We start from the raw sequence: 144,179 nt of genomic DNA, 5'->3' as shown, positions 1-144,179 counted from the left end.
AGAAAGTTCCTGGACCTCTTATAATCCCTCTTCAAAAAAATAAGAGGTACCATGATATTTCTGGACAAGAAAGAAAGACTGAACTAGAACCAAAAGGATTAGAGTGCTCACCTTTTTAGCCCTGCAACGCCGGGTACTCCTGCTGGTGTTTATATAAACAGATGTTGTTCATACACAATGAGACGTTGGCAAACATCAGCAGTTCCTTGAACGTTATAGGCAGGCAACGGACCCCCTGTGCACTGATACTTTTGTGACCCATAGTACGTTATTCATATGATCTTTTTATTTTTTTTTTAATGTGAGGAAGAAGGAACCAAAGGCCACGAGACCGCAATAACTGTTCCCTCCAAGGAAAAACAAAATACAAGAGAGAGCCAAATTCAAGATCCGATCATTTCGAGATGCCTGGACACATTGCGTTTGAAAGACTGGAGATCATAGGAAGCAGGAATTACAGACACAGGGAGACAGTTCCACAGCTGACCTGTTGCATAAATGAAGGACTGGGAGTAACGGTTAACTCTTGCATTAGAGAGTTGGACAGAAAAGGGATGAGAGTTTGCTGCTTGACGGGTGCTACGCGCCCGTCGTAGAGGTGGAGGAATGCATGCAGACAGTTCAGAGGAGCAGTGACCATTGAAGTAGCGATAGAAAAGAGATAAAGGTGCAACAGTGCGGCGAAGAGACAGAGGTTGAAGGGAGTCAGTAAGAAGAGGAGAGTTAATGAGACGAAAAGCCTTTAACTCCACCCTATTGAGAAGAGCTGTATCTGGGGAACCTCCCCACACATGAGAGCTGTACTCCACACAGGGGCAGATAAAACCCGTGTACAGTCATCAATTGTGCAGGGTAAAGAAGGAACGAAGTCGGCTTAGCACACCCAATCTCTTGGAAGCAGATATTACAAGAGATGAAATATGATCTTTCCAAGACAAGTCCCGAGTAAATGAAACCCCAAACATGTTCAAGGATGATGCAGGATTAAGCTGAATATTATTAAACAGTAGTGGGTATACCTGTGGAAGATTTTGTCGGGTTGATAGGTGTAAGAACTGAGTCTTTCATGCATTAAAAACAACTAGATTATTTTTACCTCGGTCAGAGAAGGAAGAGAGTTGGTTATGGGACAGAGCCCTGAGGAACACCACTGTTGATAGATCTAGGAGAAGAACGATGGCCGTCTACAACAGCGGCTATTGAACGACCAGAAAGGAAGCTAGAGATGAAGGCACATATAAAAGGATAGGAACCGTAAGAGGGCAGTTTGGATATTAAAGATTTATGCCAGACTCGATCGAAAGCCTTTGAGATGTCAAGTGCAATGGCAAAGCTTTCGCCAAAGTCCCGAAACGAGGATGACCAGGAGTCTGAAAGGTAGGTGAGAAGATCGCCAGTGGAGCGTCCCTGACGGAACCCATACTGACGATCAGAAAGAAGGTTGTGATAGGAAAGATGCTTAAAAATTTTCTATTAAGAATTGACTCGAAAACTTTTGAGATACAGGAATAGTTAGAGGGTTGGGAAAGGTCACCCTTCTTTGGGACTGGCTGAATGAGAGCAAACTTCCAGCAAGAAGGAAAGATACAAGTTGATAGACAACGGCTTTTCTCCTAACGCTTCCTATCACATCCACATCCACAGCACAACGCTCTTCACTTCCTCGTTTGTCAGTCTGTCTCTCCGTGTAACTCCACATGCTCCTCTCAAATAACTCATTTATTTCCACAGCTCTCACTCTTGACTTCTGTCCCTCGAACAAGGTCAAGGTTTCACTTCCATACATTGGAGTTGGTATCACAATACAGTCATGTAGTAACTTTTTCACTCGTGGAAGTTCAAACAGAGGAGTGAGCGGGCTGCGAAGCGGAGAGACAGGGAAATAAAGACTGTTGCCAGTTTTACTTTTATCTGCATTTTCGCAAGACGTTGTATTTAATAATTCAATATAGATATACAAGAGCATGTGTAATTCGTTACAAAAATCATTAAAACACATTATTTAAATATCCACAGCCTAATAAATTATTAGGCTGTGGATATTTGATTTTAAAAATGTGTTTTAATGATTTCTGTAAGGAACTGCATATGCTACTCTTAATAAATAATGTATTTTTCATTTATTATTATTTACTACTAATAATAATAATAATAATTTAAAGAGTATTAAAATACATTACCTCTTGAAGCATTTTGAGAAATGCTACTAACCTCCGTCCCTCCCGCCTCCCCCCAGCAGAACCCTCGCGACCCGCCCGAGCTTCCTCCATCCCTTGTCCAGACATAAGGGAAGTTCCCAAGACCACGTGTCCCTTGGATTGTGCAGTGCACAAACCACAGGACAGGTGTGCAAGGCAGGTGCGCAAGAGCAAATTTAACTGTGCAAGTGCAACTAAATTTGCACTTGCGCACCTGCCTTTTCATGTGCGACAGCGCAAAATTGCGCATGGTCTCGTGGAGTGTGCAATGCGCAAACGATATTCACCGGAGCTCAACGGTGCGCAATTGTGCTTTGCGTAAGTGTTTGCGCACCTCCCCAGCACTGCAAACTATGAAGCGTTGGTACAGTTGCCTCAGGGAGTTCCTATACCCCCTGTGTTACCGCCGGTCAAGTGGTGACAACGTCTGCATTTATATTCCTATTGGTATCTGTATTAATATACGCATAGTAAATGTTGTTTCAAGTGATTTATCAGTGTATCTGTCTGTATATATTTCCATAAATATATCCCTTGCCACGTATCCCATATCATATTACTATTGTCTCCTGTCAGGTGGTTTCTGACGTCTTTTGGCTCATTTACGTCTAGTTGCATTGGAGTTGTCGGATAGCGATTCGAAATACTGTACATTGCTCTGAAGCAACACCTTTCCAGTTGTCTGTGACCAGTATATTCCTATTCATAATTTTTTTCCCCTTCGTATTGCATTGCTTTATATATTAATAATTTAGGAGTATCATACATGATTCCTTATTTTCTATGATTCATAAAGGTTTCGAAGCTCCCCAACAGCGAAATCCATGAGACAGACTAACCGCAGATTTCACATGTAAAGATGTAATGAGGGTGGCTGATGTATGGTGACTATAACTGCGACAACCTTATTATATATATATATATATATATATATATATATATATATATATATATATATATATATCATCATCATCAGCCGTTTGAGTATCCACTGCAGGACCGGCCTATCCCGACCGAAGTCGGGACGATACAGCCAATGTATCTCTACCAAGTGGCTTAGGCTGTCTAGCAGAGATTGTATGTAGGGTAAGAAGTGCTTGTAAGTGTAATTGTAGTGTTGAGTGGCTTTGGATGTGTGTGTAGTCTGTGAACCAAGTGTAATCGGCCCGCGCAAGCCAACTGGGTGCAAGCATACTTTACAGTAAGCGACACTGGTTCAACCACGACACCCCTTGTGTCCGCCAATGCAGTACGTGGCCGGGTAAACACTCCCAAAGTTTATTACCCTGGCGGGGCGCGAACCCTGGTTCACCCGTGTACGAAACGCACACGCTACCACAGTACCACAGAGGCTCCATATATATATATATATATATATATATATATATATATATATATGGACGTTGTTGGAAAGACACAAGTCAAGAGTGAGAGCAGTGGAAATGAGTTATTTAAGAGGAGCCTGTGGAGTCACATGGAGAGACAGGCTGACGAATAAGGATATAAAGGAGCGTTGTGGTGTGGATGTGGATGTGATAGGAAGCGTTATGAGGAACACACTGAGGTGGTTTGGCCATGTGGAGAGGATGGAGGGTGAGAGACTGACGAAGAGAGTGTATGTGAGTAAGGTGGAGGGGGGAAGAGGTAGGGGGAGGCCGAGGATGAGATGGAGGGATGGGGTGGAGAGGTATATGAGAGAGGGGGGGTGTGAGTTGGGAGCAGGGCAGTGAAATGGTGGGGGACAGGGCGACGTGGAGGTGATTTGTTTGTGGCCACCCCAAACGGGATTGAGGCGTCTGGCAATATATATATATATATATATATATATATATATATATATATATATATATATATATATATATATATATATATATATATATATATATATATATATCTACATACAGTATATATATATATATATATATATATATATGAAATGCCTACCGTGGCAACCGAGCACCACCGGGACATGGCGACCCACTCCCCAGGAGGAAACTACAGAGGGGCACTGAGGGTGCACTCATTGCCCAGGCAGTATGGGCCTATGTCCCCAACTACCCTGCGCCCTTATTCCCCAGAACAGACCCAGCGGGAACGCTGCAGTCCGAGTGCATTACCCTCCAGCCGGACCAGCCCTCACCAGGTTTGGGGTGGGGCTGAATACTCATTCCCAAGCAGCACCCAAGTGATGGCCTTCAGCCGCACAAGACCCATGATAGCCTTTAGCCACACAAAATAAGTGACGACCTTTAGCCATACAAATACCGAGACAGCCTTAAGCCACTCAACTGCTGCAACCTCCCCCTCCCCTGCAGAAACTGGTGATGGCCTTCAGCCACACTCGGGGAAAGATGGTAACGCCCCCTCTCCTGCTGCAGCTGCCTCTGGGAGTCAGACCTCAGTGACAGCCTTCAGCCACACCTCGATTGCTTGCCACTCCCCGTGCAGGACACTAGTGACGGCCTTCAGCTGCACCTCGCCCACAGTCCTGCCAGGAAGTCGGGCCTCGGTGACAGCCTCCAGCCACACCAACGGGAAAGGGACGGCCTGCAGCTGCCCTCCTCCTGTTGCTCACAGGACCACAGCAACAGCCATCAGCCGTGCCAGGGAGAGACACTCCACCAAACATCTCTCATCCCCTGAGATTTCCACTGTGGAGAACGACCCTTGCTTGGCTCACCCTTCCTGTAGCCAAGCAGGAGGCTCCTTCGTTTCTCCCCACAGAGGCAGCCCCCAGGAGGAGCTTTTCTGTCTGGAGGAGGTATGGCGAGGCCCCTGGCTGACCCCAGGAGTGTGTGCAGTACAGCCAGTGCCAGGGTGAGATGACCAGCTGATGGACTCCCGCCAGAGGCGATCCCGCAGTTCAGCCCTGATGGCGACCCGACGGGAAGGAGACCGCAGACGTCGGACTCCCCGAGGTGCCCCTGCACCCCCGGGGCACGACCTCCCCAACCCTAGACGACGGGAACCTCCTCCCCAGGATAGGCACAGACAAGCGCACCTACTCTCTCTGTTTGGCCCGAGCCCCGAGGACCAGACCACTCAGCAAGGCCCCACGAGTGGAGGGCCTCTCACCACGCCCAGCAGCAGCCCACAGAATACAACGTCCCCCCTGAGGGTTGCCCCGTGGCCTTTGCAAGAAGGAATACCTGACGGGACCCCTCCCACACCTGGCCAACACCTGTAGGGCACCAGACTCCTGCAGCCCAGTCAGAGCCCTCTGGTCCGCCTAGTGTAACTGTGACTGACTAATGTATGGTGTGATACTGGTGTTCATACTGTATCCTGTGCCTGTCCAGTGCCCTGGTAACTGAATAGTATACTGTGTGTCATTTACGTTCATATTGTGTACTGTGTCTGTCCAGTGCCCTTGTAACTGCATAGTATATTGTGTGATATCTGTGTTCTTATTGTGTACTCGTGACTGAATAGTATACTGTGCATTACTTACATCCATCTTGTGTACAGTGTCTGTCTAGTGTCCTTCTGTGTGATACTGATATACTACAGTCCAGTCAGAGCCCTCTAGTCTTCTTAGTGTATCTGTGACTGAATAGTGTACTGTGTGTTACACTCATACTGTATACTGTGAGTTGTACTTGAGATAATACATGTGTAAGGTTGTTGTTCAGAGGTTTTATGTCCTGTCCTGCTCTTCTCGTTGAGTGTTCTAGCTCCGGTCTCGAAAGAGGACCCCGGCTCAACAGCTAGTGTTTCTAGGGCGAGAAGTCGGCCTAAAAACACCTAGCATAACAATATACAGTATATATATATATATATATATATATATATATATATATATATATATATATATATATATATATATATATATATATATGCCTGCATTTATATTCATATTGGTAATCTGTATTATCATACGCGCAATAAATTTTGTTTCTGGTGATGTTTTAGTCACTCCCCTGTTTACATAATATTGCCAGCCATTATGACGTCTGACATACATATCCTCCACTCGTCCGTCGTTACCGTTTGACTGCACGTTCATTCATAGATGTTTACCCTACTACTGCGATTCTGCCAAATCTTGATAGGAGGTAACACAGGGGGTATAGGAACTCCTTGAGGCAACTGTACAATCCATCGACATTTTTCTTTTTAATTTGAAAATCCTGAAGTCAAATGGCACTACCTGAATATTTAGTAAAACGGGCTATCAGTCATCTAATACAATATGCAGGTACTGTACAACTGACTATTTTGGTAAAACTCACTTGCACTGCCTGTTTCCATCGCAGTGCATGTGGATGGTGAACTGAGTGATTTTTTCTATCAGAATGTCGGATTGAAACAGGGATGTGTAATGTCTCCAATCTCCATGGTTGTTCAGTTTGTAGATGCATGAGTTATAAAAGAGATACAAGGCAGGGCAGTAGATGTTAGTGCGGCCCTAATGAGTAACGGCAGTGTTTACAAACTTCCTTTACTGTTGTTTGCAGATAATAATTACTTTTAAATGAAGACGAAGGGAAACTTCAAGGCTTGGGAGAGTATGTATGAAACAGAATCTGAAGGTGAATGTAGGGAAGAGTACATTAGTGGCCTTCGAGAGAAATGAAGTCACTGAATTTACAGTGAAGCTGAATGGTGAGGAAAAGGAAAATGTGAGTATATTTAAGTAATTGGATAGTGTGATGAGTAAAGATGAAATTTTTGATGAGGTTCTTGAGAGAGTACAGCAAGAAAGAAAGGTTGCTGGTTTTTTAAAGCAGTGATAAGAAACTGAGAAATGAGCATGGATGAAAAGTCGCAGGATGACAGTATCGTGATCTCGAAACTAACGTATGGAACCAAAGTTTCGACCTTGTGGAAGGACACATGTTAAGAAGAGAGCAGTGAGGATGAGTTATCTGAGAGGAGCATATGGAGTTACATGGAGAGACAGACTGACAAAATTAATGAGGATGTAAAAGAGCGTTGTGGTGTGGATGTGGATGTGATAGGAAATACGAGTACTGTACATTGAGGTGGTTTGGTCATGTGGAGAAGATGGAAAGTGAGAGATTAACGAAAAAAATGTATGTGAATGAGGTGAAGGTGGGGAGAGGGAGGGGGAGACCAGGGATGAGATGGAGGGATGGAGTGGAGAGGTATATGAGAAAGGGGGATGTGGGTTGGGGGAAGGGCATCAAAATGGCACAGAACAGGGCGACATGGAGGGTGTTTGTTTGTGGCCACCCCTTAGGGGATTAGGATGTTTGACTATAGACTGATGGATTGATAGACAAAAAAAAAAAAGTATAATTCCAACAGCCATGAAAAGAAAATACTGAAGATATTGGAAACTTTCTTTTTGGTGAAACTCATTTACAAACAAATAAGGAAATATTACATGGACTCTGGAAATGAAAGGAAACCAAACGAAAACGATTCATCCAAGACTACGAAGAAGACAAAAGGTAAACCAATGTAAAGGTGTTAATTCCTTGACATACATAACGTCATATGACTTGGGTGACTAAAGTACCCCAAGAAAAAAACACGCGGTAAATGGACGGTTTACTTTAACCAGCAAAAGGACCATTAATCCAGTTTGTTTTCTGTATTTTTTTTATTATTTTCATGGTGGTAAGCGATTGTTTTCTCTTGACGTTTTTCCCCTTGTTTTTATCATGTTCCTTATGCCTCACCGACGTTTGCAATGGCGACTTTGCTGAAACTTGTTCGAATCATGGTTATGTTAGGTTTTTACAGGAAGTTTGTAGCTTATTGTAGTGTGTTTTGTAGATCAGTTATACATATATTAGACTCGTGGACGAGCGGTTATTATACGTGAATAGTTTTGTATGTAGATAATCTTCGTTCCCTTTTGTCATGCAATGACAGGAGAGGTAAAGATTAGCATGGGACTATTTATATTTGTCTTGGAAATATTAACAAGTCTCTCACACACGAGTGAAGTATAGAGTCCAGCTAGCTACCTCCCTGTCTCGCTCTATCTCTCTCTGCCATGCTTTCGCCCCGTTGCTAGCCTCCTTCTCTCTCGCTCTTTCTGTACAACCTTTCGCTATGATCGGCAGCCCCCTTCTCCCTACTACCTGTCGATTCTATGGCCTGTCTCCTTCTGAGCTCAGATTCCTACATTCTCGTGTTGCAGGGGTCGTGTCACGTGTGCTCTACTGTCATGGAAGCTTCAAGAATACCGTATGTCTGTGTGTATGTACTGCTTCCGGTGCACGATCAACATTCCTTCATTTAAAGAGTTGCAAGCTAATTTCCCGTTCCCACACCTTGTCTGGTGCTCTGTCTATCCATCTACCTATCTATCCATTATGCTTTCTGTTATGATTTGTATTTATAATATGGAGCCCTGACATCGCTCGGTCACGCAGCTGGCGGTCCTCCGACAGCAATCATCATTGACATATGTTAATCTATTAATACATAATATTCTTCTTTTTCACTCTTAATACATAATATTGATTATAATATTGGTTATAATATTCATGGTAATATTGCAATGATTCAGTAATATTACATTTTAAACAAGTTGTATACATAATTGAATATGGTTAAATTGGTTATTGCATTACATTTTGTAAAATGTGTATGTATAATAGTAAAACGCATATATGCAAAACGAATAGTTCAAAGTTAAGATTATGGTAAGAGCTATTAATATTTCATATTGAGATAATGATACTTGTATACTTCTATATCATGGGTCATTCTTCTTCTTCTTCTTCTTCTTCTTTTTTATAAAATTAATACTATATGCAAAATATGTACACTTCATACAGGGGGGTTGGCTTGGATGCTAACTCTACCCCCACTAAATACTGACTCCAAATTTGCAATTCTTGCATGCATTCTGAGCATTGCGAACAGCACTACTGCAAAAACAATACAGAACATTATAAAGACAGTAGGTGCTGGGCTGTACACATAATGTGGGTTGAACATACTCAAACTCAAATCTTCCCAGGGCTTCATTGTTTCATTGATCAGTTGCATAGTTTCAGACTTAGGTGAAGTCAACTTAATACTTGTGCTCATGTTTAAGTCCATATTAGGAAGTGGGTGGAAATGTTTGTGTGTATGATTGAGGATGGCGTAGTGATTGATGGTGGATAAAGTGGACATGGTTGGTGTAAATACCGCACAGTAGTCTGGTGCTATGTACAATCCTGATGCTGATGTATGAGATGGTGGTATATCTGGACAGACTATGTAAACTGATGTGTTATGAGTGAAATTAAAAAAAAAATGTGAATGTCCGATGCGTTGATGGTGTACAAGCTTATCTGGAGCAAAAGTGAAGTTACAATGATGATGAATATTGTTATTTCTTATGATAGCCATTTCACAAGAGACTGTTTCAGTAGGCTGAAACGTGAAAATATACGCAGGACAAAGGTGAACAGCATGTAAGGATGTGCGGCACTTTCGTTCAATCGTTGATTCACCTGTGAAAGTGACAGTGTTCCGTCCCTTGGAGACCATGATGAGTTCGGTGTCTGTGTTGATGTTGATGATGACCAAAGTGTTATTTTTCTTAGAAGGGAAGGGGTGTATTTCGTATACTGTGAACAGGTCGTCAGTTATGAATGGTACATGAACTACTACTAATGTTGGTGTTAGTGTTGCTTCTAAATATGGATAATATTGCAAAAATTCCCTACTTCGGAACAAAGGCTTCAATTTATGTTTATGTATGCCTTGACTAATTATCTGACGTAGCTCATGAACTGGAAGTAAGTCAATCGTGATCTTGCCATCACCGGCATTCGAAATTCCTTGCATAAGTGCCCTGTAACGACCTCTAGTGTTGTCTAATTGGAGTAGAATTGTGTCAATGTGTTCCGTGATGATGGAGAAGTGTTGGAAAAGTGTTATGTTACCTTCCATGTCATTTATTTTATCTACACTTTCGAGAGCTATGTTTTCTGCCTTTTTCAGATTTTTCATGATTGTCTTCATTGCTGAGTTATGTCCTGTGATGAATTGATCATGGTATGTTAGTACCTGAGCTACTTTATTAAATTTGTTGTTTATTTCTTGAAGGTCTTCCTCTGTAGCCAATCCAAAGATGTTCCCAAAAACTGCACCACCCAGGTCGAACAAACCGCGCTTTTGGCGAGTACGTGTGATGTTGTTCCTGTCGCTCAATACCTCCGTTCCATGAGATGGGAGATCTTGGATCATGATGAGCATAGTTGACTTTGCCTGTTCTATTTTCCATTTCGCTAACTTCACTATTTCATCCACTTCCTTTGTGTTATGTTCTTGTGAAACATAGCCTCCTATCATGAAGTCCAGGGTTCTCATGGGTCTTGCGATATTTTCTAGATAAGAAGGTAATTCATACAAGTAATCCAGACTTATTTCAGTACTCATGACATCTTTTACGATTGAAGTCGTGGCCATTGGAGCTATGAGGCATCCTTGTCGTACTATGTGTTGGGGGTCTAAGTGTGCATATCCTCTTGCTATGTAGAGGAGAATCCATAGCAAAAGTCTCTTCATCGCTACCTACCGAAAAAAAAAATCTATTAATTTCCCTATATGGTGATGCTGTGGTCGATGATAGTGATGATGTGCGTTACGGTTGATTGTTATTTCATTTATAGAAGGAGTTTAAATCGATATTTAATTCTCGTAAATGATGTACTGTAGATTTTATTGGAACAGTTGCACCTATGTTTGATTGTTTGGTATATGACCTTAATTTCTTTTTGTAATCATTGTTGTTTTCTTGCTTGGTTTCTTGAGGTACGTTCGCCTGTTCGGTTGTATCCGAGGCTGAATAATTATTGGATAATTCCCTTGAAACTCGTTTTAAATGGTCAATATGAACTTGTTTCTCTTCTCCACTTGACAGTGACTTAATTAAAACTTTGTTTGCTTTTATGTTAATTACTCTGTATGGGCCCTCAAATTTTGGGGATAATTTATTGTCTTTCGTATGAATGATACCATAAACAATGTCTCCTAAGCTGGTAAGTGAATCTCTTGCCTTCTTGTTAAATGCCTCCGCCATTTCTTCCTTGGACATCGTCAATTGTTTTTTGACTCTTTTGTGTATGTCCTGGAAGTCACGTAAACGGAGTTTAGAGTAATCATCGTAATTGTATATGGGCAGGCTGTCACCTTCTAGGAGCTCATATGGTAGTTTTTTATCTGTCCCATATATAATGAAATGTGATGTGTCACCTATGGATTTATTTATAGATCCATTAATTGAGGCTTCTACTCTGGGAATCCAATCATCCCAGCTTGCATAATTTTCACTGAGAATGTGTCGTAGCACATCTAATACTTTTTTGTTTTGTCTCTCTACTAACCCATTAGAAGCTGGGTGATAGGCTAAAACGTTAACCTTTTTGATGTTGTATTGTTTACATATTCTTGTTTGTAAGATATCGGAATTAAATTCTCCTCCATTATCACTTATTAGTACCTTTGGGGTAGTAAAGCGACATATTACATTATCTGTTATTGCCTTTACTACTGTCTCTGTCGTTTTATCTTTAATTAGGGCTAAAATAACATAACGGGAAAAATGATCCGTTGCTGAATAGGTATTGGTTATCATTGTATGATAATGGCATCTTGAGTAAATCAACAACGACAACGTCCCAATAGTTGATGTGGTACAGGGTAATTACTCATCGGTGCAGGTGAAATTTGGTATCCTTTGTGTTTTGCACATGATTCGCATCTGTCTATATGATTGTTTATATCTTTTCGTAATGTTGGCCAGTAATATAACAAAATATTGATACAAACAATCTTGCAATTTCTACGAATAACCAACGAACTACAGCCATTTACAATCAGCTCGTATCTCTGACTGGGGTTAAAATAATATGGTTGTTTTTAATGCATCTAAGACTCAGTTCTTACACCTATCAACCCGACAAACTCTTCCACAGGTATACCCACTAATGTTTAATAATATTCAGCTTAATCCTGCATCATCCTTGAACATGCTTGGGGTTTCATTTACTCGGGACTTATCTTGGAAAGATCATATTACATCTCTTGTAAAATCTGCTTCCAAGAGATTGGGTGTGCTAAGCCGACTCCGCTCTTTCTTTACCCATGCACAATTGATAACTCTATACAGGGGTTTTATCCGCCCCTGTGTGGAGTACAACTCTCGTGTGTGGGGAGGCTCCCCGCATACAGCTCTTCTCAATAGGGTGGAGTCAAAGGCTTTTCGTCTCATTAACTCTCCTCCTATTACTGACTCCCTTCAAACTCTGTCTCTTCGCCGCACTGTTGCATCTTTATCTCTTTTCTATCGCTACTTTAATGGTCACTGCTCCTCTGAACTGTCTGCTTGCATTCCTCCACCTCTACGCGTAGCACCCGTCTGGCAGCAAATTCTCATCCCTTTTCTGTCCAACTCTCTAATGCAAGAGTTAACCGTTACTCCCAGTCTTTCATTTATGCAACAGGTCAGCTCTGGAACTGTCTCCCTCTGTCTGTATTTCCTGCTTCCTATGATCTCCAGTCTTTCAAACGCAGTGTGTCCAGGCATCTCAAAATGATCGGATCTTGAATTTGGCTCTCTATTGTATTTTGTTTTTCTCTTGGAGGGAACTGTTACTACGGGCTCATGGCCTTTGGTTCCTTCTTCCTCGCATAAAAAAAAAAAACTACAAGTAACAACTCTACGAGTCGTCTGTATAATCTTCTACACGCACCTACAAGCAGCGACAGTCTTCATCCCACAACGAGTAAATCACAAGAAAAAAAAAGGACAGAGAATACATCAAGGAAGAAAAAAAAACAAGCAAATGAAGAGCGAGACAAGACTCACAACTCACAACCACCTGACCTCACCCTCCTCTCTCTCCTTCTACCTCCACTACCTGCCGGTTCTATGGCCAGTCTCCTTCTGAGGCCTCCTTCTGAGCTCAGATTCCTACATTCTCGTGTAGCATGGGTCGTGTCACGTGTGCTCTACGGTCGTGGAAGCTTCTAGAATACTGTATATCTGTGTGTATGTACTGCTTCCGGTGCACGATCAACATTCCTTCACTTAAAGAGTTGTAAGCTAATTTCCCGTTCCCACACCTTGTCTGGTGCTCTGTCTATCTATCTACCTATCTATCCATCATGATTCTGTTATGATTTGTATTTATAATATGGAGTCCTGACAAGGTTAGGTTTGCTGGGTTAGGATAGGATAAATTGCACGGTTACGTTGGATTAGGTCAAAATGTACGGTTAGGAAGAGGTACTAGAAGGTGGTATGGAGTCGATGAGCGATGGCAAAAATATCCACCAACACGACTTCACTCTCTCTCTCTCTCTCTCTCTCTCTCTCTCTCTCTCTCTCTCTCTCTCTCTCTCTCTCTCCTTTTATTTATTTTTATTCATGTCCATCATTGGTACATTCTATTATTTTTTTTCCTAACATTGGCTTGAGTAGTATATTTGGTCGCGGCTATGGCAAGGCCGTGGCAGACGTCGTCTATGACATAGATATAGCTTACAGGCGAAATATCGGTGTTGAGTAACGTAATGAATGTTGCAAATGCCGACAAATGTAAGACATGCTGATCACACCTACAGCATCATGGGACAGACTGGCGCCTGTAATTGTCTCTCGACTTCAGAGAGTGACGGAGAAGGGCAGGAACAATCCCAAACACGAGAAACGAACATAAATGGCAGTACCTGTGACGCGGCGCAAACAGCACCATGTGTCACGAATGATACAGGACTTGGTGTCTGCAAACGCAAACGCACGGGGGAGGACAGCGACGCATCAGATGCTGAACATGTAATGGAAAGTGGTGAACTGAAGCAAAATCGTGATGCTAGAATGAAGCTGAATTTCCTCACAGGTTGTGAGCTCCCTCTCACGAAAACCTATGTGGATTATTTCTGTAGCAAAACAATTTCCTAAATTTGACGTACTGTTCAAATAAGGTAAGACACATCCGTATGTGACAGTGCGAAGTGGCCATGCTGTGGATTACTTGACCAGTGATGAATTTAATGGCGTTGTTCTGGAAGCTGTTACCAACCGCCCCTAGAACAGGATTATTTTCATAATGTTCCTGTCTATTGGGCGGTGGAGGATCTTGAAACTCCAGAAAATGTCCTGTGGATGAAGAGAAGAATGGCTGGGGAAGATCCGAGACCACAGTTTATTACTCTGTTAGAGGGGGAAATTCCAGAGACAGTATTCATCAGGACACTGGCATACAGGACGTTTGCACGCTATGTTTCGGAGCCTGACTCTGCCATCGCTGTAGCAGGAGGGGGCATCTGGCATGGAAGTGTAGGTACTGCAGCATACAGGTATCGTTTTTGTGCTGGGAGGCACGAAGGTAACTCCTGTCTGAAAAAAACAATAGAGGCAAACACTTCAAGCCGATGTGCAGCCACTGTGGAGGGGAACACAATGCCCACTCGTCCTTGTGTCCCCAAAAACCAAGGATGACCCCGGCACCACGGCACACTGCGACTCATGACCAAGTAGCACAACCACCACCGCCGCCATCGATCAGTGTCTGGGAGGCCCGTCTACAGGCCTCGAATTCCCACAGCTGGGGAAAAAGCTCCTGCTGCACCTGTGCACAGTCAGCCAGCAGTAGATCCTGCTGAATCATCAGCAAATCAGCCTCAAGATGGCGATTCCAGTCAGCCCGAAACCTGTCTACAAGATGACATTATATAGAGATCCCATTTGGCGGTGCAGGACCTGTCCCGGCGACTCCAGAGAATCAAGACGCGTTTGCTACAAGAGGAGGGCTTTTTTGTCGAGTCTGACAGAGAAAACGAAGATTCTACAGATACGTGCGACACGCCTGAGGCTTCCACTCCTCCAGGTCATGGCGGCGGAGAGGAGCCTGCAGATGGACACACGAATATGAAGGTGGCTCGTGCAAAGGGAAAAACTAGGACAACACTCCGTGTTCAGGTTGAAAAGCCTGTTCAAGGAAGGTTCAATGACTTGCACCAAGAGCTGGCAGGACTTGCAAAGGTGCTGGGGCAGTTCGGGGCGAAAATGAAGCAGTTAACGGAGAAATTGCCGTCCAATGGTTAGCTCCACTTACATCTTTCTGACCTGGAAAATAAATGGCTTACGGGCTCGCTTTATTGACCTATCCTTTGATGTTATAGTACATAAACCTGACTTGGTCGCCTTAAAGGAGGTAGGACGTGATGTGCCCCGCCTGTTTTCACCGTTGATCAAGAAAAAGATAGTTCCAGGGGCTTGGCAGTATATGCTATGCCTCCCTGTTACATTTCTTGAAAAAGGTCTTCATAATGGAACTGAATATAATATAGTTGTGTGCTTACGTCTTGACAGTATACTTGTTTATACTGTGAATCTATATGTTCATGTAAGTTACTTTCATACTGAATCACTTCCCGACTGTATTTTCGAAGGGATAACCATTTTGCTTGGAGACCTTAATGCCAGGCATACAGACCTGGGCAGTATTATAACATCAAATGATATTATTATTATCATTATTATAGGTGTGCGATGGATAAATTTTCTTGATGCTGTTCATACCTAGATACGTACAGGTGATAATGTTCCTATTCATGTTCAGGGAGGCAGGTTTGACTATGTAGTTTTGTTCAACTTTCAAACAGGTTCAGCTGAAACTCATGTACTCAGGTACTTCGTGACCATTTCGGACTTGAAACTTCATTAACATCATGTACTAATAATCCCAACCCCAGATAGTCATTCCAAGTGTACAAGTGCTTAAGCTTTGCTGCAATGTCCAGAACTGGTATCGTAACACACAGGGGTCAGTTTTGGATGTCAACACTTACTATGAAGAGCTTGTTGCTGTCATTGAAAATTTTTCATCTAAGTTACTCAAAACGGTGACCAGTAAACCTTTATATGCTACTGATCCAGCAGTACCAGGATGACAGCAGACACTGGCTATAACTTAAAGAGGTGCTGCCAAAATAAACCTAGTGACAAAGAAGCGCGTGATAGTATGCTGGCAATCGCACAGTAGCCTACCTGATTGAACTACGTCAGAAGGTCAGAAAACGACATTGGGATAATTAATTTCCTCACGTCCGTTGGGAGGACCTCCAGGGCGTGTGGTACCATGTAAACCGGATAAGAGAAAAAAATAGGCTCCTAGACTGTGTACCAAACCCCGGTGACAGTCAACATCCTTAGTGAAAGATACCACACAACTTAGTCCCCCTTCTACAGAATTTAGCTCTGGCCTTGTAACATTAGGTTAAGGCAAGCACCAAACAATGTCTACAAACCTAGGGTGTCTCGAATGTGCCAGGTTTGACTGCAAACTTTTTCTGGACAAACTGCATTCATACAACCATGGAGTCTTGAGATTTCCTTTTGACAATATATATATTTCACCTTCTGCTGACGACTCTACTAAATACTTAATCGTCGCAAATGCACTTTTTACTGAGACGGACGCAGGGATGTTGTCCTAGTTGCCCGGGCAATACCTTTCTTAATTTCGTGATTAGCTATCTTCGCAGTGGGAGTGATTTTTCCATTCCAACTAAGTTTTCTGTTTCACTCTAACATTACCCAGGCATTTTTTTTTTTTAAATCTTCTGCTACGAATGCTTGCCATGTGTGTATGTGTGTGTGTGTGTGTGTCGGCTTTATGTAACACAAACAGTAACAGCACCAAACACAATCTACTGCCTAAGTACGCATCAGCTATGCCAGACGATGCCAGACAGCCATACATACAATATTGCTAGTATTTAGCGGAATGTACGACACAATAGTGTATGTTCTTACCTACTTGTGTGTGTGTGTGTGTGTGTGTGTGTGTGTCGCTTCATAGGTAGCTCTGACCACAGAGCCAGGGTTGCCTGATTTCTAAGAAGCAAAACTGCAAAATTCCACATAATTTTATGCCAAATGCCAAATGAAAATAATTGGTCGGCAAATACAGGATACTCAGAGTCAAATGGCCACCCTGTACGGGATTATGTAGTCTGGCAATAGAGAGATAGAAATACAGGATACTTTCATCACTGACATCAAAAATGCTTCTCTCTCTCTCTCTCTCTCTCTCTCTCTCTCTCTCTCGATTTGTGCAGAATGAGGCAGCAGATACATCCAGCCATGAATAGCTCAGCTTGGTTGTGCGGTACGTGGATTCCCTCAACATCCAAGAAGTGTTCATCGAGTTCGCTAAGTGTGATGCTGGGACAACTGGACGTGCCATTGCAGTCATAACAAAAACTATCGTTACCCCCAGGAATGTTCGAAGCGAAACGAACGTTAGCTATGCTATGTGGGCGGGTCCTTGCTGTTCGTCCCTCCGCTATCTAGTGTTGCCATATCACAATCCCATTACAAGAGTTGAAATAATGAGCAAGAATGAGCCATATGGCGGGGAAATAAATAGGACGTGTTTGCGTTACCCTGAGCGCCCCGCGCGCCGGCGATTAATTATGAAACTCGACACGTTTATTTTATTCCAACTATTCAACATATATTATCTATAGAATACAACAAATAAATTATTATGAATTGTATTAAATCTATAGGCATCGACTTTTTTTTCTTGATAGTGTAGCATGGGTGCATGAGTTTATTTTGTTTGCTTTAGATGGGTGGTTAAATGCTTCAGATAGATGCTTCAATTAGTGGCATCCATGCGTCGACGTCTAGAAGCTGCTTTGGAAGCAGGTGGTGGGTATATTAAAACAGTGAGACTGAACTCAACATTCATTATATGGTGAAAACAATACATATCATTATTACATTGAAACTTACTAACTTGACTTGTATCGACAGAATTACTATCATACGTCTGGCGTGGGGGCACATACTCATTGCCCGTCTGCATGTGTGTTGCCAACTTTACACCATTGTTATATTTTTATTCAATTCGGTGCCGGATAATAAAACGTATTGTCTCTATACACAGAGGCCAAACGATCTTATTAGCTTTTGTTACCTCTAGCACAAATTCTAATATTTGTGTCTCACATAACCGAAACTGACGGGTTTGAGGTACAAACTTTCCTGCTCCGTCATTCCACAACACTTCGTCGTTGTGTAACCTCTGAAGGGTAACGATAGTTTTTCTTATGGCCGTACACAATAACTGACAAACTAGGACTCGATGTGACCAGTCTCCGTGGGTAACCTTATGATGAAGCAGGCAACATGGCAGGAAAATTACATGGTGCAGCTACTCGAGTTGTGGAAGTACAGTACAGTAGAGCCAAAGACGATTTACATTTACTCCTACTCCCATCAGTTGAACTTATGCATAATGAAGGTTTGCAAAGTCACACCAGTGTATGATAACTGTTATCAGTGAAGCCAGCAGATTTGTTAATAACTCTCCAAAACGCCAGAATCATCTGGAGAGCTTCATAAAGAGGTATGATGACTTCGATCAAACCAGCCGACCCAAGCTACTCTATGTTTGCAGAACACGCTGGATCGAATGTTATTATGCTAAGTAAGTTTTCCTGGATCTATCTATCTATCTATCTATAGCCCGACGCTCTAATCCCGCAAAGGGTGGCCGCATACAAAACGCCTCCAAGTCGCTCTGTCACCCACCATTTGACTACCCTCCCCCCAACTCACCCCCCCTCCTCATATACCTCTCAACTCCATCCCTCCACCTCATCCTCGGTCTACCCCTTCCTCTCTCTCCCTCCACCTCACCTACATACACCCTCTTAGTCAGTCTTTCATTCTCCATTCTCTCCACATGTCCAAACCACCTCAGTGTATATTTTCTAATCTTCTCAACCACATCCATATCCACCTCACAACGTTCCTTCACTTCTTCATTCGTCAACCTGTCCCTCCACGTCACTCCACATGCTCCTCCTAAGTAACTCATTTCCACTGCTCGCACTCTTGACTTGTTCCTCTCTTGCAAGGTCCACGCCTCGCTTCCATACGTCAGGGTAGGGATCACAATACTATCATGCAGTGACTTCTTAACTTCCATACTCACCTCCCTATTTCTCATCACTGCTTTCAGTGTACCAACAACCTTCCTTCCCTGCTGTATCCTTTCACGCACGTCATCCCCCAAAGTTCCATCCTTACTCATCACACTGCCCAAGTACTTGAATGCACTCACATTCTCCATATCCTCACCATCCAACCTCACTGCACACTCTGTGACTTCATTCCTCTCAAACACCATAACTTTACGTTTGTTTATATTAACTTTCAGATTCCTCCTCCTACACACTGTCCCAAATTCATTCACCAAACCTTGCAACTCCCATTCATCTTCACTCAACAATACTGTATCATCAGCAAACAGCAACACCGGAAGCTTCCAAATCTCACTCTCATTCATTAGGGCTAGCCCCACATCCACTGCCCTACCTTGCACCTCCTTTACAACCCCATCCATGTATAGAGACATCACACAACCCTGTTTCAGTCCCACATTGAGATCAAAGAACTCACTCAGCTCACCATCCACTCGCACCGTAGCCCTAGCTCCCTCGTACATACTCTTCACAGCACTCAACAATTTCCCCTCCACTCCATATATTCTTAATACCTTCCACATGCCTTGCCTATCTATTCTGTCATAAGCTTTCTCCAAGTCCATGAAGGCAGCAAACACTGTCTTTCCCTTCTCTAGATACTTCTCCACTAAACATCTTAGAACAAATATCTGATCTACACACCCTTTTCCCTTCCTAAATCCCCCTTGTTCTTCAACTAGCTCCTCTGTCATATGCCTAACTCTATCAATGAGTATTCTATTATATATTTTACCAGTCACACTAAGAAGGCAAATACCCCTATGGTTACCACATACTTCTCTCTCCCCTTTTCCTTTGTATAGAGGAACAATTATACCTGATTTCCAGTCCTCTGGAACCCTTCCCTCTTCCCAAGCCAATCTACACAACTTCCATATCCACTCCACAACAATCTCACCCCCATACCTAAGCATTTCACCACACACTCCATCAATTCCTGGGGCCTTTCCCAACTTAATCGTCTTCATCGCTTCCACTACTTCCTCCCTACTGATCTCTTCCTCCCTCCTCTCATCTCTTCTTCTCCCAGCCATTCCCCAGCCACTTATACTCACACTGCTCTCATTCTCTACATTCAACAAATCCTCAAAGTGCTCCTTCCATCTCCTCAATTTCTCTCTCTTCCCCACCAACAATCTATTATTCCTATCTTTCACTCCCCTACTATTTCCCCTTTCACACTGCTTTACTTTCTTTACCTCCTTCCAAAACAATTTCTTACTCTCCCTCCATTTCACACTCAGATTCCTCCCAAACTCTTCATCCACTTTCTTCTTATTCTCCTTCACCAGTCTCTTAACCTCCCTTCTGCTGCTCACATATACCTCTCTCTTCTCTCTCCTATCTTCTCCCCTACCTCTACTCGCTAACCATTCACTATATGCCTTCTTCTTTTGTTCCACAGCTCGTTTCACCTCATCATTCCACCATGCTGTCCCTTGCACACCCTTGTATCTCCTCCTCACTCCACAAACCGTCTCACACTCTGCGCCTATCTCTTCCGTGAATATCTTACATACGTCTTCCACCCCTTCCATCTGCTCTAGCTCATGCTTTGCCAATCTTTCTTCCACTACGCTCTTATACTCTGTCATTTTCTCACTATCTTGCAATTTCTCGACTCTTCTCACAGGAGCTGCTTCCTCCTGTCTTCCCCTTCGCCTCCTCAACCACTTTCTTTGCATCTTTACCTTGGCCATCACTAAGTGATGGTCCGAGACTCCATTCCCCCACCCTCTCCACACTCTTGCATCCAACACTTGTCTTCTCATTCGCTCATCCACACACACGTAGTCTATCATTGCCTTTCGTTCAACAAGCTCACCATCCATCCTCCTCATTACTCTCCATGTATACCGGTGGATCATCTTATGACGAAAGTAGGTGTTGGCTATTGCCAACCCCTTACAAGCACAAATGTCCACCAAAGCACTACCATTCCCATCTACTTCAGCTGGCACACCCCACTGACCAACCACTCCATCCACTCGTACATTCCCAACTTTGCCATTCATGTCTCCAATCAACAGCACTCTCTCGCTCCTCTCAAACTTGTCCATACATGCTTCTACTCTCGCCCAAAACTCATCTTTCACTCTTGCCACTCGATCCTCTGTTGGAGCATACACACATACAATCGCCCATGCTTGTATACCTACTTTCATCCTCATCCATACAATCCTTGCACCCACTGTTCCATACTCTCTTACATTCTCCTTCCATTTCTTGCTTATCATCAGACATACTCCCTCTCTTGCCCTCTCATTCTCATTGACTCCCGCACATATACCTACACCATATTCCTATTCTGGATCTGCTTCCTACAATCATCGCATGCCTGAAGGATATGATGACCTCACCCAATGAATGGAACAGGGAGACTATCAGTGCCCCTCGAAGCTTGTGCCTGTCCATTACACAATTTGAATTTGTGTTAGGTGGTGGCGACCATCATTCACTCACGTGATGTAGTGCTGCCTACTTCTTCCTTATCCGTTATCATTCTTTTTCTGTGCCTGCCCTCCTCTCTTCCTATTTCTCCCATGTTTCCTGTCACTTCTTGTTGCTTGTCTTTACTTTACAGGTGGCTTTACATTGAGTGACATGCCAAATGGTTTCCTGTAAGCCAAGAAACCATTTACAACGCTGGGTGGTAACCATATAACCAAACCATACGTGCTCCTTACGTGTCAACAAGTGGGTTGGTGGAGGGTTAGTGTCCCTCCTTGTAAAACAAATAACTCGAAGTCAATGGCCACCCCTTACGGGATTATGGCGTCTGGCAATAGACAGACATAGAATTTGTGTTCTCACTGATTGTAACCAGTAAATTGTTGTCGGCTACAAAAGGACTGTATAAGAAACTACAAGCCAGAGCCATTGACATCGTCCGTGCTTATGAACATGATGATGTCAAACACTTGGTTAAATCAGAGAGGGAAGATGTTGATTCTTTCCACGATGGATGCTTTGAGCATGCAGACATTGCTGGAACACTCGAATTGGGCGTCAAAGCCCCCAGGAGGTGTGGAAGACAGACACTCCGAAACAATGCTCCTGCTGATTCTGTAACAACAAACGCAAAGTTACCATCCCACTACTTGAACATCTAGACCAACAGTTGAATGAGAGGTTTTATGCAGTCCAGAAGAATGCCATTCAGGGAATGCAGATGTACCTGCAGTTCTCCTGAAATCTGATATTGGAATCAAGAAGTTAACTCAGCAGCTGGTAACATCATACAACCATGACCTTCCAGAGAAGCAATCACTATACTGTAGAAGTTGAGCTTAGGATGTGGGTGAAGAAATGGAAAGCATGGGAGAAAGAGGTACCTAGCATTCCACGAGAAGCTTTGCCATTTGCAGATGATTTTTTTTTTTTCCAACATGATCATCTTACGCCTTGTATGTACTATTCCCGTGACCATCTGTGAGAATAAGCGAAGCTTTAGTGCCGTGCGTCAGCTGAAGACCTGCAGGAGCACAATGACAAATGAACGCCTAACAGGACTTGCTTTAATGAATATCCCCTATGGTGTACCATCGATATTCCAAAAGTCAGTGATGTGTTTGCAAGTAAACACAGCCGACGAATGCAATTTGTGGATCTTCTCTCCGACCACGCTGATGAGTGAGCACAAAATAAATGAATGTGATTAAGAGCCCAACTGGATGTTATTTCGTTCAGTATGTAACATGGAGCTCAGTTACATGCCACAGTTTGACAGTTTTTGAATATTTTGTTACGGCCTGTTGAGAACTATTGTATGTCTGCGTCCTGGTGATAAATATGTAATTATACGTTTCTTGTTTTCTTTGCTGAAGGTGTCTGAATTTTCATTCGAGCTTTACTTAATCCGTTTTTGCAATATCCAAGGGCAATTAAAAAAAAATCAAGGGGGCTCACTACTGTACTCAGTAACCTTGTGAAACAGCACTAGAAAGACCAAGGGAGTCCACACGTCTCCTAAACAAAATTTTAGGGTATTGAGACTAAAGGGCTCTTGAATAATGCCGACAAAACTATGGGCACCAACAAAAAAATATTCCTGAGTCCGCCCCTGTTCACGGCACTAAATTGATAAGAGATAGGGATTGTTCAGCTCGTAACTCTGGCTGTTATCGAATCTACGTCCACACTAGAATTGAATTGAATGGAAATATTTATTGTTGTAAAAGGTACGTAGTGCTAATACAACAAAAGAAGGTGGTGGGTCTTGCCACACACTTTTAGCCAATACAGTTACATACAGTTAGTAACTGGACATTCGTGGGTATGGCTATAGGCTACCATGGTTTTTGGGCGCAGCCACATGCCCTTTGATAAAAAATAAGTTACACTCTATGTTATGAAATACTGAGGTATTCGCATGATGTACTACATACAGGAGTAAGGGGCAGTATTAGAGATGTAAAGGAATACAGTGAACAAAACAGTATCAGCCCTGGCAGAAAGTGATGACATAGCATCGCCTCATCAGCAGGTCGTTGAATGATGACCACAACACCCACCACCAATGCACTCTCTCTTCGTTTCAGATCTTCCCTTCCTTTTGTTGTACATGTATTTTATACATATTCTTCACTGATACACAGTAGCGTTTTTCTTACATTGGCTTAAAGCAGTACATTTGTCTGCCTAAGTAACAAGGCACACAAACCCTCTAAGATTACCTCTCTCTCCGTTTAATATCATCATAACTGTTTGTTAAACTAGTTAGGTCATGTTAAAATAAAAAAATTTAGGTTAGGTTAGTTTAAGTTACATGCAATGAGAGACGGAGATAGGAGCTGGAATAAGCCGTTTCAGCCATGCTTCTCGCAACCATCACCACTTTGGAGGCTTTCTCATGGACAGCACAGCGTAGTTTGTGTAACAGCCGCCAGGGGCCCAGAGCGGCGCTGATGTTTATGCACTACACCTTGACGCCCACTCCTTTTCAAATCAGCTAATGAATTCGGAAAATATAGTGCCATGGCCCACTGCTTAGTTTATGTATGCAACAGCGAAACAGAAACAAGCTAAAAACAGTGATCCAATTGCATTACCATGGTGAAGGCGACGAGCGCTGGTGTTTCAATGTGGCGGCCAATGTTATACGCTCGCTGCGGAGATAGCCTCTCCATGTTATAGAGCTCTGTGCCCCACTCCTTATCTACGTAGTACCAAAAAGTGCATTTTCGACGATTAATTATTAAAAACGGCAGTAGATGAGATGTGTATACTGTTAAAAGGAAATTTCAAGATACCATGGTTGTACGAAACTGCAAATTTACCCTTTTCTTAATATATATACCTTTTCGCTATTTTATGGTAGTTAAAAATCAGTCAGTCAATTTATCATTGCCTTTATGGTCTGCTCTGGAGTCGGGACAATTGACTTTGTCTGCGTCCAGCCGAAGTTGGAATTGCCGATTGCCGAACCGAGTAAGGAAACCCTTTAGAGGTGCCGTTGTAAAGGCAGCACCTCAACAACATCACATCACACATGATAAGCTCAACCTACTCGGTCTCGGTAAAGAAGAAGGTGGCGCTGGGTTTGTTGAGTCACGTTGTGTGATATTTTTGAACCGGTACCCTGTTTTGGCACTGGCGCTTGTTCTGAGTATGTGTTAGCTTGCGGCTTACTTAAAGGTTGATTAAGTAGTATATGTAAGGCTTAACTTTATAACCTTTTCTGAAGATGCACTTTTATTCTTGTACCGTGCTAAGATACTGGATGACGACGTGAGGAAAGACCTGCTAGATAATGCGAGGAAGCTACATAACACCCAGTTTAGCCACATCTATATCAATAGAGACCTGACATACAACCAAAGAATGGAACTGCGTACCAGGCGTGCACAGAGTAGCACTGCCAGTGGAGGAGTGGCCAGGGGACCCACCGATACCGGCCCAGCTACCGTAGCCCCCATGCTGCTGGAGATGCCATGGTTATACCCAGGACTTCCCGAACCCAGCTCACCTCTTTGGACACTCAGGTTGCTGCAACCCACGCACAAGATAATACACCCACAAGAAATTTAAACCATTAACCTCGCAGTCCTCCCAGGCAACAGTGAGTTTTCACAATTTGAAATTCGGGTTCTGTAATGTAAATAGTATAATTAATAAATTACATATCACTGATTTTCTATCAGACAATGGTATAGATATTTTTGGAGTCGCTGAAACCTGGCTGCTGCCTGAAATCCCCGATTCATTTGTTCAGATTAATAACTTTAACCTCTCACGTACCGACACCAAAGGCAGTACCCGTAAGCACGGAGTATGTATATATATATATATATATATATATATATATATATATATAAGTAGAATAAGTTATGTAGGTATAAACACCAACTGTGATAATGTCTGTGTCATCCATTTAATTACATTTAACCATTACGTAATAGTAATATATCGCCCTCCTTCTAACAGTGATGCTGATAACCAAGCATTACTAAATTTCTTACTAGACTTCTGTCCATCCAAAGAGGTACTAATTGTTGAGGACTTTAACTTACCCCTTATCAACTGGAAATCAAGCACAGCACTGGCTATGAAATATCCTCCCCTCCATCAGTCATTCCTGGACTGTTTTGCATGTCTGGGTCTGCACCAGTGGGTAACTATGCCCACATATTTAAGCTCAGGCACCACTCTAGATCTTGTCTTCACATCCGAGAATGATAGAGTAGGAGAAATTGAGGTAGCGAGTCCCCTGCCCAGCTGTGGACACTGCCCTGTGCTAATACAATATTATTTTCAGGCTGCTGTTGTGACAGATAGCTATTTGCGCACCAAGCGCTCCTGGCATAAAACCAAATACCGGTACAACAAAATAAATAATCATCTGCGTGAAATAGACTGGCATTTTGAACTCCAAAGCCTGTCAATTGATGCCATGTATGACAGATTGCAGTCCATCCTTAGCCCACTAATTGACCAGTATGTGCCGAATATACCTAGCACACCTTCCTCACCTCCCAAATCACCTCCCAAGGCCTTAAAAAACCATCGCAGGAAAGCCTGGGAAACATACAAACACTCCAGGAATGTTTATGGAAGACTATCTCCTGAGGCTTCCCGAGCTCTATCACACCACGACTCTCTCAACTACAGCTTTCGTAACTACACACATGCAAATCAATCACGAAATGTCACTGATTAGAAAACTACAGGTCTCCTCAAAACCATTTCACCAGTACATCAGAAATAAGAAAGTAGGTGCACCCTCAGTAGGCCCCATAAGATTGGACAATGGTGTGTTAACATCATACTGTACTCAGATGGCAGAAACTTTTGCTACACATTTTTGTACAGTTTACTCAACTCATGCTCCTTACGCTCCCTTCCCTCACCAAACTTTTGAGGTATCCTCGACACAGTGACCCTATCCTTGCAAGAAGTGAAAAATAGGCTTGCAGCACTGGACCCGAACACCAATATGGGACCTGATGGCCTCCACCCCAGTCTTCTGAAATATTGCCCAGCCTTAGCCTTACCCTTGTCTTTGATATTTCAAAAGTCTGTCACCATTGGTAAATTGCCACATGATTGGAAAATATCCATTATCATTCCTATATTCAAGAAAGGCTCTCGACACAAATCTCTTAACTATAGGCCTATTAGCCTAACCTCTGTCTGCTGCAAAACCCTGGAAAGATTTATTACAGAGGCATTATACAACTACCTTGACACTAATGGAGTGCTGTCAAATGAGCAGTATGGATTCAGACAGGGTAGAACTGTAAATGACCAACTGTTACTTGTGTATAATGATGTTACGGCTTGGGTGGATGCTGGGTATGTTGTGAATGTTGTCTTGTTTGACTTTAGCAAAGCCTTTGACATTGTCAACCATTCGATACTGACAAGCTGAGGCTACTTGGGGTCAGTGGTTCCTTGCTAACTTGGATCTCTGACTTCCTGTCCGGCCGCACCATGCAAATGTATGTGTCTGGCTGCGCCAGAACCTCAAGGAATGTTCTCAGTGGTGTTCCCCAGGGATCTGTTCTAGGCCCCTTGCTCTTTCTGGTATATATAAACTTTCTACCCTCATACATACGCTCCAAATGTAAATTCTTTGCTGACGACATGAAGATTTACCTCAAGTTGCGCCAAAACACTTGTTCCACAGTAGCTGCAGATATAAGTACATGCCAGAAGGACATTGATATGGTCTACAATTTCGCTGAGTCATGGGGTTTACGTTTCAATCTTGACAAGTGTACTGTTCTGCGATGTCAGAGAGGCCCAGTAGACTGGAATTCTATTGGCGCACTTCAGTACTATCACATGAACAACACCAGCCTCTCCGTAGAAACTACACACAAAGACTTGGGTATCTTGGTTGACAGTTCACTGAAATTTCATTCGCACATAAGAAATACTGTAAAAAAGGCAGCAGGCCTGTCAAATAATTTATTAAAGTCCACCCTCTGTCAAGACCGAGATTTTATGTTGACTTTATTCAAATCCCACATCAGACCCATCATGGAGTTTGGCTCCACTGTATGGAACACAGGCTACCACGGAGATCAGAGGCTCCTGGAGTCTGTACAGCGCAGATGGACTAAGCAAATCAATGGCCTGTCCGAACTCAGTTATGCTGAACGTCTGAAAAACCTGGGCCTGTATTCTGTAAAAGGGAGACTGATCAGAGCTTACCTCATTAAATGCTGGAAAAACTTCCATCGCCAGTCCCCAATTGCACTGCCTGAGCTTTTTTCTCTTCCTTCATTAACTCACACCAGGGGCCATAGATTCAAGGTGGCCAAGCCCTGCCCTTCAGCTGAGTGTAGACGCAGGTTTTTCAGCATCAGATGTATAGACCTCTGGAACTCTCTTTCAGATGTTGCTGTTAGCGCTGACTCAGTCGCATCATTTTAAAAGTCCCTCCACTCACAACTAGGTCACATCCTGTTCGACTGTATTGAATAACTACGATTCTTAATTCGAAGTCCTTCAAGTAGTGCAACTACCGTGCATATGGCACAACACTCAGCCCCTAATCAATAGTCTATTCTGATGATGATGTATATAGGAAACGGGGCTGGCGTGCCAGCAGGTATGGGCTGCCCTACTTCTTGAAAAGCAGATTCCTACCGAGCCATACTGTTAATTGTAATAGGGTAGCCAGCCAGGTGAGTAAACCAGGGGAGGTGAGTCCCTAGGATTACGTTACCAAATGTGAACCCAATGGACAGCAGGCTGATATTGCCCCACGCCTACAGTTCAACAGCCACCTTTCCGAGGATAGGGTAGTGGTTGAGGACGTTTGTATAACCAGTAAGGTGAGTCGCTCAGTATGTCGGTGCCACCACATGAAGGCAACCCTTCTGTGCTCCATATTTCCCAGTTTAAACAGCTTTTCATCTCATGGCACTTCCAAAACAATACAAATCTCTGAGAACCAAGGAGAATTGGGTTAAATTTATCACTATTTCGGATACAGTGGAACCTGATAGAAATTATATACAATTTTTTTTTTTTTTTTTCAGCAGCTTGTGAAGGTGACTAGTGTGGTGTCAAATTATTTTAATATCAAAACATTTAACATTCTGTTAAATCAGCAGGAAGAGTAGGAGCATAAGAGGTTTATGAATACTGTACCTGGTACATAAATTTTCAAGTGATATATTGTGAGACATGGAATAACTGGAAATTTTAATGGTTTGCAACTTTGCTGATATTTCATTAATGTTTATTAGATGCTGTGTTTGGAAAGATTATTCAGTGTAAAGTTTATCTTGTACATAATGTACCATGGAGATTGTGATCCCTCCCCCTTTGTTGCATCCTTGTCCATTGGTCATCTCAGCTTGCTTAAAGACGTTACATCCCCAAATTAGGGGAGGTCGTCTCTGTAGCATTTTTGGTCTGAGGAAAACTACATTTCTCCAATTCAAAACCAAAAATATTTTATCTGGTCAATTTTAGTGTGATTCGAAGGAATTTGACCTTCATTTTTGTCAGAAATCACTCTTTGTGGAGGTAGGCCTACTCAAGCCTGTTTCCAAAACGAGTGAAATCCGAAAAAAACAAAGGTCAGAGTCATTCAAATCACATTATAATTGACCAGAAAAAATATTTTTGGTTTCAAAATCGAGGACATGGGTTAAACCATATACCCTAACTGGGGGGCCTTGCCCCCCCAGACACCCCCATATTAGTAACCTAACCTAACCAAACCTAACATTAACCAAACCCAACCTAACCCAACCAGCCAAATTTTACACGTTGCCCTCATCCGATTTTCGACTTTTCGTTAACATTTTCTAGTAGAGTTGGTCATTCTAAGAATCTTTTCTTCTATGACATTTCTATCGCAGATTGATAATAAACGAGTTACTCGCGATTTACTTCCGCCAATCACAATCACAGACGAGCACGCGCTCTGTCCACTCACCCGCTCACATTTGAAAGTTAGTCCCAGAAGACCAAACTTTACATGTACACCTCATGCGATTTTCGACTTTTCTTTAACATTTTCAACTATTTTTGGTTAGTGTTAAGATCTTGTATCGTTGCGTCCCCTTACCCGCTCACATTTGAAAGTTAGTCCCGCCATGTCTTCCCTGTGTGCCGGTTGTGCTTTCAAACCTTGGTTCTTCTTCAGGGATTTTCTGGAGCAAGAAGAGGCTAGCCTCGATCTTCTCCTTCGACACGCCATACTACCATCGAGCATCGACTGTCCTCACTGCAAAGTTCCTTGCCACTATCGTCCAGACAGGAGACATTGGGTGTGCCGTCAGTCTGTGAAGATTTCGAAGATGAAGCGCAGGAAGCAGTGCAACTTTACTGTTGCAGACCGCAAAGGAACTTTCCTTGACCATACCAACCTGAAGTCATGGGAGATTCTGTGCTTCATCAATCTCTGGCTGACGAAGGAGTGGAATCACTCTGCTGTGGTGAGGAACCTTGGATGGTCGTCTCGGACATCGGTGGACTGGCGGAGCTTTTGCAGTGAGGTCACGGAGCACTGGTTTCACCAGCAGGAGCTGATTGGGGGCCAGGGCATTAAGGTCGAGATCGACGAGAGCCTCTTCGTTACCTCCAAGTACAACTGGGGAAGGAGCCTGAACCAAGTGTGGATTTTGGGGGGCTTTGAGCGTGAATGCAAGAGGTCGTTTCTGGTGCCGTTGGTTGAGGAGGGACAGGACAGGAGCGCTAATACTTTACTCCCCCTTATAAAGAAGTTCATCCAGCCCGGCAGCCACATCTACAGTGACGGGTGGGCTGGTTATGCAAGGCTGAGTGAGGAAGGCTACACTCACTCCGTTATAAACCACAAGGAGAATTTTGTGGATCCAAAAGACAGCAGGATCCACACACACATCAAACGCTTGTGGCTAGACATCAAACAGTGGACTCAGAGGCCTGGCATTAAGGGGGAGTATTTCAAGCAGTATCTGGCGCGGTATCTTTTCGTCCACAACTTCGAGGCTGACGACACTCTCATCCATCACTTCCTGCTTTCTGCGGCTCGCCTCTACCCCCATCAGTCCAACAGGAGAAGACCCGAGGGACTCGACGAAGATGACGAATCTGATTAAGGTAAGCTTCTAGGTTACGATTGGTTAATTGGATAGGTGGTATTATTTTGTACTTACACCCAACTCACTAACAACAAAAGTGGCTAACTCACCTTATACTTTACGCAGTTATAAGCCTTTTTTCTTCTATGACACTCCCGTCTTAAATCAACCATTGATGAGTTATGCAATTTACATTGTTATTATTTTCTATCTATCTATCTATCTATCTATTGCCAGACGCCTCAATCCCGTTTGGGGTGGCCACAAACAAATCGCCTCCAAGTTGCCCTGTTCCCCGCCATTTCACTCCCCTGCTCCCAGCTCACACCCCCCTCTCTCATATACCTCTCCACCCCATCCCTCCATCTCATCCTCGGCCTCCCCCTCCCTCTTTCCCCCTCCACCTCACTCACATATACTCTCTTCGTCAGTCTTTCACCCTCCATCCTCTCCACATGGCCAAACCACCTCAGTGTGTTCCTCATAACGCTTCCTATCACATCCACATCAACACCACAACGCTTCTTTATATCCTCATTCGTCAGCCTGTCTCTCCATGTGACTCCACAGGCTCCTCTTAAATAACTCATTTCCACTGCTCTCACTCTTGACTTGTGTCCTTCCAACAACATCCAAGCTTCACTTCCGTACGTTATAGTTGGTATCACAATACTGTCATGTAGTAACTTTTTCACTTCCATGCTCACTTCCCTGTTTCTTATTTTCTATGGGAGAGATTTTCCCTGCTGTGGTCGGACAGTTGTGTGTGTTCGTTGGTGCGTGTTATGTGTGTGGGTGGATAAAGTGCATGCGTAGCACATGAATCAGCCAATCACAAAGCAGAGTTTCAAACGCCCCACGCTAGGGCCCGCAAGATTTGAAAGTCAGTTCGTCTCCAACCATGGACTGGGAAGCCTGCAAAATTTATTACTTCACTGCTATTTCACAGTTCTACCAGCAAGAAGATAAAGCTGTACCCATTGTGCAATCGCATGGTATTTTACCATCAACTGGAACAAAGTACCCAAATCAAGACAAAAGTCTCATCTTACGTGAGGATCAGAAAGTGTTGCGCTGTCGCCCGTCACCAGTTGCTGTTACAACTGCAGACGAGGAACTGTAAACTGCTAGGTAAAGGCATTTTCTTATTTACACCCGGTTAGGTTAGGTTTGATGAGGTTTGGTTAATGTCATGGGGGGGTCTGGGGGGCAAAGCCCCCCAGTTAGGAAGCACAGCCAGGGCTGGGGGGTCTGGGGGGCAAAGCTCCCCAGTTAGGAAGCACGGCCAGGGCTGGGGTGTCTGGGGGGCGAAGCCCTCCAGTTAGGAAACACGAAATCCCTAAGAAGCTTAAAATTACTGTATTTTCTTCTGAAGGATTTTTGTGTTTTTCATTTTGATAACATTTACAGTAGGAAATCACTTGCTTTTCTGTTTTTCCCCCACCCAAAACCCCAGTTTCCCACAGGTTCCCCAGTATTCCTGGGGGGAGGGGGAAGAACTGCAAAAAATTACATTAAGTGATAACAAACATCCAACCTGAGTGTTTTCTGTTGTTTTTGGTGTGATTTTTGTTGATTTGGACCGGTCCTTTCCACTGGAAGTCGCTAGTGGCATTCAACAAAAACTAGTGACTTGTGATAGAAACGAAGGTCAAAATCGATCGAATCACACCAAAAACAACAGGAAACACTCAGGTTGGTTGGAAAAATTGGATGAAGGCAACGTGTAAAAATTGACCACCTAACCTTTCGTAAAATGTCGGAGGAGGAGAATGAGGTGGAAGGGTTAGCCTCAGCTTCTAAACCCACATGCCCTCCACTTCTTTGAATTTGCATAACTTTTAACATTCTTACAGTACCACCGATGAAGGTTCTGTCTATAATGTAGGTCACTTTCACACTTTGGGGAGGAAGGCAGAACACCATGACTGCATAGGAAATTCACACTTTCCTGGTTATTCTTTAAAAAAAATGAGCTATGGCCTCATATTCACTCACAGCTCTCCTACTACAAGAGGATGCCACTGTAGAACTGACTAAAGTAAGGGATGTTTGAAATTTGAAAATCTTATGCTATCAGTACAGTAATTTGATTGGTTTGCCCTTTGGCTGATTTTAATATCGTTGGTTGTGATGTCCGAGCATGCGCTGTAATGGCATGATGTCACACCCGGGAGGTGCCATGATGTAGAAACACCGACTGAAAAGTTTGAAGGTGAGGGGAGATCCAATGTAATATTATAGAGGAGTTTTACGTTAAATATACATTTCCGAAAACAAATGTTTAGTGGAATAGATTCAGAATAACGTGGGCTACAACGTGGCTGTGTCATATTTCCTGGATGGAGAAATGTAGTTTTCTGAAAATTGACCGCATTTTTGTCACAAATTTGCCTTTAAGGAGGTTTCAATATCATCCCTCAAGTATTTTCTCTGTGATGCGTGACCATCACCCTGCGATAACTCCTGTCCCCAGCCATGCCAAGGCAGCTGAAGGGACTTAAACTACACCTTCTCTCAAAAGTAACTTGCTTTTGACTTAATTTTCCTTCAATTATTATTGTTTTTTAAGAATGATTTTTAATGTATTTTAGTAAATTTTGTCGCAAATGATTCTTAACTCTACAGGGGTGTGAATTAAGAGAGTTACGGAATAAAATCAAAATTGTTTAGAATATGCCTCCTAAAGTCAGATACTGTTTGGAATAACATCCTAATCAATCTAAATTTATTAAAAACCTGTCTGAATTGAACTTAACCTGCCTGAACTAACCTATCTTACCACACTACCCTAGAGCCCACTCACCCCCCCACCTCGTCATTGACCAACTCAAACTTATTTTTAAATTCTGCTCAGTCCTTGAAAAGCAGGTTACTTTAGGGAGATGTAGTTTAGGCCTCTTTGGCCACCTCAGCACCACTGGGGAGGGAAGCTATCTCAGGGTAAAGGTTACGCATCACAATCGGAGAAGTTACTCACAGGACGATATTGAAACCTCCATAAAGAAACATATGTGATGGAAATGCCTTAGAGATGACTCCCCCCTAATTTGGGGATATAATGACAGAGCACACTGAAATAACTGATGGACGTCACAGCAACGAAGGAAAATTAAACCAGAAATTGTTCATTGGAGCTCAGGATCTGCCGTTTCCATCTGTTTGTTCATAGCTTGGTTGTTTTCAGCAGCAGTCCAATAGTGTAACTTATCCATGTATCTTAATAGGGTACTGTTATAATTATTGAACTGATGGTGCCATAACTTGACTTTCTTTTAAACTGCACTCCACAGATAAATACCGGTAAGCAGTCCAAGCTTGAAACCATGTGTCAGCATTATACAATTTACGTAATAAGAAAAGTACAGTAATCCCCGTACTATCCAATGCCCACTTTCCGGTCACCCCACTTACAGGACATTTTGGTCCTGGGATTTAGTATTCCCAAAATTGCCCCCAAAGCGCAAAAAGTTTGAAAAAAAAAAAATCCGACTTTTTTCCCCCGTGATCTGAACTCTGCGCGCACAGCGCGGACAAGCTGTGTTTTGGAGCGTAGCACCGCCGCCATCCGCCAGAGCGCCCCTGCATCCTCCCTACTTACCACCTGTCTCTTTTTGTGAGTGCACGCTCGTCATCATGGCTGCCCACATACTCGCTTTTGTGGTGGTGCCCTACCTTCTGCAGGCTCTGCTGCTGTTCTCCTGCCTCTTGTTAGTGTGTGTGATGATGGCCTCACCGGCTCAGAAGAGGAAGAGAGTGATTTTGACTTTGGGAGAAGAAGAGGGAGATATTGGACAAGGTGGATGCGGGATGGTCAACCTCACGCATCCTCCGTGAATTCAACCTGGCCCGATCTGCTTTGTTTTATATCAAGGGATCCCGCGACAAACTCATGCAGTACACAGCTGACTTCTTGTCAAAGAACAAACGCAACGTGGAGAGGAAGATGATGTTTACTCCCCGGTATGCTGAAGTCGACCGCTCCACGTTGATTTGGTATACACTGCTGCTGTGCTGGTACATGGCACGGAGCTGAAGGCTGCTGTTGAGAAGTTCGCAAGGCTTCACGATGCCCCAGACTTCAAGGCATCCGAGGGTTGGCTCTTCGCGTTCAAGTTACGACATGGCCTTACCAACCGTAAGTCTCATGCCGAAGCTTTGGACGTCAACGAGGATTGAGTAATGGAGTTTCGGCACAAGGTGAAGGGCTTGATCGACAGGGAGGGCCTCACTCTCGGTCAAGTCTACAACGTTGACGAAACTGGTTTATTCTATCACTTTGCCAACAAACACTCTAACCGAGGAGACGGAGAGGCGTGTACTTGTCCGCAAGCTCTGCAAGCAACGGATGTCTGCTTTGTGTTGTGCCATTGCTAACGGCATGCACCGGCTTAAGCCCGTTATTGTTGGCCGTGCAAAGAAGCATCGGTGTCTTCATGGGGTGATGGATGTCCTTCCTGTCGTTTGGTACCATTCTTTGAAGGCATGGTTCACTGCTCAGATCTTCAAAGACTGGTTCCACCACTATTTCGTCAAGGAGGTCATCAATTACCAGACGAAGACACTGGGAATCCCGCGTGAGCAGGTAAAGGCCCTCCTTCTCCTCGATAATGCACCTGCCTACCCATGCGACATGGACTTGGTGGCTGAGAATGGGTGCATTAGGTTCATATTTATGCCACCTAATACGACTGCTCTCATCCAACCAATGGACCAAGTAGTGATTGTGGCGACGAAGAGACTGTACCGAAGAAAGTTCCTGGACGAGGTGATGGTTGTTCTCGAGGACGAGGATGAGTGCAGGGAGGGACGGGACATGAGAGGCCAGCGGACTTTGGAAAACCTTCGCTTACAACAACAAGTCTACAATCTATAACTGGGCCGGTGCATGGAAGGAAGTCCCTGTCAAGACTCTAGAAAATGGTTGGTCTCCTCTGCTTCTCGGAACGGATGTGGAACACGATTTCCTACGTTTTGACGTGGATGACTTTCCGTGCACATCTACATGCGCACGGCGATGATGTTGACGTGGACGAAGTGAGTGAGTGGTTGGATGACGATGAGGGCGATCCTGGGTATCAGACCATGTATGATATTGAGATCGCATCTTCAGTTGCAGTGTCAGTACCCAGCTTGAAGATTCCGACGAGGATGGCGACACTGATGTGGACTCCTCTCAGCGTGACACTACTCCAGCCATCCCCAAGCTGAGCGCACTCCGAAAACATAGAGTTCGTTCTCGACTACCTGGAACACCCAGACTGCAACAGGGAGATGGGACCCTTGGGACTTGTGAAGGAAATGCGCGCTTTCAGGCAGCGTATCATTAATTGCCAAAATCGTCGTTCCTTGCATCAATCAACCATTGACAGCTTTTTCAGATCCATGACCCCCATTGTGCCCAGTCCTGGCTCCACACCATTGCCTCCCCAAGACAGGCCCTTATCCTCCGAGCCACAGCCCGGCACATCAGCCATGGTGGAATCACCGCTGGACATGAGTTTGCGCCTCTCTTCAGAGTCGTCTGCAGTGGGTAGTCCATCTCCACGTCCCAGCAATGCACCCCTAGGCCACCTGCATCAGCTACTCTCAGACTCTGACAGTGAATAAACAGCAAGAACTCGTCACTAGACCACATGGGAATTTACAGTGTTGTGCAGTGGAAAAAAAAACAGTGCATAGTGTTAAGATAGAACTCTGAGTGCAAAGACTTAGTGCACAGTGCAACACTGATTTTATTCATGTTCAATGGAGCGCAAATTAGACTAGAGTGTGTAGTGTTAAGAAAATGGATTTATGAGTGCAAAGACTTAGTGCAGAGTGCAACACTTATTTCATTAAGGTGCAATGGAGCGCAAGTAAGACTAGAGTGCGCAGTGTTAAGAGAATGGAATTCTGAGTGCAAATGACTAAGTTCAGTGCAAGACATCATGTACAGTGTACTGTAGGTGCTTCAGGTACTCCTTTTTACTGTCAGAGTCTGAGAGGAGGCGGTTTATTCATCGAGATGGCCAGGGACTTGTTGTAAGTACCCAGAATGTTTCATATTGTACTGTATTTTTCATACTTACGGTACCTCTAAAACCTCATTTCACTCTTTTATGTCCCCTCTTGGTGTGAATAGGGTCTTAGGTGCTATGCATGTGCAGTATGGAGATGTTTTTTTGAGTTAGGCTAGTTTAGGGTCCATAAGTACCAGTCCAGGAGCCAGGGGCTTGTTGTAAGTACCTAGAATGTTTAATATTGTATAAACTCACCTCTAATACCTCATTCTGTTTTTTGTGTGTGTGTGTGTGTGTGTGTGTGTGTGTGTGTGTGTAAATTGGGTCTTCAGTAGGTGCTATGTATGTCCAGTAGGGCGTTGTATAGGTGTTTTTCTGAGTCAGGGTAGGTTTGGGTCCATAAGTACAAGTCCAGGAGGCTGGGGCCCACTTTCTGGACATGCTTTTGGCTCTATTGCATTGGATAGTAGAGGGATTACTGTATATGGTAGGATGCATTTTGATGGAGTTAGAGAAATAACAGAGGAATTAGTTAGAGAAGAAAAACAGAGAGGTTTTAGGAAGGGTAGAGGGTGTGTAGGTCAAATATTCATCTTTAGGCCTTTAGTGGAAAAGTTTCTAGGGAAGGGAAAGAAGTTGTATGCAGCCTTCATGGATTTGGAGAAAGCATATGACGAGTGGATTGACAAATGTGGAAAATATTAAGAATATATGGAGTAAAAGGGAAGTTGTTGAAGAGTACGGTATGTATGAGGGTGCTCAGGCTGCTGTGCATGTGGGTAGCGAACTGAGTGAATTTTTCTGTCTGAATGGTTAGGGATGCGTCATGTTTCCAAGGATGTTCAGTCTGTATATGGATTGGTTTATAAAAGAGATACAAGGTAGGGAAGTGGCTGTTGGAGTGGCCCTTATGGGAGAGAGCATCATTTGGGGACTTCCTGTAGCTTCTTTTGTTTGTTAATGATACTGTACTGATAAGTGATGGTGAAGGAAAACTGCAAGGCTCAGTGAATGAGTTTGGGAGAGTGTGTAAGAAATAGATCTAAAGGTGAATGTAGGGAGGAGTAAAGTTACTGTCTTCGAGAGAAATGAAGTCACTAAATACCGGTATACAGTGAGAGTGGGTGGTGAGGAAATGGAAAATGTAAGTGCATTTAAGTACTTCGGTAGTGTGTCGAGTAAGGATGGAACTTTGGAGGATGAAGCAGGGCCATAATTTCTAGGGGGGCTATAGCCCCCCCAGTGTTTTCTGTATACAGTATTAATTTCTCAGAATTTCAAATAAGATTGAGGGCATATAAAGCTGAACTCAAAAATAAAAAAGAAGAAATATTTGGAGTAGTTTTGTTGAAAATTCAAACAATTCTACTTGTGCTTGATCAAATATTTCTAAATTTGATCCAAACTGACTATAAATCATAATAATACTTAGATTTTGATTATCATTACCAAAAAAATAGTCAGCGTGGTATATTTCAATCAACCCCACCGCGGGTGTGTAGGAACAATCTTGATAAGGGTGCAGCATAGTGGAGCAAAAATGTAAATTGGCCAAATTGTTAAACTTAGGCACAGTTGGAGTTGAAAGTTCAGACTGACAGAAAATGAAGCCTTTAACCTAAACACCCACTCTCATCACTAAAATTACATGCCTCATTAAACAACAGCATTCAGGTAGAATCATGCTGAAAAATCTAGGATTGTCTGCAAACTTGAACTCTTTGATTTAATTCTAAGTTTATAGTACGGAGGTATATACACTTGGCTTAGCCCCCAAAAAATTTTTGCTGAAAATTACGGGCCTGTGAAGTGCTTGAAAAGGTACAATGAGGAAGAAAGGTTGCTGGTTCTTTGAAAGCAGTGATAAGAAATGGGAAAGTGAGCATTGAATTTAAAAAGTCACTGCGTAACAGTATTGTGATACCAACTCTAACGTATGGAACAAAGCTTGGACCTTGTTGGAGAGACACAAGTCAAGAGTGAGAGCATTGGAAATGGGTTATTTTTGAGGAGCATGTGGAGTCACATGAAGATGCAGACTGACAGATGAGGAAATGAACGAGAGTTATAGTGTGGATATGCTGGAAAGCCATGTGGAGAGGATGGAGAGCAAGAGACTAGCGAGAAGAGTGTATGAGAGTGAGGTGGAGGGGGGGAGAGGGAGGGGGAGGTCGAGAATGACTTGGAGGGATGGAGTAGAGAGGTATATGAGAGAGGGAGGTGTGAGCTGGTGAGAGGTCAGTGAAATGGCAGGGGACAGAGCAACATGGAGGCAATTTGTTTGTGGCCACCCTTATGTGATTAAGGTGTCTGGCAGTAGATAGATAGTATGGTAAGCTAATTGGACCCAGGTAATACAGTTGTTGACGAATATTGTAGGAGAGGTTTGTTTAAGTTGTTCATATAATTTTCAGAATTTTTCCCTCATTGTAGCACAGTGGTAGCGCGCCGGACTCGTAATCGGGGGATTGCGAGTTCGAACCTCGCCCGGGCTGCCGTGCCGGGAGTGGTAGCTCGCTCCTGTAACCCTAGCGGGGCTATATAGTCCAATACAGGGCTTAGCTATCCCTACGTGTCAAGTGGGTTGGTGGAGGATTAGTGCCCCTCCCTGTAAAACAACTAACTCTAAGCCCTTGACCACCCCATTTGGGATACATGGCGTCTGGCAATGGATGGATGGATGGGTCTTCATGTTCTTTTTATCTTTAGCTAATGATATTTCGCGTGTTTCAGTTATTTTGAGACTTTTGTTGCAAGTGACCCCAGCCCCTTCAGGGAGTCAGATACGACATAAAATAATAAGAATTGATTGAAATACATTGAACAAATACAAATCATAAGTGAGAATTGATATAAAATGCATTTTAAAAATCTATCTGAATCGAACCTAGCCTGTCATAACCAAAGGACTGTAATTCTGACTTGTCCAAACTGGTTGGGTTTGCCCCCTAGACCTTCCCAGTGACATTAACCATTAGGCTAGATTGCACCAGACCTAACCTTGAAAGCCACTCAAACCCACCATGTGTAACTGTGAAAGTTGCTTACGTTAGAATGGTAGCCACCCCAACTTGGTCACCACCTGCACCTGACCATGTTTTTATTTATTTTTTATTTTTTTTTTTTTTTAACAACAGGAAGGAAAAACTAATGAATAAAAAATAAATAATCCACACACCAGATTACTGGTGTCCTTCATTCACAAAAAATCTGTAACAGTTGGACTCAAACAGCTGTGGGTTGAAGTTTAGGGGAAAACAACTCTGGGGAAGCGAGTTTCAAAGAGATGCAGTTTGGAGGATAAAAGATTTCTGATAAGCGGAAGTTCTGCAATATGGCAGTGTGACATTCCACTCATGAGTGCTACCAGATGCCCGTGCAGCACAGGAGAAGGCATGGAGAGCTGACACAGTGGATGTAACTTTGTCTAAGCATTTGCCATAAAAATACATTAATCCCTCCAGTATCCAATGTAATAGAGCCAGGCATGTCCGGAAAGTGGGCCCTTAGCTCCTGGACTGGTACTTAAGGACCCTAACCCAGCCTAACTTTGAAAGCCACCTAAATAACTCCCTACCGGACATGCATAGCACGTACCGTATTTAAAACTATTTAAGACCCTATTCACACCAATAATGGACATAAAGCATGAAATAAATGAAAAGGAACCAAAGAATGAGGAATTAGAAGTGACTGTACCTCAGCCAGGGTACTTACGGCATGTTTGTGGCCAGCTTTTCTAAGGTTTTGGCAGTGGTGAAAATCCTCTTGAAGCACGTACAGTAATCCAGTGTTGTGCTGCACTTAGTTCTTTGCACTGTGAGTTATAATTGTTTAACACTGCACAAAAGAAGAAAGCATACAATGAATGGATGAGAAATAGGGGCGTGGAAGAAGTTGAGAGGCGGAAGAGAGAGTTATATGTGGAAAGGAAGAGAGAGGTGAAAAGATTAGTAAGAGAGAGTAAGAAGAGAGTGGATGAGGAATTTGGAAGGAATTTGAGTGTAAAGTGGAGGGACTGTAAGAAAATGTTCTGGAGAGAAGTGAAAAGAGTAAGACAGGGTGGAAGTGAAGTCAGCAGGGGAGTGAAAGATAAAAATGGTAGATTACTAGTGGAGAAGGGAGAAAAAGTGAGCAGATGGAGAGAACACTTTAAGGAATTGTTGAACGTGGAGGATGGAAGTAATGCAAGTATAAGTGGCTGGGGAATGGCTGGGAGAAGGAGGGAGGTGAGAAGACAGGAAGAAATCAGTAGGATGGAAGTTGTGGAAGCAATGAAGAAAGTTAAATCGGGGAAAGCCCCAGGAATTGATGGAGTGTGTGGTGAAATGCTGAAGCATGGGGGAGAGATAGTAGTAGAATGGATGTGGAAGATGTGCAGATTGGCCTGGGAGGAAGGTAGAGTCCCGGAGGATTGGAAGTCAGGTATAATTATTCCCCTATACAAAGGAAAAGGGGAAAAAGAAGTGTGTGGTAATCATAGGGGCATTTGTCTTCTTAGTATAATAGGAAAAGTGTATGGTAGGTTACTTATAGACAGAGTTAGAGAAAGAACAGAGAAATTAGTTGGAGAAGAACAGGGAGGCTTTAGGAAGGGAAGAGGTTGTGTAGATCAGATATTCATTCTTAGATCTTTAGTGGAAAAGTTTCTAGAGAAGGGAAAGAAGTTGTATGCGGCTTTCATGGATTTGGAGAAAGCATATGACAGGGTGGATAGACTAGGATTGTGGAAAGTGTTAAGTATATATGGAGTAGATGGGAAGTTGTTGAATGCTGTGAAGAGTATGTACGATGGTGCGAAGGCTGCAGTGCGTGTGGATGGTGAACTAAGTGAATTTTTCTCTGTGAAAGTTGGTTTGAAACAGGGATGTGTCATGTCTCCATGGTTGTTCAATCTGTACATGGATGGGGTAATAAAAGAGGTACAAGGTAGGGTAGTGGATGTTGGAGTGGCCCTGGTGAGAGAGGATAGTGTTTGGAAACTCCCTGTACTGTTGTTTGCAGATGATACTGTGTTGTTGAGTGAAGACGAAGGGGAGCTGCAAGGCTTGGTGGATGAGTTTGAGAGAGTGTGTAAGAAACGGAACCTAAAGGTGAATGTAGGGAAGAGTAAAGTGATGGTCTTTGAGAGAGGTGAAGTCAGTGAATGTACAGCGAGGTTGGATGGTGAGGAATTGGAAAATGTGAGTACGTTTAAGTATTTGGGTAGTGTGATGAGTAAGGATGGAGGTTTGGAGGGTGAAGTGCTTGAAAGGGTACAGCAGGGAAGAAAGGTTGCTGGTTCCTTAAAAGCAGTGATAAGAAACAGGGAAGTGAGCATGGAAGTAAAAAAGTTACTACATGACAGTATTGTGATACCAACTCTAACGTACGGAAGTGAAGCTTGGACATTGTTGGAAGGACACAAGTCAAGAGTGAGAGCAGTGGAAATGAGTTATTTAAGAGGAGCCTGTGGAGTCACGTGGAGAGACAGGCTGACGAATGAGGATGTAAAGGAGCGTTGTGGTGTGGATGTGGATGTGATAGGAAGCGTTGTGAGGAACACACTGAGGTGGTTTGGCCATGTGGAGAGGATGGAGGGTGAAAGATTGACGAAGAGAGTGTATGTGAGTGAGGTGGAGGGTGGAAGAGGGAGGGGGAGACCGAGGATGAGATGGAGGGATGGGGTGGAGAGGTATATGAGAGAGGGGGGTGTGAGTTGGGAGCAGGGCAGTGAAATGGCGGGGGACAGGGCGACTTGGAGGCGATTTGTTTGTGGCCACCCCAAACGGGATTGAGGCGTCTGGCAATAGATAGATAGACATTGTTCTTAACTGCACCACGCCAGTTTCAACGACCAGTTTGCACTCCAGTTAATCCTTTGCACTCTAAATTCTAATTTCTTAACACTGCACAACGCTGTAAATTTCCGTGTGGTCTAGTGGTGAGGTATTGCAGTTTATTCACTGTTTATTCACAAAAAATGAGCACATGTGGCTTCCATTGAGATAGACATCTACTCGCCATCGAAGTTAGGCAGTAACTGTTAGAGTGTTGGTGACGGGGAAACAGAGTTGCCAGATCGCAATGGCCACATTACCAAACGCTTCAATTTTCATTACCAAATTAACTTTTCATTACTAAATTCATAAAGCTAGCATTTATTCTTCACGAATTATATATACAAGTGGAAATACATATAACCACACTTCTCATAATTAACAGCATGTTGATTATTTTCACATCATGTAGGCCAGCAGATTAATCAGAGAGAGCAAACAATCCACCGTCTCCATGCTTTGTATCCTCATACATGTGAAAAAATCCGTTTGGTAATGCATTATTCTGATTCATTACCAAACGAATTTTTTTATTTCCAAATTGCCCCACATTTGGTAATAAAAAATACCAAATGGCTACCTTGACAGGGGAGGGTAGAGGGGGGAGGAAGGAAGGGGAGAAGGGGCCGTGGTGTAAACCAGCTGTTCGGTGTCGCACGGCAATTTCAAATCACAGGTGGGGAAAAATTCGGATTTGAGGGGGATTTTTTTTTCTTTTTTTTTTGACCATTTTTGGGTTCCGAAGATCCAGGCCCACAATGTCTGTTAAATGGGGTGTCCGGAAAGTATGGGGATTACTGTACCTGTAAAATAATGCAAGGGAGGCAACATTCTTTCTTACCTGTTGGGGAGGTAGTTTATTTGTAATAGCAGGGTTATTAATAATTCCAACATCTTTGTTCTGAATCTTGCCTTGTTGCTTTTGTGCAACATCCTCTCAACCACTCCTCAAGGATGAGCAATATTTCAGTATTTTAGGGGGGGGGGGTACATGCTCTAGTGCCCTTTCCCCCCCCCTCCTTCCCTCAAACTTCCACTGAACCAAAAGGTTAGTTCAAGGGTATTAACAATACTCTTGGTTTCACAGGCTGACTGGATGAATATGGGTAAAGCCTTCCCCCACCCTGTCTCCTATCCAGACCATTCTGCCACAGTGTCTTCCTCCTCCCTCGTCATCACACCAACATTGGAGGATGGCAGAGATGCTGCATGCGATAGGGATGGACGTTTGTTGTCTGTTGACTGTGGCAAGCCAGACGGTTCAGATCAGCCAGTGTCATCCAGATTTACCATCATCACTCTCCAGCAGTGGTACACTTTCTTGATCGCATATGGCAGTAAGGGCACAAGGTTAAAAATGAAGATTACATTACACATTTCAAGATGTTTTTAATAGAAAGTATATCATAATTTTATACTATTATGTAAGAAGTGCATAAGGAAGCTGATTGTCCGGATGTCCATTACCTGGATGCTGTGATCTGACCATTAGAAACCATTATTCATACAGTTTTCCATTTTATCCAGATGAAATGCCTGCGTCCGGGTAGAAATTATGTCTGCGAGAACAGTGGATGTTGGAGTGACCCTAATGAGAGAGGGCAGTGTTTGGAAACCCATGTACTGTTGTGTGCAGATGATACTTTGTTGTTAAGTCAAGATAAAGGGGAGCTACAAGGCTTGGTGGATGAGTTTGGGAGTGTGTGTAAGAAACGGAATCTTAAGGAGAATGTAGGGAAGAGTAAAGTTATGGTCTTCGAGAGAAGTGAAGTCAGTGAATGTACAGTGAGGTTGAAATGGAAAATGTGAGTACGTTGAAGTACTTGGTTAGTGTGATGAGTAAGGATGGAAGTTTGGAGAGTGAAGTGCTTGAAAGGGTGCAACAGGGAAGAAAGGTTGCTGGTTCCTTCAAAGCAGTGATAAGAAACACGGAAGTGAGCATGGATGTGAAAAAGTTACTACATGACAGTATTGTGATACCAAGTCTAACATATGGAAGTGAAGCTTGGACCTTGTTGGAGGGACAGAAGTCAAGAGTGAGAGCAGTGGAAATGAGTTATTTGAGAGGAGCATGTGGAGTCACATGGAGAGATGCACTGTCAAATGAGGATGTGAAGGAGCGTTGAGGTGTGGATGTGAATGTGAGAGGAAGTGTTAGGAGAAACACATTGAGGTGGTTTGGCCATGTGGAGAGGATGGAGAGTGAGAGATTGACGTGGAGAGTGTATGCTAGTGAGGTGGAGGGGGAGAAAGGGAGGGGGAGGCCAAGGATGAGATGGAGGGCTGGAGTGGAGAGGTAGATGTAAGAGGGGGGTTTGAGTTTGGAGCTGGGCAGTAAAATGACGGGGGACAGTGCGACATGGTCATCCCATACAGGATTAAGGTGTCTGGCAATAGATACAGTACAATCCCAGTTAACCGGGTGGCTTGGGGAATTTACCTTCCCGGTTACAGATTTTTCCCGTATTTCTGATTTTCAAGTCAAATCTATACAAAGGCTATCACAGCAGTAAATACAGTTCAGGTACTCACCAGTCACATTAGGGGTTACACTAAGAGATTCCGCCTGAAAAACTGCCTTGTAAACACACACCATGGTCATAACGGACGTGCGTGCAATGTCTAGCAATTTGCAGTACCATACATTGTTTACCGAATTACTGTATTCATTATATGTACTGTACTCATAAAAATTGAAAAATAAAATAAAGAAATAAAAGCTTGAACATTTATTAGTGAACTGATGATGTGTTAAGACTGCACTGTAGAATTATCACGACACCTGTGCCCCCACGTGAGTTTGTTTACGTTTCCGACTGTTCTTCTTCTTCCCTACCTGACCTCCATCACTCCACCCCTCACCCACCACTCAGCTGTTTTGCAGAAAATAAAATAAATGATGTACGTATGAAATGCAGGCATATTATTTATTTATTTTTCTTCCAACAAAGTAAACTTTCATTCCTATTAACATTTATATTCAGCCATTAGTGTTTTATAATGTTCGCCTTTTTCAAGTCTGTTGCATATGTCCAGCTTCTGTTTCAAGGTAAGCACGATACGCTTATGTTTAGTTTGCACTTTAGGCATTTTGGAGTGTATAAATTACCGTCTATCAGAGGAACACAATAGCAAGAGAGCTTGTTTACTGTCTGGTGGCAAAACGCAGACTGGTGATTTTTGGAGGGTGTGGAGGATGACTGAATTCAAGTAGGGGAAAGAGGGGGAGAGGAGGGGTGGTTAAGAGGATTTGCTAGGGATTTACATTAGCCGGAAATGCCTTCACCTCCCTTTGTCTGACTTCACCCAGCCTCGCGTGACACGATCAAACGGCGGTTTGGCGGTCCATTCAAATTGGCGCACAGTTATAACTTACTGACATTATTACCAGCCCTTGAATTTTCCCGTTGTTCTGAGTATTCCGTTTGTCTGGATACCGGATAGCTGGGATTGTACTGTACATAGTTTAATTAAATGTTTTCTTATTGTATATTCTACTAAGGAGAGGAAGTTTATAGGATAACTGTTTGTACAGTATATGTGGCCGTTATAAGCACAACCAGAGTTTACTCCAATCAAACCTGACATTCATCTTCCATGGTGCATGGGGACTTTTCAGTGTGTGTTTTTTTTTTAAGGGGAAAACAATGCATGATATGCTCTGAAATACAGTATCTCATGAGGATATAATTGCAGTATTTCCCATACAATATGGCTGCACTGGTCCAGAATGCACCTGCTGGTGCCTTCCTGGCTACTCCTGCCATTGTTGTGTTCTGTGCTCGGCAGGGACCTATGGAGGTGACAGGCTGGGTGATGTGGCAAGCAGGTAGTGGTGTGGAGCCAGAATAAATTACCAGGATATAGCCTCAGAGACCTGAAGTGTATATTCTGGCACTCCTTGTTGCAGCATATATATGTCTTGGGTAAATGTGTATTTTGATGGTTATCTTGTTACCTAAAACATTTTTGGCAGCTGCTGTGTTTGTCTAAAGAACATAACTGATTGCAGAGTCAACCATTCATCTGATGTTGAGATGTGTGGAGGAGTCCCTATGGACTCCCTGAAGTTGTTGCAACAAGTTGATCTGCTGCAAGTGCTGTGCCTCTGTCCAACCAAGGTTTGTTATGTTGTATGGTAGTCTTGACAGCATCTGTTGCTTTTGGTGTTAATCTTTCCCAAAACATTTCATGTAAGTTTAACACCCAACAATTTAAAAGTTTAGCCTCTCTGTTGATGTATATTTTCTGGTGTAATGAATTTGTTGTTACCATTAATGCAAATATTCTCTAATTGTAGTGGCTCCTTCATGTTGTGAACTCTTTAATTTATGAGTGAATGATGATCTTTCGGGAAAGCTCCCTCTTCTGAGAATTTACCCGTTATGTTTATATAAACTGCTGTGTATTTTCCATCTGACATTTTAAGTATGGGATTTTCTGTGTGGTATCGCAGGAGCTTGTCTAGTGTTGCCACTCTTCCTTGCAGGTACATGTGGTCTGAGGTCAACTCAACAAGGCAGGGCATGTTCTTTACTTTGGCTTGACTGGTTAGTGAATGGGAGTGTGGCCCTTTTTATTTTGGCAAACTTTGGTTAGTAGTTTTCTGCTAAGATATGTATGTATATTCCATCCATCCATCATCCAGTCCTACCTTGCCCCATGAGGAGCGTAGGAGGCTGGGGCTAGGCATGTTGGTCCTGACATTTAAGATGAGAGTGAAAACACACACACACATATATATATATATATATATATATATAAATATTTTTTTTTTTTTTTACTCTACCCCACCCCACATTGGGGTGGGATTGGAGGTCTGGATGATGATGATGATCATATGGTTATTGTCATAAGGTCGACTTAAAAAGTACCTTCTTTCATAAGGCTTTACTTAGCAAGAAACACAGGTAGGTGTTTACCCAGATACAACCAGGATCTGTCTGACTCTAAAATGCTAAAAGACTTTAAACATGAGCTTCGGAACACGAAACATAAGACCCCGAACAATTCACTCAGAAACAGTCATAATGAGTCCAACCCTTTTGAAAAGAAGCATTCCCAGTAAACCCCAGTTTTATACCGCATTCACCCCATCTAATAAAGTTCCAAGCAAATATTTAGTACAACCCAGTTCAGTAATTAAATCTGTTTACACAGTTATATATACTGTACAAAAATTAGCCTACAAATCTAATTAGTAGTAAGTAAGCCTGTCTACAGGTTTTTTAATTCTGGTAGAACGAAGGTCCGGTTCTGGCATGCTAGAAGTAGGCTGTTCATCGGGAACCAGGGAAGCCTGTTGGGGAGAGAGAGAATCCTTCTTCAGTGATGTCTGGAGGTCTGGCACAGAGTCAGATGAACCCTGGGCAGTAGGTTGGTTCTCTGAAGGCTGATCAAGCAGAGGGGGTAGAGACTCTTCATAGGGCACCAGAGCCTTAGGGGAAGGTGCCAGGTCCCTTTTGGAGTCAGTAGTTTCCCTCCCGTCAGAATAGCGGACCCAGGCATAGTGAGGGGTGGCATTCACTAGGTCGACAGGCTCCACCAGAGGATCAGACTTAGACTGGCGGACAATCTTGCGCAGGAGCACAGACCTAGGGGTGGAAAGCCAGGTTGGTAGAGAGTAACCATTACAGAATTTCATGGGGTAAGTAAACAGTCTTTCATGAGGGGTTTGATTAGTGGCAGTGCAAAGAAGAGACCTGATAGAATGAAGAACACTGTCTAGTACTAGTTCCCAATAAGTCTCTGGAAGATTGTGGAGTCTAAAAGCCAAACTCACAGCTGTCCATATAGTCCCATTCTCCCTCTCGCACTGACCATTACCCTGAGGATGATAGGGGGTGGAATGAGTCATAGCTACACCTTGTTCCATGAGAAAACTAGAAACTTCCTTGGATACAAACTGCAGTCCCCTGTCAGAGTGGATAGAGGAAGGGCAACCAAACAGAGAAAACAGTTTCAGAAGACAAGATATTACAGTCTGAGCAGACATGTCTGGACAAGGAAATGCAAAAGGAAATCTAGAGTATTCATCTACCATAACCAGAAGATATTTGTTGCAAGTAGAGGAAGGCTTAGGACCTATAAAATCAATAGAGATACGGTTGAAGGGATGCATAGCATGAATGAGATGAGCTGAGGGTGGTCTGAAAAATTTAGGTTTCAGTTCAGAACAGACAGAGCACTGTGAACAAACTCATATCACATCCTCTACTGAGTAAGACAGATTTTTAGCCCTCACAAAGTGGTATAGTCTAGTGACACCAGGATGACAAAGTGATCTGTGGATCTCTTCTAGGGAAACAAAGTGAGAATTAGAGGTGGCACTGCAAACACGGGAAAGAGTATCACATGGAATATTCTCAACTCCGGGTCGATATCTGATATCATACAGGTATTCAGAGAGTTCCAGTCGCCACCGCAAGATCTTGTCATTCTTAATTTTGGATGAGTGACGAGAGTTGAACATGAAAGATACTGCCTGCTGATCAGTCACAATAGTGAACCTCCTGCCAATTAGAAATAATCTCCACTTACGTACTGCTTCAATGATAGCAGTAGCTTCTCTTTCCATGGCAGACTGGAGCCTTTCAGAGCTAGTCAAGGTCCTCGAGAAGAAAGCTACCGGATGACCCTGCTGAGAGAGAGTGGCAGCCAAAGAAGTAGCAGAAGCGTCAACCTGTAAAGGCAAAGTCTCATCAAATGCATCCAGAGACGCTTTGCAAATCTCGTCTTTCAAGGAGTTGAAGCACCGAGTTCCATGGGAGTCCAAGGGAAAAGATTTTGGGTTTAAGAGAGGTAGAATACGACTAGAATAATTGGGAATCCAAAGTGAATAATTTGAGAAGAGGCCCAAAGCACGCTTGAGGAAGGCAGAATCTGAAGGGACTGGCACGTTCCTCAGGGGAGAGAAATGTTCAGGGTCAGGGCATAGAATTCCATAAGATATACAGTATCCTAGGTAGTTTCTTTGTCATGTTGTACTGGCATATGGCCTCATTCAAAGTAAGATTATACTTAGAAGCAACTTCCATGAAGCGCTCAAGATTACGATCATGATCCTTTTGCCCTAATCCACAGATTATAACATCATCATTATAAGCATAAGTGGCTTCCAGGTTATTATCAGTAATCAAAGTAGTAATCACATGCTGGAAAGCAGCCACCGCATTGGTCAGACCAAATGAGATCCTAGTGTACTGAATTAATTGCCCATCAGCCTCAAAAGCAGTGTATATTTTCTCCTCATCCCTGAGGGGAACTTTGTAATAAGCACTTTTAAGATCAAGCATGCTGAACACCCAATACCTTTCCATTTTATGGACTAAGTCATTAATGCGAGGAATTAGGAAAGCGTCTAGTAGTGTAAAACGATTTATAGTCCTGGAATAGTCAACTACCATGCGGCGCTTATGGTAATCATCCCTAGTTACTAAAACCTGAGCTCTCCAGGGAGACTGGCTCTTCTCAATTATCCCTTCACAAAGCAAGGACAGAACTTCCTCGTGAGTGAAATCCTCATCAGACTTGAGAACCTACGAGTTTGAGTTGAGACAGGCTTACAATTAGAGGTCAAGTTAGGGAACAGGGAAGGATGATCCAAGGACATACAAGCAACTCCACAAACAGTTAGCTTAGGTCTAGGTCCATGAAGGTCAAATTCAACTGATTTATGCATCTTCATAAAGTCTTTTCCTAGAATTACTTTAGCACACAGATGAGGAAGGACAGAATTTAAATTTTGAATACTTATTTCCAAGTACATTAAGATTAACAGTACAATGCCCCACGGTATCTGAGGATAGGGATGAAGATGCCATAGTTGCGGTTGCCCTAGAAGGGGTAATGTTCAGGCCTAGTTGTTCAGCTACCTCAGCTTGCATAAAGCTAGAATCACTACCACTATCAATCAGAGCATACATATTAACATTATTAACCCTTACAGAAACAGTAGAACAGCATGGTTGTTTGAAGGAAGCAGCATCCTCTTTAACCAGGTCCGTAGTTGCAGCAGAAGAGCCACAGGGTGGAGTAGGTGCAGTCGATCCGTTGGGTGGAGTAGAAGCAGTAGCTATAGTAGCCAAAATGGTAGCTACGGACTCACTAGCACAGCATGGTAGTTTAGAGGAACCAGCATCATCTATAACTGGGTCCATAGTTGCAGCAGAGCCACAGGGTGGAGTCTGTGCAGTAGATACATTGGGTGGAGTAGGAGCAGTAACTATAGTAGCCAAAATGGTAGCTACAGTCACATGCTTCACTCTGTCCTCTCTGTCCCTCCAAGATTTACACACACTGGTGTAATGACCCCTCTTATCACATTTGTAGCATACAACGGTTTGAGCAGGACATTGAGCTCGAAGGTGACGGGACCGACCACAAAAAAAAACATGAGGGTTTGGAGGCAGCAGATGTCCCTATATATTCAGCAGCTTCTAGGCTGGGACAAGACGAATTAACTTCATTAGGAGAAGTCGAGGCGTCCATTGTAGCCAAGTAGTTTTCATGGAGTTGAGGAGTAACATATACTTCGGCATTCCTCTGAGCCAAGTCCAAACTTCGAGCAAACTGCACAGCTTCATGTAGAGTTAGAAATTCTTTCTCCAGGAGTCGCTAACGAATCATAGGTGAAGTGAGACCAGAGATAAAAGCATCACAGATGGCTTCCTGGGTATAAGTATCAGCAGTCACAGCCTTAAATTCACATTCCTTGGATAGCAGCTTCAGTGACTGTAGAAACTGGTCTATGGATTCACTGGGTAGTTGTTTCCGTGTAGAGAGCTGATGCTGAGCAAAGATGACATTTGTAGGTTTCACATAAACAGCCTTCAGTACCTCAATAGCTTCAGTGTAGGTCTTGCAATCAGCAATATCAGTATAGACTGAAGGGGACACGTAGTTAAAGAGGAGCTTGAGCTTGTCTGGCACAGAGTCGCCACTCATAGACGCAAGAAAATTAGTGAAGGTACAGAACCAGTGTTTCCTCTGAGCAGGGGTAGTAGCTGGAGTTCCGTTAAAACGTTCAGGTCGTAGCAACTTCTCCATCTTCAGTAACTCGGTCTCGGTGTCGGCAGTGAATAAAAGAATTTTCTTGCTAGGTAAATTGTCATAAGGTCGACTTAAAAAGTACCTTCTTTCATAAGTCTTTACTTAGCAAGAAACACAGGTAGGTGTTTACCCAGATACAACCAGGATCTGTCTGACTAAAATGCTAAAAGACTTTAAACATAAGTTTCGGAACACGAAACATAAGACCCCGAACAAATCGAACAAAGAACTCAGAAACAGTCATAATAAGTTCAACTCTATTGAAAAGAAGCATTCCCAGTAAACCCCAGTTTTATACCACAGTTATGATTCTCAACAAGCTTTGGCCGGCAGCTGCTTGTGTGTATAGTTTTTACTAAAAGCATTAAAAATAAAACATATTGTGCCCCCACTAGTTGTTGCAGGCTATCCAATCTCGATATACCGGTATCTGTAAGCCACGCCCCCTTCCCCTTGCGCCTAAGTTATTGTACGGCTGACACGGCTGTATCACTTACTGTCTTACTGAGCCAGCCATACAGTAACTGTTAGGCACTGAGGGAAGGGGGCATGGCTTCCAGATACAGTAAACCCTTCATAAGTCAAACTGTATGGGGCTCAAGGGTAGTTTGCCTTAATAGATTTTCCAACTAACAAAAAATAATTGCAAAAAAACCCATACAGTATCACACAGCTATCAGACGTAATAAAGCCAAAGGCATGTCTGGTTGATGGCTCCATCCTGGTAATGGACTTCTCCCCTGGCCCCCATTCGTACATAACCTAACCTTGAAAGCCAGTGTAAAAGGCCACCACAGTACATCATACAACTTTTGTTCCTGGTGTTTGACACTACTCTATGTAGTCAAGCAGACCTATAAACCACAGCTAAGCAATTACCATGGTCTAGCAGACCCATGAACCTCAGACAAACAATCACCATTGCAGGGCCATACCCTGCAGTGATATGAAAACATGAAAAAAAAACGGCTACATAAGAAAAATGCATTGGCCACACAAAACATAATGGTAGAATGAAATAAAGTTATCGTGAAATAGAATAAAATTATGGTGCAGCACAGAAAGCTTGAGTAAAATCAAAGTCAACACTCACAATTCAACCATCCTGCATCAGTCTTCCTCATGATCTGCTGCATCTCCTGCATCATCACTACCCTCCTCCTTTTCCCTGGTGATGGGGCAATCATCACACACCCTAGGAAGAGGCTTGCAAGGAATAGCAAGGCCAGAAGCAGGTAGGGAACAACCACAAAACGCACAACATGCGCCGCCATAACTACTGTCCTCAAGATGCTTGCTCGACTGTTACCACTCGGGAAATGAGAATGACTGAGGGGGTGTCGAACAGTCAGTGGGTGATCTACCCAGCCATATTACCCCCCACAATGATCACAAACTATATGTGATGCATTGGGTGTCTTCCCTTTCCTCTCTTCCTTCCTTCCTCTTTTGTCTTTCTTTCCTTCTCATTTTCCATTTCCTTCTGCCTGTGGGTGACTTTACACTCTTATGTCTTTCTTTCCTTCATTCTTTCATCTTCCTTCTGCCTATGGGTGACTCTACACTGAGTGACAAGCCAAGTGGTCTCCTGTACACCAGGAAACCATTTACTATGCTGGGTGGTAACCATATAACCAAATTATGGCACCTGGTTGTTTAATGGGTAATTAAAGTGCTCTAATCGGATTTAGTCAGTGCACGTTTACATCCAAGGGATGGTTGGGGTTTATTGCTCACATAATGCCACTCCAGGGGTGAGTGAAACTGGTGACTCTCATCTTAAATGTCATGACCAGCTTATCTAGCCCTGGGCTGCTATGCTCCTCATGGTGCAACATAGGATTCGATGATGGATAGATGCTCACCATCCACCCACTCGATGTAGTGCTGCTCTCGGGTGTCTGCCCTTTCCTCTCCTCCATTCTTCTTTTTTTCCATCCTCTTCTGTCTTTCTTTCCTTCATTCTTTCCTCGACCTTCTGCCTACGGGTGACTTTACACTCCGACTTCTGTCATTCTTTCCTTCATTCTTTCCTCTTCTTTCTGCTTGTGGGTGACTACACTGAGTGACAAGCCAAATGGTTTCCTGTACATCAGGAAACCATTTACTACGCTGGGTGGTAACATATAACCAAATTTTGGTGCCTGCTGGTTTAGTGGGTAATTACGGCACTCCAGTCAGATTGAGCCAGTGAAGGTTTATATCCAATTGGTTTTGGGGGTTTGTTGCTCACATAATGCCATGTAAGGATCATTGAGGCTGGTCACTCTCTTCTTAAATGTCAGGACCAACTTGCCTAGCCCAGGGCTTCTACACTCCTCATGGGGCGACAGGATTGGATGATGGATGGATTTTCTCATTGTATATTCTACTGACCTTGTTGGAGGGACAAAAGTCACTAGTCAGAGCAGTGGAAATGAGTTACTTGAGAGGAGCATGTGAAGTCACATGGAGAGTCAGAATGACAAATGAGGATGTGAAGGAGTGTTATTGTGTGGATGTACAGTAGATGCGATAGGAAGCTTTAACAGAAACACAGTGAGATGGTTGGACCATGTGGAGAGGATGGAGAGTGAGAGACTGGCGTGGAGAGTGTATGTGAGTGAGGTGGAGTGGGTGGAGGGAGGGGGAAGCCAAGGATGAGATGGAAGGATGGAGTGGAGAGGTATATGAGAGAGGAGGGTGTGAGCTGGGAGCATGGTAGTGATATGGCAGAGGACAGGACAACATGGAGGCAATTTACAGGATTAAGGTGTCTGGCCATAGATTGATAGATAGATATTCTACTGATGAAAGGTAGTTTATAAGATACCTACCTGTGTATGTGGCTGTTATAATCACAGCCAGAGTTTACTTCAATCTAACCTGGCATTCATCTTCCATGGTGCATGGGGACTTTTCAGTGTTTTTTTTTTTTAAGAGAAAAAAAATGCATATGCTCTGAAATACAGCATCTAGTAAGGACATAATATTCAGTATTTCCCATACAATATGGCTGCACTGGTCCTGAATGCACCTGCTGGTGCCTCCCTGGCTACTGTCTGCCATGGTTGTTGTGTTTTGTGCTCGGCAGGGACCTAGGGAGGTGACAGGCTGGATGATGTGGCAAGCAGGTAGTGGTGTGTAGCCAGAATAAATTACCAGGATATAGCCTCAGAGACCTGAAGTGTATATTCTGTCACTCCTTATTTTAGCATATATGTCTTGGGTAAATGTGTATTTTGGTGGTTATTTTGTTACCTAAAATATTTTTGGCAGCTGCTGTGTTTTAGTCTAAAGAACATAACTGATTGCAGAGTCAACCATTCATCTGGTGCTGAGATGTGTGGAGGAGTCCTTATGGATTCCCTGAAGTTGTTGCAAGAAATTGATCTGCTGCACGTGCTGTGCCTGTGTCCAATCAAGGTTTGTTGTGTTGTGTTGTAGTCTTGACAGCATCGGTTGCTTTTGTTGTTAATCTTTCCCAAAACATTTCATGTAAGTTTAACCCCGAACAATTTAAAAGTTTAGCCTATTTATTGATGTATATTTTCTGATGTAATGAATTTGTTGTTACTATTAATGCGAGTATTCTCTGATTGTAGTGGCTCCTTCATGTTGTGAACTCTATAATTTATAAGTGAATGATGATCTTTCGGGAAAGCTCCCTCTTCTGAGAATTTACCCGTTATGTTTATATAAACTGCTGTGTATTTTCCATCTGACATTTTAAGTATGGGATTTCCTTTGTGGTATCACAGGAGCTTGTCTAGTGTTGCCACTCTTCCTTGCAGGTACATGTGGTCTGAGGTCAACTCAACAAGGCAGGGCATCTTCTTTACCACAGTTTCACTGGTGAGTGAATGGGAGTGCTGCCCTTTTTATTTTGGCAAACTTTGGCTAATAGTTTTGTGTTAAGATATATACCGTATGTATATTCCATCCATCCGTCATCCAATCCTACCTTGCCCCTGAGGAGCATAGGAGGCTGGGGCTAGGCATGTTGGTCCTGACATTTAAGATAGTGAATATATATACAGGTAAGCCCTTAATTCACGCGAACTTTTTTCACACGATTTCGGTTATCCATGAATTTTTCGTACAATAATTAAAACAAAATTATAGTATTCAAATAAATAATTTTAATATACAAGAGAAATAAATAAAATATAAAAATGCCTACCTGCTGCCCGTGTGCATACATATGTGTGTGTGTGTGTATGTGTGTGTGGGAGGTTGATCTACCAGGCACCACAGTCAGTTTGAATCCGACGGTCGAACCATGCATGACTGGCCAATTGTTATTTGCGGCTTATTTTTCTGCCTTCCAGTGATTGCTTGCCTTGTCTGCCAACATGGGGCCTAAGCATAGTGCCAGTGATGCATGTGGTAACACACCAAAACGGACTAGTAAAGTGATGTTGCTGACAGAGAAAGTTAGAGTGTTGGACAAACTTCAGGGAGGAATGTCGGCGACAATTCTCCGTCAGGACGATTCCTCGTCATTTATTTACGTACCAGTTTATTTAGCAAGTACAGTACATTAGTTTTTTACTTATATGAGTTATAAAATCCCCCTGAAAATTAGTTATTAAAGTATTAATTAATCAATAATAAGTAGAATGATGGGGAATTGTCCATGTTTTGACGGTGAATTGACTTGATGGTGAAATGTCTCAGAACCGTATGTTTGGGGTGAGTCAACTGTTCATACAATAAAGAAGGAGAACGTAGGATACGGGAGACAGTGAGGGCTAGTGCTCCAGACTACTAAAGTGTCTCCACCTACGCCTGTGAATTGTCTTGGAACCTGTGAATTGTCTTGGAACCGCATGTTTGGGGTGAATGAGCCAACTGTTCATACAATAAAGGAGGCAGAATGTAGCATATGGGAGGCAATGAGGGCTTGTGCACCAGGCTGCTGAAGTGTCTCCACCTACGCCTGTGCTTGTCAGGTTTCAGTGTTAAATTTCTTACATTTTTGTTGTTTTTCATACTTTATGGTAGTTTATAAGGTGTATGTAGTGCATAAACAGTATTATTCAGATGTAATATACTTAATAGACATGCGTAATTATGTGCACACAAGGGCAGAACATATACGCGAATTTACCACATACGCGAAGGGTCTAGGAACCTAACCCTCGCGTGAATTAAGGGCTTACCTGTACTGTATATATATATATATACAGTAATCCCTCCACTATCTGATGTAATAGAGCCATAGGCATGTCCAGAAAGTGGTCCTGTCCGGATAGTGGGTCCCAGCCCCCTGGACTTGTACTTATGGACCCTAACTCAGAAAAACACCTATACAACTCCCTCTGGACATGCATAGCATCTATTTAAGACCCAAATCACACCAATAAGGGACATAAAAGACTGAAATAAATGCAAAAGAACCACAAAATGAGGTTTTAGAGGTGAGTTATTATAATATTAAACATTCTGGGTACTTACAACAAGTCCCTGGCTCCTGGACTGGTACTTATGGACCCTAACCCTACCTAATTTTGAAAGCCACCTAAATAACTCACTTCCGGACATGCATAGCACATATTTAAACCTATTTAAGACCCTATTCACACCAATAATGGACATAAAGCTTGAAATATATGAAAAGGAACCAAAGAATGAGGAATTAGAAGTGACTGTACCTCATCCATGGTAATTACAGCACGTTCGTGGCTGCCTTTTGTAAGGTTTTGGCAGTGGTGAAAATGCTCTTGAAACACGTACAGTAATCCAGTGTTGTGCTGCACTTATAGTACAGTACAATCCCAGCTATCCGGTATCCAGATGGAATACTCAGAAAAACGGGAAAATTCAAGGGCTGGTAAAAACGTCAGTAAGTTATAACTGTACGCCATTTTGAATGGACCGCCAAACCGCTGTTTTATCGTGTCACGCGAGGCTGGGTGAAGTCGGACTAAGCGAGGTGAAGGCATTTCTGGCTAATGTAAATCCCTAGTAAATCCTCTTAACCAGCCCTCCTCCTCCCTCTTTCTATCTATCTATCTATTGCCAGATGCCTCAATCCCGTTTGGGGTGGCCACAAACAAATCACCTCCAAGTCGCCCTGTCCCTCGCCATTTCACTGCCCTGCTCCCAACTCACACCCCCCTCTCTCATATACCTCTCCACCCCATCCCTCCATCTCATCCTCGGCCTCCCCCTCCCTCTTCCCCCCTCCACCCCACTCACATACACTCTCTTCGTCAGTCTTTCACCCTCCATCCTCTCCACATGGCCAAACCACCTCAGTGTGTTCCTCATAACGCTCCCTATCACATCCACATCAACACCACAACGTTCCTTTATATCCTCATTCGTCAGCCTATCTCTCCATGTGACTCCACAGGCTCCTCTTAAATAACTCATTTCCAATGCTCTCACTCTTGACTTGTGTCCTTCCAACAACGTCCAAGCTTCACTTCCATATGTTAGAGTTGGTATCACAATACTGTCATGTAGTAACTTTTTCACTTCCCTGTTTCTTATCACTGCTTTCAAAGAACCAGCAACCCTCTTTCCCCTACTTGAATTCAGTCATTCTCCACACCCTCCACAATTTCCACAAATCACCAGTCTGCTTTTTACGACCAAACAGTAAACAAGCTCTCTTGCTGTTGTGTTGCTCTGATGGACGGTAATTTCAACATTCCAAAATGCCTAAAGAGCTCACTAAACGTAAGCGTGTCATGCCTACCTTGAAACAGAAGTTGGACATATGCAATAGACTTGAAAAAGGCAAACATTATAAAACACTGATGACCGAATATAATGTAGGAAATCCAACGATTTATAAAAAGACCCAGCATCCAAGCTCAATGAATTTTTCATGAAAAGCGAGACAAGTAAGTCCATTGAAAAAAGGCATACTCTTCATCGTTCAAGTGGTTTTGCTTAGAAAGATCTAGGGGAGCACCTATTTCTGGTCCTCTTATTGAAGAAAAAGCAAGAGAGTTTCACAATAAAATGAATACAGAAGTCGAATGTGATTTCAGTGTTGGATGGTTAAATCGTTTCAAGGACAGGCATGGAATTTGTAAGCCAGACATCTCGGGAGAGAGCAAATCAGCAAATGCCGGTGTTTTTCTTCCTAACGGACCGACTCTAACTTGCACCACATAAATTCATCTTAGAATGCATGTGTGCTGGCAGAGATGAAAAAAAATAAATGTTAATAGGAATGAAGGTTTACTTTGTTGAAAGAAAAAAAAAAAAATATATGCTTGCACTTCAAGTACATCATGTATTTTATCTTGTGCAAAACAGCTGATTGGCGGCAGGTGAAGGGTGGAATGATGGAGGTCAGTCAGGGCCGGGACCTTAAGCAAAGCTTTGTGTGGGGGCACAGGTGTGATGATTCTACAGTGCAGTCTTAACATCAGTTCACTAATAAATGTTCAAGATTTTATTTCTTTAATTTTCCACTTTTATGAGTACAATACATACAACAAATACTTCGGTAGTTAACAATGGTGCAAAACAGTGGTGGAATGGTGGCGGTCAGTTGGGGCCGGGATCGTAAACAAAGCTGATGTGGGGGTACAGGTGTCGTGATAATTTACCAATAAATATTCAGGATTTTATTTCTTTAGTTTTCCACATGAGTACAGTACATACAAGAAATTATTCGATAGTTAACAGAATGGACTTGTGCATTTTGCAGTACCGGTACTGCAAGGCATTGCATGCACGTCCACTATGACCATGGTGTGTGTTTGCGAGGCAATTTTTCAGGTGGAATCTCTTGGTGCGCCCCCTGATGTGAGTGGTGAGTACCTGAATTGTATTTACTGCTGTGATAATGATCGCCTTTGTAGAGATTTGAATATCAGAACTACGGGAAATCTCTGTAACCGGGAAGGTGAATTCCCCAAGCCGTCCGGTTAACTGGGATTGTACTGTAATTCTTTGCACTGTGAGTTATAACTGTTTAACACTGCACATTGTTAATTGCACCAGGCCAGTCCAACTGCCATTTGCACTCCACAGTTAATCCTTTGCACTCTAAATTCTAATTTCTTAACTGCACAACAATGTAAATTCCCGTGTGGTCTAGTGGCAGGTACAGTAAAACCTCTACAATTCGGCATCCTTCAACTCAGAAACTTCTACAACTGGGGAAGGCTCCAAAATATTCATTTAAAAAATCAAAATTCAGAAATTCCCAAAAATGCACACATGAGAGGAAGAGAGTCTGCAAAAATCCCCCCAACTTGGTATGATGTCGAGTTGTACCGACATTCAGCAAGAGTAACCCTGCATCACGTGTGCATGGGGATATAAACAAAGCCTGTTGTGCACCACATGTGGGCCAGTTTGCCATCGTCCGCCGCCCATGTTGCATTCTCTTCTCACTCGCTCTGCTTGTAACTAAGTGTTACGCACTCTTAAGTGGATTGTGCCTGCAGAAGCTAACCATGGCATCTCCCATTGCTACCCCAGTGATTAGTGAATAAGTTCTGTACAGTAATGTTTAGGTGTTTAGTCTTTAGTGCCCCAGTATAGTACAAGTCATAAATACATTACAGTATGGCCTTTATAGTGTTAATTGTGCTTTACATAGTGTACAGTGTCAAGTACAGTACAGTAAAGATGTGCCCAAAAGTGATCTTGAGCCTCCTTAACACCTCCAAAAACTACCAGAGGTCCTCCTCCATGCCTGCAATACACCCTACAACTGCGTGGAATCATGGTAAGGCAGCTTTTACTGTTTATTTTAAAAACGTTTAATTTTTTTCCATTTTTTTCCATTACCTTTTTTGTGTGTGTGTGTGCTGGGGGGGAACTTAAAGTTCATCCCTACAACTCGGCAAATAGGCTAACTCGGCAAGGCTTGCACATGTATTATGCCAAATTGTAGAGGTTTTACTGTATTGCAGTTTATTCACTGTTTATTCACAAAAAAATGAGCACGTGTGGCTCCCATTACAACATGCTACCACTCGCAATCGAAGTTAGGGAATAACTGTTTCGGTGTTGGTGTGTGAGGGGGAAACAGAGTTGCCAGATTGCAACTGCCACATTACCAAACTCCTCAGTTTTCATTACCAAATTTAACTTTTCATTACCAAATTCGTAATGCTAGTGTTTATTCTTCACTAATAATGTATACAAGTGGAAATACACGTACTTACTCTTTGTATAATTAACAGCATGTTGGTTATTTTCACGCTATGTACGTTAGCAGATTAATCAGAGAGAGCAAACAATCCACCATCTCCATCCTGTGTATCCTCATACATGTGAAAAATCCGTTTGGTAATGCATTACTCTGATTCATTACCAAACGAATTTTTCATGACCAAATTGGCCCACATTTGGTAATGAAAAATACCAAATGGCAACCCTGACAGGGGAGGGGGGAGGAAGGAAGGGGGGAGGGTCTGTGGTGTAACAGCTGTTTGGCGCCGTGTGGCAATTTCAAATTACTGGTGGGGAAAAATTCGGATTTGGGGGGGATTTTTTTTCTTTTTTTTGGCCATTTTTCAGTTCCGAAGGTCCAGGCCCACAATGTCCGGTAAGTGGGGATGTCCGGAGAGTGGGCATCCGGGTAGTACTGTGATTACTGTATGCATATACAGTACCCTCGTGTCCAACACGGTAATATTGTCATGCATGGGTCACGTGTTGGACCAAAAACGTGTTGGACTAACAACAGAGCTTATGGGGAAAAATGAATTATGTCAGTAACCCTAGGAAAAGTCACCCTAAATACCTACCATATACTTATACATATATTGGTACTATTGTAATTATAATAAATGGTACTGTGCTATGAATGATAACTAATCTTTTAGGATAGTGTTGGTGGGCTTGCTGGGAATGGAAGGTGGTATCCAAGGCTGTAGGTAGTCCTACTGGGTCCCCGGAGGATGGCTGCTGTCGTCACTATAGTGTTCCTCCTCGTAACATAGGGTTTGGGTGGAGTCACCCCCTCCCTACACTATTGCCATGTTTCCTAACCCTACGATGTATAACGCCTGTGGTTTGTGTAGTAGGAATGATACATAAACATAACTCATACTAATATAACTGTAATGAAAGTGCTGACATGTATCAAGGAAGAATAAAACTATTCTGCATACTATATTATACGATAATAGAGAAACGTGGCATAAAAATTTGGCAGTGTTGCTCTAAAAATATTCTAATTATTATTTACTTCCCCAACACTTCTAACATTGCTAATTAATTTAGCAAGTATAATTGCAAGAAAATTTGAAGGGATAAAAGTGGGAAGAGGCGATCCTTTCATAATTAAAATAAATATATCAAACAGCTCTGGGGTGGCAGCACTCACGCGACACGTGTTTGTGTGTACGCTGTGGGAGGTCACCAACCCCCTACAGGATTTAGGCCTATTGGGGAAACCTCTATAAAAAAACGCGCCGTGACTTTTACCTCAAGGGTGGTGCGGAAATAAAGTCAAAATTATAATCCATACATAAAAATGGAAGTAAAAAACCATGGATGACACATAACAAAATCTAGCGAGAGAGAGAGAGAGAAATAATAATAATAATAATAATAATAATAAAACTTTATTTCCACTAAACAGTGGGTATTCTTATACATTATACAGTAGTACAGCATACAGTATGAAAGTTCTATACACAATATAATACAAGTTGATACATATGGTGGAGAATAGTGACAGAGAGGTAAATGGTTTAAAAGGTGTGGGGACACTTAGGTTAAAAATAGATCAATTAAGGGATTTAGGAACGAAGGCAGTGGGAAGGATTAAGACAGATGGGATTGTAAGATTAGGGAGTTTGAGCAATAGGGTAGAATGTATGCTCTCAATAAAAGTATAGCAATTATCAACGGCTAATTATTATACAGGTGTTGATGGTGGGGGTCTATATTTATAGGAGGTGTTGGTGGTGGAGGTATAGCGGGTGTTGTTGATGGGGGTGTTGTTGGGGGTAGGGGTATAGGGGGTGTTGGTGGCAGGGGTATAGGGGGTATTAGAAAAACGGAGATCACAAGAGGGAAACAGTGTCAAGGTCATCGCTGATGGAGAGGTCAGCTCGGAAACGTGGCAACAGTGCAGGGAGGGGGTGACTCCACCAAAACCCTACGTTTCGATCTGTCAGACTATAGCGGGTAATGGCTGTTGCTCCTCCTCAACCTCCCTCATAAATCACACTCAGAATCATTATCTTCGTCCACAGCCATGGAAGGTCCTGCTTCTGCCTGTCCTAGCACTCTGTAATCCTCGGCAAAGGGCATGCTTCTCGCACTGTTGTCAGAGCCCCGTCTCAAGACTGTGGAAAGTGATCGCTGTCGCTGACTCGGTAGAGAATAAGGAGAAGCAACTTTGTTTATAAACTGGTACACACGCCGATGAGAAGGGTTTCAAAATGATTGATATTTATTTTAAAATATTAGTATGTATTCAGTGTCAGGCTAAATGTTCAATGCTGTAGTACGATACATTCTCTGTCGAGTCGCCTGAGTTTTGGTCACACTGTTTTGCCCGTCGTATCCTCGGCAGGAATCCATCCAGATGAATTCCAAATGCCCGTGGTATCGTCGGCAATTTTACCACGTTACCGTTCCGATTTACCATCGTATCCTCGGCAAACCTGGTATGAAGTGCCGTGTGATAGCCTTCGGCTGCCAGGATCTTGTCTTGGTTTTTTATTATAGCCCTCACGTTGGCTTCATTCATGTCGTAGGCCTTGGCAATGTCAACTTTCCTCTCCCCTTCTTCCTCTCGATGCTTTCTAGCTTGGTGGCCTGAGGGAGGTGCCGACGCTTCTTGGGGTTCTCAGAAGGCTTCCTAGGAATCGTGAGCAGGGTAAAATGCAGTAACAAGGGCAGAAAATGCAGCAAGAAAAAAGCACCTTCCAATGCAATTATGCGTCTGAGTGGCGCTGTGGCAGGAGAAATTTAAACAAAACATCACGTGACACCAGAAGCGTTTTTAATTGGGCGGCATCACAATCACGTCGCAATAGCGGGCGGGGAAAGCTACTTGATCAGAAGTTTTCATTGGTTATCATCATCATGGGAATGCCCTGTATGACCGTGTTGGACCGGGGGTGATCGTGCTAGAGTTGAACTCTGCGGATTTCGCCCACTTCTCGGAGCTCTGTGCATGTTATGCTAACACACTCGTGTTGCAGTAATTAAATCGTATTAAATAATACTAATTACAGTATTTGCTGTCCGTGCTGGACCCGATTCGTGCTGGACTAACACGTGTTGGACGCGAGGGTAATGTATATATATATATATATATGAGGCGTCTAGAACCAAAGGGGCATCCCCACCAATATACTGGTTTTGAGTTAGGTAGGGGAGACAACAGGCTTAACCCTCTTCTCAGTGACAGCACTGGTTGCCATACAAGATTCGGCCTTCTGGACAGTGATAGAGGGGCTCAAAGTCACGTGGATTTGTTCATGCTGCCGGGCGAACAAATCAGAGCAGGCAGGCATCTAAGCCACACAGCCCAAACCAATCAGCATTCTCACTCTCTGCCACTCACCCAGAGCAGCCAATCAGCAAGCGTGTGGCCCGCCCGGTGTGCCGTTGAGGCTTCCCTCCCGTGTTCACTGAGGTGTATAATTAATACGTATTGGATTTTTACCCCATTTATCGTGGATTATTGGTGACAAGATGAGCTGTTGTTATTGGGGTTGAAAGGGGGGTGACAAGATGAGTTCATCACATAGTTACAGTGAGGAGGTGGTGCCTATAACCTCTCGTAAGTGTCAGAAGTGTGTGAAGTGGAAAAAGGTAGAAAGGAAGAGGAAAAGAGAGTGGTGAGGGGAGACAGCGGGAGGGGGCGTGTCACCGAGGAGGCAGAGTTGGATGTTGATCTCCTAGATGACGACCCCACCATTTAACCCCCCACTACCCCTTCTCAATTTACTTAAGCACTGCACTACTTTTTTTCTTTTAGTGTTATTATTTCAATCTGTTATGGTAGAGGAAAAATAATAACTGCATTGATTTCAGTTTTTGTTGTCAAAAACATGAAATTACAGTAACAATTTTTCGTTTATTAATATTAAGTGAACTGGAATCTTCAGTTAATAAAGTTTTGTACATTAATACATTCGTTGATTTTTTTTCTGCTGTTTTTAAATCCCTACAATATGTTATTATGCCCACTTATAAATTGGGGATTTGGTTTACTGCCTATTTTGTGGTTACGGTTATTATTGTTTTGTTTTTTTTGCCTTTACATGTAGAGCATAGGCGCTGATGATCATTTTGATGTATAAAAGGTTTGTTTATTGCCTTCTGGTTATGACGTTGCCATAAACACAACTTTAAAGCGTCATAACGCAAAAGTACATTTTGACGCCGATGCCCCTTTGGTTCTAGACGCCTCATATATATATATATATATATATATATTTTAATACCCCATCCCACATTGGGGTGGGATTCGAAGTCTGGATGATTATGATGATGATGATATGGTTATGATTCTCAACAACTTTTCGATGGCAGCTGCTTGTGTGTTTATTTTTTACTGAAAGAATTAAAAATATAACATATTGTGCCCCCCACTAATTGTTACAGGCTATCCAATCTCAATATATCCATTCTTTCTTTACCCCTGCACAATTGTTGACTCTATGCAGGGGTTTTATCCGCCCCTGTGTGGAGTACAACTCTCATGTGTGGGGCGGCTCTCCACATATAGCTCCTCCCAATAGGGTGGAGTCAAAGGCTTTTCGTCTCATTAATTGGGCAAATATGAATTAGAGCAGATGGGAGACGTGGAAGGTGTGTATAAGATATTTACAGAAGAAATATCTGCAGCATGTGATGTGGTGTGTGGAAGGAAGAGAAGACGGAGGGGGGTGCAAGGAACAGCGTGGTGGACTGAAGAGGTGAAACAGGCTGTGGCACAAAAGAAGAAAGCATACAATGAATGGATGAGAAATAGGGGCTTGGAAGAAGTTGAGAGGTGGAAGAGAGAGTTATATGTGGAAAGAAAGAGAGAGGTGAAAAGATTAGTAAGAGAGAGTAAGAAGAGAGTGGATGAGGAATTTGGAAGAAATTTGAGTGTAAAGTGGAGGGACTGTAAGAAAATGTTCTGGAGAGAAGTGAAAAGAGTAAGACAGGGTGGAAGTGAAGTTAGCAGGGGAGTGAAAGATAAAAATGGTAGATTACTAGTGGAGAAGGGAGAAAAAGTGAACAGATGGAGAGAACACTTTAAGGAATTGTTGAACGTAGAGGATGGAAGTACAGTAATGCGAGTATAAGTGGCTGGGGAATGGCTGGGAGAAGGAGGGAGGTGAGAAGACAGAAAGAAATCAGTAGGATAGAAGTTGTGGAAGCAATGAAGAAAGTTAAATCGGGGAAAGCCCCAGGAATTGATGGAGTGTGTGGTGAAATGCTGAAGCACGGGGGAGAGATAGTAGTAGAATGGATGTGGAAGATGTGCAGATTGGCCTGGGAGGAAGGTAGAGTCCCAGAGGATTGGAAGTCAGGTATAATTATTCCCTTGTACAAAGGAAAAGGGGAAAAAGAAGTGTGTGGTAATCATAGGGGCATTTGTCTTCTTAGTATAATAGGAAAAGTGTATGGTAGGATACTTATAGGCAGAGTTAGAGAAAGAACAGAGAAATTAGTTGGAGAAGAACAGGGAGGCTTTAGGAAGGGAAGAGGTTGTGTAGATCAGATATTCATTCTTAGATCTTTAGTGGACAAGTTTCTAGAGAAGGGAAAGAAGTTGTATGCGGCTTTCATGGATTTGGAGAAAGCATATGACAGGGTGGATAGACAAGGATTGTGGAAAGTGTTAAGAATATATGGAGTAGATGGGAAGTTGTTGAATGCTGTGAAGAGTATGTACGATGGTGCAAAGGCTGCAGTGCGTGTGGATGGTGAACTAAGTGAATTTTTCTCTTTGAAAGTTGGGTTGAAACAGGGATGTGTCATGTCTCCATGGTTGTTCAATCTGTACATGGATGGGGTAATAAAAGAGGTACAAGGTAGGGTAGTGGATGCTGGAGTGGCGCTGGTGAGAGAGGATAGTGTTTGGAAACTCCCTGTACTGTTGTTTGCAGATGATACTGTGTTGTTGAGTGAAGACGAAGGGGAGCTGCAAGGCTTGGTGGATGAGTTTGAGAGAGTGTGTAAGAAACGGAATCTAAAGGTGAATGTAGGGAAGAGTAAAGTGATGGTCTTTGAGAGAGGTGAAGTTAGTGAATGCACAGCAAGGTTGGATGGTGAGGAACTGGAAAATGTGAGTACGTTTAATTACTTGGGTAGTGTGATGCGTAAGGATGGAGGTTTGGAGGGTGAAGTGCTTGAAAGGGTACAGCAGGGAAGAAAGGTTGCTGGTTCTTTGAAAGCAGTGATAAGAAACAGGGAAGTGAGAATGGAAGTGAAAAAGTTACTACATGACAGTATTGTGATACCAACTCTAACGTACGGAAGTGAAACTTGGACATTGTTGGAAGGACACAAGTCAGGAGTGAGAGCAGTGGAAATGAGTTATTTAACCCCTCTGTGAGGCAATTCAGAATCCACAGACATGCCCCAGGAGGCAAAAGTTTCGGGAAATTTGACATGTCATATTTTTATCATTTATGTGTTTGGGATGATGGATAATGATGAAATATCAATAAAAATAATAAAATAAATATATTTTACCTACCCATTACTGAAATTACAGCTGATGAAGCTGATGATTGCAGTATGGGTAATCCATGAGGATGCCGCAGAAGGTAAACAAACAACTTTTTTCTATCTGGTGTTTTCACTTATAGCTTGAACAGAACATTCTTTCCTTATTAGAAAAACTTATTTCTTGCTTCTGTGTACAATTATTTTCAAAACAGAACTTGTTTCCATATTCAAAAAATTGTAATTTCAACTTCTGAACTTTACTTATGCTACCAGTAATTATAACAGAACTTATTTCCTCTCATTCAACAAAGCTTTTCTTCTTGTTCTTATAGTTTGAACAGAACATTCTTTTCTTATTAGAAAAACTTATTTCTTGCTTCTGTGTACAATTATTTTCAAAACAGAACTTGTTTCCATATTCAAAAAATTGTAATTTCAACTTCTGAACTTTACTTATGCTACCAGTAATTATAACAGAACTTATTTCCTCTCATTCAACAAAACTTTTCTTCTTGTTCTTATAGTTTGAACAGAACATTCTTTTCTTATTAGGAAAACCTATTTCTTGCTTCTGTGTACAATTATTTTCAAAACAGAACTTGTTTCCATATTCAAAAAACTAATTTCAACTTCTGAACTTTTACCTGTGCTTCCACTAATCAGAACAGAACTTATTTCCTCTCATTCAACAAAACTTTTCTTCTTGTTATCCATTACTTCTGTTTGGCTAGAACTTTGCAAGTGTGTGGTAGTCACGCCAACACTCAAAACATAGTGCGACACCACATTCTTTACACCATGTGCTCACTCAGTTGTGCTTCCGCGGCTTTCTCACAGAATGAAGGCAGACATGACATGATCGCTGTCCAGTCTTTCGGGTATGTGTTGGAGGCAGCTTTTGTAGATAGTGCCTATTGGCGAATCCCGTTGCTACAAGTCTGTCAGCAGCTAGTTCAGAGTGGCGTCCAGGACGGTCTTTGTTCAGTGTTCCATACTTGGTGAGCAGTTGTCTCACCACTTCCAGAACAAAGTGCCTCAGTGACTTCTTCTTTTGGGTTTCTGCCTTGTACATATGGTAGGCATTCAGCATTGACAAATCAACCATATGAAAAAATAACTTCTTGTACCATTTTACGGTACGTCTGATACACTCCACAGTACCTATTTGGGCATCCGACTTGTCAACAAGTCTCATATTTTTTGTGTAATCAGTTACTACGTCCGGTTTGAGGACTGGTTCTTTTGTTCTATAGTCCACTTTTTCTGATGGAATCAAGTTGCCACGATGGAAGGTGCTCAGCATACAAACCTCCCGTTTATCTGTCCATCTGACACACAGCAAAGGATCACTTCTGTAGAGCTCACAGGTTCCTCGAGCACTACGTCCTCCAAACTTTGGAAGATATTTCCTGTTCTTCCGGACTGTCCCACAACTACCAGTGTTATGATCATGAAGGGAATGACACAGGGATGGGGAAGTATACCAATTATCAGTATACAAAACATGTCCCTTGTTCAGAAATGGTGCCATCAATTTTTTTACCACAGAGCCAGAAAATCCTAGGGGATCTCTTGCAGGTACATCAATATCAGTGCCAGTGTACACTCTAATGTCTAACACTATGCCAGTTAGGTAGTCACAAATAACAAAAAATTTTATTCCAAATCTGTGTCTTTTGGAGGGAATGTATTGCTTGAATATAAGTCTGCCACGGAACAGAATGAGACTTTCATCAATAACAAGTTTCTGATAGGGTGCAAAGAAGGAGCGAATACGCTCCCTTATCTTTTCAATTACTGGACAAACCTTCCAAAGGCGGTCATCAGTACTGGGATGGTTGTTGTCTGTGAAATGAATAAATCGCATGAGTAGCTGGTACCTGTCCCTGGGCATGTACTTGGGAAATATTGGGGTATGAATCAGTGGATCTCGGTTCCAGTAGTCACGAACATTTTGCTTCTTTACTTGTGGCATCAGAAGAGTGAGTGCAAGAAATGTTTACATTTCAAGTACACTGGTATCATACTAACGTTTCATTTTATTGTGTGGAGAAAAAGGATGTTTGTCCTTCATGATCTGATAGTATCTATTGGTTTCTTGTACCAAATAATCAAGAATTTCACCATCAAAAAACAGGAGAAAATACTCCATTTCATAACTGTTTTTGTCTACTCCAGCAGCCCTTGTCACTCCACTGTGAGTTGCATCAAATCTATAGCAATTTGGTATGAATCTATCACCATTTGCCCAGATAAATCCAGATCCACCAGCACTACCAATACCACCAGGCCTACGGGGAGGGTCACACACCCTGGGATCATCATCATCATCATCACTTAGGTCTGAATCATCATCACTCTCGTCGCTCACGGGAATAAATCCATCACTGTCACTGTCTGCCATCCCCTCACTGTCACTACCACTCTCCTGTGCCATCCCCTCACTGTCACTACCACTCTCCTGGTCATCACTATCGTACTCCAAACCTGGCGATAACTTAAGTTTCACGCCAGCACTACTCACTGATACCCCTGAGGTTGACGGAGTTTGTGTATCACTGTCCGAAAATCCTTCAAAATCGGTGATGTCATGCACTTCCCTCTCTTCACCAAGTCTACTAGTCACTTCAGAGTTCTGCAAATTGCTGTCCGGTTCTGCCATCTCATCTGAAGACTGTGCTGAGGGCGAAAAATGAAGACTTCCCTCTAACTCCATGATACACACAATCGCACTGCCTAACCTCTGCGCGTTGCTGACGTGAAAAAAAAATCGTTCACATGTACTATTATTACAGCATATTTTTTAAGGATTTTAGGCATATATTTGTTTGTAGAAAATTATTTTATGATTTATGAGTCATTTTTTGGTAATTACTTGAGCATAAAATGCGAAAATAAAAAAAAAATCCACCCCAAAACCCGGTACATTTGTACCAGCAGGTTTGTTTACATATGACGTCAGAGCCCAGACCCCTCTGAGTGCAACGTGGAAGGTGGGGGGTATCAGACGATGCCACCCGTTGCCTGAGGCTCTTTTACTCAAAAGTTCCGACCCGGTATCCATCAAGAGAACCCGTCTTAAGACCCGACCCGGACTTAAAGGGTTAAGAGGAGCCTATGGAGTCACGTGGAGAGACAGGCTGACGAATGAGGATATAAAGGAACGTTGTAGTGTGGATGTGGATGTGATAGGAAGCGTTATGTGGAACACACTGAGGTGGTTTGGCCATGTGGAGAGGATGGAGGGTGAAAGACTGACAAAGAGAGTGTATGTGAGTGAGGTGGAGGGGGGAAGAGGGAGGGGGAGGCCGAGGATGAGATGGAGGGATGGGGTGGAGAGGTATATGAGAGAGGGGCGTGTGAGTTGGGAGCAGGGCAGTGAAATGGCGGGGGACAGGGCGACTTGGAGGCGGTTTGTTTGTGGCCACCCCAAACGGGATTGAGGCGTCTGGCAATAGATAGATAGATAGAATTCTCCTACTCTTACTGACTCCCTTCAACCTCTGTCTCTTCGTCGCACTGTTGCTACTTTGTCTCTTTTCTGTCGCTACTTCAATGGTCACTGCTCCTCTGAATTGTCTGCGTGCATCCCTCCACCTCTACAACGGGCGCATGGCACCCGTCTAGCAGCAAACTATCATCCATTTTCTGTCCAACTCTCTGATGCAAGAGTTGACCGTTACTACCAGTCCGTCATTTGTGCAGCAGGTCAACTCTGGAACTATCTGCCTCTGTCTGTATTTCCTGCTGCCTATGATCTCCAGTCTTTCAAGCGCAGTGTGTCCAGGCATCTCGAAATGATCGGATATTGAATTTGGCTCTCTATTGTATTTTGTTTTTCTCTTGGAGGGAACTGTTATTGCGGGCTTATGGCCTTTGGTTCCTTCTTCCAAAAAAAATAAATAAATAAATAAAAGTAAAAGCCACACCCCCTTCCCCCAGCGCCTAAGTTATCTTACGGCTGGCACGGCTGTATCACTTACTGTCTTACTGAGCCAGCCGTACAGTAACTGTTAGGCGCTGAGGGAAGGGGGCATGGCTTACAGATACAGTAAACCCTTCATAAGTCAAACTGTATGGGGCTCAAGGGTAGTTTCCCTTAATAGATTTTCCAATTAACGAAAAGTAATTTCAAAACAACGTATACAGTATCCCTCAGTTATCAGACGTTATAGAGCCAAAGGCATGTCCAGTTAATGGCTCCATCCTGATAATGGACTTCTCCCCTGACCCCCATTCGTACATAACCTAACTATGAAAGCCAGTGTAAAAGGCCACCACAGTACATTGTACAACTTTTGTTCCTGGTGTCGAACACTACTCTGTATAGTCAAGCATAGCTATAAACCACAGCTAAGCAATTACCATGGTCAAACAGACCCTTCAACCACAGACAAGCAATCACCACTACAAGACATGGAAAAATGAAAAAAAATAAATAAATAAAAGGCAACATAAGAATAATGCATTGGACACACATAACATAATGGTAGAATGGAATAAAATCATAGTGAAATAGAATAAATTTATGGTGCAGCACAGAAAGCTTGAGTAAAATCAAAGTCAACACTCACGATTCAACCATCCTGCATCAGTCTAACCCAGGATCTGCTGCATCTCCTGAATCATCACTACCCTCCTCCTTTTCCCTGGTGATGGGGCAATCATCACACACCCAAGGAAGATCCTTGCATGGAATAGCAAGGCCAGAAGCAGGTAGGGAACAACCACAAAAGCCACAACATGCACCGCCATAACTACTATCCGCAAGATGTTGGCTCGACTGTTACCACACGGGAAATGAGAATGGCTGAGGGGGTGTCGAACAGTCAGTGGGTGAACTACCCAGTCATATTACCCCCCACAATGATCACAAACTATATGTGATGCATTGGGTGTCTTCCGTTTCCTCTCTTCCTTCCTTTTTCTTTTGTCTTTCTTTCCTTCTCGTTCTTTCCTCTTCCTTCTGCCTGTGGATGACTTTACACTTCTGTATATCTTTCCTTCATTCTTTCATCTTCCTCCTGCCTATGGGTGACTCTACACTGAGTGACAAGCCAAGTGGTGTCCTGTACACCAGGAAACTATTCACTACGCTGGGTGGTAACCATATAACCAAATTATGGCTCCTAGTGGTTTAATGGGTAATTAAAGTGCTCCAATCGGATATTGTCAGTGCAGGTTTACATCCAAAGGATGGTTGGGGTTTATTGCTCACATAATGCCACTCCAGGGATGAGTTAGATTGCCGACTCTCATCTTAAATGTCATGACCAACTTACCTAGCCCTGGGCTGCTATGCTCCTCATGGGGCAACATAGGACTGGATGATGGATGGATGCTCACCATCCACTTACTGGATGTAGTGCTGCTCTCTGGTGTCTGCCCTTTCCTCTCCTCTTCTGTCTTTCTTTCCTTCATTCTTTCCTCGACCTTCTGCCTACGGGTGACTTTACACTCCGACTTCTGTCATTCTTTTCTTCATTCTTTCCTCTTCTTTCTGCCTGTGGGTGACGCTGCACTGAGTGACAAGCCAAATGGTTTCCTGTGCATCAGGAGACCATTTACTACGCTGGGTGGTGACCATATAACCAAGTTTGGCGCCTGGTGGTTTAGTGGGTAATTACTGCGCTCCAGTCCGATTGAGCCAGTGAAGGTTTATATCCAATTGGTTTTGGGGTTTTGTTGCTCACGTAATGCCACATAGCGATGAGTGAGGCTGGTCACTCTCATCTTAAATGTCAGGACCAACTTGCCTAGCCCCGGGCTTCTACTCTCCTCATGGGGCGACATAGGGTTGGATGATGGATGTATTTTCTCATTGTATATTCTGCTGACCTTGTTGGAGGGACAGAAGTCAAGAGTGAGAGCAGTGGAAATGAGTTATTTGAGAGGAGCATGGGGAGTCACATGGAGAGTCAGAATGACAAATGAGGATGTGAAGGAGTGTTATGATGTGGATGTAGATGTGATAGGAAGCTTTGACAGAAACACAATGAGGTGGTTTGGCCATGTGGAGAGGATGGAGAGTGAGAGACTGATGTGGAGAGTGCATGTGAGTGAGGTGGAGGGTGGGAGGGAGGGGGAAGCCAAGGATGAGATGGAAGGATGGAGTTGAGAGGTATATAAGAGAGGAGGGTGTGAGCTGGGATCAAGGTAGTGATATGGCAGGGGACAGGGTGACATGGAGGCGATTTGTATGTGGCCACCCTTTATGGGATTAAGGTGTCTGGTCATAAATTCATAGATAGATATTCTCTTGATGAAAGGTAGTTTATAGGATAACTACCTTTTGTATGTGGCTGTTACAAGCACAGCCAGAGTTTACTCCAGTCGAACCTGACATTCATCTTCCATGGCGCATGGGGACTTTTCAGTGTTTTTTTATTAAGGGGAAAACAATGCATAATATGCTCTGAAATACGGTATCTAGTAAGGACATAATTACAGTATTTCCCGTACAATATGGCCGCACTGGTCTCGAGTGCACCTGTTGGTGCCTCCCTGGCTACTGTCTGCCATGGTTGTTGTGTTTTGTGCTCAGTAGGGACCTAGGGAGGTGACAGGCTGGGTGATGTGGCAAACAGGTAGTGGTGTGGAGCCAGAGTAAATTACCAGGATATAGTCTCAGAGACCTGAAGTGTATATTCTGGCACTCCTTGTTTCATCATATATGTCTTGGGTAAATGTGTATTTTGATGGTTATCTTGTTACCTAAAACATTTTTGGCAGCTGCTGTGTTTTAGTCTAAAGAACATAACTGATTTCAGAGTTAACCATTCATCTGGTGTCGAGATGTGTGGAGTCCCTATGGACTCCCTGAAATTGTTGCAAGAAACTGATCTGCTGCAAGTGCTGTACGTGTGTCCAATCAAGGTTTGTTATGTTGTATGGTAGTCGTGACAGCATCTGTTGCTTTTCATGTTAATCTTTCCCAAAACGTTTCATGTAAGTTTAACACCTAACAATTTAAAAGTTTATCCTCTCTATTGATGTATATTTTCTGGTGTAATGAATTTGTTGTTACTATTAATGCAAGTATTCTCTAATTGTAGTGGCTCCTTCATGTTGTGAACTCTATGATTTATAAGTGAATGATGATCTTTCGGGAAAGCTCCCTCTTCTGAGAATTTACCCGTTATGTTTATATAAACTGCTGTGTATTTTCCATCTGACATTTTGAGTATTGGATTTGCTTTGTGGTATCATGGGAGCTTGTCTAGTGTTGCCACCCTTCCTTGCAGGTACATGTGGTCTGAGGTCAACTCAACAAGGCAGGTCATGTTCTTTACCACAACTTCACTGGTGAGTGAATGGGAGGGCGGCCCTTCTTATTTTGGCAAACTTTGGTTAGTAGTTTTCTGTTCAGATATATATGTATATTCCATCCATCCATCATCCAGTCCTACCTTGCCCCATGAGGAGCGTAGGAGCCTTGGGCTAGGCATGTTGATCCTGACATTTAAGATGAGAGTGAATATATATATATATATATATATATATATATATATATATATATATATATATATACAGTAAAAGTCCAATTCTTCGGCATCCAATTCCCTGGCAAATCTGACATTTTGGCAGTTTTGAGAAATAGTCCCATTTACGAAAATCTCTGATCGTTCGGCAGATTTTCCAATTTTTTTCATCCCCTCTACTGCTGGGGACTTCTTCCAGCAGTAGCAGACTCCAATCAACCCCTTCTATTGTACATATGTAAATAAGGAACCTACTATAAGTTTAGGTAAGTGCATGTGAACTTGTAGGCCTACTGTATCATTACATTTATATACAGTATGTTCACTAATTTCATTATTTTTCATATTCATGTATAGTACTGTATTCATTACAGTATTGTACAGTATCAAACAGTATACAGTACTCTCTCCAAACACATTTGTAATGATATGAGTAGTGATGATAATGTTCACCGAAACATATAAGGTACTGAGTGGGTAGGGTTTTTGATAATTCGGCAATTTTGATATTTCGGCACTTGCCTGGTCCCATAGATGCCGAAAAATAGGACTTCTACTGTATACTATATATATATATATATATATATATATATATATATAAATATATATATACACACACACACAGTAATCCCTCCACTATCCGACGTAATAGAGCCAAAGGCACGTTCGGAAAGTGGTCCTGTCCGGATAGTGGGACCCTGCCTCCTGGACTGGTACTTATGGACCCTAACCCAGCCTAACTTTGAAAGCCACCTAAATAACTCCCTACCGTTCATGCATAGCACCAATTTAAACCTATTTAATACCCTATTCACACCAATAATGAACATAAAGCATGAAATAAATGAAAAGGAACCAAAGAATGAGGAATTAGAAGTGACTGTACCTCTGCCAGCGTACTTACATCACGTTTGTGGCTGCCTTTCTAAGGTTTTGGCAGTGGTGAAAATGCCCCTGAAGCATGTACAGTAATCCAGTGTTGTGCTGCACTTAATTCTTCGCACTGTGAGTTATAATTGTTTAACACTGTACATTGTTCTTAACTGCACCACTGCAGTTCTAACTGCCAGATAAACTGCCAATTAGCACTCCACTGTTGATCCTTTGCACTCTAAGTTCAACTTTCTTAACACTGCACAACACTGTAAATTCCCATGTGGTCTAGAGGTGAGGTATTGCAGTATATTCACTGTTTATTCACAAAAAACGAGCACGTGTGGCTTCCAGTGTGATAAGCACCTATTCACAATCGAAGTTAAGGAGTAACAGTTGATGTCGGAGAAACAGAGTTGCCAGATCGCAACGGCCACATTACCAATCTCCTCAACTTTCATTACCAAATTTAACTTTTCATTACCAAATTCGTAAAGCTAGCATTTATTCGTCACCAATTATATATACAAGTGGAAATACATGTAATCACTTTCCTTATAATTAACAGCATGTTGATTATTTTCACGCTATGTAGGGTAGCATATTAATCAGAGAGAGCAAACAATCCACCATCTCCATCCTGTGTATCCTCATGTATCCTCATACATGTGAAAAATCCATTTGGTAATGTATTATTCTGATTCATTACCAAACGAATTTTTCATTACCAAATTGGCCCACATTTGGTAATGAAAAATAACAAACGGTAACCCTGACAGAAGGGGGGAGGGGGGAGGAAGGAAGGGGTGAAGGGGCCATGGTGTTAGCAGCTGTTTGGCGACACGCAGCAATTTCAAATTATGGGTGGGGAAATATTTGGATTTGGGGGGGATTTTTTTCTTTTTTTGGCCATTTCTCGGTTCCGATGGTCCAGGCCCACAATGTCCGGTAAGTGGGGATGTCCGGAAAGTGGACGTCCGGAAAGTACAGGGATTTGCGCAGTGGCAGTATCGTAACCAATGAGGTCTTGCTTAAGTGACGTATTTGTTGCTGCTGTAAAGCTCAAATTGGGAAAAGTTTCAATACCATCTCAGCACTTCTGCGGCACCTCGGTTTGGGTTACCTTTCCTAGAAGGGTAGTCAAGTCATACCCCACCTGCTCGTGGTGACCTCGCAGACACCCTGTTTTTTTGTTTTTCTTTTCCATTTCTGTTTTTTTGTGCTTTTTTTCCTTCGGTTTTCTTTTTCCCCTCCTAAATTAGGGTGACACAAACGGGGGCGGCGCTACCCGGGTTTTTCCCGGGTAGTATTGTATATACGTTTTGCTGCTGTTGTCATTTTGTTTTTTTTGTTCTCCTTTATCATGAGTAAACAACACAGTGCCCTCGCTGCAGTAGGTCTGTAGCAAAAAGTGCACAAGCACTGAAGTGCGCCTACTGCAGCGAGTGGATTCATATAGCTTGTGAAAATTTGAGGAGCCACCAGCTGGGCTTTCGCTGGCTGTGTAGCCAGTGTGTTGCACCAGCGGATGAGGTCTTGGCTGGTGGAGGAAGTAGTATCAAGAAGGAGTATGAAGATAAAGTTATTGTGCCAATCTTTCAAGCAATCAAAGACGTATCAAATAGACTGGAGGCACTAGAGACCAAGGTCTCATCATCTGTGGCGGTCACACAAGATCAGGCCAAGTCATTTGCTGATGCTGTTCGTGGGTCTCTCGTGGGGGGAGGGAAGAATCTGCCTGGGGGCGTGATTGAGATCAGTGCTCATGGCCAGAAAAAAGCCATTCATAGTCAGCATGTACTGATTGTGAAACCAGAGAGTGACGCTAGTGCCCTGACAAATCAGATGGGACCAGAAGACATCAGAGGCATACTTAACTCAGTACCGGTTGACAGCTGCCTTAAGACCAAGGCTGGTGGGCTGGTAATGAAGTTTCCGTCAGCTGAGGCCAAGGGGGAAGCAACTGGGGTGCTGACTGATCATTTTGGCTCTGAGGGCACTTTTTGCATATCAGAGCCAAAGAAAATGTTGCCTAAAATGACCGTGACAGGCCATTCCTCTTCCTTGGATGACTCTGACATCATCTCAAATATTCTGAGAAAAAACAATAAAATTAAGATGCTCGTTGATCGAGGTTGTACCCTCAACCTTCTCTTCACAAGGACAAGGAATGACACCAAAACTGCTGTCTTGAAGATGTCGCCAGAGGTGAGATCCTCCATTGTAGAACAGGGCAATTACATCTATGTGGATCTTACAAGATGCCGCGCTTTCGATAGATTCTGGGTTGCACAGTGTCATCACTGTCAAGGCTTTGGTCATACATTTGAGAGATGTTCTAGGAAAAGTGATGAACCTAAATGTGTCTTTTGTGCTGGAGCCCATAAATCTAAGGACTGTAGTAACAGAAATTCTCCCAAATGCATCAGCTGCTCCTCTTTAAGACATCAAGATACTAATTCAAAGTCACAGGTGGTTGCCCATTTTGCTTCAAGTAGAGAATGTCCAATTATTATTTCTCATAGAAATAGATTGATTGAAAACGCCAATTTTGACCATTCAAAAAACTGACTACGTCCCTCTTGAACCAGTTAAGGATGGGTCTTTTAAATATTCGTTCCATCCGTAATAAGATAGACTATATTAATGAAACCCTAAATCAGCACGAGCTTGACATATTGTGCTTGACTGAAACCTGGTTGTATGAGTCTGATATCGATATTATTCATAATGCTTTGCCTGAGACACATTCTATTATTAGTATTCCCAGGCCTGCTGCTGACTATCCAGGAGGAGGCGTAGCACTCATCTACTCGGCAGCACTTGCAAACGTTTCTCTCATTGACTCAGACCTGACCCCATCATCATTTGAATTTATGGAAGTATTAATAAATTTCCATCAGAATACCATTAGAATTGCAATTGTCTATCAACCAGGTCATCCAGGCAGAGATCGAGGTTTTATGGAGGAGTTTGGGCAGTTTCTTGAAGGGTTTTCTCTTAAACCTGGAGGACTTCTTGTTTGTGATGATTTCAATTATTGGGTTGACAGTCCAGAGTCAAAACCATTTTCTTCAGAATTCCTTGAGTTGATCACCCAAAACAATTTTTTCAGTCATGTGAGTAATCCAACTCATGTCTCAGGACATGTCCTTGACTTGATCTTGTCCCCTGTTGGTTGCAGGCGTGTATCAGATGTGGAGGTTGACTCATTTGACCCCCTCATCTCTGATCATGCTCTGATCACTCTTAGTTTTGATGTCCCGAAATCCCCTTCATATAAAAAGGTCATCATGTTCAGAAATTACAACAATGTTAACCGCCAGTTGATGTGTTTTGAAATTGATCAACGTTTAAACTCCATCGATTCAAGTCTTTCTACTGGTGAATTGGTTGATATTTACAACAACGAGCTAAGGTCAATTTTTGACCATTATTGTCCTGAGGTAGTAAAAACAATCACAGTACTTGATAATTCTCCGTGGTATGGTCCATCCATTAATTCTTTGCGTAGACAACGTAGAAGGGCAGAACATGAGTGACGCTTGCAGCGGACCGAAGTAACTCGTTTGTGTTATGTTTTTGCGAGAAGAGCAGTCGTTCACACTGTAAAAGCCCAAAAGGCTAGGTATTATCAAAATAAAGTTGATTCATGTGGTGGTGATAAAAAAAAATTGTCTGCAGTTGTGAAAAATTTGGTTGGTCAGAGGAATGTAATTGTTAAACCAACTTCTTTATCTGATGCCCAATTGGCTTCTGATTTTGCTTCATTTTTTTACAAGTAAGATATCTCGCATAAGAAGTGATTTAGACAGCAGTTCTCCTATTGAAGAGTACTCAGTTGACTTCCAGCCACGGTGCACCGGGGATCATTTGCTTTCAACATTTCATCCACTGGATGTAAACAAAGTCAAATGTTACATCAGAGAACATAATAAAACATTTTGCTCACTCGATCCATGTAACATGTCACAACTGCCTGATGTGTATGAGCATGCTGCAGATTTTATCTTCAACATAATAAATAGATGCTTCTTAGAAAGTAATTTTGTGCAGTCTGAGAAACGTGCTTTGCTTAGGCCCCTAATTAAGAAACCTGGCCTTGATGTCGAGAGCATGACAAATTATCGTCCTGTCTCTAACCTGTCTTTTTTATCCAAGATTATTGAGCGGGCCATACTCGACCAACTCTTACCACTACTGGAACACAACAGAGTTGTTCCTGTTGTTCAATCGGCATACAGAAAATACCATTCGACTGAAACTGCACTAACAAGGATTCAGAGCGACTTGGTGGCAAACACTTGTAGTGGGATGTCCTCTCTCCTAGTTCTTTTGGATCTGTCTGCAGCTTTTGATACAGTAGATCATAAACTATTGTTGGATGATCTGTATTTTTATGGCGTTCGTGATAGTGCCCTTTTGCTCCTTAAGTCGTATCTGTCGGACAGATCTCAGAGAGTGGTTGTTGATTACGCTAGCTCTGATTCTGCTCCTCTTCTATTTGGAGTCCCTCAAGGATCAGTTTTGGGTCCAATTCTATTTACTGTCTACACAAGTAGTTTATCGTCTCCACTTGATGCTCATGATGTGTCCTATCATTTTTATGCTGATGACACCCAGCTCTATGTTAAGATGTCAGATATCAACGATACTAAGATAAAGTTTGAATCTCTAATGTCTGATATTAAGATTTGGATGGCTAAGAGGAAACTTAAGCTGAATGATGGTAAAACTGAGATCATCATCATCAGAGGAAACAAAAGGGGTGATGACACTGACAATGCCCTGGCTTTGAACATTGGCGTGTCACAGCTGCATCCAGTCAGTTGTGTTCGAAATTTGGGTGTTTATTTTAATTCTAAGTTAAATTACAAAGAACACATTAATCAGGTTGTAAGAGGGTGTAACTTGCATATCAGAAATCTGTACTCTGTGAGAAGATTCCTGAATAGACAGTGCCTCTTAACATTGATCCATGCAGTGGTCTTGTCTCGTGTTGATTATTGTAATTCACTGTGGGTTGGTCTTCCAAATGATATACTAACAGAAGTTCAGTCTGTGTTGAACAGGGCGGCACGGCTTATCTTTGGTCTCCCCCCGAGAACCTCGACTACCCCGTTTCTGATTGAGTTGCATTGGTTACCAGTAAAGGCTAGAATTGAATTTAAACTGTGTCTTATTACATTCAAGGTTCTTAAGTTTGGTGAACCGAAGTATCTTGCTGAATTGTTAAAACTCCCATCGACACGCCTGGGTGTGATGTTACGCAGTGAAGATGATTCCTTGCATCTTGATGAGCCAGGAGCCATTCACCAGTCATCTTTCTCTGATCATTCTTTTGCATATAGAGCCCCTAGATTATATAACAGATTGCCATTGTCCATAAGACAACTCTCTACTGTTGAATCCTTTAAGAGACAGCTGAAAGCCTTTCTTTTTTCAAAATGCTACGACCTGGAGAGAGGTGCTATGACGGATGATTATAGGGTTTAATTTTTGCCACTTTCATGTATATATGATGTAGCTTGTATGATATACAAGAAATGTCACAATTCTTGTAATTGTAAAAATAATGTATGTGTGTCGAGCGCTAGTGAATTCCCAAAAGGAAGAACTGGCGCTTTTGAGAAACAAAAGGCCAGATTATTATTATTATTATTATTATTATATATATTTATTATTTTTATTTTTATTTTTTTTTTTTTTTTCCACACCCCACATTGGGGTGGGATTGGAGGTCTGGATGATGATGATATGGTTATGATTCTTGACAAGTTTTGGCTGGCAGCTGCTTGTGTGTATAGTTTTTACTGAATGCGTTAAATATAAAACATATTGTGCCCCCACTAGTTGTTACAGGCTCTCCAATCTCGATTTATCTGTAAGCCACACCTTCTTCCCCCAGCACCTAAGTTATCGTATGGCTGGCATGGCTGTATCACTTACTGTCTTTCTGAGCCAGCCATACATTAACTGGTAGGCGCTGAGGGAAGGGGGCATGGCTTACAGATACAGTAAATCCTTCATAAGTCAAACTGTATGGGGCCCAAGAGTAGTTTGCCTTAATAGATTTTCCAACTAACCAATAATAATTGCAAAAAGACCTATACAGTAATCCCTCGGTTATCAGACGTAATATAACCAAAGGCATGTCCAGTTAAAGCTCCATCCTGATAATGGACTTCACCCCTGGCCCCCTTTTGTACATGATCTAACTTTGAGAGCCAGTGTAAAAGGCCACCACTGAACGTCGTACAAATTATGTTTCTGGTGTTTAACACTACTCTGTCTAGTTAAGCAGACCTATAAACCACAACTAAGCAATTACCATGGTCAAGCAGACCCATCAACCACAGACAAGCGGTCACCACTGCAGGGCCATACCTTGCAGTAACATGGAAACAAGAAAAAAAAAAATGGCAATAGAAAAGTGCATTGGGCACAAAAAATAATGGTAGAATGGAATAAAATCATAGTGAAGTAGAATAAAATTATGGTTCAGCATAGGAAGCTTGAGTAAAATCAAAGTCAACACTCACGATTCATCCATCCTGCATCAGTCTTACCCAGGATCTGCTGCATCTCCTGAGTCATCACTACCCTCCTCCTTTTCCCTGGTGATGGGGCAATCATCATACTCCCTAGGAAGAGGCTTGCAAGGAATAGCAAGGCCAGAAGCAGGTAGGGAACCACCACAAAAGCCACAACATGCGCCGCCATAACTACTATCCACAAGACGTTTGCTCGACTGTTACCACGCGGGAAATGAGAATGACTGAGGGGGTCTCCAACAGTCATTGGGTGAACTACCCAGCCATATTACCCCCCACAATGATCACAAACTATATGTGATGCATTGGGTGTCTTCCCTTTCCTCTCTTCCTTCCTTCCTCTTTTGTCTTTCTTTCCTTCTTGTTCTTTCCTCTTCCTTCTGCCTGTGGGTGACTTTACACTCTTCTTTACTTCTTTCCTTCATTCTTTCCTCTTCCTTCTGCCCATGGGTGATTACACTGAGTGGCAAGCCAAGTGGTTTCCTGTACACCAGGAAACCATTTACTATTCTGGGTGGTAACTATATAACCAAATTATGGCTCCTGGTGATTTAATGGGTACTTACAGTGCTCTAATTGGATTTAGTCAGTGCAGGTTTACATCCATGGGATGATTGGGGTTTATTGCTTACTTAACCCTTACACCGTGGGCTTGTTTTGCTTTGACTTGCGGCTCCAGCGGGCATATTCGCGCTCCGACAGACTTTCTAAAAATATTTGCCAAAAATCAGTTATTAGTCCTAGATTATTAAAATCACATATACTTATGGCACATACCTTCAACTTTCTCCTTGGGTGTTTGTTGAGCCTTCGTCGAGTACCGTAGGACTTGTGGAGACCTCTGAATTTGGGTAATGAAGTCTCCACTTTACACTTCCCGACATCTCGTAATATGATTACCACAGCCTGATATTATCACTAGAAACACTAATCTGTGATTCTCAAATAGTTTGAAATCCATACTCCCCAAAAAAACACTGTGAAAGCGGTGAAAATTACGAGTGCGTATGACCATCTCACTTCCGATCGTTCGCCGCTAGTGTTGTCTATTATTCATAAAAACACTCACAGTTTATATTTCTGTTACTGTATAACACTTATATATATCTACAGTCTTTATCCATAAGTTTCCTTCAGTAATAGTAGTTTATTGTCACTGTAGGGATTCAATTTCTTTCAGTAAAATACGTAGCATTCACTTTCTCGTCCTGTATACTAGCATTGAGAGTGAATGTCACTTTCACCTTCACTCTCATAACTCATAGTATTCATACATGCTAGAATGAAACTTTCACTTTCATTACTCCTAGTATTTATACTCGTATTCTTATAATATCACTCATTTACATTTCTATTTACGTTCTCTACTTTATTTACATTTCTGTTTTATTTACAGTGTGTTATGCACTTTCACTTGAAGTAACTTATAAAACTATTTTCCACTGTTCACTTATATTTACATTCATTGCTTTCTTGCTATTGACACATTATTTACACTTTATTTACAATTCCACTTGCACTGTTTTACTCAGTAAAAAGATCATACTCACTCTCTATCAATTGTCAGCCCTTTACCTCTTTCCACACGAGGTTTAGTAGGGGGTAAAGGTCGCAGGGCCCTTTGCATGGGGCTATAAAACGGCGGAAGTTAGCACGAGCAAATCATACATACTCCCACTTTCAAAGATGACAGTGAACTGATAGTGGTGGCCTCCTGCCGCTTGGCTAGGGTAGGTGCAATACTACCAACTTCAGCCCTATGAGACCTGCTAATATATAGCAATGAAATGATTGGCAGGAAACCAACAATACATAATAAATTAGGTAGTTCCAGGTGAATGTAAATATCACTTAAGCTTCTCCCTTCCCTCCTCATATGTATATTTGTTACGAAAATAGATTATACGGCATATTTCAAGGGGAAATAAACAGTGAAAATTAGCGAACGAGTGCACGTGAGGTGTTGTCAAGTGATAATTAGCCAATTCCAGGTGTATGGCACTATCTATCTATCTATCTATTGCCAGACGCCTCAATCCCGTTTGGGGTGGCCACAAACAAATCGCCTCCAAGTCACCCTGTCCCCCGCCATCTCACTGCCCTGCTCCCAACTCACACCCCCCTCTTTCATATACCTCTCCACCCCATCCATCCATCTCATCCTCCCCCTCCCTCTTCCCCCCTGCACCTCACTCACACTCTCTTCGTCAGTCTTTCACTCTCCATCCTCTCCACATGGCCAAACCACCTCAGTGTGTTCCTCATAATGCTTCCTATCACATCCACATCCACACCACAACGCTCCTTTATATCCTCATTCGTCAGCCTGTCTCTCCATGTGACTCCACAGGCTCCTCTTAAATAACTCATTTCCACTGCTCTCACTTGTGTCCTTCCAACAACGTCCAAGCTTCACTTCCGTATGTTAGAGTTGGTATCACAATACTGTCATGTAGTAACTTTTTCACTTCCATTCTCACTTCCCTGTTTCTTATCACTGCTTTCAAAGAACCAGCAACCTTTCTTCCCTGCTGTACCCTTTCACGCACTTCACCCTCCAAACTTCCATCCTTACTCGTCACACTACCCAAGTACTTAAACGTACTCACATTTTCCAATTCCTCACCATCCAACCTCGCTGTCCATTCACTGACTTCACCTCTCTCAAAAACCATCACTTTACTCTTCCTTACATTCGCCTTTAGATTCCGTTTCTTACACACTCTCCCAAACTCATCCACCAAGCCTTCCAGCTCCCCTTCGTCTTCACTCAACAACACAGTATCATCTGCAAACAACAGTACAGGGAGTTTCCAAACACTATCCTCTCTCACCAGGGCCACTCCAGCATCCACTACCCTGCCTTGTACCTCTTTTATTACCCCATCCATGTAAAGATTGAAAAACCATGGAGACATGACACATCCCTGTTTCAACCCAACTTTCAAAGAGAAAAATTCACGTAGTACACCATCCACACACACTGCAGCCTTCGCACCATAGTACATACTCTTCACAGCATTCAACAACTTCCCATCTACTCCATATATTCTTAACACTTTCCACAATCCTTGTCTCTCCACCCTGTCATATGCTTTCTCCAAATCTATGAAAGCCGCATACAACTTCTTTCCCTTCTCTAGAAACTTTTCCACTAAAGATCTAAGAATGAATATCTGATCTACACAACCTCTTCCCTTCCTAAAGCCTCCCTGTTCTTCTCCAACTAATTTCTCTGTTCTTTCTCTAACTCTGTCAATAAGTATCCTACCATACACTCTTCCTATTATACTAAGAAAACAAATGCCCCTATGATTACCACACACTTCTTTTTCCCCTTTTTCTTTGTACAAGGGAATAATTATACCTGACTTCCAATCCTCCGGGACTCTACCTTCCTCCCAGGCCAATCTGCACATCTTCCACATCCATTCTACTACTATCGCTCCCCCATGCTTCAGCATTTCACCACACACTCCATCAATTCCTGGGGCTTTCCCCGATTTAACTTTCTTCATTGCTTCCACAACTTCTGTCCTACTGATTTTTTCCTGTCTTCTCACCTCCCTCCTTCTCCCAGCCATTCCCCTGCCACTTATACTCGCATTACTTCCATCCTCTATGTTCAGCAATTCCTTAAAGTGTTCTCTCCATCTGCTCACTTTTTCTCCCTTCTCCACTAGTAATCTACCATTTTTATCCTTCACTCCCCTGCTAACTTCACTTCCACCCTGTCTTACTCTTTTCACCTCTTTCCAGAACATTTTCTTACAGTCCCTCCACTTTACACTCAAATTCCTTCCAAATTCCTCATCCACTCTCTTCTTCCTCTCTCTTACTAATCTTTTCACCTCTCTCATTCTTTCTACATATAACTCTCTTCCGCCTCTCAACTTCTTCCACGCCCCTATTTCTCATCCATTCATTGTATGCTTTCTTCTTTTGTGCCACAGCCTGTCTCACCTCTTCAGTCCACCACGCTGTTCCTTGCACCCCCCTCCGTCTTCTCTTCCTTCCACACACCACATCGCATGCTGCACATATTTCTTCTGTAAATATCCTACACATACCTTCCACGTCTCCCATCAGCTCCAATTCATATTTGCCCAATCGTTCCTCCACTTCTCTCTTATACTCTGCCTTTTTCTCATCCTCTTGTAACCTTTCCACTCTCCTTGCAACTACTCCTTCCTCTCATCTTTCCCTTCTTCTGTTCCTCCATCTTACTTGAATTCTAATTCTGGCCACCACCAAGTAGTGGTCAGAAAGTCCACTCCCCCAACCTCTATGAGTTCTTGCATCCATTACACATCTTCGCAACCTTTCATCCACACACACATAATCAATCATTGCCTTCCTTTCATTCAGTTCACCACCCACCCTTCTCATCACTTGCCATGTATACCTGTGGATCATTTTATGCCTGAAGAGGGTATTGGCTATCACCAACCCGCTCCCAGCACAAATGTCCACTAACACACTCTCATTCTCATTTATCTCAGCAGGCACACCCCACTCACCAAGTATTCCATCCACCTTCACATTCCCAACTTTACCATTCATATCACCAATCAAAAACACTCTCTCATTCCTTCCAAACTTTTCCATGCACACTTCTACATTTGTCCAGAACTCTTCTCTCACTCTTCTAGCACAATCTTGCGTTGGCGCATACACACACACAATCACCCACATTTGTATTCCAACTTTCAACTTCCACACAATCCTTGACCCAACTGATCCATACTGTCTTATGCTCTTCTTCCATCTTTTACTTACAACTATACATACTCCTTCCTTTGCCCTCTCATTCTCACCTACTCCTGCACATATACCCCATCCATACTCCCATTCTCTCACACTTTCTCCTTTCCATTTTGTTTCAATTATTCCACATACATCCACTTTCGCACCCTCAAGCACCTGGACAATCTCTCTCTCTCACCTCATCATTCGCTCCCCTTACATTCCACGTTCCTATAACCATGTCCTTTGTCCGGTCCTTGGTCGTCATCGTTTGGTCAGCCCTTGTCCGAGGCTTATTGTTTGTTTTTATAGTTAGTTGTTTTCCGGGGAGGGGCACTAACCCTCTGCCAACCCTTTTAGTCGCCTTTTACGACAAGCGGGGATACTGGGGGAGTATTCTTGAAAAACCTCACTTACCTTATTTCTCTTTTGTTGTTTGCAGATGATACTGTGTTGTTGAGTGAAGACGAAGGGGAGCTGCAAGGCTTGGTGGATGAGTTTGAGAGAGTGTGTAAGAAACGGAACCTAAAGGTGAATGTAGGGAAGAGTAAAGTGATGATCTTTGAGAGAGGTGAAGTTAGTGAATGTACAGCGAGGTTAGATGGTGAGGAATTGGAAAATGTGAGTACGTTTAAGTATTTGGGTAGTGTGATGAGTAAGGATGGAGGTTTGGAGGGTGAAGTGCTTGAAAGGGTACAGCAGGGAAGAAAGGTTGCTGGTTCCTTGAAAGCAGTGATAAGAAACAGGGAAGTGAGCATGGAAGTGAAAAAGTTACTACATGACAGTATTGTGATACCAACTCTAACGTACAGAAGTGAAGCTTGGACATTGTTGGAAGGACACAAGTCAAGAGTGAGAGCAGTGAATATGAGTTATTTAAGAGGAGCCTGTGGAGTCACGTGGAGAGACAGGCTGACGAATGAGGATATAAAGGAACGTTGTGGTGTGGATGTGGATGTGATAGGAAGCGTTATGAGGAATACACTGAGGTGGTTTGGCCATGTGGAGAGGATGGAGGGTGAAAGACTGACGAAGAGAGTGTATATGAGTGAGGTGGAGGGGGAAAGAGGGAGGGGGAGGCCGGGGATGAGATGGAGGGATGGGGTGGAGAGGTATATGAGAGAGGGGGGTGTGAGTTGGGAGCAGGGCAGTGAAATGGCGGGGGACAGGGCGACTTGGAGGCGATTTGTTTGTGGCCACCCCAAACGGGATTGAGGCGTCTGGCAATAGATAGCTAGATAGAGATATATTATTTAGTATAAGAATAGGGCATAGGGCTTATTTCAATGGATGAAATCAGTGGAAAATTCCAGGAAAGATTTACTTAGCGTAGAATACAGTGTGGTGGCCTGCAATAATTAGGTAGTTCCAGGTGAATGTAAATATCACTTTGGCTTCTCCCTTCCTTTCTGATATATATTTTTATTACGAAATTAGATTATACGGCATATTTCAAGGGGAAATAAACAGCAAAAATTAGCAAACGAGTGCACGTGAGGTGTTGTCAGGTGATAATTAACCAATTCTAGGTGTATGGCACTCTCACTTACCTTATTTCTTTCTTGTGTATATTATTTGGTATAAGAAGAGGGCATAGGGCTTATTTCAATGGATGAAATCAATGAAAAATTCCAGGGAAGATTTACTTAGCGTAGCACGGCCGGGCAGGCGAGAGGATAGGGTAATGGAAGGGAGGTAGGGAGGGGAGTCAAGAACGGTGAGAAATGGCTAAATTGTCAACAATGGATGGGTGTACAGATGAGATTAGGAGTGCTGACTAGTGTTGGACATTGGCAGTACTGATAGATGATACAAGCCACCACTTCAAAGCCCAGGTGAATTCAAAATAACACAGAATCACAAAAGTGTCACCCCACGGTATGATCCCTTGCTCCCAAGCGTCACGAAAGTGACGCCCTGCAGTTAAGGGGTTAATGCCATTCCAGGGATGAGTGAGACTTGTGACTCTCATCTTAAATGTCACGACCAACTTAGCTAGCCCCGGGCTGCTATGCTCCTCAAGGGGCAACATAGGATTGGAGGACGGATGGATACTCACCATCCACTCACTCAGTGTAGTGCTGCTCTCTGGTGTCTGCCCTTTTCTCCCCTCCATTCATCTTTCCTTCCATCCTCTTCTGTCTTTCTTTACTTCATTCTTTCTTGGCCTTCTGCGTACATGTGACTTTACACTCCAACTTCTGTTGTTCTTTCCTTCATTCTCTCCCCTTCTTTCAGCCTGTCGGTGACACTACACTCAGTGACAAGCCAGATGGGTTCCTGTACATCAGGAGACCATTTACTATGCTGGGTGGTAACCATATAACCAAATTTTGGCGCCTGCTGGTTTAGTGGGTAATTACGGCACTCCAATCAGATTGAGCCAGTGAAGGTTTATATCCAAGGTGTGGTTGGGGTTTGTTGCTCACGTAATGCCACGTAGGGATGAGTGAGGCTGGTCACTCTCATCTTAAATGTCAGGACCAACTTGCCTAGCCCCGGGCTTCTACGCTCTTCATGGGGCGACATAGGGTTGGATGATGGATGGATTTTCTCATTGTATATCCTACTGACCTTGTTGGAGGGACGGAAGTCAAGAGTGAAAGTGGAAGTGAGTTACTTGAGAGGCATGTGGAGTCACTTAGAAAGATAGACTGACAAATGAGGATATGGAGGAGTGTTATGGTGTGGATGTAGATGTGATAGGAAGCTTTATCAGAAACACAATGAGGTGGTTTGGCCAAGTGGAGTGGATGGAGAGTGAGAGACTGATATGGAGAGTGTATGTGAGTGAGATGGAGGGGGGGGTAGGATGAAGCCATGGATGAGGTGGAGGGATGGAATGGAGAGGTATATGAGAGAGGAGGGTGTGAGCTGGGAGCAGGGCAGTGAAATGGCAGGAGACAGGCCGACATGGAGGCGATTTGTTTGTGTCCACCCCTTACAGGATTAAAGTGTCCGGCCATAGATAGATAGATAGATATTCTGCTGATGAAAGGTAGTTTATAAGATACCTACCTGTGTATATGGCTGTTATAAGCACAGACAGAGTTTACTCCAATCAAACCTGACATTCATCTTCCATGGTGCATGGGAACTTTTCAGTGTTTTTTTTTTTTTTTTTTTTAAGGGGAAAAATGCTTGATATGCTCTGAAATACAGTATCTAGTAAGGATATAATTCAAGTATTTCCCATACAATATGGCTGCACTGGTCCTGAATGCACCTGCTCGTGCCTCCCTGGCTACTGTCTGCCATTGTTGTTGTGTTTTGTGCACTGGTCCTGAATGCACCTGCTTGTGCCTCCCTGGCTACTGTCTGCCATTGTTGTTGTGTTTTGTGCTCGTTAGGAACCTATGGAGGTGACAGGCTGGGTGATGTGGCAAGCAGGTAGTGGTGTGTAGCCAGAGTAAATTACCAAGATATAGCCTCAGAGACCTGAAGTGTATATTCTGTCACTCCTTGTTGCAGCATATATGTCTTGGGTAAATGTGTATTTTGATGGTTATTTTGGTACCTAAAACATTTTTGGCAGCTGTTGTGTTTTATTTTAAAGAACATACTGATTGCAGAGTTAACCATCATCTGGTGTTGAGATGTGTGGAGGCGTCCTTATGGACTCCCTGAAGTTGTTGCAACAAGTTGATCTGCTGCAAGTGCTGTGCCTCTGTCCAACCAAGGTTTGTTATGTTGTGTTGTAGTCTTGACAGCATCTGTTGCTTTCTGTGTTAATCTTTCCCAAAACATTTCATGTAAGTTTAACACCTAACAGTTTAAAAGTTTAGCCTCTCTGTTGATGTATATTCTCTGGTGTAATGAATTTGTTGTTACTATTAATGCGAGTATTCTCTAATTGTAGTGGCTCCTTCATGTTGTGAACTCTATAATTTATAAGTGAATGATGATCTTTCGGGAAAGCTCCCTCTTCTGAGAATTTACCCGTTATGTTTATATAAGCTGCTGTGTATTTTCCATCTGACATTTTAAGTTTGGGATTTCCTTTGTGGTATGACAGGAGCTTGTCTAGTGTTGCCACTCTTCCTTACAGGTACATGTGGTCTGAGGTCAACTCAACAAGGCAGGTCATCTTCTTTACCACAGCTTCACTGGTTAGTGAATGAGAGTGTGACCCTTTTTATTTTGGCAAACTTTGGTTAGTAGTTTTCTGTTAAGATATATATGTATATTCCATCCATCCATCATCCAGTCCTACCTTGCCCCATGAGGAGCGTAGGAGCCTGGGGCTAGGCATGTTGGTCCTGACTTTTAAAATGAGAGCGAATTTATATATATATATATATATATATATATATATGTTTTTATAACTCTAACCCACCCCACATTGGGGTGGGATTGGAGGTCTGGATGATGATGATGATGATATGGTTATGATTCTCAACAAGTTTTGGCTGGCAGCTGCTTGTGTGTATAGTTTTTACTGAATGCGTTAAATATAAAACATATTGTGCCTCCCACTAGTTGGTACAGGCTATCCAATCTCGATATGTCTGTATGCCACTCCCCCTTGCCCCAGCGCCTACGTTATCGTATGGCTGGCATGGCTGTATACTGTCTTACTGAGCCAGCCGTACAGGAACTGTTAGGCGCTGAGGGAAGGGGACATGGCTTATAGATACAGTAAACTCTTCATAAGTCAAATTGTATGGGGCTCTAGTTAGTTCGCCTTAATAGATTTTCCATCTAACCAAATATAATTGCAAAAAGACCTATACAGTAATCCCTCGGTTATCAGACGTAATAGAACCAAAGGCATGTCCGATTAATGGCTCCATCCTGATAATGGACTTCTACCCTGGCCCCCATTCGTACATAACCTAATCTTGAAAGCCAGTGTAAAAGGCCACCACAGTACATTGTACAACTTTTGTTCCTGGTGTTTAACACTTCTCTGTCTAGTCAAGCAGACCTATAAACCACGGCTAAGCAATTACCATGGTCAAGCAGACCCATCAACCACAGACAAGTAATCACCACTGCAGGGCCATACCTTGCAGTGACACGGGGGGGGGGGGGGGCTTCGTAAGAATAATTCATTGGCCACACAAAACATAATGGTAGAATGGAATAAAATCCTAGTGAAATAGAATAAAATTATGGTGCAGCACAGAAAGCTTGAGTAAAATCAAAGTCAACACTCACAATTCAACCATCCTGCATCAGTCTTACCCAGGATCTGCTGCATCTCCTGCGTCATCACTACCCTCCTCCTTTTCCCTGGTGATGGGGCAATCATCACACACCCTAGGAAGAGGCTTGCAAGAAATAGTAAGGCCAGAAGCAGGTAAGGAACAAGCACAAAAGCCACAACATGTGCCACCATAACTACTGTCCACACGATGTTTGCTCGACTGTTACCACGCGGGAAATGAGAATGACTGAGGGAGTCTCCAACAGTCATTGGGTGAACTATTCAGCCTTGTTACCTCCCACAATGATCACAAACTATATGTGATGCATTGGGTGTCTTCCCTTTCCTCTCTTCCTTCCTTCCTCTTTTGTCTTTTTTCCATCTCGTTCTTTCCTGTTCCTTCTGCCTATGGGTGACTTTACACTCTTCTGTACTTCTTTCCTTCATTCTTTCCTCTTCCTTCTGCCCATGGGTGACTCTACACTGAGTGACAAGCCAATTGGTTTTCTGTACACCAGTGCCTGTATTAATCAAAACTCCTATGAGTAAAAAGTTCCTCTCAAAGTGAAATTTTGCTCCTAACTTCTAGCAGTACTCCTAAAAGCTACTCTGAACTCCTGAGTTTACTCATAAAATCGCTATAAAGTAAAAGTCCTCCACAGGGACTTTTAAGGAGTTAGTTGGGCTTTTAGTGACAGTAAACACAGTAGCTGCATCCCTCAAACACCAAGAGACAAGACAAGACCATGGCTGACCGACACCATCCACCATGTAGAAATTTTCGAGCTCGGAAGGATGCACTCATGGAATATGATGATCAAGAACTTGTAAGAAGGTACCTTTTCGATCGTGAGGGCATTGTGTTTATTGCTGATTTAGTAAGAGATGTACTGGAAAGGCCCACACATCTAAACCGTCCTCTCACACCCGAGATGAAAGTGTTGATACTATTAGGATACCTTGCAACAGGAAAAATGCAGCAGTGTAATTGTGATGACTTTGGACCATCGCAGCCATCAGTGAGCAATGTGATAACAGAAACACTCTCTGCTCTAACTGCTCCACACATTGTTAAGAGGTTTATGAAGTTCCCTCGTACACTCCCTGAACTACAAAGAACTGAAGGAAAATTCAGGCGAATTGCTGGCTTTCCTGAGGTAGCTGGTGTGATTGATGGGACTCACATACGAATTGTGGCACCAAACTAGTATGAAGAAATGTATGTGAATAGGAGAAATTACCACAGCATGAACATTCAGTTGGCATTTGATAGTGAATATAAAATACTGGATGTGGTTGCAAGTTGGCCTGGATTAACACATGATGCCCGAATTTGGCGAGAAAGTGGATGAGAGAAAGCAGCATTCACGGCATTTGCAATCTCGGCCCATGCATGCTTTTTCATGTCCGAGGTGTTCCCCGGGCCGAATTTCCCTCTTATAATTCTTTTTCTTTCTCCAATGCCTTCTGCCAGCATGAGATACTCTTCCTCCGTCCAGTTTCTCTTTCTTTGGAATTTATTTGCAGCCGTGGTATGTTGAAATTGTGCCATTGTTGATGGTCACTGTACCACGTGTACACACAATGCCTCGATGGTAGCAGGCACGATTAGCTGACCACACAAATGACACGATGTGTTTACATGTTATCCATTTTATCAACATTTGTAAAGAATCATAATGTATGATCAAATAGATGCTGTTTCTATATATAGAAACTAGTTTTTCATTTTTAAACTACTAACAGAGATTCTTTGTGTTGGTAACACTTCATGGTAGGAGCGAAATTACTACTACGAGTCCTCCTAGGAGGAACTTTTAGAAGCAACTCTCATCTACAACCACTTTTATTAGTAATATTAGGAGTACTCCTAGAAGTTTTTATTAATACCGGCCCTGGAAATCATTTACTACACAGGGTGGTAACCATATAACCAAATTATGGCTCCTGGTGATTTAATGGGTAATTAATGTGCTCCAATCGGATTTAGTCAGAGGAGCATGTGGAGTGACATGGAGGGACAGGTTGACGAATGAAGAAGTGAAGGAACGCTGTGGGGTGGATGTGGATGTGGTTGAGAAGATTAGGAGAAATATACTGAGGTGGTTTAGACATGTGAAGAGAATGGAGAATGAAAGACTGACTAAGAGGGTGTATGTAGGTGAGGTGGAGGGAGGGAGAGGGAGAGGTAGACCGAGGATGAGGTGGAGGGATAGAGTTGAGAGGTATATGAGGGAGGGGGGGTGAGTTGGGGGGAGGGTAGTCAAATGGTGGGCGACAGAGCGACTTGGAGGCGTTTTGTCTGCGGCCACCCTTTGCGGGATTAGGGCGTCGGGCTATAGATAGATAGATAGGTTTACATCCAAGGGATGGTTGGGGTTTATTGCTCACTTATGCCACTCCAGGGATGAATGAGACTTGTGACTCTCATCTTAAATGTCATGACCAACTTAGCTAGCCCCGGGCTGCTTTGCTCCTCATGGGGCAACATAAGATTGGATGAAGAGAGAACCTGTATTTTTACACAGGTAAAATCATCAGAGAAATTACCAATATGCCGGGAATCGAACCCGAGACTCTCAGGTGAGAGCCAGGCAGCATACCACTACACCACGACCAGAGTCTCGGGTTTGATTCCCAGCATATTGGTAATTTCTCTGATAAGATTGGATGATGGATGGATGCTCACCATCCACTCACTTGATGTAGTGCTATTCTCTGGTGTCTCCCATTTCCTCTCCTCCATTCTTCTTTCCTTCCATCCTCATCTGTCTTTCTTTCCTCGACCTTCTGCCTACGGGTGACTTTACTTTCCGACTTCTGTTGTTCTTTCCTTCATTCTTACCTCTTCTTTCAGCCTGTGGGTGACACTACACTCAGCGACAAGCCAAATAGGTTCCTGTACGCCAGGAAACCATTTCCAGTGCTGGGTGGTAACTATCTATCTATCTATCTATTGCCAGACGCCTCAATCCCATTTGGGGTGGCCACAAACAAATCGCCTCCAAGTCGCCCTGTCCCCCGCCATTTCACTCCCCTGCTCCCAACTCACACACCCCCTCTCTCATATACCTCTCCACCCCATCCCTCCATCTCATCCTCAGCCTCCCCCTCCCTCTTTCCCCCTCCACCTCACTCACATACACTCTCTTCATCAGTCTTTCACCCTCCATCCTCTCCACATGGCCAAACCACCTCAGTGTGTTCCTCATAACGCTTCCTATCACATCCACATCAACACCACAACGCTCCTTTATATCCTCATTCGTCAACCTGTCTCTCCATGTGACTCCACAGGCTCCTCTTAAATAACTAATTTCCACTGCTCTCACTCTTGACTTGTGTCCTTCCAACAACGTCCAAGCTTCACTTCCGTACGTTAGAGTTGGTATCACAATACTGTCATGTAGTAACTTTTTCACTTCCATGCTCACTTCCCTGTTTCTTATCACTGCATTCAAAGAACCAGCAACCTTTCTTCCCTGCTGTACCCTTTCAAGCACTTCACCCTCCAAACCTCCATCCTTACTCATCACACTACCCAAGTACTTAAACGTACTCACATTTTCCAATTCCTCACCATCCAACCTCGCTGTACATTCACTGACTTCACCTCTCTCAAAGACCATCACTTTACTCTTCCCTACATTCACCTTTAGATTCCGTTTCTTACACACTCTCTCAAACTCATCCACCAAGCCTTGCAGCTCCCCTTCGTCTTCACTCAACAACACAGTATCATCTGCAAACAACAGTACAGGGAGTTTCCAAACACTATCCTCTCTCACCAGGGCCACTCCAACATCCACTACCCTACCTTGTACCTCTTTTATTACCTCATCCATGTACAGATTGAACAACCATGGAGACATGACACATCCCTGTTTCAACCCAACTTTCAAAGAGAAAAATTCACTTAGTTCACCATCCACACGCACTGCAGCCTTCGCACCATCGTACATACTCTTCACAGCATTCAACAACTTCCCATCTACTCCATATATTCTTAACACTTTCCACAATCCTAGTCTATCCACCCTGTCATATGCTTTCTCCAAATCCATGAAAGCCGCATACAACTTCTTTCCCTTCTCTAGAAACTTTTCCACTAAAGATCTGAGAATGAATATCTGATCTACACAACCTCTTCCCTTCCTAAAGCCTCCCTGTTCTTCTCCAACTAATTCCTCTGTTCTTTCTCTAACTCTGTCAATAAGTATCCTACCATACACTTTTCCTATTATACTAAGAAGACAAATGCCCCTATGATTACCACACACTTCTTTTTCCCCTTTTCCTTTGTACAAGGGAATAATTATACCTGACTTCCAATCCTCCGGGACTCTACCTTCCTCCCAGGCCAATCTGCACATCTTCCACATCCATTCTACTACTATCTCTCCCCCATGCTTCAGCATTTCATCACACACTCCATCAATTCCTGGGGCTTTCCCTGATTTAACTTTCTTCATTGCTTCCACAACTTCTATCCTACTGATTTCTTTCTGTCTTCTCACCTCCCTCCTTCTCCCAGCCATTCCCAGCCACTTATACTCGCATTACTTCCATCCTCCATGTTCAACAATTCCTTAAAGTGTTCTCTCCATCTGCTCACTTTTTCTCCCTTCTCCACTGGTGGTAACCATATAACCAAATTTTGGCGCCTGCTGGTTTGGTGGGTAATTACGGCACTCCAATCAGATTGAGCCAGTGAAGGTTTATGTCCAAGGGGTGGTTGGGGTTTGTTGCTCATGTAATGCCACTTAGGGATAAGTGAGGCTGGTCACTCTCATCTTAAATGTCAGGACCAACTTGCCTGACCCCGGGCTTCTACGCTCTTCATGGGGTGACATAGGGTTGGATGATGGATGGATTTTCTCATTGTATATCCTACTGACCTTGTTGGAGGGACAGAGGTCAAGAGTGAAAGTGGAAATGAGTTACTTGAGAGGAGCATGTAGAGTCATATGGAAAGACAGACTGACAAATGAGGATGTGAAGGAGTGTTATGGTGTGGATGTAGATGTGATAGGAAGCTTTAGCAGAAACACAGTGAGGTGGTTTGGCCATGTGGAGAGGATGGAGAGTGAGAGACTGCTGTGGAGAGTGTATGTGAGTGACAGGGGTTGGGGGGAGGGGGAAGCCAAGGATGAGGTGGAGAGATGGAGTGGAGAGGTATATGAGAGAGGAGGGTGTGAGCTGGGAGCAGGGCAGAGAAATGGCAGGGGACAGGGTGACATGGAGGTGATTTGTTTGTGGCCACCTCTTACAGGATTAAAGTGTCCGGCCACAGATAGATAGATAGATATTCTGCTGATGAAAGGTAGTTTATAAGATACCTACCTGTGTATATGGCTGTTATAAGCACAGACAGAGTTTACTCCAATCAAACCTGACATTCATCTTCCATGGTGCATGGGAACTTTTCAGCATTTTTTTTTTTTTTTTTTAAGGGGAAAAATGCTTGATATGCTCTGAAATACAGTATCTAGTAAGGATATAATTAAAGTATTTCCCATACAATATGGCTGCACTGATCCTGAATGCACCTGCTTGTGCCTCCCTGGCTACTGTCTGCCATTGTTGTTGTGTTTTGTGCTCGTTAGGGACCTGTGGAGGTGACAGGCTGGGTGATGTGGCAAGCAGGTAGTGGTGTGTAGCCAGAGTAAATTACCAAGATATAGCCTCAGAGACCTGAAGTGTATATTCTGTCACTCCTTGTTGCAGCATATATGTCTTGGGTAAATGTGTATTTTGATGGTTATTTTGGTACCTAAAACATTTTTGGCAGCTGTTGTGTTTTAGTCTAAAGAACATAACTGATTGCAGAGTCAACCATTCATCTGGTGTTGAGATGTGTGGAGGAGTCCCTATGGACTCCCTGAAGTTGTTGCAACAAGTTGATCTGCTGCAGGTGCTGTGCCTCTGTCCAACCAAGGTTTGTTATGTTGTGTTGTAGTCTTGACAGCATCTGTTGCTTTCCGTGTTAATCTTTCCCAAAACATTTCATGTAAGTTTAACACCTAACAATTTAAAAGTTTAGCCTCTCTGTTGATGTATATTCTCTGGTGTAATGAATTTGTTGTTACTATTAATGCGAGTATTCTCTAATTGTAGTGGCTCCTTCATGTTGTGAACTCTATAATTTATAAGTGAATGATGATCTTTCGGGAAAGCTCCCTCTTCTGAGAATTTACCCGTTATGTATATATAACCTGCTGTGTATTTTCCATCTGACATTTTAAGTATGGGATCTTCTTTGTGTTATCGCAGGAGCTTGTCTAGTGTTGCCACTCTTCCTTGCAGGTACATGTGGTCTGAGGTCAACTCAACAAGGCAGGGCATGTTCTTTACCACGGCTTCACTGGTGAGTGAATGGGAGTGTGGCCCTTTTTATTTTGGTAAACTTTGGTTAGTAGTTTTCTGTTAAGATATATATATGTATATTCCATCCATCCATCATCCAGTCCTACCTTGCCCCATGAGGAGCATAGGAGCCTGAGGCTAGGCATGTTGTTCCTGACATTTAAGGTGAGAGTGAATTTGTATACAGTAACCTCTCAAATAACGCGAGGGTTAGGTTCCTGGAGAGGTCATGTTAGTTAAGACCGCGTTTTTTAAACATAATTTTCCCATAAGAAACAATGGTAATATTGGGGGTTACATTCCTGGACTCTGGGAAAGTCTACCCATTTGGGGAGTTATGCTACTCTAAACTTAAAAGCAGCAATTTTAATTTGAAGGAAAGTCCATGTAAAAAACAAAAACAGTATATCTGGGGAGAAATAAACATCATTTGAGCCCTAGTAGAGGTGTGCGGTACGTAGGAGGACTACTGGGCCTTGAAAGCAGGCTGTGAAGCCTATGCCCAGAGTCGGTCACATTTAAAAAAAAAAAAAAAAAAAAAAAAAAAAAAAAAGTTGGGCCGATGTGTTGTTTACTTCTCCCCAAATACATAGTGTTTTCTTTTTTTACATGGATTTTGTTTCAATTCTGCTTTCACGGCATTGTGAAAGTTCCTCAACATTATTAATGCATTAGTAGGTTATAAAAACACTACAGGAAAAGCAACATTTTCATTACAGTAAGTAGGTCACAAACAATAACAACACACAGCCTCACTTCATCTATGCATCACTTGTCCTCTGCTGCTGTCCCTCCTTACCCTGCTACCCCACCTCCCCCCACTCGCCACCCTAAAGTTGTTGTCCCTCCTCAATCTGCTGTCCTTCCTCTTCCTCTTCTTCTGACTCCCATGCTACTGGTGATGAAGATAACTCCCTTAAGTTTTCTGTCTTCTTCATAAAGAACTGCTCTATCTTGGTCTAAGTGGTTTTCTTCTTTCTGTTCTGCAGCATCAAGTTGTAACAATTTAGATCTACCATCACTTTCCTTGCCAAATTTTGTCCAAAAGCGAGCCAAATTGCTCAGAATGGGGCCAAACTTCATTTTCCAATATTATAGTTCGAATAAAACCAGTTTAAGCAACAGGCAAATAAAAAATTGTATTTATGTATAAACTGCCACACACGGTCTATCAGCTCGGGACTGTCCAAGGCACGTGCGGCTAATTTGAAACCATCACGTACGTGTAAAGTGGTGTTAAATCGAGAAACCCTTGTTAATTAAACATCTGTCTATCTATCTATTGCCAGGCGCCTCAATCCCGTTTGGGGTGACCACAAACAAATCGCCTCCATGTCGCCCTGTCCCCTGCCATTTCACTGCCCTGCTCCCAACTCACACCCCCCTCTCTCATATACCTCTCCACCCCATCCCTCCATCTCATCCTCGGTCTCCCCCTCCCTCTTTCCCCCTCCACCTCACTCACATACACTCTCTTCATCAGTCTCTCACCCTCCATCCTCTCCACATGGCCAAACCAGCTCAGTGTGTTCCTCATAACGCTTCCTATCACATTCACATCCACACCACAACGCTCCTTTATATCCTCATTCGTCAGCCTGTCTCTCCATGTGACTCCACAGGCTCTTCTTAAATAACTCATTTCCACTGCTCTCACTCTTGACTTGTGTCCTTCCAACAACGTCCATGCTTCACTTCCATACGTTAAGAGTTGGTATCACAATACTGTAGTCATGTAGTAACTTTTTCACTTCCATGCTTACTACCCTGTTTCTTATCTCTGCTTTCGAAGACCCAGCAACCTTTCTTCGCTGCTGTACCCTTTCAAGCACTTCACCCTCCAAACCTCCATCCTTACTCATCACACTACCCAAGTACTTAAACGTACTCACATTTTCCATTTCCTCACCATCCAACCTCGCTGTACATTCACTGACTTCACCTCTCTCAAAGACCATCACTTTACTCTTCCCTACATTCACCTTTAGTTAAACATATCCCCTTAAATATTTGCTCATGTTAAAACGGAAACCCGTTTTTTAAACTCGTGTTAGTTGAGAGGTTACTGTATACAGTAATCTGTCCAATATCCGACATAATAGGGCCATAGGCAGGTCCAGATAGTGGTCCTGTCTGGATATTGGGCCCCAGCTAATGGACTTGTACTTATGGACCCTAACTCAGAGAAACACCTATACAGCTCCCTCTGGACGTGCATAGCACTTATTTAAGACCCAGATCACACCAATAAGGCACATAAATGACTGAAATAAATGCAGAAGAACCATAAAATGAGGGTTTAGAGGTATTTTCATACAATATTAAACATTCGGGTTACTGGCTCCTGGACTGGTACTTATGGACCCAAACCTAGCTTAACTCAGAAAAACACCTTCCTACTGCACATGCATAGCTCCTAACACCCTATTCACACCAATAAAAGACATTAAAGAGTGAAATGAGGTGTTTGAGGTAAGTATAGTATGGAAAAAAGTACAGTATGAAACATTCTGCCTACTTACAGCAAGTCCATGGCCATCTCGATGAATAACCGCCTCCTCTCGGACTCTGACAGTAAGAAGGATTTCCTGAAGCACTTCCAGTACACTGCTCGTGAAGTCTTGCACTGAACTTAGTCAGTCGCACTCAGAAGTCCGTTCTCTTCACAGTGCGCACTCTTGTCTAACTTATGCTCCATTGTAACTTACTAAGTGTTGCACTCTGTACTTTAACTTTTCCCACTCTTCTAACCATTTTCTAAAGCAAAAACAAACGAGTCTATTTACGTTAAATTTTGTTCCAAATTTGTCTTTTCACTCTCAACTGTAAATCCTTAACACAACACAGGGTTTTTTTCACTGCACAACACTATAAATTCCCGTGTGGTCTAGTGGAGAAGTTCTTGCTGTTTAATCACTGTCAGAGTCCGAGAGTATCACTGGCAGGTGACCTAGGGGTGCGTGGCTGGGTCATGGTGATGGCGTACCCACTGCAGACGACTCTGAAGATAGACGCAAACTCACGTCGAGCGGTGACTCCAATGTGGCTGATGTTCTGGGCTGTGGCTCGGAGCCTGAGGGCCTGTCTTGGGGAGGCAACAGAGTGGAGCAGGGCTGGGCACAGCGGGGATCACGGGCCTGAAAAAGCTGTCAATCGTTGATTGACACAAGGACCGACAATTCTGACGATTGATGATGCGCTGCCTGAAAGCATGCACTTCCTCCACAAGTCCCAGGGGCCCCATCTCCCTGTCGCAGTCCGGGTGTTCCAGGTAGTCGAGAACGAGCTCTTGGTGTTCCCGTAGTGCGCTCAGCTTGGGGATGGCTGGAGTAGTGTCATGCTGAGAGGAGTCCACATCATCATCGCCGTCCTCGTTGGAATCTTCAAGCTGGGTACTGACACCTTCAACTGAAGGCGCGATCTCAATATCAGACAATGTCTGATACCTAGGATCGCCTTCTTCGTCATCCAACCACTCACGCACATCGTCCACATCAACATCATCGCCATGCGTACATAGCCATTCATGGAAGTCATCCACGTCAAACCCTAGAAAATCGTACTCCACATCCGTTCCGAGAAGCAGACGAGACCAACCATTTTCTAGAGTCTGGACAGGGACTTCCTTCCATGCACTGGCCCAGTTGTAGATTGCAGACTTGATGTTGTAGCGGCGAAGGTTTTCCAAAGTCCGCTGGCCTCGCGTGTCCCATCCCTCCTTGCGCTCGTCCTTGTCCTCAAGAACAACCATCACCACCTCGAGGAACTTCCGTCGGTATAGGTGCTTTGTTGCCACGATCACTCCTTGGTCCATTGGTTGGATGAGAGCAGTCGTATTAGGTGGCAGAAACATGCACCTAATCTGGCCATTCTCAGCCACCAAGTCCTTGTCGCACGGGTGGGCAGGTGCATTGTCGAGGAGGAGGAGGGCCTTTACCTGGTCGCGCCGGATTCCCAGTGTCTTTCATCTGGTAATTGAGGACCTCCTTGACAAAGTGGTGGTGGAACCAGTCTTTGAAGATCTGGGCTGTAAACCATGCCTTCAAAGAATGGTACCAGACGACAGGAAGGACATCCATCACCCCACGAAGACACCGAGGCTGCTTTGCACGGTCAACAATAACGGGCTTAAGCCGGTGCATGCCGTTAGCATTGGCACAACACAAAGCAGATATCCGTTGCATGGAGAGCTTGCGGCCAGGTACACGCTTCTCCGTCTCCTCGGCTAGAGTGTTCATTGGCAAAGAGCGATAGAATAAACCAGTTTCGTTAGCATTGTAGACTTTACCGAGAATGAGGCCCTCTCTGTCGATCAAGCCCTTCACCTTGTGCCGAAACTCATCAGCTCCATCCTCGTTAGCGTCCTAAGCTTCGCCATGAGCCTTACAGTTGGTAAGGCCATGCCGTAACTTGAACGTGAAGAGCCAACCCTCGGATGCCTTGAAGTCTAGGGCATCGTGAAGCCTGGCGAACTTCTAAGCAGCAGCCTTCAGCTCCGTACCACATACCATCACACCAGAAGCACGTTGCTGTCGATACCAAATCAACGTGAAGCGGTCGATTTCAGCAAACTTGGGAGTAAACATCACCTTCTTCTCCACGTTGCATTTGCTTCTCGACAAGAAGTCAGCCGTGTACTGCATGAGTTTGTCTCGGGATCTCTTGATATCGAACAAAGCAGATCGGGCCAGGTTGAACTCGCGGAGGATGCGGGAAGAAGACCACCCCGCATCTACTTTCTCCAATATCTCCCGTTTCTTCTCCAGAGTCAACACCATTCTCTTCCTCTTCTCAGGCAGCGGGGCCATCATCACACACACTAATAAGAGGCCCGAGAGCAGCAGGAGTGCCTGCAGCAGGTAAGGAACCACCACAAAAGCGAGCATGTGGGCAGCCTTGACGACGATCATGCACTCGCGGCGAGAGGCAGGCGGAAAATGGGGAGGATGCAGCGGCGCTCTATCGGACGTTGGAGGAATGACACGCCACAACGAAGCTGTCCCGCGCCGCGCGCGGCAAGTTCAAATTATGGGCGGGAATTTTTTTTTTTTTTTTTTTTTTTTTTTTTTTTTTTTTTTCACCCGGACCATTTTGGGAATATTGGATCCCGGGACGATTATGTCCGGTTAGTGAGGATGTTCGGATATTGGACATTCGGATATTAGAGGGATTACTATTGCTTTTTTTCTTTCTTTCTTTTTTTCCTCTACCACACCCCACATTGGGGTGGGATTGGAGGTCTGGATGATGATGATGATATGGTTATGATTCTCAACAAGTTTTGGCTGGCAGCTGCTTGTGTGTATAGTTTTTACTGAAAGCATTAAAAATAAAACATTTTGTGCCCAATTTGTTGTTACAGGCTATCCAATCTCAATATGTCTGTAACCCACGCCCCCTTCCCCCAGCGCCTAAGTTATCATACGGCTGGCATGGCTGTATCACTTACTGTCTTACTGAGCCAGCCGTACAGTAACTGTTAGGCGCTTAGGGAAGGGGGCACGGCTTACAGATACAGTAAACCCTTCATAAGTCAAACTGTATGGGGCTCTAGGGTAGTTCGCCTTAATAGATTTACCATCCATCCATCCATCCATCCATCCATCATCCAATCCTACGTTGCCCCATGAGGAGCTTAGGAGCCCGAGGCTAGGAAAGTTGGTCCTAGTATTTAAGATGAGAGTGACCAGCCTCACTCATCCCTAGTGGCATTACGTGAGCAACAAACTCCAACCATCCCTTGGATATAAACCTTCACCGGCTCAATCCGATTGGAGGCTCAATCCGATTGGAGCACCTTTATTACCCACTAAACCACCAGGAGCCAAAATTTGGTTATATGGTTACCACCCAGCGAAGTAAATGGTTTCCTGGTGTACAGGAAACTATTTGGCTTGTCACTCAGTGTAGCGTCATCCACAGGCAGAAGGAAGAGGAAACAATGAAGGAAAGAAAGACAACTAACCAAAAATAATTGCCAAAACCTATACAGTATCCCTTGGTTATCGGACGTAATAGAACCAAAGGCATGTCCAATTAATGGCTCCGTCCTGATAATGGACTTCTCCCCTGGCCCCCATTCGTACATAACCTAACCTTGAAAGCCAGTGTAAAAGGCCACCACAGTACATCGTACAACTTTTGTTCCTGGTGTTGAACACTTCTCTGTCTAGTCAAGCAGACCTATAAGCCACAACTAAGCAATTACCATGGTCAAGCAGACCCATCAACCACAGACAAGTAATCACCACTGCAGGGCCGTACCTTGCAGTGACATGAAAAAAAAAAAAATGGCTACGTAAGAAAAATTCATTGGCCACACAAAACATAATGGTAGAATGGAATAAAATCATAGTGAAATAGAATAAAATTATGGTTCAGCACAGAAAGCTTGAGTAAAATCAAAGTCAACACTCACAATTCAACCATCCTGCATCAGTCTTACCCAGGATCTGCCGCATCTCCTGAGTCATCACTACCCTCCTCCTTTTCCCTGGTGATGGGGCAATCATCACACACCCTAGGAAGAGGCTTGCAAGGAATAGCAAGGCCAGAAGCAGGTAGGGAACAACCACAAAAGCCACAATCTGCGCCGCTCTAACTACTGTCCGCAAGATGTTTGCTCAACTCTTACCACGCAGGACATGAGAACGACTGAGGGGGGTCTCCAACAGTCATTGGGTGAACTACCCAGCCATATTACTCCCCACAATGATCACAAACTATATGTGATGCATTGGGTGTCTTCCCTTTCCTTTCTTCCTTCTTTCCTCTTTCGTCTTTCTTTCCTTCTCGTTCTTTCTTCTTCCTTCTGCCTGTGGCTGACATTACACTCTTCTGTCTTTCTTTCCTTCATTCTTTCCTCTTCCTTCTGCCTATGGGTGACTCTACACTGAGTGACAAGCCAAGTGGTTTCCTGTACACCAGTGCAGGTTTACATCCAAGGGATGGTAGGGGTTTATTGCTCACATAATGCCAGTCCATGGATGAGTGAGACTGGTGACTCTTATCTTAAATGTCATGACCCGCTTACATAGCCCCAGACTGCTATGCTCCTCATGGGGCAACATAGGATTGGATGATGGATGGATGCTCGCCATCCACTCACTCGATGTAGTGCTGCTCTCGGGTGTCTGCCCTCTCCTCTTCTCCATTCATCTTTCCTTCCATCCTCTTCTGTCTTTCCTTCATTCTTTCCTCAGCCTACTGCCTACGGGTGAGTTTACACTCCAACTTCTGTCGTTCTTTCCTTCATTCTTTCTTCTTTCAGCCTGTGGGTGACTCTACACTGAGTGACAAGCCAAATTGTTTCCTGTACATCAGGAAACCATTTACTACACTGGGTGTTAACCATATAACCAAATTTTGGCGCCTGCTGGTTTAGTGGGTAATTACAGCACACGAATGAGATTGACCCAGTGAAGGTTTATATCCAATGAGTTCTTGGGGTTTGTTGATCACGTAATGCCACTTAGGGATGAGTGAGGCTAGTCACTCTCATCTTTTGTCAGGACCAACTTGCCTAACCCTGGGCTTCTACACTCTTCATAGGGTTGGATGATGGATGGATTTTCTCATTGTATACTCTACTGACCTTGTTGAAGGGACAGAAGTCAAGAGTGAGAGCAGTGGAAATGAGTTACTTGAGAGGAGCGTGTGGAGTCACATGGAGAGAGAGACTGGCAAATGAGGATGTGAAGGAGTGTTATGGTGTGGATGTAGATGTGATAGGAAGCTTTAGCAGAAACACAGTGAGGTGGTTTGGCCATGTGGAGTGGATGGAGAGTGAGAGACTGACGTGGAGAATGTATGTGAGTGAGGTGGAGGGGGCCAAGGATGAAATGGAGGGATGGAGTGGAAAGGTGACATGTGGAGGTGTAGGAGGACTACTGGGCCTTGGGATAGGTCACTGCCCCCCAAGCAATAGGCCCTGAGCCTTTGCCCAGAGTCGGACACGTAAAAAATATATATACAGTAATCACTCCAATATCCGGATCAATAGAGCCATCGGTAGGTTCGGATATTGGTTTTGTCCGGATATTGGGCCCCAGCTTATGGACTTGTACTTACGGACCCTAACACAGAGAAACACCTATACAACTCCCTCCGGACATGCATAGCACCTATTTAACACCCAAATCACACCAATAAGGCACATAAATGACTGAAATAAATGCAATAGACACATAAAATGTGGGTTTAGAAGTATGTTCATACATTAATAAACATTCTGGTACTTATGGACTCTAACCGAACCTAACCTAACCGAACCTAACCGAACTCGGAAAAACACATTCCTACTGCACATGCATGAGGTAAGTTTAATATGGAAAGAAGTACAGTATGACACTTTCTGGTAAGTATAGTATGGGAAAAAATACAATATGAAACATTCTGGTAAATATAGTATGGAAAATAGTACAACATGAAACATTTTGGCTACTTACAGCAAGTCCCTGGCCACCTCGATGAATAACCGCCTCCTCTCGGACTCTGACAGTAAGAACGATTTCCTGAAGCACTTGCACTACACTCTTCCTGAAGTCTTGCACTGAACTTAGTCACTAACACACAGAAGTCCGTTCTTTTCACAGTGTTCACTTTAGTCCAAATAATGTTCCATTAAATTTAAGTGTTGCACATTAACTTTTCCCAAGCTTTTTTAAAGTTTCCAAAGCCAAAACAAAGAAGGTTAGTTACGTTAAATTTCTTTTCTACTTAGTCTTTTCTCCCAACTTGAAAACCTTAACACAACACACCGTTTTTTTCACTGCACAACACTCAAAATTCCCGTGTGGTCTGGTGGAGAAGTTCTTGCTGTTTATTCACTGTCAGAGCCCGAGAGTATCACTGGCAGGCGTCCAAGGGGTGCATCGGTGGGTAGTGGTGATGGCGTACCGACTACAGAAGACTCTGAAGACAGCCGCAAACTCACGTCGAGCGGTGACTCCACTGTAGCTGATGTGCTGGGCTGTGGCTCGGAGCATGAGGGCCTGTCTTGGGGAGGCAACGGGAGTGGAACCAGGGCTTGGCACAGCGGGGTCACGGGCCTGAAAAAACTGTCAATCGTTGACTGACGCAAGGACCGACGATTCTGGCGATTGATGATGCGCTGCTGGAAAGCACGCACTTCCTCCACGAGTCCCAAGGGCCCCATCTCCCTGTCGCAGTCCGGGTGTTCCAGGTAGTCTAGGACGAACTCTAGATGTTCCCGGAGTGCGCTCAGCTTGGGGATGGCTGGAGTAGTGTCCTGCTGGGCGGAGTCTGCATCATCATCGCCTTCGTCGTCGGAATCTTCAAGTTCGGGACTGACACCAGCAACCGAAGACGCGATCTCGATATCAGACAACGTCTGATACCCAGGATCGCCCTCGTCGTGGGTCAACCACTCACGAACATCGTCCACATCAACATCGTCGCCGTGCGTACGCCAGCCGTGCATGGAAGTCATCCACGTCAAACCCTAGGAAATCGTACTCCACATCTGTTCCGAGAAGCAGACGAGACCAACCATTTTCAAGAGTTTTCACAGGGACTTCCTTCCATGCACTAGCCCAGTTGTACAGCGCAGACTTGATGTTGTAGCGGCGAAGGTTTTCCAAAGTCCGCTTGCCTCGAGTGTCACGTCCTTCCCTGCGCTCGTCCTCGTCCTCGAGAACCACCATCACCTCGTCCAGGAACTTCCGACGGTACAGGCGCTTTGTTGCCACGATCACTCCTTGGTCCATTGGTTGAATGAGAGCAGTCGTATTAGGTGGCAGAAACATGCACCTAATACGGCCATTCTCAGCAACCAAGTCCTTGTCGCACGGGTGGGCAGGTGCATTGTCGAGGAGAAGGAGAGCCTTTACCTGGTCGCGAGGAATTCCCAGTGTCTTCGTCTGGTAATGTATGACCTCCTTGACGAAGTGATGGTGAAACCAGTCTTTGAAAATCACAGCTGTGAACCATGCTTTCAAAGAATGGTACCATACGACAGGAAGGACATCCATCACCCCACGAAGGCACCGAGGCTGCTTTGCACGGCCAACAATAACGGGCTTAAGCCGGTGCATGCCGTTAGCATTGGCACAACACAAAGCAGATATCCGTTCCTTAGAAAGCTTGCGGCCAGGTACACGCTTCTCCGTCTCATCGGCGAGAGTGTTCGTTGGCACCCGAGCGATAGAATAGGCCAGTTTCGTCAGCGTTATAGACTTGACCGAGAGTGAGGCCCTCCCTGTCGATCAAGCCTTTCACCTTGTGCCGAAACTCGTCCACTCCATCCTCGTTAGCGTCCAATGCTTCGCCATGTGCTTTACGGTTAGTAAGGCCATGTTGCAACTTGAACGCGAAGAGCCAACCCTCGGATGCCTTGAAGTCTAGGGCGTCGTGAAGCCTTGCAAACTTCTCAGCAGCAGCCTTCAGCTCCGTTCCACGTACCATCACACCAACTGCACGTTGCTGTCGATACCAAATCAACGTGGAGCGGTCGATCTCTGCATACTTGGGAGTAAACATAACCTTCCTCTCCACGTTGCGTTTGCTTCTCGACGAGAAGTCAGCCGTGTACTGCATGAGCTTGTCTCGGGAACGCTTGATATCAAACAAAGTCGACCGGGCCAGGTTGAACTCGCGGAGAATGTGAGAGGAAGACCAACCCGCATCAACCTTCTCCAATATCTCCCGTTTCTTCTCCAGAGTCAACACCACTCTCTTCCTTTTCTCAGGAGGCGGGGCCATCATCACACACACTAAGAGTAGGGCAGAGAGCAGCAGGAGGCCTTGCAGCAAGTACGGCACCACCACAAAAGCGAGCACGTGGGCAGCCATGACGAAGAGCGTAGGTCTTGTCGCGGTGAGAGACAGGCGGGAAGTGGGGAGGATGCAGCGGCGCTCTATCAGACGTCGGAGGAATGACGAACCAAAACAATGCTCTCACGCGGCGCGCGCGGCAAGTTCAAATTACGGACGGCAAAAAATCGAATTTTTTTCCAATTTTTTTGGATTTTCGGACCATTTTGGGAATGTTTGATCCCAGGACGATAAGGTTCGGTTATTGGGGATGTTCGGTTATTGGGCGTCCGGATATTAGAGGGATTACTGTATATATATATATGAGAGAGGAGGGTGTGAGCTGGGAGCAGGGCAGTGAAATGGCAGGGGACAGGCCAACATGGAGGCAATTTGTTTGTGGCCACCCCTTATGGGATTAAGGTGTCTGGCCATAGATAGATAGATAGATATTCTACTTATGGAATGTAGTTTATAGGATACCTACCTGTGTATGTGGCTGTTATAAGCACAGACAGAGTTTACTCCAATCAAACCTGACAGTCATCTTCCATGGTGCATGGGAACTTTTCAGGGTTTTTCATTTTTTATTTTTTTATTTTATTTTTATTTTATTTATTTTTTATGGGGAAAAAATGCATGATATGCTCTGAAATACAGTATGTAGTAAAGTTATAATTACAGTATTCCCCATACAATATGGCTGCACTGGTCCTGAATGCACCTGCTGGTGCCTCCTTGGCTACTGTCTGCCATTGTTGAGTTTTGTGCTCAGCAGGAACCTATGGAGGTGACAGGCTGGGTGATGTGGCAAACAGGTAGTGGTGTGTAGCCAGAGTAAATTACCAGGATATAGCCTCAGAGACCTGAAGTGTATATTCTGGCACTCCTTGTTGCAGCATATATGTCTTGGGTAAATGTGTATTTTGATGGTTATTTTGGTACCTAAAACATTTATGGCAGCTGCTGTGTTTTAGCCTAAAGAACATAACTGATTGCAGAGTCAACCATTCATCTGGTGTTGAGATGTGTGGAGGAGTCCCTATGGACTCCCTGAAGTTGTTGCAACAAGTTGATCTGCTGCAAGTGCTGTGCCTCTGTCCAACCAAGGTTTGTTATGTTGTATGGTAGTCTTGACAGCATCTGTTGCTTTTCATGTTAATCTTTCCCAAAACGTTTCATGTAAGTTTAACACCTAACAATTTAAAAGTTTATCCTCTCTATTGATGTATATTTTCTGGTGTAATGAATTTGTTGTTACTATTAATGCAAGTATTCTCTAATTGTAGTGGCTCCTTCATGTTGTGAACTCTATAATTTACTGTATATATGAATGATGATCTTTCGGGAAAGCTCCCTCTTCTGAGAATTTACCCGTTATGTTTATATAAACTGCTGTGTTTTTTCCATCTGACATTTTAAGTATGAGATTTCCTTTGTGGTATCACAGGAGCTTGTCTAGTGTTGCCACTCTTCTTTGCAGGTACATGTGGTCTGAGGTCGACTCAACAAGGCAGGGCATGTTCTTTACCACGGCTTCACTGGTGAGTGAATGGGAGTGTGGCCCTTTTTATTTTGGCAAACTTTGGTTAGTAGTTTTCCGTTAAGATATATGAGGCCCCCAGTAAGATAGTGTACCGAGCGCCACTGCAAGCAAAACCGAGTTAAGTATACCATTATGTAGCCCAAACCCTCTTTGATGTGGAGAGCAACCACGAGGTACAGAAAGCAACTGGCATTAGGGTCCAAATTCCCCTTTTGTAACATTGTCTCACTGCCCGCTTCACCTCAGTGCGTCAACAAGCCTTTTTGCTGGTCACAGTATGTACCAAATGCCTCCCAGTGACGTGTTGTCTGGTGTTACCAGATACAGTATTAGCATTTCTTTATGCTAACAGTCATGCATTTTTTTCATAGCTTTATTAATTATTGTACCATTATTCTAACATAATGGAATATTTTAGCATAAAATTGCATGATTTTAAGGGTAAGTTAGCCATAATGTACAGATAATGGGAAAGGCAAGAGAGCTCAGCAAGACATTGGCAACTGTGATCTGGGAATCTTTAGCGTTGTGACACAGTTTTTTTTGTTTACCAGCCGGCCTAGAACACTACCTGGATTAACTGGCTATTTTCAAAGCTGTTTTAGTGTTTTTTCTCATTGTCTCGAGAACATGAGTGACTAGTAGTGAGCAAAAAGCTGCTGGTCCTTCTCATAACAGAAATACTGTAGAGCTTACCATTATTCCCAGATGGTTAAATTAAAGATTTCTTTTTTTATAATGGTTTTTAATTTCTGAAAATAGTATTACATACATCTATTTTGCTTTTGTAAACATTTCCCATTGATATCTTTGGTTGGTGTGATTGTTAAAAATCTATCTATCTATTGCCAGACGCCTCAATCCCGTTTGGGGTGGCCACAAACAAATCGCCTCCAAGTCGCCCTGTCCCCCGCCATTTCACTGCCCTGCTCCCAACTCACACCCCCCTCTCTCATATACCTCTCCACCCCATCCCTCCATCTCATCCTCGGTCTCCCCCTCCCTCTTCCACCCTCCACCTCACTCACATACACTCTCTTCGTCAATCTTTCACCCTCCATCCTCTCCACATGGCCAAACCACCTCAGTGTGTTCCTCACAACGCTTCCTATCACATCCACATCCACACCACAACGCTCCTTTATATCCTCATTCGTCAGCCTGTCTCTCCACGTGACTCCACAGGCCCCTCTTAAATAACTCATTTCCACTGCTCTCACTCTTGACTTGTGTCCTTCCAACAATGTCCAAGCTTCACTTCCGTACGTTAGAGTTGGTATCACAATACTGTCATGTAGTAACTTTTTTACTTCCATGCTCACTTCCCTGTTTCTTATCACTGCTTTTAAGGAACCAGCAACCTTTCTTCCCTGCTGTACCCTTTCAAGCACTTCACCCTCCAAACCTCCATCCTTACTCATCACACTACCCAAATACTTAAACGTACTCACATTTTCCAATTCCTCACCATCCAACCTCGCTGTACATTCACTGACTTCACCTCTCTCAAAGACCATCACTTTACTCTTCCCTACATTCACCTTTAGGTTCCATTTCTTACACACTCTCTCAAACTCATCCACCAAGCCTTGCAGCTCCCCTTCGTCTTCACTCAACAACACAGTATCATCTGCAAACAACAGTACAGGGAGTTTCCAAACACTATCCTCTCTCACCAGGGCCACTCCAACATCCACTACCCTACCTTGTACCTCTTTTATTACCCCATCCATGTACAGATTGAACAACCATGGAGACATGACACATCCCTGTTTCAAACCAACTTTCACAGAGAAAAATTCACTTAGTTCACCATCCACACGCACTGCAGCCTTCGCACCATCGTACATACTCTTCACAGCATTCAACAACTTCCCATCTACTCCATATATTCTTAACACTTTCCACAATCCTTGTCTATCCACCCTGTCATATGCTTTCTCCAAATCCATGAAAGCCGCATACAACTTCTTTCCCTTCTCTAGAAACTTTTCCACTAAAGATCTAAGAATGAATATCTGATCTACACAACCTCTTCCCTTCCTAAAGCCTCCCTGTTCTTCTCCAACTAATTTCTCTGTTCTTTCTCTAACTCTGTCTATAAGTAACCTACCATACACTTTTCCTATTATACTAAGAAGACAAATGCCCCTATGATTACCACACACTTCTTTTCCCCTTTTCCTTTGTACAAGGGAATAATTATACCTGACTTCCAATCCTCCGGGACTCTACCTTCCTCCCAGGCCAATCTGCACATCTTCCACATCCATTCTACTACTATCTCTCCCCCATGCTTCAGCATTTCACCACACACTCCATCAATTCCTGGGGCTTTCCCGATTTAACTTTCTTCATTGCTTCCACAACTTCCATCCTACTGATTTCTTCCTGTCTTCTCACCTCCCTCCTTCTCCCAGCCATTCCCCAGCCACTTATACTCGCATTACTTCCATCCTCCACGTTCAACAATTCCTTAAAGTGTTCTCTCCATCTGCTCACTTTTTCTCCCTTCTCCACTAGTAATCTACCATTTTTATCTTTCACTCCCCTGCTAACTTCACTTCCACCCTGTCTTACTCTTTTCACTTCTCTCCAGAACATTTTCTTACAGTCCCTCCACTTTACACTCAAATTCCTTCCAAATTCCTCATCCACTCTCTTCTTACTCTCTCTTACTAATCTTTTCACCTCTCTCTTCCTTTCCACATATAACTTTCTCTTCCGCCTCTCAACTTCTTCCACGCCCCTATTTCTCATCCATTCATTGTATGCTTTCTTCTTTTGTGCCACAGCCTGTTTCACCTCTTCAGTCCACCACGCTGTTCCTTGCACCCCCCTCCGTCTTCTCTTCCTTCCACACACCACATCACATGCTGCACATATTTCTTCTGTAAATATCTTACACACACCTTCCACGTCTCCCATCTGCTCCAATTCATATTTGCCCAATCGTTCCTCCACTTCTCTCTTATACTCTGCCTTTTTCTCATCCTCTTGTAACCTTTCCACTCTCCTTGCAACTACTCCTTCCTCTCGTCTTTCCCTTCTTCTATTCCTCCATCTTACTTGCAACCTAATTCTGGCCACCACCAAGTAGTGGTCAGAAAGTCCACTCCCCAACCTCTATACACTCTTGCATCCTTTACACATCTTCGCATCCTTTCATCCACACACACATAATCAATCATTGCCTTCCTTTCATTCAGTTCACCACCCACCCTTCTCATCACTCGCCATGTATACCTGTGGATCATTTTATGCCTGAAGAGGGTATTGGCTATTACCAACCCCCTCCCAGCACAAATGTCCACTAGCGCACTCCCATTCTCATCTATCTCAGCAGGCACACCCCACTCACCAACTATTCCATCCACCTTCACATTACCAACTTTACCATTCATATCACCAATCAAAAACACTCTCTCACTCCTTCCAAACTTTTCCATGCACACTTCCACATTTGTCCAGAACTCTTCTCTCACTCTTCTAGCACGATCTTGCGTTGGCGCATACACACACACAATCGCCCACATTTGTATTCCAACTTTCAACTTTACCCACACAATCCTTGACCCAACTGATCCATACTGTCTTATGCTCTTCTTCCATCTTTTACTCACAACTATACACACTCCTTCCTTTGCCCTCTCATTCTCATCTACTCCTGCACATATACCCCATCCATAGTCCCATTCTCTCACACTTTCTCCTCTCCATTTTGTTTCAGTTATTCCACATACATCCACTTTCGCATCCTCAAGCACCTGGACAATCTCTCTCTCTTTCACCTCATCATTCGCTCCTCTTACATTCCATGTACACATTACCAAGTCCTTTGTCCGGTCCTGGGTCGTCAACGTTTGGTCAGTCCTTGTCCGAGGCTTCTTGTTTGTTTTTTTAGTTAGTTGTTTTCCGGGGAGGGGCACTAACCCTCCGCCAACCCTTTTAGTCGCCTTTTACGACAAGCAGGGATACTGGGGGAGTATTCTTGAAAACCCCCCTACCCCCAGGGGGGTAGGGGGGTTTTCAAATGCTCACTGATAATACGTTTCATCTCTCAATAAACACACTGAAGAAAAATGCAGCTATTGTTGTACCTTTCAGAATGCTACTAATTTCTCTTCAACCAAGATTAGCATGACATGAAAATACGAACTTCAAGCTAAAATATAAAAAGAAAAAAAGCACTAAAAAATATTCACTAGTTCCAAAGTTTTGGCATTTTGAAAGTTACGCAACCTTAAGTGCATTTTTCTCTGTTTTCAACATGTGGCATTCGGTACACTATGTTATTAGGGGCCTAATGTATGTATATTCCATCCATCCATCATCCAATCCTACCTTGCCCCAAGAGTAGCATAGGAGCCTGGGGCTAGGCATATTGATCCTGACATTTAAGATGAGAGTGAATATATATACAGTCAGCCCTCTGCTGTCACACCTAATTGATGCCTAAATTATACCGTCATGGCAGAATTCGCTGTAGCAGAACTGAAAAACCAATGGTAATAATTGTAATTGGTGCCTGGACCCCCGAGTTGTCCACATATTTGACCTATTTTTGCCACTTTTTTACCAAGTTTTCGAACAGTAATAAGAAACACCAACATTTAAACAAACATCAAAACAAGAATCACGATCCAAGGAGAAACAAACACTGTACATTATTTCACAATTTTATTAACTTTTATTGGGGGACGAGGACAGCTGCCAGACTTATGTCATTGGGTAGGCTCTGAGGCTTGGCTGGAGTCTCATTTACCAGCCCTACGCTCTCTATTTCATCAAGAATTTCATCAGCTGTAGCACTAGAGAAGCCCTCAAAGTCACAGGGCTCGTTTAAGACAGAGTGCTGGCGGGATGGTCCTGGCGTTGATTCAGGTTCTGGTTGCGGGGCTTGCTGTGCCTCGTTGCGACGCCGTAAGAAATCGGTGATCTGACACTGGTGCAGGGAGTTGACGTGCGTGTGATACTGTTCCTCATAACCTGCAAGTGCCAGGCTAATATGGGAGCACCTTGCTTCACTGTTGACTGTTGAATCTTGCTCTAGGAGGTGGAGAAGCTGGTAACCCAAGTCTATCATCTTCTTGATGTCCGCCTTGGACAGTCCCTCACGCCTTCCATGATGCTAAGTTTGAGAAAGGAAGGAGTGACTTGCGGACGTTAGAGATAAATAAATAAAATAAATAAATAAAAATAAATAAATGAATAAATAAAAATACAGTAAACAACCTCCTCATCCTCTCCTGCGATGTCCTGTTCCTGTGTCTCCTCATCTTCTTCAATTATTTCATCAGCAGTAACTGGAGGAGGCTGTATCATTTCCCGAATATCCTGGCCAGTAGTATCAGCAAAGCCAGCTCCGGGAATTTGCCTTGCCTCCGCCGCTGCTGCCTCAACCTCTGCATCAACTGTCTGTGGGTTACCAGGTACCGCCGCACAACGGTCCCCATGCAGACCCTCCAGAATGTTACGCCACGCATGGTGAATAGTGGCTGGAGTAACATTGTTCCAGCAGTCTACCATCGAGTCAATAGCCTGTTTCACACTGTAATTTTTCCAATAACGAATTACTTTTTGTTCCGACACATTATCTCCTTGAATCATGGCCTCATCTTCATCCTCACTATCAAGCAACTGCTGGATAAGGGCAGTGTCTTGTGTTGCCTGCCGCATCTGCCTAAACTGCCTTGCAGAATAAGAAGCCATCACAACTGATATGACCTCCTGGTCATGGGGCCGGATCAAGGCAGTTGTGTTTGGTGGCAGAAACTTGACCCTTACATTAGGATGCGTGTTCCTTAGAAGTGGTGAATGTCCAGGGGCATTGTCGAGAAGCAGGAGAATGTTGAACCCTACGTTGTTTTCCTTGCATTCCACTTGGGGAATGAACAAATCTTTTAACCAGTCACTGGAAAGCTTGGCAGACATATACCCCCTCTTTGATGTCATCCAGTGCACATTTAATTTGTCCATGTTGTATCCTTTGTAGGCCCTGGGTCTTTTTGCACGATGCACAACTGTAGGTTTCAGGAGACATGTTCCTGACGCATTCATAGCGAGCAGAAGGGTGAATCACTCTTTTATGGCTTTCCTACCACGAACTTTTTCTGACTTGGCAGTGATGAATGTTCACCGAGGCATTGTTTTCCAGTAAAAATTCGTTTCATCCATATTAAAAATCTGATCGGTAGTGTACATACCTTCCTGGATAATTTTCCTCAGCGATTCTGGGTAAGACTGATTCAGAGGAGAGATTGAGACAGTTGGTAGAGGAGTTTGGAAGGGTGTGTGAAAGGAGGAAATTGAAAGTAAATGAGAATAAGAGTAAAGTGATGAAGTGTACGAGGTTGATAGATGGTAGGGGGATGAATATAGTTTTGAATGGTGAGTTGCTTGAGGAGGTAGATTGTTTTAAATATCTAGGGTCACATGTTGCTGTGGATGGAAGAATAGATGCAGAAGTGAAGTTTAGAATAAATGAAGTAGGAAAGGTGCTGGGAGGAATGAAAAAAGTGTTTAAATGTCGTTCGCTTAGAATGGATGTAAAGAGAAGGCTGTATGAGGGTGTTGTGGTACCGACTGCGTTATATGGGGCTGAAACATGGAATATGGGTGTAGCAGAGAGGAAAAGTTTGAATGTAATGGAGATGAGGTGTCTGAGGAGTATGTGTGGAGTGACGCGTATGGATCGGGTGCGAAATGATGAAGTGCGAAGGAGAACTGGAGTTGTTCGGGAGATGGCTGGTAGAGTTGAGCAGAGGGTGTTGCGATGGTTTGGGCATATGGAGAGAATGGATAATGAGCGATTGGTGAAAAAGATAACTAGATCTGATGTGAGAGGTGTAAGGCTGAGAGGAAGACCATGAATAGGATGGATGGACAGTGTGAAGAGAGCGCTGGATGCGAGAGGGATGTCTGTTGAGCATGGAAGAGTAGCTGTGCGTGACAGAAATAAATGGAGAGAAATTGTGAATGAATAAGTGATGACGCAGCCCTGAGGGGATATTCTCCCGCATTTGGTCTGATCAGCTAGTAAGGTCGGGTGCGGGTAAGGGGATGGGTCTGTTATGATGTGGCAGGGGTAAACCAGTTCTGCTGTCGGGCCCTGCTGCGGATGTCACTGATTGCATTGCGCAGTTGACCCTTGTGCAGTGTGGTGCAGTGAAGATCTGTCCGTTCTCCCCTTTGGGGCTAAGATGCGAATGAATGTGTTTGAATGGATGAGTAAATGGGGAGTGTGTCGTCCTGTCTCGGCTACCTCCCTTTCCTTGGGGGAAGCAGCCTAGGTATATAGATAGATAGATAGATTCTGGGTAATCACGTGCAGCACTCGTGTCCCCACTTGCTGCTTCTCCTGATATTTTCACACTTTTCACTCTATGCCGTGACATAAACTTGTCTACCCATCCTTTCAATGCCAGAAACACTGGTAGTTGTTCAACACACATCTTACGAGCCACAGACACATATATTTCCTTGGCAGTCTCCATAATTTCACATGTATCAACTGCTAAGTTCCGCTTCACCTGCCTCCCCAGATATAGGTGTAGCAGTTGTTCAGTCTTGAGGAGCAGTTGATTTCCACTTCACATAGCCTGAGCACTTGCTTCTGAAGGGGCAAGTTTCATCTGGGCCTTGATATGGTCACGCTGTCAGTAAATACCACTCACTGTCGATTCATTTATCCCGAATTTCTTTCCCACTTTGACTTTTGTTTCTCCCTTGTCTATTAACCCCTAAAACGCGGATCGTCGCTTTTGCGACGGTCGGCTCAAAGGACAAGACGGCGGGTCGTCGCGTTTGCGATTTGAGTTAATTTTGAATAACCGCGGGCAAGCAGGCTCAAGCCGGTATTGTCTCTCAGTCCCGCCACCCGTGAGCTACTTTTAGCACACTTGACCTTTGTACTACTGACCTCGGTTGTTGCCAAGTCTCATTTTTTTTACCCACGGACGCACCGATGCGCGGCCCTCCCTCGTCGTGCGATATGGCAACGCGCGGATGGCTGATACGTGTCAATCTGCGCCGTCATCTCGCAAGCACTTTTTGCTATTGGGAAACGCTTGTTTCCCCAGTTGTCACACTGTCATTTTTTCGCGCGGTTTGCCCCAGATTAGCGTCAGTCCACGCAAATCTGCCACGGTGACACCATGTCAGGCTCTAGCTCTTCTAGTTCCGTGCCTTCTAGCCCTCCAAAAAAGGGTTTTGTTACCTCTACGCCCTTCAAAACTTTACAAGTGACTACCAAGGGGCTAAGTGACTCGGCCATAGCATTTGAACTGTTGAAAGCCTCTATGGACTACGGCAGTGACGTGGGTGTTTTGTCTAGCCTGGCTGAATCAGAGACACAATCGAGTGCTGATTCAGCCCCGGAAGTGATGATTTCTGTGCCCGAGGAAACTGTGACTGTGCCCAGCACCTCTACAGGGAAGGCCCCGGTGAAAATGGGGCTCGAATATGGAAAGGGAGAGAAAAGGAAGAGGAGCGGAGACAGCAGTGCACCGGCATTGTCCACTACGCCACGCCACACCACCGCAAGCCCGCCACGTTCTCCCAGCCCTCTTCTCTCGTCCTCCTCGTCTGCTGTCCTGTCTCCTGAGTCATCGGAGTCTCCATCACCACCGAGAAAGGGAAGTAGACGAGCAATGTTAGGTATGAGAGGTTATCGTAGGGCCTAGTGTTCGTGTGAGTAAAGTTAAGTCCCCTAGGCTAACTCCCACTAGGCAACTCAGGAGTCACGCCACCGCGGGTGACCTTGACCCAAGCGATAATCTCCCTCCAACCACCACCACCACCACCACAACACCAACACGGCCTGGGATAACCTCTCCCTTACCTACTATTGCCCAGCCTGCCTCACCCACTCCCACACGACCTGCCTCACCCCCCGCCGCCCCAAGCACCTCCCAGCCTAGGCAGGGAACTTTAGATGCTTTTGTGTGGTCAGAGGGATCAGATTTTGTGCCTGAAGATCTGCCCTTTGACGAAAGTGAGTGTGGACTTCAGGCTGACTTCCCTGTGACGACGATGGTGAATGTGTTGACTACCTGTTGGCCTTCCTTGACGACGAGGTTATGGAGCACATCTGTACCGAGACCAACAGGTACGAGGGGCAATGTGCGCCAATTCGCGAAGAAGGTGGTGAGGCTGCGACGCCATCCACGTCGCGGATGGCATCATGGGTGCCTTTGACGATCCGCGAGCTTTTTGTATTTATTGCCTTGATGTTGCTTATGCCGCACAACTGGAAGCATAAGTTGGAAGAGTACTGGGGTTCCGACGAGCTGTGCCCAACACCAATATTCAATAAATACATGAGCCGCGATCGTTTTAGGCAGCTGATGACTTATCTTCACTTCGCGAATAATGATGAGCCTTCCCAAACTGACCCATTATGGAAAGTGAGGGGAATCCTGAACATGATCAAAGATAAGTTTACGAGGTTCTTGCGCCCTTTCAAGAAAGTCGTGATTGACGAGTCTTTGGTATTGTTCAGGGGCTGTCTCGGTTCGTCCAGTACATTCCAAGCAAACGCCACCGCTTTGGAATCAAGTTTTTCGTGCTGTGCGACTGCAAGACGGGGTTCATCCTTGACTTCGTCATCTACACCGCCAGCAATGTCGACTTGGATAAGACTGACCCCCTTGGATTCTCTGGTTCTGTGGTGAAAGTGCTTTTGGAAAAGTACTTTGGCGAGAATCATGTCCTGTATACGGACAATTATTATACAGCTCCAAAACTCGCCAAGTACCTTTCTGAACACGGCGTCGGCTCCTGTGGCACTGTCAGAAGTAACAGGGCACATTACCCTGCCTTCCCAGAGGCTGAAAAGTCAAAGCGGGGAGACGTGCACCTGAAGAAATCTGACAAGATGCTTGCGATCAGGTGGCATGATAAGAGAGTCGTGAACATGCTCACCACAGTACACAAGGGTGAAATGCTGGCAACAGGGAAGGTCGACAGAAGGACTGGCGAGCCTGTGATGAAGCCTGATGCTGTAATTGACTATAACGTCAATATGCGGCTGGTGGACAAGTCGGATATGATGATTGGAGAGATTGACTGTCTGAGGAAAAATCGTCGTTGGTACAGGAAGGTGTTCTTGCACTTGATTGACATGTGCATGTTGAACGCCTTCATCCTGTATAAAATCAAGAACAGGAAGCCAGCCAACTACTCTCTCAGAAGATTCTCCAAGACTTGTGTCTACCAGCTGCTTCAGCGTTATGGCCAGGTGCTTTCAACAGGTCCCAAACGCCACCCTCACACACCTCCAGACCGCCTACAGTGTATGGCCTACCTTCAGCGACACCGCCTGGAGCCACTGCCAGCCACTGCAAAGAGGGGGAAAGCACTGAGGAGGTGTCATGTGTGCAGCCACACTACCAGGCAGGAAAGAACTTTTAGGCGCACCTCCCTGCAGTGCAAAGAGTGCAAAGTTCCCCTCTGTGCTTACCCGTGTTTTTTTCGACTACCACAGCCTAAGTAGATTTTGAAAATAAGGGTAAAAATATTGGGAAAAATACTGAGAGTGACAGTGATAATATTGTTTAGTTTTCTTTTACGTGCTGACAGTGACAGCCTGATGAGTGTAAATTAGTGTATGTACTTGTAAAAGCACTGACAGTTACAGTGTTTTTTGTTGTAAATAATTGTACATAGTAATCATATAAGTATTGCGAGTGACAGTCACTCCAGTGTAAAAAGATAAAAGCATATTTTCCTATTCTATGTTCTGAAAGTAAAAGTTTTTTGTGTATAAAATATTATTTTTATAACACTGGACAGTGACACTGATGAATAAGGCAAAAAAAAAAAAGATACAGTGAAAGTGAGCGATAGAAATGAAGTGCGAGTGGCCGACAGGAGCGAGAATAAAGTGCGTGCCGTAAGGCTGAATAAACTCGCGCCGCGGTGGTCTTCCTCATTCCCAGTCCACAATACTGGCAGTGACATTGATTTTTATTACCGTAATAGTGACAGGCAAACGTTTGCGAAGTCCTATGATGGAAAAAAAAGGAGTATACGTGTTTTTTGCCGAGAAAAGGCAAATGTGACAATATTGAAGGGAAGATCGCCACCGCGCTGCATGTCGGCCGTGCGCTCTGTCCATTTTAGCCTTATTTTCAGTTCTTATTTACAAATACGGATTCCAAACAACCTGTACGTTGTTGTATAAAGTGTACTGTGACAGACTGAGGCTGTGGTAGAAAGAAAACCGGGTTTCTGGAGGTGTGAGAGTGAAGACTTTGTTACCCAACTTTGCAAGTCTTCACAAGTCCTTGGGTAGTCAACGAAGGCTCAACATGTGGCTCAGGAGATAGCTGAATGTAAGTAATATATGCCTTAAAAATTTTAATGCTCTAGGGTTAATCTATGATTTTTGGCTAATATTTTTCCACAGGTACTCAGACCCCGCTACAACCCCGCCACAGGGGGGGGATCGCGCGTACACAGCCGCGTTTTAGGGGTTAACTTCACTATCTCGAGTTTCTGCGCGTAATTTAAATTCTTTCGTCTTTTAATTTCCCTTTTAGGTGCTGCCGCATTACGTGCAATGGTAGGAGGACGAGGCCGAGGTGTGTCTGCCTTTGTGCGAGCACCTAAAATGGCTTTTGTCCACACCTGTGACCCACTGGTCGTGCTTGTTAAGTCCCAGGGGATCGTTCTCCGGTTCGTGGCCAATCACAGTGCCGTGACGTCACAACCGACGAGTGCGGGAACCCGCTCCTCTGGGTGATGACGCATTGCGCGGGCTTTTTGAAACTTTTTCAATTTTTTCTTTTCCCTTTTTTCGTGATAGCATGCATTTTGACCGCGATAGACGTGTTTTGGCAGCTTTTTAGGTGCTTGTGATAGCATTAAATAGTGATAGCAAGACCCGTTATAGCAGAGGGTTGACTGTATATATACTGTATATGTATATATATATATATATATATATATATATATATATATGTGTGTGTGTGTATATATATACATATATATATATATTATATGTCTATGTATATTTTATTCTACCCCACACCCACATTGGGGTGCAATTGGAGGTCTGAATGATGATGATGATGATGATATGGTTATGATTCTCAACAAGTTTTGCTGGCAGCTCCTTGTGTGTATAGTTTTTACTGAAAGGAGTATGTATAGTTGTGAGTAAAAGATGGAAGAAGAACATAAGAGAGTATGGATCAGTTGAGTCAAAGATTGTGTTGTAACAATTTATACAATGTTAAATTTATGTTACATTATGGGTATGATTGAAAGTTGGAATACAAATGTGGGCAATTGTATGCATGTATGCGCCATCTCAAGATCGTGCAACCAGAGTGAGAGAAGAGTTCTGGACAAATGTGGAAGTGTGCATGGAAAAGTTTGGAAGGAATGAGAGAGTGTTTTTGATCAGTGATATGAATGGTATTGATCAGTGATATTAATGGTAAAGTAGGGAATGTGAAGGTGGATGGAATGGTTGGTGAGTGGGGTGTGCCTGCTGAGATAGATGAGAATGGCAGTGCGTTAGTGGACATTTGTGATGTGAGGGGTTTGGTGATAGCCAATACCCTCTTCAGGCACAAAGTGATTCACAGGTATACATGGCGAGTGATGAGAAGGGTGGGTGGTGAACTGAATGAATGGAAGGCAGTGATTGATTATGTGTGTGTGGATGAAAGGATGCGAAGATGTGTAATGGATGCAAGAGCTTATACAGGTTGGGGGAGTGGACTTTCTGACCACTACTTGGTGGTGGCCAGAATAAAGATCCAAATAAGATGGAGAAATAGAAGAAGGGAAGGACGGGAAGAAGGAGTATTTGCAAGGAGAGTGGAAAGGTTACAAGAGGATGAGAAAAAGGCAGAATATAAGAGAGAAGTGGAGGAACGATTGGGCAAATATGAATTAGAGCAGATGGGGGACGTGGAAGGTGTGTGCAGGATATTTACAGAAGAAATATGTGCAGCATGTGATGTGGTGTGTTGGGTGAAGAGAAGACGGAGAGGGGTGCAAGGAATGAAGAGGTGAGACAGGCTGTGGCACAAAAGAAGAAAGCATACAATGAATGGATGAGAAATAGGGGTGTGGAAGAAGTTGAGAGGCGGAAGAGAGAGTTATATGTAGAAAGAAAGAGAGAGGTGAAAAGATTAGTAAGAGAGAGTAAGAAGAGAGTGGATGAGGAATTTGAGTGTAAAGTGGAGGGACTGTAAGAAAATGTTCTGGAAAGAGGTGGAGAGTAAGACAGGGCAGAAGTGTAGTTAGCAGGGGAGTGAAAGATAAAAATGGTAGATTACTAGTGGAGAAGGTAGAAAACAATTGCTAACACATACATTCCCCCCCAGTCGTCCCCCACAGTACCACACAATTACTCTCCACAGATACACCACATCGCTAACATACCCATCATCATCCTGGGTGGTGATTTCAACGCCAAGTTGTCGGCCTGGCATGTCAACAACCCTGACACAGACAGAGGGCTGGTACTACAATCCCAGACAGATCATCTTTTCATACTAAACAGTCTAGACCAACATACCCATATCCCACACCAAGCCCTCTTCCTCCCATCATCTACAGACATCATCATCTGCTCCCCAAACCTCGCTTCCACTACATCATGGAGAGTGGTCAAAACCCTAGGTTCTGATCACCTCCCAATCATCATCACTACCAAAACCAGAATCACCCCTGCTGGCCACAAACACACATACACTAATTATAAGAGAGCCAACTGGGAGGCCTTTGTAACTGAAACAGAACAACATTTCGGAACACTAAACAGTACACCCATCACAAACATCAACACCGCTGTGCACACTTTCAATACAATCATACAAAATGCAGACAAAAGACACATCCCTAGAGGCAACAGAAAGAGAGACAACCCCAACTTCACACCAGAAATTCAAGGCCTCATCAGACAACGGGACACACTGCGACATTCCCCAACACCCCATACACAAGACACCATACAACAAATACAAGAACTCAACACTCAGATAAACAGTAAAATATCAGAACAGCAAACACTAAACTGGAAAAATTACCTCCAAACACTTGACCACAAAACAAACATCAGCAAACTCTACAAATCACTAAACAGCATCACACTTTCCAATAGCAACACCACACAATCACACGCTGCCATCACAACAACAGACACCATACTCTCAAACAAACAACAAGCAAACACTCTTATCAATCACTTTTCACAAGTCAGCCATCTAACCCCCCATCCGGAAGACCGACGTATCATCAGACGTAAGAGACAGTTCCCCACAGACCCAGATTACGCACCTTTCACTTACAACCAGACGAAGCACATCATTAACAATCTCAAGCACTCATCTGCCTGTGGACCAGACAACATAAGCAACATTCACCTTAAACACCTAGGACCACAAGGCATACAAGCACTCACCAACATATCAAACTACAGCTACTCACACAACATAATACCCAACATCTGAAAGCATGGCAATCTCATCACTATCCCTAAACCCAACAAAGACCCCACGTTACCCTCCTCACATCGCCCCATCACACTCCTCTGCATCCCCTCTAAAGTCACTGAACGACTGATACTACAACTAGTCACACCTCACATTCCCCTAGCCCAGTCACAACATGGCTTTAGGCCACTACACTCCACAAACACCCTTCTTACAGACCTTACACAGAGAGTTTTCGATGGCATGAATTCAGCTAGGCCACCACACAGAACACTCCTAGTCACACTAGACATTAGCAAAGCTTTTGATGCCATCCCTCGCCACAACCTCACAAACAAAATACTCAACACAAACATGCACAATAACACAAAAAGATGGCTGGCAAACTACGTAGCAGGCAGATGTGCACACGTAACATTTGCTGGTCAGTCTTCTAACATCAGAAACTTCACAAATGGCGTCCCCCAAGGATCTGTTTTGTCCCCTACACTCTTTAATCTATACATGCACGACGTACCCACACCCCACACACCACAGATACACATAGCTTCCTATGCAGATGATATAACACTTACATGTACACACCAAAATGCAAACACAGCTGCACACATCATTCAACCTTACCTCAACACACTACACGAATGGGTCACCACAAACAGGCTCAAAATAGCCCCAGCCAAATCTACAGTGACTCTTCTCACAAACTGGACAGCAGAACACAGTCACATCCCACACCTCACCATAAACAACACTCCCCTACCACACACACACACACCCAAAATCCTTGGTGTAACATACAATACATCAATGTCAATTAAACAACACATCACAAACATTAAAAATAAAATAACACCAAGACTCAATGCTTTGAGGTCACTTGCCCATACAACATTCAGACACAACAAAGAAACCACCACCACAGTATACAAACAATACATACGTTCAGTGATGAATTATGCAAGCCCTGCCTGGGCTTCTAACCTGACCAAAACACACTACAACACTCTACAGACCATACAGAACAAGGCCCTAAAAATAATCACAGGCTGCACAGCTACAACACCCACAGACCACCTACATCAAGAAACCAAAGTCCTCAAAGTCAAGGATCACCTAGACATGAGAGGCACCCAGTTTCTTGCTGCAGCCTCCACAAACCCACAACATCCACTACAGTACATGGCAGCACATCCACCCACACCAAGGAACATCAAAACAACACCCAGCACACGATACCATACACAAATACTGTCCTCTCTCCTCCCTCGCCCACCTCAGACCAGCTTCCAGAAGCATATCCACACTCAGATCACTCGCCGCTTCATTCAGTCACTTAAAGACAACACACAGCTGCATGCACGGCCCCCTGACATCCACCCTTCTGAATCCTATCTTCCTCGTGAGGACAGGGTCCACCTGGCCAGGCTGAGATGTGGGCACCATCCAGCCCTCTTAAGCTACCAGAAGAGGCTGGATGACTCCGTCGCTGATGCCTGTCCAGGATGCAACACAGCACCCCATACTATTAAGCACATTATGGAAGACTGCATTGCACACAATCACCTACGCCAACAACACAACATACACTCTTTGAGAGCTCTGTGGGAAAGCCCGGTCTCGGCCATGGCCTTCCTAAGGGACTCGGGGGGGCTGTTCGGCCAGACTGCCTAGGGAACAACTACTACTACAACTACTACTACTTTAAGGAATTGTTGAACATAGAGGATGGAAGTAATGCGAGTATAAGTGGCTGGGGAATGGCTGAGAGAAGAGGGGAGGTGAGAAGACAGGAAGAAATCAATAGGATAGAAGTTGTGGAAGCAATGAAGAAAGTTAATTTGGGGAAATCCCCAGAAATTGATGGAGTGTGTGGTGAAATGCTGAAGCATGGGGGAGAGATAGTAGTAGAATGGATGTGGAAGATGTGCAGATTGGCCTGGGAGTAAGATAGAGTCCTGGAGGATTGGAAGTCAGGTATAATTATTCCCTTGTACAAAGGAAAGGGGGGAAAAGAAGTGTGTGGGGTATCATAGGGGCATTTGTCTTCTTAGTATAATAGGAAATGTGTATGGTAGGACACTTATTGACAGAGTTAGAGAAAGAACAGAGGAATTAGTTGGAGAAGAACAGGGAGGCTGTAGGAAGGGAAGAGGTTGTGTAGATCAGATATTCATTCTTAGATCTTTAGTGGAAAAGTTTCTAGAGAAGGGAAAGAAGTTGTATGTGACTTTCATGGATTTGGAGAAAGCATATGACAGGGTGGATAGACAAGGATTGTGGAAAGTATTAAGAATATATGGAGTAGATGGGAAATTGTTGAATGCTGTGAAGAGTATGTATGATGGTGCTAAGGCTGCAATGCGTGTGGATGGTGAACTGAGTGAATTTTTCTCTTTGAAGGTTGGGTTGAAACAGGGATGTGTCATGTCTCCATGGTTTTTCAATCTGTACATAGATGGGGTAATAAAAGAGGTACAAGGTAGGGAAGTGGATGTTGGAGTGGCCCTGGTGAGAGAGGGTAGTGTTTGGAAACTCCCTGTACTGTTGTTTGCAGATGATACTGTGTTGTTGAGTGAGGACGAAGGAGAGTTGCAAGGCTTGGTGGATGAGTTTGGGAGAGTGTGTAAGAAACGGAATCTAAAGGTGAATGTAGGGAAGAGTAAAGTGATGGTCTTTGAGAGAGGTGAAGTCAGTGAATGTACAGCGAGGTTGGATGGTGAGGAATTGGAAAATGTGAGTACGTTTAAATACTTGGGTAGTGTGATGAGTAAGGATGGAGGTATGGAGGGTGAAGTGCTTGAAAGGGTACAGGAGGGAAGAAAGGTTGCTGGTTCCTTGAAAGCAGTGATAAGAAATATGGAAGTGAAAAAGTTACTACATGACAGTATTGTGATACCAACTCTAACATATGGAAGTGAAGCTTGGACGTTGTTGGACGGACACAAGTCAAGAGTGAGAGCAGTGGAAATGAGTTATTTAAGAGGAACCTGTGGAGTCACATGCAGAGATAGGCTGACAAATGAAGATATAAAGGAGCATTGTGGTGTGGATGTGGATGTGATAGGAAGCATTAGGAGGAATACACTGAGGTGGTTTGGCCATGTGGAGAGGATGGAGGGTGAAAGACTGACGAAGAGAGTGTATGTGAGTGAGGTAGAAGGGGGGAGAGGGAGGGGGAGGCCGAGCATGAGAAGGAGGGATGGGGTGGAGAGGTATATATGAGAGGGGGGTGTGAGTTGGGAGCAGGGCAGTGAAATGGCGGGGGACGGGGCGACGTGGAGGCGATTTGTTTGTGGCCACCCTGAACAGGATTGAGGCATCTGGCAATAGATAGATTAAAAATAAAACATATTGTGCCCCATTTGTTGTTACAGGCTATCCAAGCTCGATATGTCTGTAACCCACGCCCCCTTCCCCCAGCGCCTAAGGTATCGTGCAGCTGGCATGGCTGTATCACTTACTGTCTTACTGAGCCAGCCATACAGTAACTGTTAGGCACTGAGGGAAGGGGGCATGGCTTACAGATACAGTAAACCCTTCATAAGTCAAACTGTATGGGGCTTAAGAGTAGTTTCCCTTAATAGATTTTCCAACTAACCCAAAGTAATTGCAAAACAACGTATACAGTATCCCTCGGTTATCAGATGTAATAGAACCAAAGGCATGTCCAATTAATGGCTCCATCCTGATAATGGACTTCTCCCCTGACCCCCATTCGTACATAACCTAACCTTGAAAGCCAGTGTAAAAGGCCACCACAGTACATTGTACAACTTTTGTTCCTGGTGTTGAACACTACTCTGTATAGTCAAGCAGACCTATAAATCACGACTAAGCAATTACCATGGTCAAGCAGACCCATCAACCACAGACAAGCATTCACCACTGCACGTCCATACCTTTCTGTGACATGAGGGGGGGGGGGGAAGGGTACATAAGAAAAATGCATTGGGCACACAAAACATAATGGTAGAATGGAATAAAATCATAGTGAAATAGAATAAATTTATGGTGCAGCACAGAAAGCTTGAGTAAAATCAAAGTCAACACTCACAATTCAACCATCCTGCATCAGTCTAACCCAGGATCTGCTGCATCTCCTGAGTCATCACTACCCTCCTCCTTTTCCCTGGTGATGGGGCAATCATCACACTCCCTAGGAAGATGCTTGCGAGGAATAGCAAGGCCAGAAGCAAATAAGGAACAACCACAAAATCCACAACATGCACCACCATAACTACTGTCCGCAAGATGTTTGCTCAACTCTTACCACGCGGGAAATGAGAACAACTGATGGGGTGTAGAACAGTCATTGGGTGAACTACCCAGCCATAATACCCCTTACAATGATCACAAATTATATATGATGCATTGGGTGTCTTCCCTTTCCTCTCTTCCTTCCTTCCTCTTTCATCTTTCTTTCCCTGTCATTCTCTCCTCTTCCTTTAGTCCGTCAGGTGAACCCCCCATTTTTAGCCAACCGGTACCAAAAAGATGGCAAAGGCTCATTGGTTTCATTTGAAAGGTATATTATTCAGGAACTCATTTTGCCCTGGTAGCAGTCTGGATTTCACAGCTTTCATATTTTTATCGCCTATTGAACAGACCACCTATTGGCGAATAAATCCCGCCAAATGCGGTAAAGCCTGTATGCGGTACATTCATATCAGAACTGCATGTCATGATTCTACATGGTATGTCAAGTGCCTTTTACTTTTTTAAGTTTTAATTATGGCCATTTAATGCTACTGTAGTAAAAAGTTTGGTCAAATCAAAACATGTTGTACTTTTTGAGCCAACATTTTATAATGCCAATAATCTACACATTGCTATATCTTTGCAATCAGATAAGTTATTGATATTTAAAATTACTGTTTTCATATTCAATACATCCATATTCAGACAGAGGGATCACATGTAGCAATTATTATTCAGCATATAATTATGACTGTATAGTATAGGTGACCATGGTGACACATATATACTGACTATTCTAGTCAGATCTCATGATAAGCTGAGTTGATATCTTGATTGTTACAATTTAGGAGGTTAAATGAATGAACTAGAACTAAACACCATCTTTAATTGAATATTGTTTCATTGCACTAGACACTGTATTAAAATGTACAAACAGACTACATAATGTTCTCAGTAATTCTTGTCATTTGCAATACTTTCAGAGTAATTCAAAGTCAAGTTCTTCCATTTCAGCATCATCGTCCATCACTTGTGGGTCATCGTCTTCATCATCCTGTGGCTGGTTGTCACAGTTTCTCAACTTACATAGTTCAGAGCACTTCATGTTATTAACCATGCATGTACACTGTGGGAGGGCGACATGACCTTGAACAGTTGCAGGCCAGGAGTTCCAATACAGAATCGGGTGCAGGAGCGCCATCCAGCCAGTCAATTTTCAATTCCTCTTTCCCATCTTTTGCTTCAACTTTCCAACCTCGACCTCTAGGTGATGGTACTTCTGGATAAGCTTCTAGACTTCTTCGCCAAACACCGGCCTGGTAGTTGGCCCTACATGCATGTTTATGAAGGGCGTCTGCACATGGTGGAAGCTGGTGCGGTTCAACACAGCCTTTCTTACTGCTGAAAAATGATACCGCAGTTCATTTACTTTTCGGACGCTCGTTTTGGTTGCATACATTTGACATGTAAATGCCTCCAGGTTGTTACGAAGTGAGTCTGAGACATCCCACACAGTTCCAAGATCTGCGAATGTGGACTGGAGCTCTGCGTCCTGCTTTTAGCAGCTTCAGAGAAGCTATCTTTCCTCGGCCTGCAAGGGAGCTCACGCTGTCACATCCAGTGTATGCATGCATCCCAAGTAAAGCTTTGCATACCAATGGTCCTAGTGTAGTGTACACTTTCTGTACATCTATGTAAGATACCCTTGCCAAAGTTCCACACTTAAGATACAGGTGTGTATCTATGTCGTCACAGAATGCAAGTGCCAACAAAAACACATCTGTATCATCAGCTACAAGTACAACTGAATCAAATATTAGGGAAAGATCAATAGTGGCTGCATTTGATTCCGTGTATCTTAAAATGTATGGAAAGATAGTTTATTTATGTTATTATCACATACGGTTGCTAAGATACGACGATAAGTCGGTTTTCAAAATTTATCTGGCGGCTCAAACAGTACAAAATCTTTTGATTTGACCAAACTTGGTGCTATAATGGCATTACATGAACAAAGTAAAAGGCACTTGACATACCATGTAGAATCATGACATGCAGTTCTGATATGAATGTACCGCATACAGGCTTTACCGCATTTGGCGGGATTTATTCGCCAATAGGTGGTCTGTTCAACAGGCGATAAAAATATGAAAGCTGTGAAATCCAGACTGCTACCAGGGCAAAATGAGTTCCTGAATAATATACCTTTCAAATGAAACCAATGAGCCTTTGCCATCTTTTTGGTACCGACAACCCCCTGTACCTGATGGACTACTTCTGCCAATGGGTGATTTTACACTCCCACTTCTGTCTTTCCTTCATTTTTTCCTCTTCCTTCCGCCTGTGAGTGAATCTACACTGAGTAACAAGCCAAGTGGTTTCCTGTACACCAGGAAACCATTTACTATGCTGGGTGGTAACCGTATAACCAATTTATGGCGCTTGGTGGTTTAGTGTGTAATTAAAGTGCTCCAATCGGATTTAGCCAGTGCAGGTTTACATCCAAGGGATGGTTGGGGTTCAGTGCTCACGTAATGCCACTTAGGGATGAGTGAGACTGGTAACTCTCATCTTTAATGTCATGACCAACTTACCTAGCCCCTGGCTCCTCCGCTTCTCATGAGTTAACATAGGATTGGATGATGGACGGATGCTCACCATCCACTCACTCGATGTAGTGCTGCTCTCGGGTGTCTGCACTTTCCTCTCCTCCATTTTTCTTTCCATCCATCCTCTTCTGTCTTTCTTTCCTTCATTCTTTCCTCGACCTTCTGCCTACGGGTGACTTTACACTCCGACTTCTGTCGTTCTTTCCTTCATTCTTTCCTCTTCTTTTTGCCTGTGGGTGACTCTACATTGAGTGACAAGCCAAATGGTTTTTTGTACACCAGGAAACCATTTACTACGCTGGGTGGTAACCATGTAACCAAATTTTGGCGTCTGGTGGTTTAGTGGGTAATTGCGGCGCTCCAATTGGATTGAGCCAGTGAAGGTTTGTGTCCAAGGGGTTGTTGGGGTTTGTTGCTCATGTAATGCCACTCAGGGATGAGTGAGGCTGGTCACTCATCTTAAATGTCAGGACCAACTTGCCTAGCCCTGGGCTTCTATGCTCCTCATGGGGCAACATAGGGTTGGATGGTGGTGGTGATAAAAGTGAAACAGTCAAAACAGGTGACAGCGCAAGAGCGGCACGACCTGATCCAATGATGGTCAGATCCAGAGTGACTGCGTCTGCCTTCGTCTGTCTACCAGCTCTGAGAGTCAAGGCAATGTTGCCACAAAATTTTCCACATGAGATTTAAATTCCCACAAAAAATTCACTCAAATTTAATGACTGAGATGTCCTCCCACAAAAGGCCAAATCTCCCACAAATTTATGTTAATTTACCATTAAGTGGCAAGGCTCAGTCTGAGTTTGACTTAAAAGAAATTCCGTCTTCTGCAGGGTTGGCTCATTGAGTTTTTACTGTATATAGAGATTGGGTAGCCTTTAAGATGACCCAAGGCTTTTTTTTCTTTTTTTTTGTCACAGAAGGAACCATAGACCAGAAGCCTGTAAGATTGTTCCCTCTCAGAAAAAAAACACAAGATAACAGAGAGCCAAATTCAAGGTCTGTTCATTTCAAGATGCCTGGACACTTCATTTGAAAGACTGGAGGGCATAGACAATAGGAAATACAGATAAAGGAAGACAGTTCCAGAGTTGACCTTCTGCATACATGAAGGACTTGTAATAACATATAACTCTTGCCTTTGCGAGTTGGAGAGAAAAGAGATGAAAGCTTGTTGCTAGACGGATGCTACACAGCCACTGCAGTGGTGGAGGGACACAAGTAGACAGTTCAGAGGAGCAGTGACTGTTGAAGCAATGATAGAAAGGAGATAAAGATGCAACAATGTTGCAAAGAGACAGAGTTTGAAGGGAGCCAGTAAGAGAAGGAGAGTTAATGAGATGGATAGCCTTTGACCCCACGTTGTTGAGAAGAGCTGTATGTGGGGAGCCTCCCCACTCATGAGAGTTGTACTGCAAACAGGGGCGAATAAAACCTGTGCGTAAAGTCACCAACTGTGCAGGAGGAAAGAAGGCATGGAGTTGGCTTAGCACACCTAATCTCTTGGAAGCAAATGTTGTAAGTGAGGTAATGTAATCTTTCGAAGATAAATCATGAGAGAATGAAACCCCAAGTATGTTTAAAGATGATGCAGAACTGAGTTGCATATTGTTAAAAATTAGGGAATACCCCTGTTGAAGATTTTGGCAAGTTGAAAAATGTAAGAAGCAAGTTTTTGATGCATTAAAAACAAGTTTACTTTTACCCCAATCAGAGATGTAATCAGTCAGACACTAGGTGTGCCATGGCCTCATCCTTCGTTGAAGTAACTGCTGAGATGGATGCAGCGGGAAGTGACTAGAAAGGTGAAGGGTGGAGTCATCAACGTATGAGTGGATAGGGTTAGATGTACAGCTTAGGTCATTGATGAATAGAAGGAAGAGAGTTGGTGATAGGACAGAACCCCGAGGAACACTGCTATTGATAGCTCTAGGAGAAGAACGGTGGCTGTCTACAACAGCAACTATAGAACAGCCAGAAAGGAAGCTATAGATGAAGGCACAGATAGAAGGATAGAAACCTTAAGAGGGCATTTTGGAAATTAAAGATTTATGTCAGACCCGATTGAAAGCCTTTGAGATGTCAAATGCCATGGCATAGTTTTTGCCGTAAGTCCCAAAAGGAGGAAGACCAGGAGTCTGAAAGATAAGGTAGAAGATTGCCAGTGGAGTGTCCCTGGTGGAGCCCATACTGACAATCAGAAAGAAGGTTGCAACTTTCCTGTCACAATCTTCTTTCTGATTGTCAGTATGGGCTCCTCCAGGGACACTCTACTGGCAATCTTCTAGCCTACCATTCAGACTCCTGGTCATCCTTCTTTTGGGACTTATGGCAAAAGCTTTGCCATAGCACATGACATCTCTAGGGCTTTCCATCGAGTCTGGCATAAATCTTTAGTTTCCAAACTGCCTTCTTTATTTAAAAAAATTTTAAATACAATATGTTACAGCAATTGAGCTATAGTTGGAGGGCTGGGAATGGTCACCCTTATTTGGAACAGGCTAAATAAGAGCAAACCTCCAGCAGGAAGAAAGGGTACATGTGGACAGAGGTGAAAGAGTGTGCCTAGGCAGGGTGTAAACACAGATCTTGAGAACAAGATAAGGGACCTCATCAGGCCCATATTCCTTGTTAGTTGTGGTGGCAGAAAATACAACAGTTAAAGAAATTTTAAGGTCAGCCATGAGGAAGCCAGTGACGGGAAGTGATGGAGGAACAGCACTGGAATCGTCAGATGTGGAATTGGAGGAGAAAGTCTGAGCAAAGAGTTCTGCTTTTCCAGTAGAGGAAAAGTTACAGAGCCTTCAGAGTGAAAAAGAGGAGGGAAGGATGATGAGATAAAGTTGTTAGAAAGGTTTTTGGCAGCATGCCAGTTGGAGTGGGAAGAATTTGAATTGGAGAGTTCAGAGCTTTTAGTACAAATGAAATTATTTTTAGCAGAGCGAAGAACAGACTTAGCACGATTCCAGGCAGAAGCATAAAAGAGATGAGCTTCAGGGGTGGTTCTACTCTGGTACCTATTATAGGCCATTTCCTTCCAGTGGACAGCATTAGAACAAGCCCAATTAAGCTTTTTTTGTGTGTGTGTGTGTTGAGGTTTATATTCTCCTTGATAAATTAAGTATTAGTCTGTCTACAGCCAGATGCCATGGAGTGATTATCTGACATTGAGTTAGTTGTTTTTCAGGGAGGGACACTAACCCTGCCACAACCCACTTGTTGACACGTAGGGAACACATATGGGTTGGTTATGTAGCTACCACCCAATATTGTACGAGTAAATGATTTCGTGGTTTACAGGAAATCATTATGCTTGTCAGTCAGTGTAAAGCCACCTGAAAAGGAAAGAAGAGTAAAAACAAGCGACAGGAAAAATGGGAGAAATACAAAGAGAGAAAGGCAGACAGAGAAAAAGAATGATAGAGGTGAAGGAAGATGTAGGCAGCACTACATCAGTTGAGTGGATGATGATCACCGCCAGCTACCACCAGGTGATTAGTAAAGATATAATTACAGTACTGTATTTACCATTCGATGTGAGTGCACTGGTTCTGAGTGCACCTGCTGGTGCCTCCCTGGCTACTGTCTGCCTTGGTTGTTATATTATGCATTTGGCAGGGACCTAGGGAGGTGACAGGCTGGGTGATTTGGCCAGCAGGTTGTGATGTGGAGCCAAAGTAAATTGCCATGCTATTGCCTCAGGGACCTGAAATGTGTCTTTCAGTGCTCCTTGTTGCAGGATACATGTCTTGTTTAAACATGTGTTTTGATGGTTATTTTGATGCATAAAACATTTTTGGCAGCTGCTGTGTTTTATTCTAAAGAACATAACTGATTGCAGAGTCAACCACTCATCTGGTGTTGAGATGTGTGGAGGAGTCCTTATGGATTCCCTGAAGTTGTTGCAAGAAATTGATCTGCTGCAAGTGCTGTGCCTGTGTCCAACCAAGGTTTGTTATGTTGTGTTGTAGTCTTGACATCATCTGTTGCTTTTGGTGTTAATCTTTCCCAAAACATTTCATGTAAATTAAAATCCAGTACTTTTTAAAAGTTTGCTTCTTTTTTTGTGTATATTTTCTATTAAATGAATTTGTTGTTATTGTTGTTGCAAGTACAATATTTACATGTGAACTCTATACTGTATTCTGAGGATTTACCCGTTATGTGTATATAAACTGCTGTGTATATTCCATCTGACATATTGAATATGGGATTTGCCTTGTGGTATCATGGGAGCTTGTCTAGTATTGTCACTCTTCCTTGCAGGTACACGTGGACTGAAGTCAAAGCAATGGGGCAGGGCGTGTTTTTTTTTCCAGGACTTCAGTGGTCAGTGAATGGGAGTATGGGTCTTTTATTCTGGCAAACTTTAGTTTGTCTCTCATGGTTTTTTGAGGGGGAGGGGGTTCATTGAACTCTGCCCCTCAACCCCAGATAGGGGTACAAAAGGAGGTCTGGATGATGGTGATGCTGTGGTTATGATTCTAGACAGGTTTTGACTGGCAGCTGCTTGTATAGATATTTTTAACTGATAGAGTTAATAATAAAATGTTCCCCGACTACTTGTTGTCATGTGAACCAGTGCATTATGTGGAAGTTTATATTTGTGATGATAAGTATTAAGCAAAGACATAATTACAATACTTCCCATACAGTGTAGCTGCACTGCCCCTCAATTGCACCAGCCTCCCTTGCTGCTGTCTGTGCAGGTTGTTGTATTCCTCACCCAGCAGGGACCTGTGGAGGTGACAGCCCAGGTGATCTGGCCATAACATGTAAAACCATGGTCTGAGGCCACCTCCCTCTTTGGTCTGGACATGGTCATCGCATCATGTTATATACTACCGCACTTCCTGTGGGCAAGTTTTAGGTGCTGCTCAGAGTGGATGGTCTGATCTGGTGATTTTCAGGTACTGTACTGCCAAGGTAGGTGGGTGTGAGGGTGATTTAGTGCTCGGGTTATTTATTGTATAATGCCATCGGTGGACAGAGTTACTGGATGATATTCAGCAGAGTGTGTGATTTTGAGCCTAGGTGGTGAGGTGAGGAGAGTTAAGGTCGTTGTGAACTCAGTGGTGCTGGACAGTTGTCAATCAGGTGAGGTTATTCCAAGGTAATGTTTGTGATGGGCATGCGAACTTGAGTCTTTGATTCCATTGTAGGTAGTAGTAGTAGTAGTTGTTCCCTAGGCAGTCTGGCCAAACAGCCCCGAGTCCCTTAGGAATGCCACGGCCGAGACCGGGCTTTCCCACAGAGCTCTCAAAGAGTGTATGTTGTGTTGCTGGCGTAGGTGATTGTGTGCAATGCAGTCTTCAATAATGTGCTTAATAGTATGGGGTGCTGTGTTACATCCTGGACAGGCATCAGCGATGGAGTCATCCAGCCTCTTCTTGTAGCTTAAGAGGGCTGGATGGTGCCCACATCTCAACCTGGCCAGGTGGACCCTGTCCTCACGAGGAAGATAGGATTCAGAAGGGTGGATGTCAGGAGGCTGGGCATGCAGCTGTGTGTTGTTGCCAGGTATGTGTGAACATAATACTGTTCGGGGTCAAATTTAGGTAATTGCACATGCAGTTTGGTTGCCATTTTTCCAGTATTTCCTGATTACCTCTCTCGTATGCCCAGGTCAAGAACCACCGTTGTCCACCAGTGTAACGCTAGGTGTTTTAAGGTCAGCTTCCCGTCCCTCTAACACCTAGTGTGTAGCTGGGCTTTCTTTCTAGACCAGAGCTTAGACAAATAGGAGAGAGGCAGGACACAAAAACTCGAGGCAACAACCTTACACGTCTATCTAACCTTACACGTGTATTACTAAATTCTACAGTGGAGCGGGTAGATGTCACGAAAACATACACTGGACAATTATAATTCTTAGGCCTAGATATGGGTTATTAGTATCGCGCAGGATACTACCCAGGTCAAGGTCGAGCAAGGTGAATAGCACTTAGGGCAGAGGTTTATATACTATTATTGCAGGAAGTCTAAGTTTTATATATTTTTGGAGTGGGTGGTACTATTTCACTGTTGGTAATTATTACTTTAACACTGGGGTCTGTGTATGATTTTAGTATGATGCGACGTTATCAGATGGTAACGTATTCACTGTAATAGACCCGTATTTCACTGCTTGGCCGTGTTCACGATTTCACTTATTTTATTCACCACTTTTATATTGTCACTGTTTCTCTCACTGACTTCCTTTATATGGTTAATTCACTGCCCTGTCTTCACGTCACTAAGTCACAGACACTGTGATTTCCTTTTCACTCCTTTCGGGTCTGGGCGTCGTGGTGGTCAGGTATAAGGGCGGCGGAGGTGACCCAGCCTCACTACTGACGGGGCTGGGTTCAGCCAGGGGCCTCTGTGTTCAGGGGCCACGGGATCACGCGTAGGGGCGCCCTCGCTCGTCTGGGGCTATGGGTGGCGAAGGGCCCCGAGCTTTCGGGGCTTGGGGCGGGAGTACGGCCCTCAGGGCTGGGGCCGAATAACTGCCTGAACTTCTCGCTCAGGCACCTGACGGAGGACAAAGATCTCCATTTCTGGGTTTAGGGAGGTCCCACCCGGGGGTCCTGGGGGCAGTCTGGGGGTCCCGAGGGCTGCGGTCCCTGGTGCTCGGTTGCGCCGTCAGGAAGAGGCTGCGGCGCCGGCCTACGTCAGGGTCCTTCAGGTGAGTCCTCTCCAGATCCGGCTGTAGGGAGAAGAGGCCAGGGAAAGTCACAGGGCCTCTCCAGTACTCCTCCAGGCTGGGGACTCCCTCTGAGTTGTAGGTTGGTGAACAGGAGTCAGCACCTGAAGGAGGAGCGGCTACAGGCCGTGGCCTTCTAGGGGTGTGGCTACATGCCGTCGCTAAGGCCCGGCTATTGGCCGTTGCCTGGGGAAGAGAGCAGCTACAAGCCAACTCAGGGACACCTCAGAGCAGCTACAGGCCGTCTCCTGATTTCCCTCAGAGCGGTTACAGGCTGTCTCCTTCAGGAGGGTTGAGCGGCTACAGGCCGTCTTGGGAAGGGCATCTTCAGAGCAGCTACGGGCCATCTCCTGTTTTCTCTCAGAGCGGCTACAGGCCGTCTCCCTCAGGAGAGTTGAGCAGCTACAGGCCATCTTGGAAAGGACACCTTCAGAGCGGCCACAGGCCGTCTCCTGTCGAAGGCGGGAGTGGCTGCAGGCCGTCTCCTGTTTTCCCTCAGAACGGCTACAGGCCATCTCCTTCAGGAAGGTTGAGCGGCTACCGCCCGTCTCAGGGGTGCTGGCAGGAGCTGGAGTAACAGCTCCACCCCGATGTTGGTTGGGGAAGGCTAGCCCGGAAGGTAGTCTTGTATTCCTGCTATGGTGGCAGCGGGCGAGCTCCGGGTCATAGGGTCTCGTGGCCTGGGCGGACGTATGTCGTTGTCGCCCTGAGTCCCGGTGCACTGTCGTTGCTCCTCTGTGGGCTCCTGGGGGTGTTAGGTCGCCCCCTGTGGCACTATACTGCATTTTAGTATTCAAGTTTAATAGTGACCTACTTCCTTCAAATGAAAATAATATCAATTAACTATAGACCAGTACACGGCCCGGGTATGTGGGTGCCACGGTGGCACTCGCATACCCGGTAGTGACTTAGTTACCCCTTTATATTACGTTTTCTCTTTCTCTTACCGTAGAGAACTGAGAGGAAGATTATTTTATGGGTAACTATAATTTTTAGGATAATATTGGCCCGTAACCTGATAGAAAACGTTAGGAGATATACATTGCGTTAGTTTGGCCATGTGGAGAGTGAAACTGACTAGGAGAGTGTGTGTGAGTGACGTGGAGGAGGGGAGAGGGAAGGGGAGACCGAGGATGAGAGGGAGGGGGGGATCGAGGATGAGATGGAGGGATGGGATAAAGAGGTATAATTATGAAAGAAAGGGGTGTAAGTTGGGGAGAAGGAAAGTGCGAGACTGACTAGGAGAATGTGTGTGAATGACGTGGAGGGGGAAGAGGGAAGGGGAGATCGAGGATGAGATGGAAGGATGCAGTAGAGAGTTAAATGATAGGGGTGTAAGTTGGGGGGATGGAGAGTGAGAGGCCGAGTGCTGCTACCATACATCTTGTCCCAGTGTCAGATCTTAGCTTGGTTTTGCACTGGGCTCAGAATAACTGGATCTTATGTGTTTGGTGCACGTTCTTCTGTTTTTATGTATATTTTGTCACTAATGTAGTTTTTTAAGCTGATTCCAAATTTGAATTTATTTTTGGTGAGAAATTATTTTTTATTTTTTAAGTTAGGTGACGGTAGGTTAAGTTAATAATAGTAGTCAGGTTAGATGATGATGATAACAAATAATATTTAAGTATAACATATAGAAACCACTATAGTCGCGGCGCACGACTCTGAGGTTGTCATTATCGTACCCTGGCAACCTACCATTCAAAAGTGCCTCCAATTTCGTATCATATTATATACGAATCATTATTATGCACGAATATATTATACACGAATATTATTGTAATGCTAGGTAAAAAAGGCCCGACTCCTCGGTCCTAAAGCACCTAATGTGTAGCGGGGTCCTCTTTCGAGACCGGGGCTTAGTGCAATGAAAGTGAGGCAGGACACAAAAACTTCAGGCAATAACATATTAATAATTACCACAGTCAGACACAGGACAAAAGCAGCAGATATTACAGCACAATATATGACACAGAAATAAAACCTTAACTAGGATATTAGTATCTCGCAGGATACTGGCTTAACTAATACTGACGCCAGTACAGTAATTCTAGTGTACAGGGAACACGGGCGCACGTGGAAGCGCGGGGAGAGAGACTCAACAGAGGGGAGGGGAAGGACTCGTGACGGGTCAGAACAGAGTTATTGTTATGCTGAGTGAAGGGGGAAACCTGTACTGTACACAGGAAAAATCATCTGGTAAATTACCAATATGCTGGAAATCGAACCAGGGACTCACAGATGAGAGCCAGGCAGCATACCACTACACCACGACCAGGTAAAAGTTAACTCACGTTGTCACAATCTTGTAACCAACGTCCCTCCGCCCCCACTGTGGGCATCAAGAGGATGAGTTAACCCCCTGGCACTCGGGCAAGTAGATGCTTTTAATCTATCCCAAACACTTACGGCAAGTCAGAATGAAGGGGGAAACCTGTACTGTACACAGGAAAAATCATCTGGTAAATTACCAATATGCTGGGAATCGAACCAGGGACTCTCAGATGAGAGCCAGGCAGCATACCTACACCACGACCAGGTAAAAGTTAACTCACGTTGTCACAATCTTGTAACCAACGTCCCTCCGCCCCCACTGTGGGCATCAAGAGGATGAGTTAACCCCCTGGCACTCGGGCAAGTAGATGCTTTTAATCTATCCCAAACACTTACGGCAAGTCAGAATGAAGGGGGAAACCTGTACTGTACACAGGAAAAATCATCTGGTAAATTACCAATATGCTGGGAATCGAACCAGGGACTCTCAGATGAGAGCCAGGCAGCATACCACTACACCACGACCAGGTAAAAGTTAACTCACGTTGTCACAATCTTGTAACCAACGTCCCTCCGCCCCCACTGTGGGCATCAAGAGGATGAGTTAACCCCCTGGCACTCGGGCAAGTAGATGCTTTTAATCTATCCCAAACACTTATGGCAAGTCAGAATGAAGGGGGAAACCTGTACTGTACACAGGAAAAATCATCTGGTAAATTACCAATATGCTGGGAATCGAACCAGGGACTCTCAGATGCTGCCTGGCTCTCATCTCACAGTGGGGGCGGAGGGACGTTGGTTACAAGATTGTGACAACGTGTGTTAATATTACCTGGTCGTGGTGTAGTGGTATGCTGCCTGGCTCTCATCTGAGAGTCCCTGGTTCGATTCCCAGCATATTGGTAATTTACCAGATGATTTTTCCTGTGTACAGTACAGGTTTCCCCCTTCATTCTGACTTGCCGTAAGTGTTTGGGATAGATTAAAAGCATCTACTTGCCCGAGTGCCAGGGGGTTAACTCATCCTCTTGATGCCCACAGTGGGGGCGGAGGGACGTTGGTTACAAGATTGTGACAACGTGAGTTAACTTTTACCTGGTCGTGGTGTAGTGGTATGCTGCCTGGCTCTCATCTGAGAGTCCCTGGTTCGATTCCCAGCATATTGGTAATTTACCAGATGATTTTTCCTGTGTACAGTACAGGTTTCCCCCTTCATTCTGACTTGCCGTAAGTGTTTGGGATAGATTAAAAGCATCTACTTGCCCGAGTGCCAGGGGGTTAACTCATCCTCTTGATGCCCACAGTGGGGGCGGAGGGACGTTGGTTACAAGATTGTGACAACGTGAGTTAACTTTTACCTGGTCGTGGTGTAGTGGTATGCTGCCTGGCTCTCATCTGAGAGTCCCTGGTTCGATTCCCAGCATATTGGTAATTTACCAGCAGATTATGCTGAGTGTTTTTAGGTCGACTCCTCGCCCTAAAAACACTAGCGACTGAGCGGGGTCCTCTTTCCGGACCGGAAGTAAAGCACCAACAAAGGAACAGGACATAAAAACTAGGCAGTATACCTTAACACATCTATTACCTTAATTCTAAAACCGTTACAATATGAGGCAGAGTGATATTTAGGATATAGGATACAGATATACAGAGTTACGTTAGGATGACACGGGATATTCAACACACACTATGATCACATATAACAATGGCTTGTGGTTCTATAAGTGAAGGTGATTGTCTTTCATCAAAGCCCAAAATGTCTATACTCACAGTAATAAAAGGAATATACAAGATTAATAGTCTAGGGGAGGAGTATTACCATACGAAAGGCAGGGGGCGGACCATGACACTCGACTTGGTTAACTAGGCGCGGCAACCCTCTCCCGCACACTCGGCTGCCGTTCACGCTGACGGGGAAACGTTTCTATTCTGGGAGGGGGGGAGCAACACTTAGATTTACTATTATGGAATTACTTTCTTTTAAAGGGGCAGGTGAGTTTAATGGGATCAGGAACACTTATTTGTGGACTTCCTCTAGATCGTACTATGTCACTCTGTCACTGTTCCTGTTCCACTTTCTCGGGTATATTGAGAGGTGTCACTGATCTACCTGTTTTTCCTGGGTTAATTCACTCTGTCACTATAGCCGGGGGGGGACCTCCGGGGACTCTACCCGTGGCGGGCGTCACACTACCCGCAGGGGGAGTCACTACCCGGGTCCGTTCCGTCGGTGTGTTGCAGGGAGGCCCTCCTAACTAGGGGCCTCGACCTGGTGTAGACCCTCAGCTCAGGGTCTCGTCGGCGTGGTGCAGGGAGGCCCGCCTGTTTGGGGCCTCGACCTGGAGTAGTGGCCCTCGGGACTGGAGCCAAACAGTTGGAGGAGGCGTGTCTGGCGTCGGAGGCTCCGTGGCGTGAGGAGGGCAGCGCTGGTAGGCTGCTGGGCTCGCCTGGGGGTCCTGGGGCTGTGGAGGTCTGCCAGGGGACGCGCCGTCAGGTGTGAGCTGCGGCCTCGTCTCCTGCTGGTGCCTGGGGAAGACAAGAATTTCCCAGGAGTAGGAGGCAGGCCCAGACTGGGACTTTGCCTCCGCTCCGGTGACACCTTCGAGGCAACTCTCCCGAGTGGTGTCCAGCTACTCCCACAGGAGAACGCTGAAGGTAGAGGACACACGGAGACCGTGTTCTCTCTCCTATACAGGGAGGGTAGCACGGAGGCGACTCTCTCTCCTGTCTCCGTCACAGCCGTGGCTCCAGGTTGTTTTACCCTGGGACCCACTTTTGGCTCTCTACAAGGGACTCTTACCCTTGGGGTGGCTGAGGGTACTGGCCCCTCGTAGCTCACTATTGGGCCTCCTGCCCTGTTTATGGCAGAGGGTATTTCTCCCTCGTGGCTCACTGTGGCAGAGGGAACTGGCCCCTCGTGGCTCACCAAAGGTGTGGCAGAGGGTGGTGTTCCCTCGTGGCTCACTGTGGCAGAGGGTACTGGCCCCTCATGGCTCACCAAAGGGCCTCCTGCCCTGTTTGTGGCAGAGGGTATTTCTCCCTCGTGGCTCACTGTGGCAGAGGGTACTGGCCCCTCGTGGCTCACTGTGGCAGAGGGTACTGGCCCCTCGTGGCTCACCAAAGTTGTGGCAGAGGGTGGTGTTCCCTCGTGGCTCACTGTGGTAGAGGGTACTAGCCCCTCGTGGCTCACCAAAGTTGTGGCAGAGGGTGGTGTTCCCTCATGGCTCACTGTGGCAGAGGTGGGGACACCTCGTGGCTCACCAAGGGACCTCCTGCCCTTCAGGGG

The 144,179-nt window shown here is 43.9% G+C and overlaps 1 protein-coding gene across 7 annotated transcripts; it reads left to right on the top strand.

Moving 5' to 3' along the window:
- Nucleotides 1–24,704: 24,704 nt before the first annotated feature.
- On the top strand, nt 24,705–136,430 carry LOC145413148 (uncharacterized). 7 transcript variants are annotated; one of them, XM_080282870.1, is made up of 14 exons: nt 24,705–24,792; nt 24,871–25,168; nt 43,621–43,870; nt 46,546–46,654; nt 47,023–47,083; nt 54,881–54,989; nt 55,358–55,418; nt 74,426–74,486; nt 97,814–97,922; nt 98,291–98,351; nt 110,125–110,233; nt 110,607–110,667; nt 135,773–135,881; nt 136,198–136,430. In XM_080282870.1, exons 2-4 carry the CDS (start codon nt 25,118–25,120, stop codon nt 46,599–46,601), a joined length of 357 nt encoding a protein of 118 aa, XP_080138996.1. In that variant the 5' UTR covers nt 24,705–24,792; nt 24,871–25,117; the 3' UTR covers nt 46,602–46,654; nt 47,023–47,083; nt 54,881–54,989; nt 55,358–55,418; nt 74,426–74,486; nt 97,814–97,922; nt 98,291–98,351; nt 110,125–110,233; nt 110,607–110,667; nt 135,773–135,881; nt 136,198–136,430. The 7 variants fall into 7 exon arrangements, 5 of the variants coding, with proteins under 5 accessions (XP_080138996.1, XP_080139000.1, XP_080138998.1 ...); XM_080282871.1 differs by having other exon boundaries at nt 24,708–24,792; nt 24,900–25,168; XM_080282874.1 differs by lacking the exon at nt 47,023–47,083 and having other exon boundaries at nt 43,621–43,844.
- The last annotated feature ends 7,749 nt before the right edge of the window (nt 136,431–144,179 follow it).

The sequence above is a fragment of the Coenobita brevimanus genome, chromosome 95 (assembly GCF_032717465.1).
Source record: "Coenobita brevimanus isolate Jiangsu-jjx chromosome 95, ASM3271746v2, whole genome shotgun sequence".
Taxonomy (NCBI): domain Eukaryota; kingdom Metazoa; phylum Arthropoda; class Malacostraca; order Decapoda; family Coenobitidae; genus Coenobita; species Coenobita brevimanus.
Note: the sequence above shows the minus strand (reverse complement) of the source record. Positions and strands in the feature narration are given on the sequence as shown.

Bases quoted from the DNA above. Each gene is read 5' to 3' on its own strand.
- LOC145413148 (XM_080282872.1), top strand. From the start codon at position 25,118: ATGGTTATACCCAGGACTTCCCGAACCCAGCTCACCTCTTTGGACACT. The intron at 25,169-43,620 runs GTTGCTGCAACC...TTGGTTTCACAG, and splicing joins TCACCTCTTTGGACACTCAG to GCTGACTGGATGAATATGGG. The intron at 43,871-46,545 runs GTAAGGGCACAA...AACTGATTGCAG, and splicing joins TTTCTTGATCGCATATGGCA to AGTCAACCATTCATCTGATG.